This window comes from Elgaria multicarinata, chromosome 4 (assembly GCF_023053635.1).
Source record: "Elgaria multicarinata webbii isolate HBS135686 ecotype San Diego chromosome 4, rElgMul1.1.pri, whole genome shotgun sequence".
NCBI lineage: Eukaryota > Metazoa > Chordata > Lepidosauria > Squamata > Anguidae > Elgaria > Elgaria multicarinata.
The window spans coordinates 15,283,428-15,427,606 of record NC_086174.1 but is presented as its reverse complement, the minus strand read 5'-3'; the positions used below and the strand labels follow the sequence as shown (position 1 = coordinate 15,427,606).

Below are 144,179 nucleotides of genomic sequence, written 5' to 3'. Positions count from 1 at the left end.
TATTTGAATTTCATTTCTCCGCCCCTCCCCCCCATGTTTGCAGAAAGTCGGCACTTTTACAATTAGCCTTGATTGCTATCTAATCATGAATGCAAATCATTTTTATCTTTTTGTTTTGCATTTATTTGGAACTTTTATTTGAGGGCTAAATGGGAAATAATTAGCACAGTTAACCGCACAAAACAGGCTATATAGCTCTGGAACATCAGAGACACCTGTATCCCAGAAGCCTTTTGGAAATGAAAAGAAAATTATTTCTTTGTATCTCCATCTGGGTGCTGGGAGCCTTAAGTCTGCAGATCAGAATAGGTGCAGGGGTGAAAGATCTCACTGCAGCAACGTCTGTTAGGAGTTCAGCAATTTCTTTCTGCAGATATTTAAACATTTCACCATTTACTTCAAAACAGTATGAAATTGAGTACACAGGAAACTGCTTCCAGGCTAGTCAATTTCACAACTCAGGAGACTACATGTTTCTGAGGGAATCAGCAGCAATTCTCCATTCACTTCAGCAATGGTAGCTCTATCCTCCTAGCTCTACGAACACAAAACTGCCCACTCAGTTGAAATGAACTGGGCAGCTCATATACACAAGATTTCTGTGTGTGTAATAAAGCACACAGGTAGCTTTGGAGTGCTTCCAGTCAAAAGATATTGTGCACGGCAGCTATTCCATTATTCCCTCCTAAACAGACTTCTTTTTTGGTTAGGAAAATGGCAGAAGTTGTTGTAAGGGTAAGGTAAGGGTTAACTGGAACTTGGGGCTGGCATGTCTTTTAATGTGTAAATTTTATGGTTTCATAGGAGGGAGATAAGCGGCTGCAGCTGCATGTGGGAGACGGCCGGAGCCAGGGACCGATTGTGGCATGTCCACTTGTCCTTGAGTGAATTAACATCTCAGGCAGAGGTGTGAAAAGATCCACGCATCAAAGCCAAGGGGGGAAGGAGCAAGAAAGAAAAGTATAAAGTCTACCTTGTGAGGGAAACAAGGGGGGTCAGCTGAAAACCAAGGTTGGGTGACGTATGAACTGTAGTTCTAGTTTTTGGGTTGCTCCTTCTGGGTTCTTACTTATATATGCATGTTTTTATAGTTTTAGTCTGCTAATCCCATGTATCCTACCCGTTTCCTAATAAAAAGGTCTTAAACCTCAAAATTGTGAGCCGTGAGTGTCTGTCCTGGGGGTCCGTGCTAAATCCAGTCAAGAAACCAGCTATTGCTGGGGCGTGCTTCCTTTACAGTTGTGAAGTTCAGCTGCCTATTATGCATTAAATGTAAATATATGCAAAGTTATTGTTTATATTATGCATAAAGTTCCAGGAAGTAAGTAGGCCTCAATGTACTCGCAATTTGTATTGGAGGGTTGAATGCCTGAGTGCTGATTGGATAGTGGTGGGGGAGTGCTTGGATTGGCTGTGTGAAAGTGGGAGGAGCTGGGAAATGTAACTATATAGATAAATAGGCTGAGCTGACAAGGAGAGAGAGTGATTCTGTGAAGTGAAGGGTAGAAGTGGATGATTATAAGAGAGTGAAAGTCTATGATTCTGTGAGAGGCAAAGACTGAATAGGAAGGTTTGATGTGGGTAATTGTGCTTTAGAATAGATAGTAGTATTCTATAGTGGAACCTTTTAAAGAAAGAACTGATAGAAACCATTATGCTTAGGAACCTTGTAACCATACGCATTTGAACTGAGGAAACCAATTAGCTTATGTACACGCACTTACGTTAATAAATGCTAATTACTTTCAAACAACTGGTGTGGTCTGTGGAGGAGTGGAGAATTAACGGTGGCAGCGGAATAGGAAACTGAGGGCTAGGTTGCTGGGCTGTGGAGCCTAAAGAATAAAGGTGAGACAGGAGCGGCAGCAGCAGGTCTAAACCCTCACACACACGTCATTAGCACATGGGGGATTGAAGTGGTCCTGGGTGCTAATGGCATGGACAGTCCTGTCAGGTAGCTTGTGGGCGTCTCAGGTGAAGCCACAATGACACAGGTGGGCAGGACATCACAGAAGCGATGAGAAAACACAGGAAGGTTAAGATTATAAGAAGACCCCTGCTGGGTCTATCTAGTCCAACATTCTGTTCACACAATATTATTATTATTATTATTATTTATTTATATAGCACCATCAGTGTACATGGTGCTGTACAGAGTAAAACAGTAAATAGCAAGACCCTGCCGCATAGGCTTACAATCTAATAAAATCATAGTAAAACAATAAGGAGGGGAAGAGAATGCAAACAGGTACAGGGTAGGGTAAGCAGGCACAGGGTAGGGTAAAACTAACAGTAGAAAGTAACAGTAGAAGTCTGCACAACATCAAGTTTTAAAAGCTTTAGGAAAAAGAAAAGTTTTTAGTTGCGCTTTAAAAGCTGCGGTTAAACTTGTAGTTCTCAAATGTTCTGGAAGAGCGTTCCAGGCGTAAGGGGCAGCAGAAGAGAATGGACGAAGCCGAGCAAGGGAAGTAGAGGCCCTTGGGCAGGCGAGAAACATGGCATCAGAGGAGCGAAGAGCACGAGCGGGGCAATAGTGTGAGATGAGAGAGAAGAGATAGGAAGGAGCTAGACCGTGAAAAGCTTTGAAGGTTAACAGGAGAAGTTTATATTGGATTCTGTAGTGAATTGGAAGCCAATGAAGAGATTTCAGAAGCGGAGTAACATGGTCGGAGCGGCGAGCCAAGAAGATGATCTTTGCGGCAGAGTGGTGAACAGAAACCAGCGGACTGATGTGAGAAGAAGGAAGGCCAGAGAGAAGAAGGTTGCAGTAGTCCAACCGTGAAATAGACATCCAGCTGCCTGTGAAAAGTTCACAGATAGGACATGAGCGCAATAGTACCCTCTCGCTCATGCTCCCCAGCAACTGCTGTGCATATGCATACAGGAAGAAGAGGAGGAGGTAGCATCTCTGGTGCTGGAGGAAGACGTGTTTTCTTTGATGTGAATGCTCAGCACGTTTTGGAGAGCAATTTTCCCTTTCGTCAGGAGCAATAGTCTTCTACAGTTAACTGTCCTTCACTCTCTGATAAGTGTTACCAAAACACTCCACGCTCATAGACCTACTGAACGTGGAGTGTTTTGGTAACACTTATCAGAGAACGAAGAATGGTTAAGTGTAGAAGATGATTGCTCCTGACGAAGGAGAAAATTGCTCTCCGAAACATAATGAGCATTCACATCACATAAAACACTTCTTCCTCCAGCTATTCTACTTTTTTTCCTTCGTGCTATCTGTGCTAGTTTCCCTCTTCCATCTTCTGTCAGTACCTAGGCATAAACCCTCCAATTCTGGAGGTAATGTACCGCCGACAGGACCAGTAGCCATTGATAGCCTTATTCTCCAGAAATTTGTTCAATCCCGTTTTAAAGCCATGCAGATTGGTGGCCATCATTACATTTTGTGCTGGTGAAGTCCACAGTTTAACTAAGCACTGTTATATAGTTAAAGTAGAAGATGATGACTTCTGGACCCCTCCCCCTTCCAAAAGTCCCATGCACAAGGCAGGGTGATTGTAAGATAAAAGGCTCATTAGGAGCTTGTCTATATACCCTATATATCCTGTTGGGGCTGCGCAGTGGCGCTGCATTTTTTAAATGATGCAGACACCAACTTGCAGCCATGTCAAGCTTTCTCCGGAAACGGTGCTTTTTCAAAGTGTCATTTTACCACGACTTTTTCAATTGCTCCAATGTCACCACGTTGTTTCCTCGCCTGTCAGTGGTGGCTTTGGTTCGGTTTGAGAAAGTCAGCATAGCCCTGATGCAAATTGACAACTCTATGGCAGGTAGTGGCTCTGTTTCCTCCTCCACCACTCCACCATCTCCCTCTCCCTCAAAAATATTTATTATTACTCCAGCCTGAAATTGGCAAGAATGGAGCTGTTTTATAACTGGTGCTGCGATTGAGCTGAATAGCCCATGCTCATCCATGTAACTCTATCACTGACACTTTGCGGCAGCGATGCTTTGTGGTTTGTGGGAAACAGGATGAAAAGTGGCATCATATAGACATGGGCCTAGAAGCATGTTTGTTTTAGGATGTCAGCCTCCAATGCGTATATATATATATCTTACTTCTGGAATATAACCCTTAGCGATACCAGACAATCTCCGAGCAACTTGAGCGTCAAGTAATGCTGTTCACAATGGTCATGACCTGGCAAATAATAAGGGGGCTTTGCCTTCTCCTTATAGTGCTAGCCATTCAGCATGAGTCTTATTCATCCATGGAACCAATGCTAGCTGCAAAAGTGACCCCAGGGAGAAGACGCTCCTCATCTGGGGCTCTGTTGATCATAAGGCCATTCCTGATAGCAGCAGCAAAGAACCAGTGGCAACAAAAATGGCCTGGCCTTCTTTGAATGAGCAGAGCTTTGGGAGGCCAGAGTTGCGTAGACAGTATTTGAAGGGGCATTTTTAGAGGCAGGAAGTAGGGGGCTCCATAGGCATACTTTGGGCCAGATGATGTCAGGGGCATGGGCCCACCCCGTAACATCATATCAGGAGGTGTGGCCCTGCCCCCCAACATCACCCACCTTTTCTCTTTAAACCCCTTTCATGCTGGAAGGAGGCAGGGACCTCTTCCTTCTCCCAACATGGAGAAATGAACCCCGGGCACCCTCTACCCAGCTGTTTTTGAAGGCTCACTTGCCTTGCTGGTGCACCATTGAAATTTGGTGACAGCCAGGGGGGGAAAGACCCCTTCAAAAGTAAAACAAGTGGTTTGCCAGTGAATTTTGGCAGTGCAGCAGCAGCCAAAGGGGCTATTTTAAAAACAAAATTGGCCCTTTTTTCCAGCACCTACCATGCTGCCAAAATTTAGGAATGAGCCATCAGTTCTCCTTTTAAAGGGGGCTATTTTCCTCTGCCGTCACACCATCGAATTTCAGTGACATGGGGTGGCAGAGTAAGTGAGGGCAGGGGTGGAAAGCCTCAGGATGTCCAAGGGCCATTTCTTGTGTCTCTTTCCCCAACACCAACACCACCCGCCCTCCACCTCTACCGTGCCAAAAAAAGGCATCCACAGCACTATGTAGTGCCCAAAGGGTCAAAAATAGCTGTTTTCAAACTAATTTTGATCTGTTTGGTGTTCCATAGTAACTGCAGAGCACTAAAAGGGTACCAACCCCCCCAATCAAAACAGCCGCTCAAAAAAAAAAATATTTGTTGTTGTTTTTTAATGTGGGGCAATGGGCTACATGCAGTCTTTAAGCTGTGTGTTGCCCACCCATGATTTAGGGCTTTAAAGACAATAACTAACAAGCTCAGAAACAGACTAGAAGTCAATGAAGGTGGCTAATCAGCCTTCCCCAACCTGGGTCTCTCCAGATGTGTTGGACTGCAACACAGACAGCACAATCATTGCCATGGCGGTTAGGATGATGAGAGTTGTATTCCAATGCATCTGGAGAACACCAGGTTGAAGAAGGCTGTGATACACTATGAGCATAAGAGGGCTTTTGGTTTAGCTTGACCGTTCTTAATGGCCTTTGCTCATTGGTGGCTTTGCACAGCCAATGTGAAGCCACATCTCACATGAAGAGCAGGAAATGATTTCACAATCCTGCTTGGACCAGAGGAAAATAACTCTAAGCTTAAACAGATCTAGCCGGTGTGATCTTCTATCAGTGTCTGATGCACAACCCATGTTAGACTCCATCTTTGGTTGACCAACAATTATGGCAGGCAGGCAGGCAGGCAAAATGTTAGAGGAAGCACGTGACTGAGTGAGAAAGGAAGTTGTCATCATTCAGAAGGGCTCTTATGAGCTGACGCAGTGAAACAAGAAAGATGGAAGAAATTTCTTCGAGGCCTTCAACACCTGGACTCCAAACTTATTACCAGATAAATGAGGTGGAAGGGCCTTCGCCTGAAGCAAAATAACAGCAATTGCTGCCAAATTATTACATAGTAAATAAGTTTGCTGTAGCCAAGCAGGCCCTGCTGCTCACAGGTTCAAGAGGCCAGTCAACCTCTATTAATTCAGAACTTTGCAGGTTCATTCCTCCAAGCTAGTGTACAGACACTGTTAAGTAGGTAGGGTGAGAAATGGGTCTTTGAAACATGAGTGAAAATTTGCTAGCCACACAGGGGGGTAGGCAACCTGGTGCCGTCCAAGTGTTTTAAACTACAATTCCCATAATCCATGACTCTTGACCATGCTGGCTGGGATTTATGGGAGTTTTACTCCAAAACATCTGGAGGGTACTACCTGTTTGCCAACCCCTTCAATAGAGGTGTACAACGGTCTGCAAAATCACTGTTCGACCAGGCTGCTACAATGAGCTAGGGGGTTGAGCTTCGGTTTTCTTATGGAAATTTCCCCTGCCCCTTCTTTTAAATTTCAGCATGTCTTCCCACTGTACTTCTTTTCTCTTCTCACTATGTGTTCTGGCTTCAAGACGTGCTGGGCTGTGCGTCTATCCAGGCAGCTAAATTCAGATCCAATCCATTTCCATGTAATTCAAATCTTCATATTTCATAGAATCATAGAATCATAGAATAGCAGAGCCGGAAGGGGCCTACAAGGCCATCGAGTCCAACCCTCTGCTCAATGCAGGAATCCACCCTAAAGCATCCCTGACAGATGGCTGTCCAGCTGCCTCTTGAAGGCCTCTAGTGTGGAAGAGCCCACAACCTCCCTAGGTAACTGATTCCATTGTCGTACTGCTCTAACAGTCAGGAAGTTTTTCCTGATGTCCAGCTGGAATCTGGCTTCCTTTAACTTGAGCCCGTTATTCTGTGTCCTGCACTCTGGGAGGATCGAGAAGAGATTCTGGCCCTTCTCTGTGTGACAACCTTTCAAGTATTTGAAGGGTGCTATCATGTCTCCCCTCAATCTTCTCTTCTCCACGCTAAACATGCCTAATTGTTTCAGTCTCTCTTCATAGGGCTTTGTTTCCAGACCCCTGATCATCCTGGTTGCCCTCCTCTGAACACGCTCCAGCTTGTCTGGTGTTTGTCAAGGTGTTTATTGAAACACAGTTAACAGTGAACAGCTCATAAATGCAGGCCCAATATTTAGCTGTAGAAAATAAATGAAAGGGTATGGATGAGGCAGGTGGATGAGGTGGGGAGAAAAAACAACGTAGTGCCAGACCTTCAGGCTGTAATCCAGAGAAGTAACACAGCAGGCCCAGAGGTGTGTTTCTTCCTAAACTGAGGATGAGCGAGCCAGTACAAACCAGTTTAGAAAGACTTCCTAGGGGCAACTAATCACTGCAAGATAACAAGGACTGATCCGTTGCTCATAGATTCATATAGGGAAAACTAAAGCAGTTGCAAATGCAAAACCTAGGAGGTAATAGATAACCAATAACACGGTGCCCAGTTGGGCAGAATACTATGGCCCAATATTTATCAAAGGCCATAGCTAGACCTAAGGTTTATCCCTGGATTGTCCAGGGTTCAAACCTGTTCATCTAGGTAACACACAGGGGATCCAATGCTCAGGCAGGGGTGAACCCTGGATGATCCCAGGATAAACCTTAGGTCTAGCTGTGGCCTAAGTCACATGTTTACCTCTAGTAGGTGTTACCCATGAGCCATGTGTAGTGGGTTAACTTGGAAGACATAGCAAGGAGTATAATGAGTCTCTACGCTTGCTATCCTCCTTGACACGTCTTCTGGTGTACCCAGTGCAACATGTGTAGAACATGAATGTAGAAACTCATTATGCTCCTCGCCATGTCTTCAGGTGCAACCCACTACACCGTGTTACATCAAAACTCAGCAGCAACATGAAATAGCTACCTGCTGGAGAGGAGATCCCTGCTTGATACTGCCTGTGGAGCCTTCCTAGGCAAGCCAGGTGGAGTTTGGATCCTTATAGCACCTTGTAAATGGGTATCAAAGATATTTATGAAGGCCTATGGCTAGAAACATCACATTCTTCTCCCTGCCGGGTAGCTTTAGGAGTAGAGCAGAAACTCAGGCCAATGGGCCGAAGCTGGCCTGTCCAGAGTCCCATTCCAGCTCTCTGGGTTCCCCTAGCCCCATCCCTTTTCCCCTAACCACCGGCTTTTGCAGGCTTTTCTTTCCATTCTAAAAGGTCAAAATGCCTCTCCTAAAGCTTAGTTACTGGCAGTAAGAGTTTTAAGCTAAACTAGAGCGACCATATGGAAAGGAGGACGGGGCTCCTGTATTTTTAACAGTTGTAGAGAAAAGGGAATTTCAGCAGGTGTCATTTGTATGCATGCAGCACCTGGTGAAATTCCCTCTTCATCACAACTGTTAATGCTGCAGGAGCTATACTAGAGTGGCCAGATACAAAAGACAGCAGGACTCTTGCAGCTTTAACAATTGTGATGAAGAAGGAATTTCACCAGGTGCTGCAAGCATATAAATGAGAGCTGCTGAAATTCCCTTTTCAATGCAACTGTTAAAGATACAGGAGCCCTGCCCGCCTTTCCATATGGTCACCCTAAGCTAAACTGTGCTGGTATGTTTGGTATTTTGGCCCTGCCCACCAGTGGAAGCAGCCCCTGAGAGCTCCTCTGAAATTAAATGTAGCCTTCAGGCTGAAAGAGGTACAACAACCCTAGGGTGGCGGAAGGCAGAAAGGGAGAAACAAATATTGGCTTTCCCAGTGTTTAAGCATTCTGTCATCCCAATGTAGCAATATACTCACCCTGTTCAGACAACACATTAAACTCTGGCTAGGCCACTAGCCCTTTTGCAGCAAATGGTTAGTGAGCAAGTTTAAATGCTTGTTATGTAGACAACATGGTTAGGAATGGTTCACACAATAAGCTAAGCCATAATGTCTGTCTCAAAATGCTTAACCACCATGGCTTAGCATGTCATCTGAACAAGGTCACTATGGCTTAGCGTGTCATGTGAACCATGACTTAAAGTGTCGTGTGAACCATTCCTAACCATGGTTGCTATGTAACCACAGTTTCAACACCCTCGCTAACCATTCGCTTCAAAGGGGTTAGCAGCCTAACCATGGCTCAGCGTGTTGTCTGAACAGGCCCACTAACTTCAGCTAAAGGTGACACAATTAACATAATGTGTAGTTTGACCATGAGCTCCCCACCTGCAGGGAAAGGGAGGGGTCATGATGTTGAAACACAGGGGCCTGATCCTTAGGCTAAAGGGGACAGCGGGCACTGAATAGAGGTGACCTGGAGAACTCAGTCACTGTGTAGGGGGGAACCAACCTATTAACCCTGTTCAGATGACATGCTAAGCCATGGTGGTTAAGCATTTTGAGCTAAACATTATGGCTTAGCGTGTCATGTGAACCATTCCTAACCATGGTGGCTACATAACCATGGTTTAAACACGCTCACTTACCATTTGCTACAAAGGGGTTAGCGGCCTAACCATGGCTTAGTGTGTCATCTGAACAAGCCCTTATGAACCAAAATGGCTGCAAGTTAGAAGTGGGCTGCATCAGTTTAAATACTACTTCCAGGAATCTCCCTGTCCCTGTCCTGCATCAGCACAAGGAATGTTAAAGCTGTTTCTGCTCAAACAGAGCTTTGAGAGGCAGCTGCATTTGGACAAGAAACATCCAGGTGTGGATATCATGTTGAAAAATATATATTCCCCCACCCAGATATTGAAACCATTCTCTGCAACGCAGAGAAACAGGAGGGTGGGTGTCCCTGAGGGCAGCAGAGGAGGAGGGGACTGTTACACTTACATCAAAGGCCTCCCAGATGTAACACATGTTTATGCCTTGCGCTTGCGATGTTATCGGGAACCCCTTGATGTGCCCCTCGTCTTGCTCACCCTCCCTACACTAAGCATCTATCAGGGCTTCCTTGGTAGATAAAGATACTGGGGAACTGAATACATTTCCACACATAAATATTTTATTTCTTATATAATAATGCACCTAAACGCAAAGCAAAACAATGACAAAAAGAAGCATTATTTTTGGAGGTGCACAAGCTTTCTAGCATTATCTTTGAAAAGAGGCTTAAGTCAGACTATAGGCAGTTTGATCTCAAAGGATATATGTAGACTAGCAGGCTGTCTATATGCTCTGGAAGCCCCCGGGGTGGCTCTGAATCTGCGCTGCATCGGTTATATGGCACAGCCGCCATTTTGGAACCACCCAGGGGTGAAGAGCTGAAGTCTCGCGGTAGAAAAGTCGGGGACTCAGCACAGCTCTTTCCTGTCTGTCTTCGCTTGGGCGCTGCTCCAGGGGGCATTTCTGGGCAGAAGGTGACCTGCTATTGGTTGCCAGAAGTCATGGGAATGGGTGGGCCCAGTGAGCCTAATGGTCGCCAGAAAGCCTGTGCTGCCTCCCTTCATGAAAATAACTGCTGCCACCCCGCATCAGCAATAATGAAGAGTTTGATGATGGAGCTGGCTGGACCAACTCAGCACCATGAAGACAGCTCCTAGGTTGAGAATTATTATTATTATTATTATTTATTTATTTATATAGCACCATCAATGTACATGGTGCTGTACAGAGTAAAACAGTAAATAGCAAGACCCTGCCGCATAGGCTTACAATCTAATAAAATCATAGTAAAACAATAAGGAGGGGAAGAGAATGCAAACAGGTACAGGGTAGGGTAAGCAGGCACTGGGTAGGGAAAAACTAACAGTAGAAAGTAACAGTAGAGGGGATCCTAAGCCTGGCTCTATTGCATACAACTACCATCTTAATCAAGATTCTGAGAAGATTGTCCAAAGGCCATGGTAGTAGTATAATAATAATAATAATAATAATAATAATAATAATAATAATAATAATAATAATGTATTTCTTATCCACCTCTCCATTTTGATCGAGGCGGAGAACAACAGTAAATATAAAATACATAAAACTGAATTAAGAACTTAATATACATTGTTAAAACATCCTAAAAACTTCCTAAAATTCCGCTGGATACGCCTGCCAGAAGAGAGCAATCTTGATAGCTTTCTTGAATGCTAATAGACTGTCTAGTTGACGAGTCTCCTCCAGCAGGCCGTTCCACAGTCTGGGAGCAGCAGAAGAGAAGTTCTGCTCAATCCTACACCCATCATCAGACAAGAATTTCGAGGTGATCTCTGTATTATTATTATTATTATTTATTTATTTATATAGCACCATCAATGTACATGGTGCTGTACAGATTACACAGTAAATAGCAAGACCCTGCCGCATAGGCTTACAATCTAATAAAGTTGTAGTAAACAATAAGGAGGGAAAGAGAATGCAAACAGGCACAGGGAAGTGTAAACAGGCACTGGGTAGGGTGAAGCTAAACAGTATAGAGTCAGAACAAACTCTGAATCTTTCAACCTAATCCATCCCATCTAGGCATGTATGAGAAACACATTTCAATTTGTTTCAGAACAGAATTTACCCTGTTCACACCTCCCAAACTCAGACATTGACTTGAACACAATCTGTGGTGAAAGTTTGCACATTCCTGAGCTCGCAATGCTATTCACAGACCAAATGAAAGTGTGCTTGAAAATACGTATATTTGTAAAGTATGCATGAAAAAAAGTGTGTACATTTAGAAAATGTGCACAAGGCCACTTTAATCAATTTGAGAAAAGTGTGTACTTTTGAAAAATGTACACAATTGATGCATACCTTTGGGGAAACACATACTGAAATATGCACACATTTTTGTGCAAAGGAACACAAGTTGGGATGAGCTTCAAGGTGGGAATCTACCCATTTCTACCCATATCCTTGTTGCTAGTGGAGAGGTTTTCAATATCTCTCACATCTCAGGGGTATACAACAATGAATCAGAGATAGTTTAGCCCCCAACTCACTGGGACAGTTGATCAGGGCTCTTGATTTAGTTGGGATCAGGGCTGCTGGATATCTCTGGTACATCCACTTTGTAGCTCTGGTGAATCCACTTTGGGGGAAAGTGGACAAACCAAAGGCCAGCAAAATTATTGGACAATAACAGTGGTCACTGGCATCTCTACCCTGAGGTCAACTTAAAATTCTTCTAAACCTTCTGCTCCCACTTCTAGGTAGTCACAAAACCTGCCAGAAAAATGATAAAGCTGAATCCACATGCCAGTGCATCCAGTCCATAAAAAGATCAGACAAACTGATGGGGTATAGATATAGAGCTATATTATTCGGTTGGTTTGTTCCTTTGTTTAGGTGTGCTTGGTATTATACGGAATGGTAGCTAGAACTGGGACATTAGAAGCTACTGGGAACTGTTACAAAAGATGTGAGGGCAATGACGGAAGGTAGTGTCTCAAGGATGTATGGAAATTGTATGGAAACTCATATATGCAGCATCTCATTTGCACATGTGCCTATTGCTGCCAGATGATGAATGCACACATTTATTTGAAAAGTTTCCAGAAGGGTAGCTATGTTAGTCTCCAGCAGCAGCGATAACAACAACAATAAAACCCCAAAGAGTTTTGTGACACCTTAAGGATGTAATCCTATGCATGTTTAGACAGAAATATATATATGGTATTTATAGGTGTAGTGTGTGTGGGGGGGGAGGGAATAAACAGTGAGATCAGATGGAAATAAAATGAAAAAAATATAATCTGAAACAATTACAGTAAAGCTTAAATGTATGTAAAATAATCATAGTGACCAATTACAACAGCAGTAATGGATGATAATGCAAATATGTAACATTGCTATGGGATAGAAAACCATTGTCTCTACTCAGGCCAGGGGTGACAGAATTGAACTTCCAGATAGGTCATAATTGATCTGTTCCACACTGGAGTTCCTTTGTTCTAGAATGGCCACTCTAAGTCAGCAGCAGAGCACCCTGGGAGATCTCACCAGTTTCTGAATATTGCTGTTTCTGATGTCAGATTTGTTGGGATTGTAGGGAAATTGAAATTGTACCGGACAGATGTAGTTGAAAATATAAAAGAAATAACACAGTGTAAACTCTGAACAGAACCTACTGTTTTGCTTTTAAGTAAGATAGATAATATGGCCCAACAGATGTCTTAAAGTTGCAGGTAATACATAGACTGCAGCCCATTTACTAATGATCTGATATGGGGTAAGAAGCAATTATTAACAGTGAGGGACCTGGAATGGAATATATTGAAAAGGATTTTAATGTATCCGATGACATCCTATAACAGATGTTAGAGACTTAAAATGAAAAAGTACTATTGGAATATTGATAGAGCTGTATACAGTACTGAAATAGAAACACTAATTATAATATTTTGTTTTGGAGTTTCAATCTGCGATTTCAAGATATTATTAAATTGATTTTTTTACTGTGGATCATTGAGATGAATTTGCATGTTAGATTTTAGACTCTATAATGTTTATTTAAGTTATGATCTAGTCCATATCTTTGAATGGATAGTTACATTTTATCTAAATAAAATAACTGATTACCCTGGCAAATTCTTAAGAATATCACTACAACAAGTATTTAAGATCATGTATTACCCCCTTTTTTATTCTATTCTATTATCACTTTCATTATCACTTTACTAATGACATGTTTTTAAAATATGTCTATTTATTTCTTTTCACAGAGTCTCACCTGCTGTCCGCATGAGATCAGTAGACCTGATGTGAGTGTCCACAAACTTCCTGTTGAGGGAATTGTGCTGTGGTTGAAAAGCTTTGGAATCTAGTCTACAAGTACCATGAGAATCTGCAACACTAATGAAGAACATTCACCAGGAGTCCATTTGCCCCACTTTCCAAAAAGGTGAATGAATGCAGCTGTCTAATTTGCTCCTGGAGCTTTCATTGTGCTGCAGTAGTAAACTTCCATCTGCACCTCTTAGAGATCTCTGCCCTTTCTCTCCCATGCCAAAGGAATTTTAGATGCATACCAAGAGAGTGATCTGTGGAAGAATGAGAAATTTAGTATATCTGCACTAATGGGTCCATGATGGTCCATGGGGAAACATTCCAGTAAAGTATGCACATGGTAGCCACCAGAGAGTCACGTGCACCTTCTCCCATGTGCAGGACTTAGATTTCAGCATTCACTGGGAAGCACTTCTGAACACATGCTGAAAGATCTGCACTGCAGTGGGTGTACACAGCCAATTCCTTGTCACAGACTGGGGATCACATGCTGTCATTCCCTGTGGCTACATGTCCAAGAATGGGCAGGTGAACAAGCCTTTCTGTGCCTTTATCATAATGTAGAGCATTTCTCTGACTCTGAGGGCCAAACTAGACATGACATTAGTAATGTAAGTAGCTGCCATGGGGAAGCTCTGAGCACCCTGAAGTTAAATTATGGAACTCACTACCACAAGATGAGGTGATAGCCACCAGTTTGGATGGCTTTAAAAGGGGTTGGATAAATTCCTGGAGGCGAAGGCTATCAAAGGCTACTAGGCCTGATGGTTGTGTGCTATCTCCAATATTCGAGGCAGTAAGCCTGTGTGCACCAGTTGCTGGGGAACATGGGTGGGAGGGTGCTGTTACACCATGTCCTGCTTGTGGGTCCCTGGTTGACAACTGGATGGCCACTGTGTGAACAGAGTGCTGGACTAGATGGACCCTTGGTCTGATACAGCATGACACTCTTATGCAGCATTTCTTACACACTGGGCAAGGTCCAACCTATTCACCTGAGCTTTTAACACTGTGTGTCATTATTCCTGTTGTGATTGTTTTTGTCAAATTTTTGCTTGCGCTTTTATAGGATATTTGTACTGTTGGTTTGAACAATATCCAGTGCCCTCTCAGTAAAATGCACCAGGGAATACTGTCCTGTTTTGGAGAATTCAGCAGTCCCTGTGCTGGACAGCTCCCAGCTGATTCAGCACACTGAAAGCTAGACCTTAGTCTTTAATTCCTCCTATACAACACAGCCTGGTTGGACAGCTCTGTTTCCATCTCAATGTCTGATGTCCCCCAGGCTTGTCTTCCATTCTTACTGTTGCAACTCAAAACAGATACCCCCAAAAGTCCAGTTCCCTGATGCTAAAGTGCACTTGTATGCTCCCCCATCCCAAAAACCTATTACTAAATTAGGGGCAAGCAAATTTGGTGGTACCAAGTTCCATGCCACGGAAGTAGAACATTCTTTGACCGCAGTAGGCCAATTCCAACATGGAAATGGAGATGAGGCAAACTGATATAAAAATTTCAGAAGTTGCTGTAACCTTCATCAAAAGACTGGATAAACTCTGGCACTTCTCAAACGCATGGTTGGTTTTTCCATACATTTCCCGGTGGAGTAAGTGAAAAAGATGACAATTCTTGGACATTTGAAGTAAGAACATTAGAGGAGCCATCCTGGATTAGACCAAGGGTCCATCTAGTCCAGCATTCTGTTCACACAATGGCCAACTAGCTGTTGACCTAGGAACCCACAAGCAGGACACAGTGCAATAGCATCCTCCCACCCATGTTCCCCAGCAACTGGTGTACATAGGCAGATTGCCTCTGACACTGGAGGTAGAATATAGCCATCAGGATTAGTAGCCATTAATAGTCTTCTGCTCCAAGAATCTGTCCAATCTCCTTTTAAAGCCATCCGAATTGTTGGCCATCACTACATTTTGTGGCAGTGAATTCCATAATTTAACTATTTCCTTTTATGTGTCCTGAATCTCTCACCGTGCAGCTTCATGGGATGATGCCCAAGTTCTAGTATTATGAAAGAGAAAGAAAAATGTCTCCCTATCCACTTTCTCCAGACTATCATACCTCTATCATATCTCTCCTTACTTGACTCTTTTCAAAGCTAAACAATGTGAGATGTGGTAACCTTTCCTCATAGGGAGTTACTCCAGCCCCTTGATCGTTTTAGTTGCCCCTTTCTTCCCTTTTTCCAACTCTACAATATCCTTTTCAGTCAGTTGCAAGAACGGTGGAGACCATGTGACTTTGCCCTCTCCAATAGGCATTCAGGAAGAACTCTTGCGCTCCTGCAAGTGCCAGGGGTGTCTGTTTTAAAAATAAAAATAAAAAATTGAAAGAAGACTCCTAAACAACTGCCTACACTTTAAAAGGTATGTGGAACCCTGTCCCCTTCCCAAGGAGAAAATTCTCTGAAATTCTCACCTGTCCCCGTCTCTTTCGCCAGAATTTTCTTTTCTTTTTTCCCACCCCACAAAATGCCAAAAATGGAACAATCAAAATTCTTGGCACAGCGCTAATAGAGAGAGAGGAGGGAGGGAGGGCGTGGCTAGACAAGAGGATGGAGGGGGATGATTTCATGGTATTATGCTCACGAGATCCACCCCCTCAGTCTACACATGGCACGCAACATCCTGGGAGGATGGAGGACATCGCACCCACCATTTTGATTTTTTTTATTATTGAGAAGGAGTGCAGGAGCACTTGAGCACAAAGGTACTTTTTAAAGATAGATAGATAGATAGATAGATAGATAGATAGATAGATAGATAGATAGATGATAGATAGATAGATAGATAGATAGATAGATAGATAGATAGATAGAGATATTCCTGCTCCCCCCTCCCCACCATGAAAAAGGGTATGCCAATATCCCAGGGCAGGGGAGGGATCATCCTTCCCTGTCCCCGGGATCCCCTGTGCGTACAGTGATGATCTCGGGGCGATCCCCAGGATATCGGCAGGTCTAGACATGCCCAGAGAGAGAGATGGCTTTGAGGTCCTTTGGGCAAGACACAACCCTCAGTGGAGACCTCTCCCTCCATGAGTCTGTCTTCTCACCACCATTGCCACCAGCTGCTATTGCTCCTCCTCTTTCTCATCATTGCTCCCACTTGATTGCTTGACAGGCAGACAGCCAATGAGCAAGTAGACAGTGACATCTGCTGCTCCTCCTTCTCATCACCCCCACTGTCTGAGCAGGTGAGCAAGCAGGTTGCCATGCTGGAGAGGAGGACAAACTACAGGGTGCGCTTCTCAGTGGGCCTCTACTGCAGTGTGGGTCCTCAGCAGGTGCCCAACCACGCTTACCCTTGATGTCATACATACACACACACACACACACACACACACACACACACACACACACACACATCCTGATCCTCCTTCCCCAGTACTGTAGTATCCTAGGCAACCTGCGTTGATGTGCGTCTGAGATATAGATCTTTGCACACACGTACCTGCACAGCCTTACGTGTTGGAAAAGAAACTGTCTGAGCTTTCCTTTTTAAAAAAAACTTTCCTTTCTTGAGAGGGAGGGAGAGGGAGAATAAAATGTAACCTTTGCGCATCATCTGAGAATTTCACAAAGCACGAAACCTGATTATGACTAAAGCCCATGAATTATTCATTTGGCTTCAAGTGAGAGAGATCAGATTTAATTACATTCCAAGGGGCAACTCCTATAGAATTAAAAACAGTAAAGGGAGGGGGGGAATACACATTGGTCCAATATGGTTGTTCTAAGCAACGGCGTACGGGGAACGTTAAACGTCCATACATATGCATGCCCGAATAACAAGTAAGTGTTAGTTCACAAGCCGAACAAAGGGACGTAATTAAAAACATGTAAATGCCTCGGCTGTACACCCCTCTACTTAGAGGATGCTTTGATGTGAAATCAGATGAAAAGGTTGTCTTGTGAGCACAAAAGGGATAATAAAAATAGCCCTAGCAAAAGGTGGCTGTGGGGGCTATCGACAAACTTTGTAAAATGTATCACTTTTGCTTTCAGCGTTTTGGGATTTTAAAAGTTCTTGCACTGCCGTCTCATGCATGTCTACTCCGAAGACAAATTCATACTGGGTTCAGTGGGACACACTCCCAGGTAGGTGGGTATAGGGTTGCAGCCAATTGCCCAGGAATAAGTCCCACTGAGTTACTTCTGAGTACACCTACATAGGGTTGCAGTATTTGTTACCAATGCACTATTGCATTCCTGGAGCATATACTCTGCAGAAGTGGATGGAGGCATTCCCAGCTTCAAGCTCTGATACCTCCATTTAAAGGATCTTTTGGGAAAGGTCTTCTGTCCAGCATTCAAAACCCAGGCAGGTGGAGGGGCACAGAGGTCCTGTGCCCTTTGAAGGCCAGAGGGTGGCGTACTTTGGCTAAAGTTGGGGGAGCTCATTGGGTGGAGCTTGCGGGTTTTCTTGCCCCCTTCTTTTCTCCCCATATTTTAAGCACTGCCTCTCTACCCTGGAGAGATGCTACCAGTCAGATAAGAAGGTGCAGTGCAAACATGGAAGTCCATTGTATATCAAGGAGTCAGTCTAGAGTGCCTGTTTGTGGAGCTGCTGGTGGAACAGCTATGCTAGTTCCCCAAGAATCACTTGTTGATCTTGTATTCAGGGATTGTCGATACTTTGGCAGAATGTTAAGGCCACTGAGAGCAAAGATGGGAGCTATCCGTGTTGGTCTGCCTGCCTGCTAATCGTTGAGGCTGGTTGTTTCCAGTTTACACAAATTTAGAATGTATGAAGTCATAGGACCATGTCCAATATAGGAGGAGATCAGTGTATGATTCCCAGGGGTCTTCCCCATTTAGAACCTTTCCACAGGCCAGGTTGACAGGTACCATGGGCCAGGCCTTTGGAGCCATCCATCACCGCTCTTATCTGATTTGCTGATCTTAAGATAAGAGTATAGGTGACTGAAGGAGCATATGTTCTGAATGTATTGCCCTGCTTTTTCTTGCTTTATTGGCCTGTTTTAGCTAAATAAACATCTTTCCTTTACCCATTGGTGTGCTCATTGCCTCTGAATATCCAAAAAGAACCACTGCCTATTGACAAAACAAATGGCAAAACAGAAGGTATTGGCCTCAGTTCAAGGGCATTCAATGGTACTTCCTAAGCCCTGCTGACTTGATGCTGCTGGCTGGCAGGTGAAGTGTGACTTTCTCTTGTTTTCCCCTGGTTTTGGTTTTTGTCACATTTTCCATCCCTGGGACACCAATAGACTGGGGCCTAGTCCATGGGCACGTTAGGTGAATGGAAGGAGGACTTCCTGCTGGAAGACCATTCCCAAGACACCACTGGATCACCTCATTTTGGCCCCTACCAGTGGTGTAGTGGTATATTTTGAAGTGCAGATGCTCATCATGACAGTCTCCATAGCCACGCCCCCAAGGAGAGCCCAAACATTCAGGCAGGTGTGATGATCCATAGCAACCAATCCATTCTAGCTGTTTCCATCTCCCCTGGGGGCAGATCTTTTGTAATGCTACTGGATCTCAATTGCCCATTAACAACCTGAAAATATTTCACATTACAAAGAACCATCTATTGCTGTAGGGAAAATTCATCCCTTCCCAGCTACTGTGAGGGTTGCAGCTGAACCTGGAAGGGATGTGTGATTTGGAGAGGGGATCCTTTCTTAAAAAGATGTTTTACACATAGGAAAAATTACAGCATTTCTGAGCATGCCAGTTCACACGTACATCTTGGATTCTTAAATCTGATCATGTATGTATGTGTTGATTTGTATTACATTTCTAATCCACCTAATAACTAATGTTCTCTGGGCAGATTATGAACAATAATAACAACAATGTTTTTCATTATAGGGCCTCTTCAGACAACATGCTAAGCCATGGTTAGGCCACTAACCCTTTTGCAGCAAATGGTTAGTGAGTGTGTTTAAACCAACGTTATGTAGCCTACATGGTTAGGAATGGTTCACACAACACGCTAAGCCATGGGTTCTCAACAAGGGGGGGAATTCCCCCCCGGGGGGAATTTTAGGGTTCCGGGGGGGGGGAGATTGGGACCACTATTCAGCAAAGTATGATGTTCTGTAGATTATGTCTTCCTACACGTGTTATTAAAAACGTCCCAGAAAAGTGTCATGTTGTCTGCAAAAGCCAGGCCTTTGCTCTCTTTTCCCTCCCTCCCTCCCTCACAATCCTAGAAGTTTCAAGCTTCCCATTTAAAGGGGCAACACAAAGCATGGGAGCTGAGAATGTAAAAGGGGCCATGCTTTGCATGGCCCCTTTAAATGGGACTAATATAGAAAAAATAAAAGATTTATATGCATATTATTTGGAATGCACCTTTTGAGTTAGACTATCTTGGGAAGGGGGGAATTATATTCTGAACAATGGTGAAAGGGGGGAATGGAGCAAAAAAGGTTGAGAACCACTGCGCTAAGTCATAATGTTTAGATCAAAATGCTTAACCACCGTGGCTTAGCCTATCGTCTGAACAGGGTCATAATATCTTCCCCCCAAATTTGTGCTTAAACCAAAAGTCTGATTTCAATGTTAACTGCTAGCATGATTGGACCTATTTTTTTCCCTATTTTAAATGAAGCATGATATAGAAAATACATTACCTAACTACACAAACATCCTTTTGTATTGGCATCTGGAGAGTAACTTGGAACCACTCGTGCTCATATATGACATTGCTCATTAGATATTCTTAATTGAAAGTCTCTTTCCCATTTCAAGAATAATCGATAGGATACACTCTATTTACTTTTTTTTTGCCTAAAAGCAGTATCTGATGAACTGGTTTGAACAGCTGATGCAGCTACAGCAAAAATAGACACTCCTTAGCATGTGTGGCGCAGAGTGGTAAGCTGCAGTTATTGCAGCCGAAACTCTCCCCACGGCCTGAGTTCAATCCCAGCAGAAGCTGGTTCTTAGGCAGCCGGCTCAGGTCGACTCAGCCTTCCGAGGTCGGTAAAATGAGTACCCAGCTAGCTGGGGGAAAGGTAACTGCGACTGGGGAAGGCAATGGCAAACCACCCCACTACAAAGTCTGCCAAGAAAACATCAGCGAAAGCTGGTGTCCCTCTAGGAGTCAGCAATGACTCAAGTCAAGAGGTTACTTTCCTTTCCTTTTTCCTTAGCAATATCATGTTAAGTAGCTTCCTCTGGTGGTCAGTTGTTGCATTTCCTTTCCTTACGAGAGTTCATTAGTGATTTATAAATATTTCTCTCTTAATTTATTTGCATTTCATGGACTTGTGTAGCACCACATACATTCTTGAAAGGCCCACGCTGTGTATTTCTTAATTGAAGGGAGGGGGAGCTTATTCCTGCCCATAATTCCCACTCCAATAAGTTTAAAGAAAATCCAAGATGATCGCCCCACCCCCAAAATCCCAGTACTAATAAATTTATATTCTAGCCTGACAGCTTACACCCTGCTGGAAATTAAGAGCCAGTCAAAACAAGTGACGGTTTCAAGCTTAATAAAAGCTGTCGAACTCAGGGGGGCCGGGGAGAGACTGTAATTCTTTGGGCTGATTCACATATGAAAGCTTGAGCACTTGATTGCTGCAATAGCAAGCAATGACTCACACATAAGAATGAACTTACCACACGTACGGAGGCACAGACGGAAGATTTGTGTCCCCTTACATCATCTCAAATGCCATCCAGTTCACAGCTTCCTATGCGAGTCATTAAGTGAGATCCAGGCCATAGCTAGACCTAAGGTTTATACCTCGATTGTCCAGGGGTCAAACCTGTTCATCTAGGTGACACACAGGGGATCCAGTGCTCAGGCAGGGGCGAACCCTGGATGATCCCAGGATAAACCTTAGGTCTAGCTGTGGCCCCAGTGATTACATGGCAGTATGAACCAGCCCTTTTGGAACAGCTGATAAGGCCTAGTGCCAGCATTTGGCTCCTTTGGGCAACTGTTGGGTAGGGTGACCAACTGTCAGGATTTCCCCGGATTTGTCCTGGTTTTTTGTTCTTTCCATGGTGTCAGGGGGGATTTTCTATAATTTTCAATTATGTCCTGGAATGACACACCTTCCTCTTTAAGGCTGCCATTAGCATGGCAGGAGGGAGTGACATGCTTTCTTGAGGCACATCATTCCCCCACCCCGAGCTCCAATTGAGGTCTTAAAGGAGAAAGTGGGTCATTCGTGGACATTATAGAAAAGGCCCCAATTGGAGTGGATGGTGGTGGTGCAGAATGAAATCCTTTCCCCTCCTCCACTCCAATCGGGTTCTTTAAGGTGGTGGGGGAATAACGTACTTTCTGCAAGACTCAGAAAGCTGCTTCCACACACACACACACACACTAGGTGTCCTCTTTTTTGGTTTCCCAAATATGGTCACCCTACTGTTGGGGTCCCAGCAGTATGCAATAGCACTAATGCCTGTGCTGGGAGGATAAGTCTGAGAAGCCACCATTTTAAAATTTCCCACAATGCTCCAGAGTGACGCTGTATTCAGGTCCCTGGTCGACAGCTGGTTGGCCCCTGTGTGTTACAGAGTGCTGAACTCGATGGACCCTCAGTCTGACCCAACATGGCACTTCTTATGTTCTTATTCCAGGGCATTATATGCATAGTCAAACTATGGAACTCACCGCCACAAGATGCTGTGTTGTCCACCAATTTGAATGGCTTTAAAAGGGGGTTAGACAAATTCCTGGAGGAGAAGGCTATCAATGGCTGCTAGCCCTGATGACTATATGCTCCCTCCAGTATCAGAGGCCTATGTATACCATTGGCTTGAGAACATGGGTGGGAGGGTGCTGTTGCAATCCTGTCCTGTTTGAGGGTTTCTCATAGGCAGCTGGTTGGCCCCTGTGTGAACAGAGTGCTGGTCTAGATGGACCCTTGGTCTGATCCAGCAGGGCTGTTCTTATGAGAGATTTAAAATGGTGGCTTCCCAGCTGCCTGCCGCTGCCTCCAGGCTGTGATGACGACAGAAGAGGGGGCCTCTCAGACATCACCTTACCAAACACCCGCTCAACCGGCCCTGCAGCAGATGGAGCAGAACATGTATGTTTTTGTAACTCAGTCCTGCAGAAACTTAATTAACAGGCTATATTTAAACAAAAATGTCATTCATTTTCCTGTCCCCAACTTAGCACAAGGCTGTTCCCCAAATCAAGCAAAACAAGAACTCCATATTATACAGTCCTCTATGGACTACACCAATTCAGAATATAAACGGGGGTGGGGGGAGGAGAGACTGAAGTGGTACAAGAGAACAATCCATTCTGCCATCCAAAAATGAATTGCAGCACCTATTCTTGCCCAATACACTGAGAGTCATCGATTGGTTTTACAAAACCTTTTTATCTTCAGTGATGGATATACACAGTTTGCCAGGTTGTGAGGTGCCGTTTACCTACCCACCCACCCATGGAAACATTAGACTAGCCTGGTGCCCTCCAGATGTGTTGGACTACAAGTCCCATTTATTTATTTATTTATTTATTTATTTATTTATTTATTTATTTATTACATTTCTATACCGCCCAATAGCTGGAGCTCTCTGGGCAGTTCACAAAAATAACTTCAGGGGCATCCCAAATCAGTCTAGGTCTGATCCCTAATCAGTCTAGGTCTGCTGGCTGGGGATGATAGGAGTTGAAGTCCAACACCCCATTGGGGAAGGCTACATTAGACTGTAGAAGCAGCTGGCTCCAATGTCAGTGGGTCAGTGAATCTACTCCAGGTTTCACTCAGAACCAGCCAAAACTCTAAAGGCTCTTCCCTGCCTTCACACCTGTGGCTAGGTCCTGCTATTTGCCCCTGAAGTTATTTATTGTAAAAAGGAGAAATCTGAAGCTTGAGATTCAAAGGTGAGGTGAACATCCCGTCTTGTTTGTCCGTTAAATGCTATGCTGCAGTGTGGATGCTCTTAGCCAGTGCCTTAAACCATCTCTCTTAAGATGCTCCTTCTTCATGCATCCACAAAATCAATTCATTTGCGCTGAATTCTTTCTGGATGAGATTATAAAGTGTCCACCCATCCCCTACTATACATCCAAGAGAGGCAGTGCGGGTAGTGGTTGTGTTTGGAGCAGAAACACCTACATCCCATTCCCTGCTCTGCCATGAATGTCATTGGATGACTCAGGGTGGTTGCAAGGATAAAATGGGGGAAAGGGGTGAATCACACAGACCACCCCCAGCTCCTCGGAGAAAGGGTAGGATTAAAAATGTCGTAAACATTCCAAAGAACTATTAGCAGCAGTAAGCAAAGTAATAACCTTTCCCATCCCGCATTTTAAACATGAGTTACACAATGCACTTGGTACGCCTTTACATTCACTTTTGCTGCCGAAAGAGACGCCCCCCCCATGTTCGCAAAGCAACAGTAAATAGCTTGAAAAAATTACAGTGCCATTTTGTAAGCGATAATGATTTTTTTTTTGTAAAGAAAAAGCTAATTATGTCATTAATTCCCAGTCATTTCCCAACAAGCTCTCAATTATATGACCAAGTCGATAGCTGGTGTCAGCTTGCTTTCACCTCTCTTCTTCCAGCAACGAAACGACTCTGCGTTGTATTTCTTCCACAAGAGCACAGTATTAATATGGGGATGCAGAGACAAGTGGAGACCTTTATTGACTCGAAATAAATAGCTTGTGAAGTTTATTCCCCAGCCAAATGTCGAACATTCCTCGACTGCAAGAACATGGTTTTAACTGTCCTGAGCTCCGGCATCTGAAGTGGATTTATCGTCAGTCAATAAGCGGTTCAGCTTCCACCATAAACTATAAAAACAAACGTGCATTGTGCCAGGAAATGATTTCTCAACATGCAAAAGATTGGTGCTTTGGGAAGGAGGTAAGGGCGTTCAGAAAACAATCACTGCGTCCTCACCTCCAAAGTTCTCCAGAGCTTTGTCCTTCATTTTTTTCCTTGTCCCTCTTTCACAATATACTCCGGTCCCGTGACCTTCACTCCACCATCAGCCACCCAAATGCCCCCTGTTCTCTAAAATGATTCTGCCCGCCTTGGTAGGATCAACACTACTGCTTTAAAACAGTTTATAACAATTGTGACAATGGTAGGGGCCCAGGACACACCCCATAGACAGTTTTCAAGCCGTTTTCAAAGTGTCATATCCTGCTTGATCAGGGGTCTGGAAACAAAGCCCTATGTAGAGAGACTGAAAGAACTGGGCATGTTTAGCCTGGAGAAGAGAAGATTGAGAGGAGACACGATAGCACTCTTACTTAAAAGGGTGTCACACAGAGGAGGGCCAGGATCTCTTCTCGATCCTCCCAGAGTTCAGGACACGGAATAACGGGCTCAAGTTAAAGGAAGCCAGATTCCAGCTGGACATCAGGAAAAACTTCCTGACTGTTAGAGCAGTACGACAATGGAATCAGTTACCTAGGGAGGTTGTGGGCTCTTCCACACTAGAGGCCTTCAAGAGGCAGCTGGACAACCATCTGTCAGAGATGCTTTAGGGTGGATTCCGGCATTGAGCAGGGGGTTGGACTCGATGGCCTTGTAGGCCCCTTCCAACTCTGCTATTCTATGGTTCTATGCTTGGTGAAGATCTGGGCCCCGTCTCACATCCCCTTATACTTGTAACCCACCTCTAGAACACGGTGTGGTACGGTGGCAATTATTCCCACCTTTCTAACGTCCCCGCCCTCAGATCCCACCTATTCCAACCAGCCACGAGCCTAACTCCTTCGGTGAGGGGTGGACCTGGGTATCTGCATATAGGGGCAAGGGGGTGTAGCCGCCCACCACCCTGAATTCCAGGCATGACAGCATTCTGATAGTTCCAACAGCGGCTGCTTGTTGTGTTCCTGCCTCATCTATCTCTACTTTCAGTTTCCAGCCATGCAGGCCAGTCTCAGGACAGAACGTTGGTAAAGTGAAAATGGAAGAGGGGTGGGGGGGTATGCCCTTGCGCTTAAGCAGTGTAAGGCATAGCAGGCAGCAGCACAATGAGCCTCCTCCATGCCCAAGTAGCTCTGTGGCGCTACAGCACCTTCTGTTGTGCTTGCCTGCGCCAAAAGCTATCACTACTCTCCCCTGCAACATTGGCAGAGCAGGCCCGGCCAGAGGAAGTCAGTAAATTAAAGCTGGGCTGGGTTGGGACTTGGGATTCCACTCAGTTCCACCTGGCATGGGACCCTGGCTGAGTTCACTTTAATTTAAAGTGAACCAATGAGTTGTTTTCCAGCCCACAGGTCAGGTGAGGTGGGGGAAGATGTCGCCCATCTGGGAAGGGGGCGGTGTTGCTTGAAAGGACAAGCTCTGCCAATCCCAGAATCTCAAGGGAGGATGCCTTAACTGACACAGCACAAATTCACAGCCACTGGGGGCTTGAAGTGCATATAGACAGCCTTCAGGTTGTGGGGGGTGGGGTAGCTGCTGTAGAATTTATATTATTTTATGTATCTCCTAGATTCTATATCCTGCTCTTCCCCAAGGAACTTGGAGCGTCATAGGTCTTTCTCCAAACATTTTTTTCTTCCAACAATCCTGTGTGATAGCCTAAGCTGAGAGTCAGTGGCCCAAGGTCACACACGCCCTCCATGAGTGCCTCATTGAGTGAGGATTTGAATCCAATCCTCCCTAGTCCTTGTCTCTTAAGGTTCCTCCTCTCAACTGTCACCACTAGCAGTTATTCCAGGTTGTCACAGAGGGAAAGAGAGAGGACAGGAGGAGCCATTCTACTAACTTTGCTGAAAGACTACTTGATTTTATTCCTTTTCCCTCCCCAACACTTCCCCCTTTTATGTCGTGTCTTTTTAGATTGTAAGCCTGCAGGCAGGGACTGTCATGTCTTACTGATTGCATGCAAGCCACCCGGGGAGTTTCCTTGGCTGAGGAGTGGAATGAAAATACTTCAAATAAGTAAAAATAATAAATAATCTGACACTCCAACCACTACATCACACTTTTGCAGTAATAGCACACAGTCAGCAATAAAAAGCCAAATCAGTAATTTTTAGATTTAGCAGAGAGCAGGAATCTTTCTCCTACCCCTTACCAGTAGTCAAAATCAAGTCAATCCACTTGATTTTTTTTTCTTTTAAAGCCAAGATTTCGACAGGAGCAGAACAACGCAGCAGGGCAAATACAGAAAAGACATTGTTCCTGCCTAGGCTTCCACCTTCTCATGCTCTCAGCCTGAATGGCATATCAAATATTTATGCTCACTCCTGTTAGCATAAAACTGCTCTGGTTGCAATTTCTCCCCAGAGTGGGATTGCATTGTAAGAGAAGCTGCTCTGTACGTTCAGCCATTTGTGATGCAAATCCATCCGTCAGCGCTAAAAAAATGGAGGCTGCAAGAAGAGAAGTGGGGGGGGGGGGCGGAAAGGTCAGGGGAATCAATCCGAGGAGAGGCCTTGAAAGAAATCGTTGGAAACACATTTTTGCATCGGGGGGGGGGGGGGGCACTCTAGATCTGTGGGCGCTGGGAGCTGTGCGTAAGCCAAAATGCTTTTTTAAAAAGAAGAAGAGTCCATAGGAAAAAGTATCTTCCACTCCGGAAGCGAAGAGGCAGTGGTAGATAGCCAGTTGAGGCAAGGCATATATCCTGGAGTAACATAACTGTAGGGTGGCCATATGAAAAGGAGGACAGGGCTCCTGTGTCTTTAACAGTTGCATAGAAAAGGGAATTTCAGCAGGAGTCATTTGTATCTATGGAGAACCTGGTGAAATTCCCTCTTCATCACAACAGTTAAAGCTGCAGGAGCTATACTAGAGTGGCCAGATTTAAAAGAGGGCAGGGCACCTGCAGCTTTAACTGTTGTGATGAAGAGGGGATTTCACCAGGTTCTCCATATATACAAATGACACCTTCAGAAATTCCCTTTTCAATACAACTGTTAAAGATACAAGAGCCCTGTCCTACTTTTCATATTGTCACCATACATAACTGACATGCCCCCATTGGACTCCTCTTCTGAGGAGGGAGAGTTAAAGGCCCCACCAGAGTTCCTGGCAGGACTCACACATGGGTTTGGAGGTGTGTCAACCAGTTCTGGATGGGGCAACACTCCCCCTGGAAGACTGCATTCGCAGTTTGGGGGTGCTCCTTGATCCAGCACTACAAATGACAGCCCAGATAATTGCAACGACCAGGAGTGCCTATTAGCTTCAGCTGTTGCGCCAGCTGCGCCCTTTTCTAGAGTTGGGAGGTCTAAAGACAGTAGTGCACATGCTGGTAAATGCAGGTTGCTTACCTGTAACTGTAGTTCTTCGAGTGGTCATCTATGCATTCACACATATGGGCTTTGCGCCTGCGCAGAGACCAGACCGGAACCTTCTATAGCTGAGTGGAACGTTTTTGGCGGGAACCCCTCCCCCACGCTACCGTGCATGTCCATGGGGTTCCCGCCCTTACCTCAGTTTACAGGAGTCCGACATTGTGCCCCCATAAACATGAGTGTAAATAAAATACAAGTACATTCCACATATAACTGTGTCATTTATAAGTCTCACACCACCAAGTGGGGATGGTGGGTGGGTTGTGTGAATGCATAGATGACCACTCGAAGAACTACAGTTACAGGTAAGCAACCTGCATTTCTTCTTCGTGGTCTCTATGCATCACACATATGGGCGAGTAGCAAGCTGACATATATTTGGAGGTGGGTTGGTGCATCATCTGAAGATCTCCGAGAGCACTGTCCTTCAAATGAGCAGTCCTGCCTCGCACGGGTGCCCAAACTGTAGTGCCTAACAAACGTGGATGGAGTGGACCACGTTGCAGCTCTACAGACTTCTGTCAAAGGAACACCTTTGCCGAAAACCACAGATGTTGTGACGGCTCTGGTAGAATGAGCTGTCACAGGTTTCACCAGTTCTAGTTTAGAGATAGAGTAGGCAAGTTCAATTGTCTCTACAATCCAGCGTGACAGACGCCGGTATGAAACAGGGAGTCCCTTATAAGGCTCCCCATAACAAATAAACAATTGCTTTGTTTTTCTAAAATTCCCTGTCCTAGCCTTGTAAAAGGCAAGAGTTCTCCTTACATCAAGTGTATGTAAAGCAGACTCTACAGGTGATGTAGGATTCGGAAAGAAAGCTGGTAGAGTGATATATTGGGACAGATGAAAAGTTGACACTACCTTAGGCAAGAAGGCAGGGTCTGTGCGTAACACAACCTTATCTTTGTGAAAGATAGTGTAAGGAGCAACTATCTTGAGAGCTCTAAGCTCACTTGCACGTCTAGCAAAAGTGATGGCTACTAAAAAGACAGTATTGAATGTTAGAAGCCTAAGGTCAGATAAGGCCATGGGCTCGAAGGGCTTCTTTGTCAATGCCTGTAACACCACTGATAGGCTCCATGGTGGAACGATACTCTTTACTGTCGGTATCATATTTTTAAGCCCTTTTAAAAATTTCCTCGATGTTGGATGCACAAAAGGTGTAAAACCAATCATGCCTCGATGAAAGACGTAATAGCTGCTAAGTGAACTCTGATGGAAGTGAGTTCGAGTCCCTGCTGATAAAGTGTCAGTAGGTATTAGAGGATTAACGCTAAAGGGCAAGATTCAGGTGCTTGATCGTTTTCCAAGGCAAAAGTTTGAAATCTTTGCCACTTTGCCGCATAAGATTTTCTTGTTGAAGGCTTTAGTGATGCCAAAAATATATGGTCTACAGTTAAATCTTTGATACGAGAGGAGGAGTGGATGATATCCTCCATGCCGTCATCTTGACGGTCGACGGGTTTGCGTGTCGAACCCTGCCCTGATGTCGAGACAACAGTGTCGGTATCGGCGGGAGTCTGATGTAATTCCCGTCCGACAGTCGAAGGGCGTGGAGAACCACGTCTGTCGAGGCCACCACGGTGTGATAAGGATGCAGTCCGACCTGTCCGACTGGATTTTGGCCAGCACCTTCGTCAACAGTGGAAACAGAGGAAAGATGTAAAGAAGATTTCCTTTCCAGGTTCTGGTGAAAGCATCTCCTAGCGAGTGCTTTCCTCTTCCTGCTCTGCTGCAGAACCTGGAACAAGCTGCGTTTTCTTCGGTAGCAAAGACATCGACAGCAGGGAGGCTCCAGTACCGAAAGAGAACGTCTCTTACTTCGGTATTGAGCTCCCATTCGTGGTCGACGTGGAAAGACCTGCTGAGGGCGTCCGCGAAGATGTTTTCATTGCCCGCTACATGGGTCGCCGTCAGGTGAGTATTTCTCTTTATGCACCAGTTCCAAATCCTGAGTGCCGATCGATTCAGAGGATGAGACCTTGTCCCACCTTGTTTGTTGATGTACGCCACCACCGTGGTGTTGTCTGTCGCGATCAGGACGTTTAGGCCCTCAATCAATTGTGAAAAAGTTCTTATTGCATTCTCAACCGCTAGCAGTGGTAGATATGATGTTCCCTCTGGGAAGGAGGCCAACGGCCCTGAGCTGTGAGGGAGTCGCAGTGTGCTCCCCATCCGATCAACGATGCATCCGTCGTGATCGTTACCGAAGGAGTGTTTTGTTGGAACGAAACCCCTTCTAGGAGCGTCGACATCGAAAACCACTATTTCAGAGATGCCCTTACTTGCGTCAGGATCGACAGGTAAGCTCACCGGGCATCGTGTCGAAGATCGAAAATTCTTAAAACCCAGGCTTGCAATATTCTCATTCTGAGTCTTGCAAACCTGATGACTGCATCAAGCCTAATAGCCTCTGAATTGTCCATGCCGAAACTTTTCGGCGGCTCTCGGTATCGATGGCTAACTGCTGTAAGGTGTTCGCTCTGGTCGACGGTAAGTATGCTCTCCCATCTCGAGACGACAGAGTTACCCCTATAAAGTCGAGCTTCTGATGTGGGGTCAAGATGGATTTCTCCCCGTTGACCCACAAACCCAACAAGTCCAACAGGTTGAGGGTGGTTGAAATGTCCTTCTGGAGCGTGCAACTGCTGTCCGCTACCAGAAGCCAATCGTCCAAGTGTAGGAGCTGCAGAATAAAAGTAACCGTTGTCATACGGAACTTCCTTGGAATGATGAATTTGTTTAACTGCTTTAAGTCCATGATCGGCCGAAGACCTCATATTTCTTCGGGACCGTGAAGTAGCGCGAGAAAAAACCCTGGTTGAGTTCCTCTGCGGGTACGGGAGAGATGGCTCTCTTCGATAGCAGAGGTCTGTACCTCCGGAAGCAGAGGAAGGGATGGCGCCGTTACTTTCACCCCCGAAGAAGGAGGAAGGACATCGAGCTCGATGGCATACCCCGAGTTGATGATAGTGAGCACGCAGGAGTCTGATGTCATTGACTCCCATTGATGGTAATGGGGTGCTAGGCGGTTCGCAAAGGGAGGTGGACGTGGGACAAAGAAGTCAAAGTCGCTGCTTCTTGGTGAAGTCAGGCTGACGCTTGTCTTGTTGAAATGTAGACTGATATGGCCGCTTACTCTGGAGTTGTTGTTGTTGCTGCCTCTGTTGGCTTTGATAGTAGGGCCGCTGCTGTTGTTGTTGAGCAGGCGGTCTTGTTCACCGTCTCAGCTTGTATTGGGGAGGCTGAGCAGAGAAACTTATTTTCTTGGCTGTTGTGCAAGCCTTGTATATAGAGTCCAAGGTCTTGTCCGTCTTGCTATTAAACAAGCCCTCGCCATCGTAAGGCATGTTCTAAATCCTGGCTTTGGTGTCATGAGCCAGATTAGCGGAGCGGAGCCAAGCATGTCTCCTCAAGGACACGGGTCCCATCATCGACTTGGAATGGCAGTCAACTTGGTGTCGCGCTGTCGACACTTGTTGCCTGGCTATGGCTGAAGCTTCACTTTGGAAGACTCGTGCCCGCTCTTTTTTGTCCTCTGGGAGATGTTCACCTAGTGATCCTATTTTCTCCCAGAGGAAGAGCTGGTATCGTGCCATGGTAGCCTCGTAGGCTGATGCCCAAAGAAGCAGAGGAGTAAATCCTCCGGCCCGTAAGGTCCAACTTTCTGCCCTCTCTGTCCACGGGTGCAGAATGTGCCTTCTGTGAGCGGCCTTGAACCGACTCCCTACGATCGAATTAGGTTTGGGATGTTGGACCAGAAACTGTACATTTTCTTGTTAGACTCGATAGAGGGTCTCTAGCCTTTACGATGTGGCCTGAGACATAGCCGGTGTTTTCCAGAATAATTGAGCCATTTGCTTTAAAGCATGTGGTGCTGGATCACCAGTCCTAATGCCTGAGCCATTCTAAGCATATGGTCAGAAGATCTGACCATATCGTCGGAAGGGGAAGAAGGGTCGTTGTCATGAACCTCATCTTATGGTGAAGGCATCGATGGAGTAGCCGACAACCCCAATTCAGAATCCGATGAATAATTTTCTTCAGGCAAGGATACTGTAACCACCTGGAGGCATACATGCTCCGTCGGTATCGTGGTAACCGCGGCATTCGATGCCGATGGCTGTGTACGGTGTCGAGGCGTCGACACCGTGGACATTGGTGGGCGGGCGGTGGAGGCAGCGGTAGATGACACATGCTCCGTCGGTATCGTGGTAACCGCGGCAGTCGATGCCGATGGCTGCATACGGTGTCGAGGCGTCGACACCGTGGACATTGGTGGGCGGGCGGTGGAGGCAGCGGTAGATGACACACCCTCGATGTAAGCGAAGGGTGCGCATAATACTCTTCTTGAGGGTACTGGTGGTCACCCTGGAAGTGGGCGATATCGATCCCATTCCGAAGGCGGTAGAGGGATTAGTCCCTGAACCTCTCACGGCCTGCTAGGCTCTCGGAAAGAGGCCGCTGAAACCGAATCCCGCAACTCGCCCTCCAATAGACTGGGAGGGTGCGTCGGTACCGTAGCCATCGGTAGCGGCTGGAATCTCGATACCGAGGGAGGCCTCGGTATCGAAGCGGTCGGTATGGCAGGAGGAGTAGAGTGACTCCTAGCCGGTTCCGCCGCTCCATTTCCGAAGAAGATTTGGGAGTCCGGGCCTTTTTTGGAGATTTTCCTGGCCGCGGAACTCGCCAGTGACCGTCCAGGCGTTAGGGGTATCTGAGCCCTATGAGCCGCCCTGGAATACTCAGGCACCTCAGTGCAACGGTCATCAACGGACTTACTGGCTGCCGTTTTGTCAATCGTCGAAGATTTGGGAGCCCGGGCCTTTTTTGGAGATTTTCCTGGCCGCGGAACTCGCCAGTGACCGTCCAGGCGTTAGGGGTATCTGAGCCCTATTAGCCGCTCTGGAATATTCAGGCACCTCAGTGCAACGGTCATCAACGGACTTACTGGCTGCCGTTTTGTCCATCATCGAAGATTTGGGAGCCCGGGCCTTTTTTGGAGATTTTCCTGGCCGCGGAACTCACCAGTGACCGTCCAGGCGTTAGGGGTATCTGAGCCCTATTAGCCGCTCTGGAATTCTCAGGCACCTCAGTGCAACGGTCATCAACGGTCTTACTGGCTGCCGTTTTGTCGGTAACGGACTTACTCGCTGCCGTTTTGTCAGTAACGGACTTACTGACTGCCGTTTTATCCATAGTAGGAGCCTCCGTGGCTCTGAGAGCTTTTTCCCCCCAAGATGGAGGGAGGTCGTCAGCTCTGCTTTTCCTCGTTTGTTTAGTAAACGACATGCAATGATGGCAGGCCTCAACGATATGGCCTTAGCACAAACAAAGGACACAGAGGGAGTGTCCGTCAATAGGTGGAAGCTTGACCCCACACTTCACACACTTCGTAAATGGGGCTTCAACTGCCATACAGGCCTCACGCGACCGAAGTCGCTGAGGAAAACTATCTACAATAATTTTTTTTATTTTTTTTTAATATAAGAAAAGTAGTAAGAAGAGTCTTAGAAAAAGATCGAAAAACGAAGAAGATCGTAAAAAAGAGAATAAAGTTAATAAGAAAAACGCTAGAGGTTCGGTTAAACAGGTCTGTGCACAATGGCGGACGAAGAAGAACTGAGGTAAGGGCGGGAACCCCATGGACATGCACGGTAGCGTGGGGGAGGGGTTCCCGCCAAAAACGTTCCACTCAGCTATAGAAGGTTCCGGTCTGGTCTCTGCGCAGGCGCAAAGCCCATATGTGTGATGCATAGAGACCACGAAGAAGAACCTCAAGGCTCAACTTCTGCACAGCCTCCATTTTAGCTGCAGGACAATCCTATAAAGCAGATCAGGCTGACAGACAATAAGTGGGGCAAAACCATCCAGTGATCTTCATGACCAAATAAGGACATGAAACCAGGTATTTCCCACTTTGAGTCCAACATATCAACCCATCATGCTACACAGCTGTTCACAGCGCTAACAGATATTTAATTTTTAGAGGAAATATTCCCAGGCCTTTGACCCCTGCTAATTTGAAAGAAGGCTGTGATGTTTAACACCTTTTAAAAACAGAAATGGTAAAATAATTCAGTGTGATTATGAGAGAAATAATATAAGTAAGGCAGCCACGGCTGGATCAGATGAAAAAAAATTAACTAGATACCTCCGGGAAAGTAATAAGTAGGTCATGAAGACAAGGCTGTACCAGTTGGTTGCCCGTCGGTATCCAGGATTCAGATTACTGCCACATCTTAGCCATCATGGCTGCTGATAGCTCCATCTTCAACAAAATTGTCTAATTGCCTCAGAATGTTGTTTTTTAAACCCATTTGATGATCACATCCAATTATGAAATATGAGGGAAGTTATTTATAGAAAGTATATCTAATAATAATCTGGCTATGACACAAGTGTATGTTCCTTTGTGTTGTTTTGGACAGTTGACTGAGACAGCTGATAAAAACAGCTTGGAAAATCTTAATATTCTCAAATGAAATGGATTTATGATGTTTTGCCATTGCTATGCTTTAATTGCAAGCTGCTTGTGGGGCCCCATAGAATGACAGAGCTGGAGAGGGCCTGGAAGACCATTTAATGCAACTCCCTGCTCAGTGTAAGAAAACCAGGCAGCTCTCCAGCCATTGCTTGAAAACTTGCAGCGAGGGAGAGCCCATCACCCCCTTTCTGGCTAAAGCAAAAGAGCGGCAGAGACAAAAAGGGGGCAGTAAGAAGCTAGCCTAAGGGGTGAATATCGGATTGGGGCTAGGCTACCAGAAAGGCCGCCTTGTCCCATATTAGCTTGGCGATAGCCACAATGGATTAAATAACCTACTCTACAGTCTGTGGGTTATTTTGGCCAATTAAGCCATTGAGGGTTGAAAAAAACACCTCCCACTGAATGCCATGTTGGGTTAATTAGCTTAATTAACCTATCATGGGTTATCGTAATATCCAAACCCAATCAGGGCCTTCTTGGTGGCCGCTCCCAGGCTCTGGAACTCCCTGCCAAAGGAGGCTAGCTTGGCTCCTCCTGTATTGACCTTCCACCAGCAAGCAAAGATGTTTCTATTCAGGCAAATCTTCAGCATATAAGCTGGTCTGATGCCAGAAGTTTTTGTAAGTGGTTTGTGCTCTTTCTTTCTTTTGTTTTGGTGTTTCTAATAGCATTTTTAAATATATATCTTTTTATGTTATGTTTTAAAGAAGAGTTTGCTTTCAATCCGGATTTTAATATTGCCGCCTTTCTTTGGCAGAAAGGTGGGATGATTAATAAAAAATAAAAACAATCATGACCCCAATAAACAATCAATCATGACCCAATGCAATTATGGCAACTTAGGTTTCCCTTCATATGAGAATAGGGTCTTAAGCCAGGAGTGAGCAACTTGTGGCCTTCCAGATGTTCTGGCCTACAACTGGCTAAGGATGCTGGCAGTTGTAAAAAACATCTGGCGGTCCAAATGTTGCCCATCCATGCTCTAGGTAATTGGTCCCATTGTCAAACTGCTCTTACCATCAAGAGATTTCTCCTAAAAGTACGTTAAACTGGCATTTTGGACGGTACCGTGGACAGCAATGGCCATGTTTCAACATACATGAACATCTGAAGTTGCCTCATCGTTTGTCCCATCTACAGTGGTGGCCAAAATTGTGGACACTTTTTGAAATGTTCATGTTTTGCAACTTTGCATGCTTATAGAAAATGTTCTGTTTCATGAAATTCAAATGTTTATATAGCAATTGAAATAATTATTATTATTATTATTATTATTATTATTATTATTTATTTATATAGCACCATCAACGTACATGGTGCTGTACAGAGTAAAGACCTGATTCACGTAATACAACAATCCTGCTTCTTTTTCTGGATGTCCAATCAACTCTTTTCTTTGGTACCATCGCTCTATTTATGATGTACGTACGTATACTTTTAATTTGAGAAATACTTCAAATATTCACACAATCTCCAAATGCACTTCAGTTACAGAACAGCAAAACTGACTTTCCCCAACTTGAAACATGATGTATCGCAGCTACTGCCATGAGATTGGTCCCCGAACAAGGACTGTGATTGGCCAGTAGGGTTTGCAATTCCAATCCGCTTCTTCACTCAATCACATCTGTTTGTTTTAGACTAATGTAAGCATAACTCTTTTGTACTGCAGATACTTGCATTCTGGTTTTTTTGTATTGAATTCAGCATTAAATTCTCTTTCAATTGATATATAAACATTTGAATTTCGTGAAACAGAACATTTTCTATAAGCATGCAAAGTTGCAAAGTTGCAAAACATGAAAAATTCAAAAAGTGTCCACAATTTTGGCCACCACTGTAACCCAATACTGTCTCCTCTGACTGGAAGCCGCTCTCTAGGGTCCAAGTCGGAATATCCAAGATACTTTAACTGGAGATCACACATTGCTTGACACTAAAGAATGCAGGCAGTAGCAAAGACGTCCACATCAATGCCGGTTATGATTGTGAAGGAAGGCAACAGTATGATACATTTATAGAAAACTGGTCTTTATTTTGGAGTGATCACTGACTATATTCATAGAAAATTGGTCTTTATTTTGGAGTAATCACTGACTATATTTATTCCTATACAATTTTTTCGTTCATTTGAATATGGAGCTAAGGGGAAACACGTTTAAAAGCTAATCTGAAGACATCCACGCAAAAAGTCTTTGAAGGGAGGATCTCTGACAATGAGCAAGAGTAGAGACGTCAACCATCGTGGTAACTTCCACCCAGCGCTGCCACTTGATCTTTATGACAGCCTGAAACCTCAAGTGCTTTGATGATCCTGCACCAGCTCTTAGGTTTCTGTTCTCTCTGTATTTTCTGGACTGGGAAGAGACGGCATGGCATTTCTTTCATACTCTTCTCCCAGCCTAAGCGAAGATTCCGAAATGGCGTAGGTTCTTAATACATCCGAGTACAGCAAGAAGTTCTGCAGGCAAGTGGGTAAGGGCAAATGGTGGACGAATTCGTCTGATCGCAGGTGACTGCTCGGTAAAAGTGACCGGATCTCCAGGCGGCAAAGGTGAGACAAGGAAGGGATGCATTCTATGGCAAAAGAGGAATGGAAATAATCAGGAGTCTTTCAAGCTCCTTCCAGCCAGAACAGAGAAAGGCCAACAGAGAAAATAACCATGACAAGAGGCAGCCAAGTTTCCTTCACTCTCTCCCCTGTACCCACAGGCTCCAGGGTCCTTTCAGTGAACCTCTTCTTCATGAAGTCAAGAGATTCTCCCCTATCACCCCCCACATGCCCCATTGTTTCCTGCAGGGTGAATATGGCCTTCTGTTCGACACATACAAGTACGTATTCACAACATTCCCTCTTTGGCAGAAGTAGGAAATGGTCTTTATTCATTACTGACTAATTTAAAAGATTTCTTCCCCAATTTTCCCGCCACCTAAGTTTTCAAAGCAGTTTACATACAATGTTAAAATAATGCAATATATAATAAACAAGATTTCAAAACCAAACAAAACTAAGATTGAAAGGAAGCAACAAACGGACAAACCAGGGCAGATGCATTCAGAGATATACTGCCTTTGAACATGGAGGTTCTATTGCCATCTCCCCCAATAGCCACGAGTAAACAACTCTTCCTCTGTGAGTTGATCTAATCCCCTTACAAAGGATCTAGTCTAGCGGACACCGCCACTGCAGATGCAATAAATTCCTTTTGCCCTCTGCTAAGAAGGAATTTCTCTTCTTTTTTTGTCCTGAATCCACTTGACAGTCAAGACATATCTCAGCTGTGTTCAGAGATCCTGAATCCACACTCTTGTTTTGCAACTGTAAGCCACACACTGCTGGATCACAGGGATTCTAGTAAAAAATGAAAGAAGTATACAACACACGACGAATATCTCCTCACCCTCTGTTAAAAAGCATGAATATGTAATTATTTTCTTCTTTTTAACGCTACATATTTTTAAACAGGCAACAGAGAAAAATAATAAGAAAAAAAAATCTAATAGGTGAACTGATGGAGACCACAAAGAGAGATTAATTAAACAAATACTCAGGCTGAGCTATCTCAGTATGTATCTTTGGCTTTCTGCGCAGGAGAGAAGGAATGCTTTCTGATCAGCGTCTCTAGCCTAACCTTTACATTATTAAAAAAAAAGTATTTCGTTCTCCTGGGTCTCTAGTTAGCAACTGATGATTGCTTACGGTATCTGCACTATTCTCTCTGCCCGGTGGGTGTTCCAGAGCATCACCATTGCCAGGAGTAATTGGATGACCTTTATCTCCAGAGCAGGATCAAGCAGTGCCACAAGATCATTTATAAAAACACATCAGCGCGTTGATTTCAGAAGCCTAATTGCAAAAGCCACGTTGCCCGGATGCCTCTGATCCGAAACTAGCATGCGCTGCCCACCAACCATTTAAGCCCAGCTGGCAATAACTCACCAAGGTCTTGTCTTTGTTAGCCCTGGCTACCCTCTTTTAAAACTGGAGCATCAGGGATTGAATTGGAAACCTTCAACAAGCAACACGTTCGCTCTACCACTAAGCCAATGTGGCTTGCGGCAGCCCTTCCACTGTGTCCATGAACTTCTGAACTTTGCAACTAAGTATCTAGTACCTAAATTTGCTCTTTTTTTCCTCCTCCCCTTTTCTTTTGTGTTGTGTTTTTTAGATTATAAGCCTGTGGGCAGGGACTGTCTTTAGAATTATTTTTGTAAGCCACGTTGAGAGCCTTTTTTGGCTAGACGGTGGGATAAAAGTGCTATAATAAATAAATAAAATGGACCTAAAAAGCTATGTCCCATTTATGCTATGGAAAACAAATGGAACGTATAGAAATGAATTAGCTGTTTGTTCACTTACCAAAGTGACTAGAGGGCACCCACATAGAGGTTTCTTTGTGGTTGGCAAGGATCTGCTCCACATCCTGAGGAAGCCTCTTCCAGTTAGCAAACTCCAGAAGGAAGTTAAGGGCATCACTGCTTACAGAGGAAATCCTAGCATGGAACAAAATCCAGTTATTATGGGAGCCAGTGCAGGGATTAGTTTTGGACTTTGGCCAGGGAGATCACAGATGAAATAACCTGACTGGATAACCTTGGGCCACTCCCCATCTTTCAGCCAAATCTCCCAGGCCGCACCCAATGCTCAGCAATACAAACAGCCATCTCCTCTGCACAGAGAAAAGAGTCTGATGACATCAGGGGTGCAGTTTCAGGATGCAGGGGCTCATCCCCTGAGGTCATCTGCCCCTGGGAGGGGTGTCCCAGGCAGGAACAGTTCCCCATCTCTACTCTAGAGGTGTTAAAAGAACTGCACTGGGTGCCTGTTAGCTACAGAGCCATGAACATGGTTATTATCCTATAAAGCCCTAAACAACTTGGGACCGGGATACCTAGCAGACCGCCTTCCCTTATATACACCCAGATCATCAGAGGAGGCCCTGCTCGCCATTCCAAGATGAACAGACTATGGTCATGACGAACCTCAACAGCGGGTCTTCTCTGCAGCGGAAACCCCACCCTCTGGAAAAACCCTCCCTCGTGCAGTTCGGGAGGCAGAAAATGTAACATCCTGAAAATGTATCTTTTCAGGCAAGCTTTCTCTGGACTATAACTTATTCCGGTTTTATATGACATTTTCAAAGTTTTAAATCCTGATTTTTGTATATTATGGTTTTAATTGTAAACTGCCCAGAGAGCCTTGGCCGTTGGGCAGTATAAATATGTAATAAATCAATAAAAAATAGACATTGGAGCCTTCTGGCTAAAGGTGGCTGCATTCATTTGAAGAAGACAACCTGTCCTCTTCAAGGAAACCAGAATGTTTCCTCATCCCCCTTCCTTGCACCAACAGAGAGTACGAATGGAAGCAATCAATGCGGCATGCGATGCATCATAATGGCGTTGATTATATAGTTTGGACACTGGATTGTATCTGGATGGAGTCAGGAGCTTGTGGTTACTGTTGGGTGATTGCTTGTCTAACTTCGTGACTGGTGTGTCCTCTAAACCTTTCAGAACAACATCAAGAGAACATGCCTGGATTGAGAGACAGAAGCCGCTTGAGCCAAGGTCCTAATGTTGTCAAAGGCCGCCAGTGCCGTGAAGTGCCCAGCAGAAGACATCCCTCAGCTACAACACCATTCCGTTTATCTGAATGGCTTTGAGCTGTGCTTGCGGGGTGGTTCGCCTCCGCTTGACAAACTCAGCAATGCTTGCACGCACGCACACACACACACCAACATTACACGCAGAAAGCAGGCTGCCAGCTGGAAACCCTAAGCTCATTCAAGCGCCATAATTAAAGGATTTATTTCATTTGCTTTAAGGAAGTAGCTAATTGCCTCCAAGGTGCAAACCTTGCTAGGGATCGAAGTAGTTAAAACAGCCATTTCAGGCTGCTGCCTGCATCCAGTGACCTTTGGTGATATTTGGCTTCGGAATGCATGGCTCTTTTTATTATTTTAACCTGACTGTGAGCCTGGCGTGTTCTACAACAAGGTGATTTCTGCCCTTTCAAAGCAAAGAAAAAGTATTCTGCGCCCCCTTCCCCACAGGAGCGGAGGGAGGGGCACACATGTTGTTTTTTCATGTTGAAAGCTTTAGAGATTCAGCATTGGGCTGTTTCCCCCCTTTCACTTGAAGGAGTCAGACCTCCTGCCCTCAGTGATGAGTCGACGCTGTTGGAATTTGACACCGAACACAATATTGTGAAAGATCAGCGCTACATTCTTCCTGTAAGCATGTTCTGCTGCCACTTCTCTTCCAACTTCACTGTCGGCCAATAATTGTTGGCTTTTATTCCAAGCCTGATTCTGTTTCAAAGACTTGGGAGCTAGAGCAGACATAATGCTCCCAAAACCATGGTTAAGGGACTGGGCGGCACAATCGCCCACTCCCTCCCCCATCACTTCTGCTCTCCCACAAAAATCCCCACTGTGGGTCTTACAAAGCTCAGACTGACCTTAACCACGGTTAAATGCTAACCAGGGCACGCTATTCATCATTTCCCTCAATCTCATAACCATGGTTAAGTCATTGTGAATGCTGTTTGGCTTTATTCATTGACTCCCCATCCCTCCCAAGTGAATTCCCCCCATTTCCCTTTTCAGTGTGAACCACAGCGTAACATTACACCTGTACTGAGATTCATGGCAACCATGGTTAGTTTTAAGCCATGGTGGTTCACTGGTTCGCAAATCATGGTTAGAATTAATCTCGGTGCTGATGTAATGCTGCACCCTGGTTGACACTCAAAAGGAAAGAAAGGGGAAATTCACGTGGGGAAGAGTTTGGGGAGATTGCATGCAGTCTTGGCCCACCCCCACAAACCTTCTAACCTGGGTTATTTCTTTGGATCACAGAATTTGCATTAACCTGTATCAGGCACCAAGTTGTAAGTGCTAGCACAGTCAGGCTGCAGGAACCTGGAGGGAGAGGAGGTTGACCCGGACAGGATCTGAAGCCCAGAAAAGAGGACATGGCAGGCCACCTCAGAAAAGCAACCAAGATGCTGGCATGGGAGATAGGAAGGAAGTACCCAGGAGTAGCCTGTTAATGTCCCTTAGCGTCAAATTGCCCAGACAAAGGGAATGTAACACCCCTAGGTGCTTTAAGGCAGATGGTAGCATAGGATTGGTACTCTGGGATTCAAGAGTCCTAGAACAGCAGGATCCTGGTTCGTGATATTTGCAATTCTGATATGAATCGCTTGTCAATGCAGAATAGCAAAGTCGGAGCAGCGCGGATTCCATTCCTAACCCACAAGGAGCTTCCAATGCCAGCCCTGTGCCTTCTGGTGTTCTGGTTATAAAGTGCGGTTTACGAGCGGAGGAGGGAAAAGCACAGAGTATCCTCAGCCCTGCATACTTGGTTCTAACCACCATTCGTCACATCGCTTAGACATTCAGGACCGCACATCATGGCACATGTTCGAAAGCCCACATCGCAGCTTCCCTGTCTGTCCGTCTGTCTCTCTTTCTCACACATGTACAGTCAGCTCCCACCCTGCACTCTCCTTCCCCCTCACCCTAAACGATGAACTGTAATGTCTTCTCTCCCATCAAAAAGAAAGCTTCAACCAAGCACTTCCCCCCACACCTTTTCAGGGCTTGACCCCATAATTTAATCATACATAATGTCCATTTTAAAATATATATACTGGCCAAATTACCCATGTTTACGTTCTGCAGGAGAAAAATACTCCTGACCTTTCCCTTCTCTTGCCTTGCTCTGGCACATTTCCCAGAGTGGAGAAGGAGGTACAAGTTACTGTATTTCTTCGACTGTAAGACGCCATCGATTGTAAGACGCACACTAATTTCAGTACCACCAACAGGGGAAAAAAACCTAAGACACACCCGCGAGTCTAAGACGCACCCCATTTTTAGAGATGTTTATATGGGGGGAAAAGTGCGTCTTAGAATCGAAAAAATAGGGTACTATACATTTCCGCTCCCTGCAAACTCTTCACCTAAGAAACCTGAGATCCCTTCCAGTGCTCGTCCTACACGAAGTGCTGGATCGCAAGTGGGGAGTTTTGAGAAAGCCTTCATTGCCACATTAGCAAAGATACAGAACATTCTCAAGTGCATAACAACTAGATGGTAAAGAAATGAGAGAGAGTCTCCCGCTTCAGGTGTTCAGGATGCTGGATGCCACCACATGCACTGGCCAGCCCCTCCCCACAACCAGCACACAGAGACCATCAGTCTGGAGGAGACCCTACACACATCTGGATAAGGCTCCCTCCACGGGCATGTGAACCCAAATCGAGCAGGGTTTGCATCCCCATGGAGGAAGTCCCAATGGTGGACATCCACACCTGTGTAAGATCCCCTTTGGACTAACACCTATCGCATATTTGCATCTAGGGACCTGGACTCCCTGCTCGTGTTTGAGAGCCTTTGGACACATTCATACTGTTTTCCTGAAGAAGGCTCATATGGCACGTGTGTATATGCACATGTTGCACTCACATGTGCTCTCGTATATGTGCAGATGAACGTTATCTTGCTTACCACGACTCGCAGAGGAGATTTACTGGATTAAACCCGGCCAGCAGGAGAGACGGCAGCCACTCTTTGTACTTGTCTCCTGCATCAATCACGTTCTTTAAAAAGTCTATCAGATGCAGTTGGCATGGGAGCTTGCAGCCCCGCTTCAAGAAGTACTGAAATAAAGAGAAATTTCCATAGTGCAGGCAGACGCCTAAATCCGATTCAAGAAGCGTGATCCCATACTTCAGAAGGATGGGAATTAATTCATAGCTGCAATAAAGGTAAGCAACAGGCACGTGTCAATGCTTTTCAGAGCTTTTCAGGAACCCCAGACTGCACCACCAACCAGCCTGCTAAAGAACCCTTTGCTCGTTCAGAGAATTCTGGCACTGGGATCCAGGTGGAGTTCATATGGGCACAGTGGCTGGGCCTGTTGGCCCTCACTGTCATCCCACGTGAACGGAGAGTGCCTTCTGGAATACACAGAATACTCCCGTACAATCACATGTTTCAGGGGAAGATCCATAGCGCTGGACAAACTCACCTTTACTGATTTTCAAATTGTGGAGTCCCTGGAATTTACACAACTTTGCTTTCCTATACTGTCACCCTGATCAATCATTGATGTTTTACAGTATTTTCTGAATCTGCCTATAGAATGCACGTGTGACCAGCCATACTAACCTCCCCAGACATTAGCTGTTTTCACTAATATGGAGAATGGTCTAAACTGCAAAGAGATTGGGATGAACCTACGTTAGGCATAATTAGGAAAGCAATCCTTTTGTAATTAATATTGCACTCAGCTACTCTGTAGAGCAGGCTGGATATAAAATTAATCAAGAGGCAAGAAACTTTCGTGAGCCAGAACCAAACTATGGCCTCTTTTGTATCTGGTCAAGAGGGCAGGGCTCTTGCAGCTTTAACTGTTGTGATGAAGAAGGAATTTCACCAGGTGCTGCATGCATACAAATGACACCTGCTGAAATTCCCTTTTCAATGCTTTAAAGATACAGGAGCCCAGTCCTCCTTTCCATATGGTCACCCTTGTCAATGCCATTCCCTTTTCTTTTGTTATTATGAGAGTATATGAACAGCCATTTCAGGCAGAAGAAGACAGTGAAAACAGGAGAACTATGCTAATTAAGAATATACTTGACTCAATTACAGAATCATGTCAAGTTCCCAGGAGACAGAGATTGTTGATAAGACCCTTTGAAAGCAAGAAAATTAGACTGAATGTGTGTTTGACAAGCTTCTGCTTCAAAGAAGAAAGCTTCCCCAAGGAGATTCTGACAAGGTTCTTTCGTGCCTGTATATGACCCAGAACTAGTGCACATCATGCAGACATGGCTAAAACCCATGCTGGGTTGCCTTAATAAAATTTGATTTGATTTATAACACAACCCTATGCCTGTCTACTCTGAAGTAAGCCCCATTGACTTCAACGGAGTATAAACTACGTCTGATTCCTGCGAAGTCGGAAGCACTAGGTCAGTGGGTCGCAGGCCTGGGAAATGGTACACTCCCTCTAAAGAAACAGGTATGTAGATTGGGGGTGCGCCTAGCTCCATCATTGTCACTAGAGGCTCAAGTGACTAGGAGTGCCTTTTATCAGTTTTGACTGGTACACCAGATACGGACTCTCCTGGAGCGTGATAGCTTAGCCATGGTGGTTCAGGCAATAGTAACCTCAAGTTTGGATTATTGCAATAAGCTCTATGTTAGGCTACCCATAGGCTTGGTCTGGAAGCAGCAGCTGGGGCCTCTTTTTGCCCACATATTACTACTCCGTCAAAAGAACTGCGCTGGCTGCCAATAAGCTATCAGGCCAAGTTGACAGTTCTGTCAAAACCAGGTTGTTTTAGGGATCGCCTTACGTTCCCGCCCAGCCTTTGCAATCCTTGGAAGGCGCACTTCCGACGGTGCTACCTGCTCCTAAGGTTTGACTCAGGAATACTTGTAGTACAGCATTTAGGGTTGCAGCACCCGCCCTCTGGAACACACTCCCCATAGACATTAGAGGGTGTGGTGGATTTGGTACCAGAAGAACTGGCAAGGAGGTTTAGTGAGTTCTCAGTCATGTTCTGTATAACATGCTAAGGGCGTAGAAATTGGTGACTTCTAACACAGTGAGCGTCTTTTAGCAGGCTTTAGCTAGCCAAGGTAGGTCCCTTGAAGGGCAGCTTTCTTAGTGAGCCTCTTGCATAGCTTAGCTGGTGCCTGGCAATGCAGCTCCATATTTTATTTATTTATTTATTACATTTTTATACTGCCCAATAGCCGAAGCTCTCATTACTTTGCTCTCTGAGATAAGGGTGTAGGGCATTATCTCACCCATAAGCTGGGAGGTTCGCCCTCTTTTTCACAAATGTCAGGGCCTCTTTCTCTCCCAGGAAAGGTAATTAATTTCCCAGGCCAGCATGTTTTGAGAACTATCTTAAGAAAAAAAGGAACCGATTCGGTCTTACTCCAGGGGGAATTCCACAGCCAACCTGGAGAACTTGCTTTGGTCCTGGGAGACAGGTTCCGCATGTCTTGGAAACCCACACAAACAACCAGGTGGACAACTGCTTTGTAAACTGAAGGGACGTGAGCTTTCTTTATTTGTTCTTTCTACTTCTATATATCATCTTTGTGTACACAATAAATAGGATGACCATATGGAAAGGAGGACAGGGCTCCTGTATCTTTAACAGTTGTATATGAAAAGGGAATTTGGCAGGTGTCACTTGTATGCATGCAGCACCTGGTGAAATTCCCTCTTCATCACAACAGTTAAAGCTGCAGGAGCCCTGCCCTCTTTTGTATCTAGTCACTCTAGTATAGCTCGTGCAGCATTAACTGTTGTGATGAAGAGGGAATTTCAGGAGGTACTTCATGCATAACCATGACACCTGCTGAAATTCCCCTTCCAATACAACTGTTAAAGATAAAGGAGCCATGTTCTCCTTTCCATATGGTCATCCTACAATAAACTGTTAAAACTAATCCATTTGTGATTTAAATCATTTTAGTACCATTGAACCCAGTTTGATTGGGACCTATGTTAATCAGCATCCCATAAATCTACTGATTTAAATCAAATGGGCACCTACAGTTTTAACCTTTATGCAGGTTTTCCCTATGATCCAGTCAGTGTAGTTAGTTTTATTGTTGAGCACTAATTATTTTATTGTTATTTAATGTTAACCACTTGGATAATTTATCTGAAAGTGGTATGCAAATTTGTGCAATAAATAAAATAAAATGGACTTACTCCCAGGTAAGTGTATATAGGATTGGGGCCTTAGTGTTTTAAGAGAAATAAAGCAATTACTCTTCTTAAAAGAAAGCCCCAGGAGGAGAAATACCAGCACCAAAGAACAAAAGGTCCAATTCAAATAAAGTTTGCTCCCTGAGCACTGGTTTGAATGCCAATTTATCCTGAATTTTATTTTTTATTTTTGCTAGGATTAAGAGATAAGAAACCAGTGATATAGGTTTTCTGGAAACATCTGAATAGGCAAATTTTCTGGAAGTTTTCTCACTGCTCTAAATCAACTGAGCTCTGATCTAGCATGTTAATTTGACTTATATTTAGAAATACTTAGAGCACAACCTATGTACTCTATAACTATTGCTAAAAATCTTTTTCCAATAACCAAAAGTAGATGAACAGAAACATTTGATTAGGAGTGCCATTAGAGTGTGGTTTGCATGTTCCATTCAAACTGATTCCACACTTTACATTGAAATCGGTTTTGGGTTTTTTTATTGGAATACTTGTAAATATTTTAAGACACGACAAGTCAATAGCATCCATTTCCTTTGCATTATTTAAATTTTAAGGACGGGTGAGGGGGGAATGAAAGCACTGAAAACAGTTAACACAGTAATTTCAGCATGCCCCCAGCTCCATGCACGTAAATATATGGGCTTCTGAGAGAGTCACCCAGGGAAAAAAGTTAATTACGCTTTGATTTTTAGATTTGACTCAGTTTCACTTGCATTGTGTTCATTCACTGTGTTACTAATTCATGTTATGAAACAATGTATTTGTAAAAACTGGGGGGGGGAATCCTATGAAACAAATATACCAGTGGAAGGTTTTCTGGAAATTTTAACTCTCTCCCACATCATTGACATAAACCCTAACCTAAATCCCAATTAAGAACTGTACTTTTATTTTGCGGTTTAAGCTTCCATCATTTATATTTTACTAGGGTGACCATATGAAAAGGAGGACAGGCCTCCTGTATCTTTAACAGTTGCATAGAAAAGGAAATTTCTGCAGGTGTCATTTGTATATATGGGGAGCCTGGTGAAATTTCCTCTTCATCACAACAGAAAGCTGCAGGTGCCCTGCCTTCTTTTAATCTGATCATTCTAGTATAGCTCCTGCAGCTTTAACTGTTGTGATGAAGAGGGAATTTCACCAGGTTCTCCATATATACAAATAACCCCTGCTGAAATTCCCTTTTCTATGCGACTGTTAAAGATACAGGAGCCCTGTCCTCCTTTTCATATGGTCACCCTACTTTTCCTTTCACTAAGAGCAGTGGCAGCCATGGCACCGGGGTGGGGTGGGGGTTAATCCTCAACTTGGGATTCACAAGGATTTTACACCAATCTGATTTGCCTTTCCGCGAATGGGAATGCAGTTATCCCTTCAGCTTGCCCACTCTTCCGAACTTTGCAATAGAGTTCTCAACTTTTAAAAAAAAGGTAACCCAAATGTGCATTTTCTGAAAAATTACATTTATAAAAACAATGTGAACTTCTACGGAGTTTTTATAATCGCAGATTGATGTGGACACGGGACAGAAGGGACTTATGAATACATGTGAAACTGATATGTATTAGTAATGGACTGGCCTGTCTATCCCTGCCCTTTAGCCTATGATTGCAGATACCCCCACCAGAAGATGCTATTAACTGTTGAGAGGAGAAAATACAGGGACACCAATTGTATAGCAGTATGGAACATAGAAAGGTGCCTTCTTCCAGGTCAAACTATCTATCTAGTCCAGTATTGTCTCCTCTGATTATCCAGCTTGCCAGAGTCTGAAGATAAGAGTCCATCACCTGCTATTGGGATCTTTTTTATATACTGGAGATACCAAGGTACTGAAGGACCAAGGACCTTCTGCATGTAAAGTATATGCTGTACTATTGAGCTACTGTCCCTTCCCTATTTGGCAGGGGGCATTTAAGACAGATAAAAGGTGCAAGAAGAGGGGGAAGCTTCCAGCATTTGGGCCCGGATTCATTCTCTCTTGGGCATCCGGGTGAAAATCAAAACCACTGAGAGATCTGACAATGGATTTCCCATATCCATTGTGGCTAAAGTGTCTGATTGGGAGATCCGGGTTCTAGTCCCCACTCGGCCGTGGAAACCCACTGAGTGACTTTGGGCCAGTCACAGACTCTCAGCCCAACCCACTTCACAGGGATGTTGTTGTGAGGATAACATGGAGAGGAGGAGGAGGAGGATGTACACTTGGCCCTGATTCATTCTCTCTTGGGCATCCGGGTGAAAATCAAACCCACTGAGGGAGAAACAGTGGGAGAGTTAGCAAAGTTTCAGGAGACAGAGAAGGGAGCTAGTAGAAGAGAAGAATTTTTTGTGTATTTTATAGTATTTTTGTATTCAATATTGCCTTGATCCAGGTAAGAAATATTATTATTATCTTTCTCTCGCTCATGGCGGTTTTTCTAGACGGACATGACAGGCATTGCCAAGTCATGCTGTCTTTTACAGAGTCAGGAATTTCCTGACAATTGACCATGTTTTAATTATGACTGTTTTCTGGATGGTGGTGTGGATGTATTTTGGTTGGCCACGTTTCTGAAGGTTTTCTGTACAGTTTTTTGTGGGGTTGCCGGTGACTGATATGACTAATGGAATAATAGTGACCTTTTCCTGTTGCCATAGTTCTTTGACTTCCATGGCCAGTGGTGTATATTTTCCTCTCTTTTCCTCTTCCTTTTCAACAACATTTTTGTCATTGGGTATTGCTATGTCGATGAGATATGTGTTTTTCTTTTTTGTCTATGACTGTTATGTCTGGTTGGTTGCAAAGTATTGTTTGTCAGAATGAATTCTGTCTCATCATTATTATTATTATTATTTCTTCCAGATGCCAGTTAATCAGTTACTTCAAAGCCAAGCAGTAACGTCTCTATATAACATATTACAAGGAAAAAGGAGTTGGGAGTGATGGACACCAAAATCATATATTAGCCACAAGTGAGGAGCAACTTTGAGAAGGTTGGCCCATCAAATGAGGTCCCTAGGAGATGACCCTCCTTGAGGGCAGGACTAGAAATGCCACTTAGGTTTTGTACCGTACTCCTAGCAATAGTGCATCCATTAGGGAGATCTTCAGATAGTCTATGTAGTATTGTGCAAAATTAATTAGAGATCTTGGCTCTAGGGTGCTGGAGGCTGATGGTCTGTAACCTGAATTACATAATAAAAAGCTATTTACTAAGAGATCGACTTCTTTGTTTGACTACAAACACGCCAGGCGGTTTAGCACTCAACAGGGCTCTAGGGGACAACAGGGAGGCTAATAGACCTGGCTAAGGCTCTGCATGAAATGAATGTCCACTGTAGAACACTCCCCAGAATCTGCTACAATAGGCAGGGTGTTCCTCCGCAAACAGGCTGATATAAAAAGGGTTCCCTGAAAGTTTGACAAATGTTTGAACCACAAAGCAGTCATTGCCACATACTATCTATCCACCCACCTTTGCAAGTTCCCACAGTGCTCTAGACTGATGGTAACCACAAACAACAATACATACCTTCCTGGAAAAGCCAGTGACATGGGTGATCTGCAGCCAAATACTGGATAATCTTGGGCATCTGGGCTGTAACCTTCCTTAAGCAAGAGTTCTAGGCAATCTTTTTTACCACCAGAGACTGCTGAGTAGACAGGACTCACTTTACCGTCAGCACAGACACAGAGCCGGTTGGTAATCGGTATGAGCGTGCGCAATATACTGTGGATATGCAAAGTAGAGGTTACAGTTGCATGTTTCTGTACAAGAGCTAAGAATTCCCTATGAACCTTACAGATTAATGTAGATCATTCCTGACACTTTAAAAAAACAACGTAAGAACATAAGAAGAGCCCTGATGCTAGATCAGACCAAGGGTCCATCTAGTCCAGCACTCTGTTCACACAGTGGCCGACCAGCCATCAGCCAGGGACCAACAAAGCAGGACATGGTGCAACATCACCCTCCCACCCATGTTCCCCAGCAACTGGTGCACACAGGCTTACTGCCTCGGATACTGGAGACAGCAAACAACCATCAATTTTTTGTTCCAAAAGTTGATAGCCTTCACCTCCAGGAATTTATCCAACCCCCCTTTAAAGCCATCCAAATTGGTGGCCATCACTACATCTTGTGGTAGTGAGACAAGTTAGCCACGACTAATTTAAGACCCACTGATTTCAATGCATCTACTCTAAGCATGAGCTGGCTTTGAGACAGAGGGTTGCGTGGGAAGCTCCAGGCATGAGATGGAGTTTCCAAATCCAGTTCATCTGAAAAGTACCCATTCTTGGCATGGTGTACACCTTGAGGTTATTTGGTGGTTAAAATGCATTAATTAACTTTAATTAATTTTAATGTTTCTACGTGTTTGGAGCCTGCAGTCGTGTGGTGGAAATGTTCCTTAACCAACTCAGAGCTTTCCAGTCGATGCACTTTCAAGCTAGAGGAGAGTAGTCTGAGGGGCAGCTCCCCCCACACACACACACTACTGCCCCAGCGGAATGGAGTGGACAGACCCCAGCCTAAATACTCTATAGGGGTGCACCATGGCAGAAGCTGTGCCGAGGGGTGCCAGCAAACATGGCTTCACTCAGACAGGGCAGGCACAATGTGTCCAACTCTGACATCTGTGTAACTTAGCCTGAAGGCTTCGCTGTATCGAATTAAGGGCTATTCCAACCTGTACGAAGCTGGGCACATTCATTAGCATCGCACCAGATTGCTTCCTTGTAATATGATTAAGGTCGTGGATTCATATATTTGGAATTATGAAGGATACGTGCGTGTGTAGAACTCCTCCACGGAAAGGGGGGGATCTCGATCAACCCAGGATTTTCCCCAGCCCTCACAAAGAGGAGCTCTGCATTGTATGTTTGTACACGCGTAAGGCTCTTTTACAGGGATGCTGAAGACTTAGCCAGTGGTGGAGACAGGGCTGGTGGGGGTGAAGCTAAACTGCCTGATCCTGTGACACTCCCCCTCCTCACAAATTATTTCAATGCATGAGGGGGAAAGTCTGAGTGAACTTCTGCAATTCTTCCATTGGATCATCCCGGAACTCAAGATTTAACAACAACCGATCCCACATCTTACAGAACTTACTTGATGTGCCCCATCTGTGCCGCACCGTGGATAGGCAGCATCCATTCCTCGTCATCACAGTACAGGTTTGGATCTGCTCCCTTGGCTAACAACAGTTCCACGCATGTCTCTCTGCCCTGCTGCGCAGCGATAAATAGCGGTGTGGCCTGATCCTTGGCTTGACAATTAACGTTTGCTCCTGATCAGAGAATTGTAATAAACCGATAAGGAAGGCGGTAAGGGTGAATGCAAAAGTTATTGTGCATCTCGCAAACATACCTGCCATTAACGGCCCATTGTAACTTACAATTACAGTTCACCTGGTCCTGCCAGATGCCTCCAAATGCTCACAAAGAGAGACGAAAGCAATAGATATTCCCTGTATAGCTAATAATCAGATATATGCTGCTATTGAACATGCAGTTTCCAGTTAGCCATCTATTCGTAAATACGTCTAATTCTTTTTAAAGCTATCCAAGCTACTGGTGAAGATTACAACTTCTGCCTAAGAATTTTGCAAGTTAATGACACAGTTTCTTTTGTGTCTGATACCACTGCCAATACACTTCATTTTTTTCTATCTAGAAAAGGAAGAGAAACAGAAGGAGGGGAGAGAGAGAGAGAGAGATGTTTGAGGCCATGAAGGCTAGTTTTGAAGCTAAAACAAAATCAGTTTAAATTTTTTAGTGCCAAATGTAACCTTACAGCACAATCATATCCATATTTACTCAGTATTAAGTCCACTGAATTAGGTAGAGCTTTCTCCCTTATTTCATTAAGCCTTGCATGTTTTAATTGGAAACCAGTATTATAGAATTTTATCTTTAGGTTAAATTCGTTAGCTTTGGATTTTGGATTGGTCTGATGACTATATACAAGTCAACAAATCTGAAGCTTTGTTTCATTAATCATTTCCCCGATCTCTGTTTAATTGATTCAGTTTTACTTTTGCAATACACCGGGTATATTTATATTGTAATGACCAAGTGTTGTAAACAACAAAACAGAATTGATCAGTTTGTTGGTTGGTTGGCTGTATTTCACTCTGGGATCTATTTTTGGGCGACGGCTGATCTTTCAGCTAAATAAATATATGCATGAGAAGGCTGCAAGATCATGCTGGCTAATCGTGCTCTCCCTGCCCCACTGAAGAGCCTGCCAGCCATGTGAAGGAGATGCGCTTGCAAAGGGCTCTTCCTTGTGTGGAGGAACCCTAGAAGTAGGTGCAGAGCATGGTATGGTATGGAAGCACATGGCACGGTCTGACGGCACATGAGGCAGCCACCTGGCTGAAGCTAAGCAGGTCTGGGTCTGTTCAGTGCTGGGACAGGAGACCAACTGAGCATCCCATGTAGCCACCCTGAGTTCTACAATAGAAAAAAGGTGGATATAAATGGAGTTAGCCCCTACAACTCCCCCATGTTTGGTTTCAGGGTATGAAGGGGTTCATTTGAACCCCCTATTGTTACAAGTTAATGCTACAAAACAATTGATTTTTTTGTTAGCAATGGAATTGTTTTCTACATAGATTATATATCAATGGAAAATGTTCCACTCAACAGCACTGCTGACAGAGGGCACGCACACCCTCCATTTTACAGAAATATATGTCAACAGCAACAATAAAAATGAGCCAACTGCATAGGAAAGGGCAGGTATTTAGTCACCCTGCTATATTTTTCAGAATCGACCAACAATTCTGGAGAGAGTTATACGTGGGTGTGATTAGCTGTCTTTGAGAGTAATCTTTCATTTTGGAATAACTTATTCAGACAATAGGCTGAGTCATGGTAATCAGTATCGTTTACTGAAGGTGAGGGCAGTGATACCAGAATAAGGTTTGAATTTCCAAGCTGTTTCCATTTCAGGTGTGTATTGCACTCTAAAGGCAGACTACAGTCAGTGGCCACAATCCTATACTCAGGCATGTTTAGCTCTGTTAATTTCAATAAACTCTACAAGATTGACTGGCTAGACACTGACCGCCTTTGGACATCACGATAACCCATAATAGTTAAATAAGCCATGATGGTTTATTTAACCCAGCATGGGTTATTTTGTCGTCTATCAAACTTTTTTTAACCGATGATGGCTTATTTGGCCAAAACAACCCACTCTGTTAAACCATCATGGGTTATCGCGTTGTGTGGCAGTCACAGTGGGTTATTGTGGTTACCTACAGATTCACTTGGCAAGAGCAGTCAAAACCACTGCCACTGCTCTCCTACAACCAGCAGATCTCTGTTTCCATGCTCTGCCTAGCAAGTGATTATGCTCGCAGCCCAACCCCACCATAACCCTTCCTCGGCAGTGAGTTCTGAACCTCCCCAAGTGTCAAACACTGTCTCGGTTGGGTGGCGGCAGCTATGCAAGGTTGTCATTTTCCCTTGTGTGCATCCTTGCCAGGGGGATGCTATACATGAAGTTTTGTCCCACTCCTGCAAACTTCCATGGAGTTATAGCCTCTGTCTCCTTTTTGGCAAAAAGGTGCTTTGCTCACGTGGCTTTGTCAGCGCGCAGGGTTTTCAATGGGCCTCATGTGCATCCCTGCTAGGCGAAGCTGCGTATGAAGCTTGGCTCTGATCCTGCAAACCTCCAAGGCTTTATCTGCACCACCCCCTTTTGGGTGCATCCAGGTTCTTCGCTCCTTTGTGTGTAATTGCACAGGACTTTGATGATGCATCGGAAGGGGAGGCTGTGAATGACGTTCGGTCCCAATCATGCGACTTCCAATGCTTTAGAACCACCATCCCCTTGTCGGGATGATGCTGGAAGCACTGAATTAAACTCTCCCCTCACATTGGGATGTTGTGCAACGTTAAAACAGGCTGCTGCAATGTTGTTAATGGGTGAAACAGCACCACTGCTGGGTCGGGAGGACTGTAGCCAGACAGAAGGTGGACAGATGATTCAGATTATGCACAGTGGCTTAATAAGCTACGCATGGTAGCTTATTTGTCTGATTGTGTGTGGGGGATAGCAGTAGCTGATTTTCAAAATAAGCTACTGTGAGTAGCTTATTAACAACCCATCATGGCTCAAAGTGACATTCAAATGCAGCCTCTAACTTTTATTATTACTTCTTTATTGCGATCCATAGATCCATAAAAAAAACAAGAATCAAACATGAAACATCATACAGTTAGAGTTATTATCAACTTTCGTCTAATACACAGAGAGCTCTGATCCCGGCCACCACTGTAAGAAATTTAGCAACAGTCAAAGTTACTTTTGAGGACTTATCTTCCAACAGAAACTTAACATAAAATTTGTCTGAACTTCTGGACAGTTTACTCAACAATGGGGTGATCATAAGATGGCGGGCCTGATTATAAAAGCTACAGGACAGAAGGATATGCTCCATCGTCTCCACTTCCATATTCCTACAGGGGCACCGTCGTTCCTGATAGGGGACACCAGCATATCTGCCCCGAAGTAATTCAATAGAATAAACATTGCATCTGGCCTTGGAGAAAGCAATATGATATTTAGCCACCGACAGGTTCTTTAGATAGTCAGCCAGCTGAAGAGGCCCAACGTAATGAATGTGCAATGCACTGGGAGAGCAAGAAACATAAGAGCGAGTGCGTAAGTCGCAGAAGGCTATATCCCACAGTCTTTGTTTAACAGATTTAAGAGCAAAATTCAAGCCCAGATTAAGGAGGAGGGAAGAGGAGTTAAGGAAGAAGGAAGAGGAGTAGCCTCTAACTCTGATGGTTCATAGATAGGGGGAAAGAACAAAAGGCTCAAAAGAGGATACAGATGGGACTTTCCAGTATTCACAGATCACCCCTTCATTCACCCTGCCTCTCATTCATCTTTCCCACTGCCACAACCCAGCTCATGAAGGCTTCCAAATGCTGTGGTGTCTAAATTAGCAACTGTAATAAGTGCAAATGTGAAGGTAATATGAATTTAATTAACTTTTACCATGCTGTAATGACATGCCTTGACTATGCTTGTTTGTTTGCTTGCTTGATGGCTTGCTAATGATCAGGCATGATTGGCTGATGATTCCTCATTAGTGGGAGCTAATGGTTGGTGCAAGGTGAGATCCGTGAGCAGCATTCCGTCTGCATGTGTAGCCAGACAGTTTTGAATTGGAGAAAAAGTCCCTGTTCATCCTCCCCATTTGCGGAAGCTGCATAGGGGAACTAACCTAAGAGCCAAGGCATCCGTGCCATCACTTGATCACCTTTCTCTTACTCAAAGGCAGGGGAGAGGAACCAGCGGCCCAATCCAGCCCGCAGAACCTCCACTTCCAGCCTGCAAAGCCTCTTCAGTTTACTCCCAAGCTCTGCCCCCTGGAGTAATCCTTACTGAAATCGGAACTCTGAGATCAGAGATAACTGTGGGGATAAAGTTGAGCAGGGCGAACTCGGGTGGGGGCACTGGGCTGAGTGGTCACTCTTTACAGAGCAAAGCCAGGGAAGAGTGGCCATTCTCCCTGGTGCCAGCCAAGTGATTCAGGACGGCTCACACTGTGAACTTCCTTCCTCCAAGCACCAACCAAGCCCCTTTCTCCATGCTGGGAACGGCACAGAACTCCCCGCCTCTCCCAGCATGGAGAAAGGCAAAACGTCTGGGGAGCAGGGTGATGACATCAATGGGGCACAGCCTCTGCCACTGACAGCATCCAGCTCATGCCCTGCACAATGATACTTCTGCAGCCCTGCAGAACTACTTGAGCAGGACCTGGGCAAGAAGCACTCATACAAGTGTGTATATACTACTTCCTGCCAGCAGCAACAGCTGCCATTCTGATGGGGAGATTTTTAAATCTATGAATTGAGAAGAATTGAAAAGACATACATTTTAGCTGGAGTGGGCTAATGCAGGGATGCATTGTAGGAGGGGGGACAGTGCTGCAAATCTTTGGGCATGCAATGAAAGATTGTTTGTTTACTTATTTATGCATTTTACAGATTTCTATACGTCGCCATCAAGGAACAGAACAGTATACGTAATATAAAAACAAAACAATACAGCAATAAAGATTTGAATAACAAGAGGCATGAAAACCAATGCTCAATCCTAAAATCAATTCAGATTGAAAATGAATTTAATTTTAAAATCTCAAGAACTTCAAGATATTAAAATTCTTTTTAAATGCCTGGGCAAACAGAAACATTTTAATCTGGTGTTGGAAAGAGTATAGAGTCGGTGACAACCATATGTCCTTTGTGAAGGCATTCCAAAGTCAGTGTTCCACCACAAAGAAGGCCCTCTCTTTTGTAGAAGCATAATACATCTCTCCCAACGATGGTTACTCAGAAAGGGACCTTGTAACATATGCCAGGTATTATAAATGCATGTGTTTGAATTGTAAAAAGTTATCCAGGTAAGTTAGGGTTAATATGTTAGCGAGCCAGTGAAAGGTGGGAGGGGCATGTGAATGTGAGGATTCTGAGGTTTTTAAAGTTAAACACACGCGTACATCTAGTGAGTGGGGTTTTGGGGAAACAGGATTTAGAAGGGGAAGAACAGGTAGGTAGGTTAGGACCAAGTATAAATTGCTTAACAATAATATTTTAAAAATTGTGTTTAATAATTATTATTTGCTTTATTACAAATACAAATCCCACGTGTTGGTTTGTCTTATTACACTACAAAGTTTTAAAAGCCTATTTCCTCATTACTTCTCCTGCACTGGGTAGAGGAAACCAATCAATCATATTGGGAGACTCCTTCGACCCAGAGTAAAAGGACTGAAACTTTGTGTGCCAAGTGAGGATAACTGAACCAAAGTCGAGGCAAATGTCCTGATGGGTTTTTCAGTTTTAAAAGGTGAAAGCTGGGGAGGGCATGACTCAAAAGCAGGCACGTCAGAGACCTCCTCTTGAGATCTTAATGCACAGGCTGGGTGGTACGGGAGAAAGGATTCCTTCACATATTTGGACCCTAAACTATTCAGAGCTTTAAGTATCATCAACAGCAGCTACAATTGGGCTCAGAATAGGGAATCAAAGTAATTGGTGCAATATGCCTTCATTTAGATGAACTTGTCAGAATCCTAGCAGCAGAATTCTGAACTGTTTAAAGCTTCCGACTCATTTTCAAGGGCAGCCCTGTGTATAACATAATACAGTAATCCAACATGGAGGTTACCGGAGCGTGGATCACCATGGCCAGGATTGGTGGTGATGCTGTCTGAACTTGCTTCCTATGTGCCTTGCTAGTGTGGATATGTTTATGGTAGGGTGACCATATGAAAAGGAGGACAGGGCTCCTGTATCTTTAACAAATTTCAGCAGATATCATTTGTATATATGGAGAACCTGGTGAAATTTCCTCTTCATCACACCAGTTAAAGCTGCAGGTGCCCTGCCCTCTTTTAAATCTGGTCACTCTAGTATAGCTCCTGCAGCTTTAACTGTTGTAATGAAGAGGGAAATTCATCAGGTTCTCCATATATACAAATGACACCTGCTGAAATTCCCTTTTCTATGCAACTGTTAAAGATACAGGAGCCCTGTCCTCCTTTTCATATGGTCACCCTAGTTTATGGATTTGACAAAACATACCTAGTTCTTTCTTTACAAAGAAACCAACTCTGAAAAGTCCACACACGCACACTCCGGACTTCCAACCACTTGAAGGATGGAGGTAAGCTGAGCCAAACTCTCTTTTGTAATAATATAATACAATGGCAGTTTTGTGTTCTTGCCCAGAGTTTTTTTGGTTACTTCAAGTGAAGGTTTTAATAAACCTTGCTCAGAACAACAGCCTGACTGAAGATGATTCCTCTAAATAATAAATTTTATCTCCACCTATAAATTGGAAATTTGTGTGTGTGTGCCACGTATGTCCTGAAATGTTTACCCACTTCCACATATGGTACTACCTTAATACTGTTCACACAGACAGGTCCTTGTGTACATGGATAAGAAAAAAAATCTAAAAACATGAATTATGGGGGTTTAAAGTATTTTTAAAGAATTATAAATAAAAGAAAGAAAAAGAAGGAAGTATGTATGTCCCACATGTTTGCATCTTTCCAAAGTTTGGAGGAATTCAATTGCTTGCAAAGCCTGGGATATTGATCAATGGCTGGGAACTCAGGCACGGCCGCCGGTTCCACAGTGGATAATCACTCCCCATGATGGTAGTGTTATGTGCAGCAGGTTGGGAAAGATGGCTCACGCCAAGTAAAACAGACCATAGACCAGTCATGCAGAACCTCCGTCCAAAGGGCCAAATCTGGGTCCTCCAGTGTTCCACAGATGGCCATCCACCCTCCCCTAACCCCACCCCCGTTCCCCAACCATCAATAGCACAGGTTGAAATGCCTCTCCCAAGGCTTAGTTACTGGCAACAAGAGCTTTAAGCTGCAATATGCTGGTATTTTGGTCCCTTTTGCCTTCAGCCTCACACACCACGAGAGCTTCCCTGAAATGGAATTCGGCCCTCGGACTGAAAAAGGTTCAACACCCCGATAGAGACACACTATTTGGCCCCATCATGCAACTGGAGGTGGGTAAATAGCAGATCAAGCTCCCTAAACCGTCAAACCCATCTAACCCGCCACTCAGTCAGTAGCTAGATCAGGATACTTTCAAGACGAAGCAAGAGCACTACCGTAATTCATCCCCAGCTCCCACCAATGAAATCCACTTGAAGATTATAGCTAAAAGACTTACCGTATGACAGAAGTACCCTTACACATTCCACCTTTCCATATTGTACAGCAATAAATAAAGGTGTGACTCGAAAGTCGTCCAATGATTCTATGTCAGCGCCATTGTCAAGGAGTAATTTCAGTATCTCAGGATATCCCTGAAAGGAAAGAAAGAGCCTGTTGTGAAACTGGCATTTCACTATGTTTTTATTCACTCAAGATCTCTGCATTTATTATAGGGCCATTGTAGTTAAGGGTGAGCTGGCGGAATCACATTTCGCTGCTATAACCAGAAATCAGGAAAGGAGGTTCTGTGGTTTAGACAGAGGAAACTCACCTTTCCTCAACAGATTGATCTGAAACATGGCAGTTTAGGAAAGGTGAGTTTGAAAATGGTCCGTGCCAATTTTGAGGTAGAAAAAGAAAGGAATTGCTTATTTATTTGAGCTTAAATTTTGATGAGAGCCCACCACCAGTTTGGCAGGTATTGTCTGGTGTGTGGTTTTTCCCATAGACTTACATGGGATTTACTTCATAGTAACATTTCTCCAATTGTACAGCATCTTTTGGAAAACAGTTTGTCATCTTAGGTAAGGGAGAGGATGTAGTATGCCACAGAATTGTAAGGTATTTTTAGGTGATATTTTCACTCTATTTTAACTGCTGAGATTCATCAGATCATATTCACAGGAGGGGGAATAGTATGAAGTATGACTGCAGTCCTCTTGTGAAATGCCAACATCTCAACCCTTTTTGACCCTGATGAGCCACTGTGGGAAGATTTTGAGGGAAGAGTGTAAAAGCAGAGAGATATTGTGAGGAGAGATTCTGAGGACAGAAAAGAAAATAAGGATTGGGGGAATAGAGGTTCTAAGTAAATTGTAAAGAGGAAAATGACAGGAAAAGAGAGGTCCCAATGAGGTTGAGTTAAGACCAGGAAGCTACAGTCAATGATTGGCGACTGGTGGAAATGGAGTAGGGCCTGGGGAAGGGGCGTGGTCATCTGGAGAATGCTAGAGGCTGGATTGGGACCCCAGGTGGACTTGAACTTGGCCCCCGAGACCGAGGTTCTGCACCTCTGCTCTAGTGCAACATACTCCATTGCACACATTGCCAGCCCCTGACAGTGATGTACAGCTCTCATAGGGAATGCACACAGCTGATCAAAGGCAGAGCTGTGCTCAACGTTATGCAGCCGGAAGGGAAACTGAAACAGGGCTGGGTGGCAACCCTGTGTTTCTTGTAACAGAATCTTGTGCTCAGATGGAAGGCTAGTTTGCAAAATGGGTTTCAAACCTGAAAGTCCCATGAAAACTAAGGGAGTAACAATCTCCATCTCACCTGGCTACCATTAGGCCCTACATCAGCCAAGAACTGTCCATCGTAGATGGCTACCATTAGGCCCTACGTCAGCTAAGTATCAAGGTGTCTGAAGAAACAGGACTGACTTGATGCTATGGAGTTTGCTGCTAGAAGTGAAAATATCACAGGGGTTGGAACAAATCAAAGCTTGGGTGGAGGGGTTATGGGCCCAAGAGAAACATTATCTGACCCTAACTACTAATAGCAAGTTCTTAAATTACAGTGGTGGTTGTGTGGGAGCCCTTCCCTCAGGCCCAAATAGGTTCAAAACCCCTGCTCTAAAGGAAAGACAAGTAGTAAACAAATATTCCCAGCTGTAGCGTAAGACACTGGAAATTTTGCCTAACCATCATGGCACCTCCCCAGCTAAACTGGCTGATATGAAGGTTAGAGGATCCTTTAGGTTTTAATATGAAAAGGCCTGATGATCATCTGACGGGAATGCTTTTGGCATAGAGTGCCCAGTCACAGTATGGCGATTGCTGGCTCTGTACCAACTCTACAATCCCATAAGAAAAATGGAGGAAATCCAGTCTGGCTCATGAGAATCCCCATCGCTGTTCTAAGATTAAATTTAAAGAATCACAAAGAGAATGCAGATGGGAGACTGCATCTCTGAACGCTCCTCCTGTCATAAAGAAGCGGTTAGACCAGTCTGCTTGAAGAGCTTGCTTGCCGCACACAGGGAGTTTTTAGTGTGGGATGAGAGCATTTAAACAGAAAGGTCTTCGTTCTCCCTGTGAGGACAATACCCGTTTTGTTTTGTCAATGCTTGAATTGGCTCAGAGCCTAGGTGCTTTCTGGATAGAATACAAACTTCTTCTTTTTTAATGTAAGCTGGCATTTAGGAAATTAGGAATAAATTCAGAGTTATTTTAGTTTTGTATTCCATAGTTACCTATTTATTAGGGTATTATTACATATATATATGTAATACATATTTATTACATATATATATATGTAAATATGGAATATATAAAAATGACTTTTAGGCTACCTTTAAAGGTAGAACATGCTTAAGGGGGCAATTTTTATCAAAACAGGCAATATGTTTAACATATTTTATGGCAAATAGTTCTTACCTGCCTTGAGTTTAAAAGAATATGGCAGGTTAGAAATGGAGGATAAGGTTATCAATGGCTACTAGTCATGATGACTCTCTATTGCATCCAGTTTCAAAGGAAGTGTGGCATTACCCTCACAGTTCTGTTCCCTTAGGTATGTCTGCCTTTGTATGTCTAGTGAGTGCAGAATGTTGGACTGAGTGGGCGTGGCTGATGATGCTGTGAAAGGGGGGAGGAGTATAAATGGGGAAGTCTAGAGCTTGGGAGTTAATTGGTTAGTGAGTTGGGAGTGTCAGTTAGGGTTGTCAGTGGTGTGGAGAGTGAAAGGAGATAAGATTTTAAGAGATTTAAGATTACTGTTGCTACTATTAAAACTAGTAGATTAAGCAGGTTAACTAGAATTTGAACTAACTAAGGTCTGTTAAACAAAAATAACAGGAGGAGGGCTTTCTCTGCTGTGGCACCCCGGCTGTGGAACGAGCTTCCCAGAGAGGTTTGCTTGGCGCTTACAGTGTACTCCTTCCATCACCAGCTGAAGACCCTTTTTATTTTCTCAGTATTTTAACACCTAATTTAACTTTAATTTAAACTTTGCTGTTTTAATTCCATATTTTAACCTATATCAAATTTTGCTGTGTGGTTTTATCCTGGTTGTGCTTTTTATATTGAATTTTGTATTTGTGTTTTTAGATTGTTGGTTGTTTTTATGCTCTTTATGGTTTTAATTTTTGTGAGCTTTGGCTATTGGGCGGTATAAAAATGTAATAAATAAATAAATAAAAAATTGTTACCTCAAACCACATGTCTGCTTGGCTTTATCACCTGTTCTACAGTTACTATCATAAACGACTTCTATATAACCTTCAGCTTATTACATACACAGTAAAACCTTTTCAGATTCTAGCCTTTACCCTCTCATGTGAGGGAAAGGTTGTGTTTTACCCTACCCTCAGGTTGTTCAAGTAGTGGCGCTTAGCTTGAGGAGGGTTCGTGTGCGACAAGGCCTGGTGTGTGAGGCCTGTTATCAGCTCCCACTGGGAGCTCCATTTACGCAACAGGGTTTTCCTAGCTCCTCCCTAGCTCCTGGGCTCTCTGTCGTCCTGAGGATCGATGGCCCCGTGGAATGGTGCACAGGGGGGATGCAGAAGAATGGGGAAATCAGAGACGTTTGGGGAGCATCCTTGAACAAATGAAAAATCCTTTTCTACTCACACAAGACATCTCTGGGTCCAGGCCATTAATTTCAATGGGACTTACCTCCCAAAAATGCAACAAAGCCTTGAGGCGCCTTAAAGAGTAACAGTAGTATAACTTTTCACGGACTTGAGTCCACTTTATGCATTTGTGATAGGAATATAAATGTACCAGAAGCATTGCTGAGAATAGGTCAGAATTATTAAACACTGTAAGTAATGCATCACCTCAACGGGGAAGCCCCATAACCAGTGTTACAGGAAGAATAAAAATACAAACACTGTTTTGATCAACTGATACAATAGGCTTATTAAAACATTTAAATAGATCTTTTCAGTTTCATAATTCTGGTGCTTATGATGGATCAGTTCTATGAACCTAGCCTTTTTGGTGGTGGCCCCCAGACTATGGAATGATCTCCCTGACGAGGCTCACCTGGCACCAACACTGCTATCTTTCCGGCGCCAGGTTAAGACTTTCCTCTTTGCCCAGGCATATGGCAGCACATCTTAATCACCCACATGTTTATTTTTCATGGTTTTTAATGCTTTATGTATATATGTTCTGCGTTCTAGAATTTTAAATTTTGTATACTCGTTTTTATCTCAATTTTAGAATTTCTGTAAACCGCCCAGAGAGCTCTAGCTATGGGGGCGGGGGGGGCGGGGTATATAAATGAAAATGTAATAAATAAATAAACCTAGCCAGGATTCTAGAAGACCGTGATTGCACAGTAGCCCATCCAGGTCTTCCACATCTCCAGCTGGTGCTTACCTTTTAATTTCAGAAATCTCTGCCTGCTGTTTGAGGGTCCCAGTGTACTGGGACAAAACAATTATTTCAAGTAAATTAATGTCCAGTAACAGATTTATTACCCCTGTTATGTCTGAGCATTTCTTAAATGTGTGTAATACTTTTCTCTGTTTAAAATCTCCACTGTTTAACACTCACTGCAGTTCCTGCCTTATTCAGAATGATCATTTGCATTTAGACTGACTTTTCTGCACTAGGTTGTCATAAATCAGAGAAAGGAACGGCATGCAAAGACTATACAAAGCTGTCATTTGGGGAGGGGGGAAAGAGTCAAACTTTATTTATATGGAAATGAAATTATGGATTTATAAATTACCTGATAAGCAGCCTGATGCAAAGAATTCCATTCAGACCAACAGTGGGGCCCATTAATATTTGCTCCATGTTGGAGGAGAAGCTTTATCACATCAATATGTCCATTTTCAACAGCTTCAAACGGAAGGTTAAAAACCATTATTATCATAAATTCATCTTAATCACCACAATCATCAGAATGTAGTTTCTCATCCACTACCAAAGTCAGAATTAATTCTCTAAGTGGCCGTGCAGTATTATACAAGCACAACCCTCTACTGCTGTGCATAAAAGAACTAAATGAATTCCCAAGAGACGCCTGCTTTGGAGGTAAAAGATTTATAAGTTGAAATACGGCCAATGATAAATGTATTTTAAGAACATAAGACTCATAGTAGGTACATGTCTGGTTATGTGATCTTCCGAGGGAAGGTCAAAAAAAAAACACCCCACACTCCAGAATTTTTCTCCAGCAAGTTGAGGCCTGTCAAAACCAGCAGCCACCAGCTGACAACAGTCCCACAGACTGGACCAGTTCAGATATAACAGATAACCATATTTCCCCATTCTGTGCAGGAACTTTGGGCTCCCATGTTTCCCTTTTCCTGTCCTCCTCTTGCATACTCACAAGGAAGAGACCAGAAACTTTTACTTCCACTGTTAAATAAACTACAATTCCCCACTATGGCCCTGCCTCGACAACATGCTAAACCAGGATGGTTAAGCGTTTTGAGCAAAACATTATGGCTTTAGTGCTTTGTGTGAACCATTCCTATCCATGGAGCCTCCATAACACAGTTTTAAAAAAAATTAACATGCTCACTAACTACTTGCTGCAAAAGGGTCAGCGGCCTAACCATGGCTTAGTGTGTGGTCTGAACAGGCCCAGTGTGTCATGTGAACCATTCCTAACCATAGTGGCTACATAACCACGGTTTAAACACACTCACTAACCACTTGCTGCAAAAGGTTTAGCAGCCTAACCATGGCTTAGCGTGTTGTCTAAACAGGCCCTAAGTCAAAACTATGGGATCACAGAATCATAGAATCATAGAATAGCAGAGTTGGAAGGGGCCTACAAGGCCATTGAGTCCAACCCCCTGCTCAATGCAAGAATCCACCCTAAAGCATCCCCGACAGATGCTTGTCCAGCTGCCTCTTGAAGGCCTCTAATGTGGGAGAGCCCACAACCTCCCTAGGTAACTGATTCCATTGTTGCACTGCTCTAACAGTCAGGAAGTTTTTCCTGATATCCAGATGGAATCTGGCTTCCTTTAACTTGAGTCCATTATTCCGTGTCCTGCACTCTGGGAGGATCGAGAAGAGATCCTGGCCCTCCTCTGTGTGACAACCTTTTAAGTATTTGAAGAGTGCTATCATGTCTCCCTTCAATCTTCTCTTCTCCAGGCTAAACATGCCCAGTTCTTTCAGTCTCTCTTCATAGGGCTTTGTTTCCAGACCCCTGATCATCCTGATCATCTACAGTTTCCTTTGACTGCGGTTTGTTAAAACAAGCTGGGATCAAACTGTAGTTTCAGATCCTTGCTTGTTCTAACAACCCATCAATCCAAACAAATCACAGTTCCTAAAGTTCAAGCATAACAGGACTGTGGGTAATTTAAAAGAAGAAGCAAACCACTGTGATCTCTTCCTGGCTGCCATGCAAGAGCAAAGGCCAAGTGGAAAAGCCCAAGGCTTGCGAGCATACAAGGAAACCTTGGTTTTCTGTTATATCTGAAATGGCCCTTTATTGGGATGAACTCATGTTGTCAAAATGCATAGACATTCACCAAGATAAAGCAAATGTGAGGCACTTGCAGTGGAGGGATGCTTAAACACATCCAAAAATTCTGCTCTGAAAATCTTCCATTACCAAGGCAGTTTCCTCCCCAGTTGGGTTTACTTTCAATTTCACACCCATTGGAGGGGAGGGGGATGATTTGATAGATCCTGCTAGGATTTGCAAAGGAGAACAGGCAGACAGATAGCTCCCACCCACCAATTCTCCCCTGCCAAAGCCATTCCATCCTCCACATTAAACATCACAAGAGCGAACGGGGTTGGGAGCCTCACGTTTTCTTCATAATACGTAACACCAACCTGGTTTCATAAGCAAACTTCTCTGAAATGAAGCAAAGTTCATTTCATTTCAGATGACTAGTCTGGATCTGCAAGTTTTTAACCCGTGTCATATTAATTTTTTTAATTTAATATCATTTATTATTAATCATATTATTCATAGTGACTATCCACAAAACAGCTGCTGCTGATAGCATAAACCTCACGCCATAGGCTATGCCAATTAACATATACAGTGGGGGGGGGACCTTTGTCCTGATTCAAGCCGCGGGAGATAGAATTAACATCTAAATGAATTGTAACTCTGCAGTCTCTCTTTCTAATCTCCCTTTGAAGCTTCTTTGTGCAAGAATGGCCACTTCAAGGTCAGTGGCAGAGTCTCTTGGGAGGCTAGAAGTGTTCGCCCACGAGTTTATCAATATTGCCATTTTTGATGCCTGATTTATGGCTTTTGTGCAGAGGCTGGCTTGTTTGTCCTATGTAGAATGCATTAGGGCATTGCTAGCAGACGATGGCATATATCATATTGGCGGCGGTGGCTGCTACAACTAACATTGCTACCTCTCTGGAAATTGCCAGCTTTTATATAGTATGGGGAAATCCCATTTAGAAATAACTGCAGGATCTCCCATTCCATTTACATCTCCCCACAGCAAAGTGAGGTGGGGGACATCAGTTTCGTCATGGCAGCATATCTAAACAGTTTCATAGTTAAGTAGCTTCATTGACCAGCCAGTACTGGCATCAACACAATTGCTAGCACTGCCAATCTCAGCTTGAAAGGAAAGTAGTAACAGCTGTGTTGTGTGTCACAAATGGCAGTGAAAGGAGACGATCCTAATATATTGGGGTATCCATTATGAACATACAAACTAGAAATGCTCAAAGGCAGCTACGCTTTTTCTTAAATCCAAAGCAATATGGGAAGCGGACCCATGCCACTTCTCAAACCTCTCAGCAGAGATAGATAATACCAGAGAAACCAAATTGCCAAGCACTTATGAGCTTTATGATAGCAACTCTGTCTTTAAAAACAAGTCTGTCTTTAGAAACAACTCCGGAAAAGCTCCTGAGAATAAAAGGTTTTCATGTGAAGCTATGGAAATGGAGCTCCATGGGGATAACTATCCCAATATAATGCATCTACAGGTGTTCAAAGATCACTAGGCCTAGTCTTCGTCTCATCCAGATATCTGTAAAGGTTTTTACCCATTGCTCTGAACAATCTATAGTAGAATCAAGGCAGAACCATGGAAAGTTCCATCCAGTTCTGCCCCTTCTAAGTTCTACCCCTCTGACGAAAGGAGTGGGAATCCTTAAAAGGCCAACCCGCTGGCCTGAAGGTGAGTGCTTCTCTTTTTTGTGGCCTTCTCTGCCCAGTGTTGTAATGGAGCCAGAACTCACAGGGCTGAAGCACCAGGACTTTTTGATTGGCACGGACAATGATGTCATCCCTGCCCTCAAGGCTTCCCTGTTTCTCTGAACTTCACTACAATCCTCACAACAGCTGGGGAGGGAGGGGGTTAGTGGCACTTTCCAGAAATAATATGGAGTTGTGAGCTCTCCCTGCTGTCATGCAAAGTATTTGGGAGGGGGTGCTGGTTGAAGAAAGATCTGGTTTCGGTGAAGATGAAAAATGCTAGAACTGGTTTGGTGATATGCCTGTATTTCTGGACTCTCCTTAGGGGTGTGGTTATAGTGACTGTCATGATGAGTACCTGCACTTCAAAAGTTACTACTACATCACTGCTCCTGCCAAATATGCCCTCTGCACTGCTGGGCATCTGCAGTGGGGCAGGAGGCACTTGACTTGGGAGAAGGTATGCCAGTTTTGGGTTCTTCAGGCTCCTGAGCCTCAGTTGCAGTATCAAGAACCCAGGCCAGTCCCCCAGCTGGTGATATAGCAGATCCAGACTGAGCTAGCTCATCCTCCTCTGACTCTCAGCTTGTTAAAGCCCCCATTTGGGGGGAGAGAGAAAAACTGTAAGTGGTGCAATCACAGCATATTTGCAGTTGTGACATTTAATAGTGGAAAGAAGGGAACCACAAAACCATAGATATGCATTTTTAGCTTATCTCTCTTAGCTGCACATCACAGTTCCCATCTCTAGCACATACAAACAATGCAGTAATTGTAGTGCCGCTTCTCCTTCAGCGAAGGCAGCTTTGGGAGCATCAGCATCGCTTCAGTCATTTCCTGCTACTTCATCAACAGCTCAAGATCTTATCTACGGACAGCAGACAAGATGAAAGCCGTCTCTTGCATACAACTCATATGAAATATGTAGAAATGGCCTTAAACACATTCTGTCTATGCCTACATAAAATCCAGCAGTGAGAATTTCCTAGATTTTTATATCAAAGGTGCTATCCTCCCACATAAATCCCCAAAGAATTAAAAAAATGCCACATGACACCGCTGGAGATATGGTAAGAATCAAGTCGATTCTATCCATGTCTGGTGGCACAAAATTTCACAAACATTGAGAAAGTTGTGATGAATAATGTGAAAGAGATTGTGGGTAATGCCCTCCTAACTACTCCATTAATTATACTATTATATGTTTTGAAAGATAGCATTAAACCTGAACACCATGAATAGTCTAATTTATTGATAGCAGCATCCTTCAAAAATGAAAAAGGGGGGGAGGTTGCGGAGGGAGAAACGAAGCCCCAACAGTGGGAAATAATTTTTATAAATCAATTCACTTATTCACATAGGAAGGTGCCATATACTGAATGAGCCAATTAGCCTATCTAGCCCAGTATTGTTGACACGGCCTAGAAGCAGCTCTCCAGGAGTTCAGGCAGGCCTTTTTTCCTAGCCCTAACTGGAGAAGCCGGGGATTGAACCGGAGACCTTCTGCATGCAAAGCAGGTGCTCTACCACTGAGCTACAGTTTATCCCTCAAATTTTAAATGCATATGGGAAGGTAGAGCCTTCCTAGGGAGGGATATCAAGAAATTGAGCCACCAATGTCTTTGGCTCAACTGCCTCAAGTGCCTTTCTCCACAGAATGGCCTTCAGGCGATCAAAACAACAACTCATTGCCTGTTTAGCAAACACCTGGCACTTGGGGAAGAGATTCAACAGCATGCCCCTTTCCCAGCGAGAAAAGTCAAAGTGAATGTCTGTCCTTCAGCGGCAATTTACCCCTGCAGTGGACACATTTACAAAATGGCACCCTGGGGGAGATATGCCCTATAAGCAATCACTAGATTGCAGGAAGAAAATAAAGCAAAATTAATGGAGAAGAGACAGAGAGAGAGGAAATTATAGAAACAAGCAAAGATAGCAAATGAACTGATCGCAGAGAAATTCTCTCACGAGGTTACCACAATGATGGTCGCAAGAGAACTGAGGGAAAGCGAGATGAGTCATGCCACATGACACTGCTGGGACAGTAGAGGAAGGGTTCCTGCCAAAACTCCTCAGCTATAGAAGTCTCCCAAATCAAAGGTTCGCACAGGCACAGATCCATGTGCGTGGTGCACACAGACCATGAAGAAGAACTAGTCTGTTACTAGAAATGTGGCAATCTTTTCTAAGATTTTATGAAATATTGGTAAATGATATAAGTTAAGGTGAAACAATAGTTGTCTTCTATTTTGGCTCCATGGGAATTAACTGAACTATACAGAAGAGCAACAAATGATTAAGGATAACGTTGAGTGTATTTCTTGGATGGTTGTGAATTATCATTTTGCTTTATGCTGCTTATATGCATGTGTGTCTACATCAAATTTAAATGCAATTGAATTTTAAAATAAAAATAGTTATGTTGTTAAATGAGTTTTCACTACGTTGGAGTCATTTAGATTCTCCCCCGGACGCATACCGGATGTGAAACATGTTATGTTCTCCATGTCCACTTGCATTAGTTGGTCTCTGGGCATGTCTATACCATGCCTATATCCCGGGGTCATCCCTGGATCATCCCTGTATGTCCAAATGGATCCTGGGAGCAATCAGGGATGACCAGGGACTTTCCCAGGGATATCAGGAACTGTGGAAAACCCAATTTTTCCACGGCCCTGGGACCATCCCGAGGAGCGCAGGCCATGTGGCCGCTGCTCCTGACTTGTCCCTTCCTCCCCGCAAGTAGCGGGGCTCTTAAAATGGGCACGGAGATGCGCGGGGGCAGTCCATGCCCATCGTGGGTATGGGGTGGGGAGTAAATTGGGTGTTGTTGTTTTTTAACTCACTTTTGCAGAGGAGCGGAATTGCACTCCTTCTCCTGTTGCAGGGGGGGAAATAGCAGCCACAACATCCCCCTTTCCTTTCAGGACTTCGCATGGCCATCAAGACACTGGGGGAGGATCACAGAAGCAGGTAAGACCGTGATCCTCCCCCCTCCCTCTACACCCTTAAGGTGCAGACATGCCCTCTGACTGCAATGGTCTTTTAGATTTAAAACCAACAATTGTGTGTGTGTGGGATGTTATACCCCACAGAACTATTAATCCCTTTATTATGGTAAAACAGATGGAATATGCTGCAGCACAAGCTGAGGGAAAGTTTTATGTATTTGTATAACTATTAGATGTAAACTAGTACCAGCTACACATAGGAGGGACAAATACAGGCACTTTTAAGAGATATCTCTTTAAGATATTTGCTTGGTTTTAAAATACGAACAAAGGAAGAAAAACTAAAAACATACATCTGTTCTGAGCTTTTGCTTGTCTGATTATTGCAGTCTCACAGCACTGTCAAGAAGATTTCTGCTCCCCACTAAGCTAAGACTTTGCTTTGACTGCTCCTAATCTCCCCCTGGACTTGACTCGTCCACTGATCTTATTAACTCTGCCAGTTCACACCCAGAAATCCTCACACATCAGGAGGTCATAGAGTCAGGAATTCTTTGACAATGGAAGATTCAATAATGGCTGAGACCAAATGACACCAAAGCTCGGAATAGCGAAGAGATGTCAGACAGGATTTCAGAAACACCCAGAAATTGTTTTCTCCTAATTCAATTGAAAACCTGTAGCTCTTTACTGTGCTGTTGTGAATGAACTCTAGCTCTCGCTTTGAGTGGCGACACTGAGAAAGAGGCCTCTCTTTCAAACGGACATTCGGTTTTTAATCTTTTCTCTCAAGAAACCAAAATGAGGGCTTTTTACTCAACACTAATCATCATGTTTCCTTTTAACAAACGTGAATCTTCAAGCCAACAGTAGACCAAGTCAATGGTAGATTGTGTACTGAGTTATGATGTTCCTGTGTCATATTGTATGACCAAGATCATCATTGCAATTGTTTTACACTGGGGATAAATTATTATCACCCCTTGGGTTGGAGTTATAGAATAGTAAAGTCGGAAGGAGCCTATAGACCATCGAGTCCAACCCCCTGCTCAATGCAGGAATCCACCTTAAAGCATCCCTGACAGATGGTTGTCCAGCTGCCTCTTGGATCCCTATAGTGTGGGAGAGCCCACCACCTCCCTAGGTCATTGGTTCCATTGTTGTATTGCTCTAACAGCCAGAAAGTTTTTCCTGATGTCCAGCCGGAATCTGGCTTCCTATAACCTGAGCTCATTATTCTGTGTCCTGCACTCTGGGATGATCGAGAAGAGAGCCTGGCCCTCCTCTGTTTGACAACCTTTCAAGTACTTATTTATTATTATTTATTACATATTTATACTGCCCAACAGCCAAGGCTCTCTGGGCAGTTCATTATTATTATTATTATTATTATTATTATTATTATTATTATTATTATTATTATTATTTCTATAGCACCAACAATGTACTTGGTGCTGTACAGAATATACAAATATACAAATTAAAACCAGAGAGCTTCAGCTATGGGGCGGTATATAAATGTAATAAATAAATAAATAAAATGCAGAAGTCAAAATTTAAAACTATAAAAAACTTTAAAATTTCATAAAACCAGAAAAAGTATAATCCAGGGAAAGCTTCTTTAAAAATATGTGTTTTCAAGAGGCGTTTGAAAGATGTTATATATTCCGGCTCCCGAACCACACAAAGGAGGGTTTTCCAGGGGGCGGGTGCCGCTACAAAGAAGGCCCGCCATCCAGGTTCTTCGTGGTGACATTCTGTTCATCTTGGAATGATGAGCAGGACCTTCTCTGGTGATTGTAAATGTCATCTGGGTGTGTATAAGGGAAGGCGGTCCGCTAGGTATCCTGACCAGCCACGGTTCACTTTTCATTTTGCTTCTTTTAAAATCTATTTTAAAGTGTTTTATTCTGTTTTTATTTCGTTTTATCCTGTACACCGCTCCAAAACTTTGAATGGGGAGCGGTATATAAATATTGTAAATAAATAAATAATAAGTTGTTTAGAGCTTTACAGGATAATAACATAACCTTGTACATGGCTCGGTAGCTAACTACTTGAAAAGTGTTCTCATGTCTCCCCTCAGTCTTCTCTTCTCAAGGCTAAACGTGCCCAGTTCTTTCAGTCTCCCCTCATGGGGCTTTGTTTCCAGTGTGAAGGGTTGTATCTGTTTGTTTATTTTGTAACTTTATGATAGAAAATGGAGACGTCTTCTGTCTCCATGGATCTAAGAGGAGGTATGAAGGTCAGTCCTGCCTCAAGCAACTGATTGCTTAGAGATGTGGATAATGTGAATGTATGAAGTTGGATTACAACAAATCAGAACATTAGTCCATCAAGCTTAGAATTTTCTCCTCCGATTAGCAACAAATCTCCGCAGATTCCTATTGGCAGCAAATCTCTAGGGATCCTCACAGTCCTGCACCTGGGAACCTTTTTAATTGGTGGTGCTGGAGATTGAACTTGGAACCTGAGTATGACCTGTAGTACTTAGCTATGGCCCCTCCCCATAATAATGCTAAGTTAGCACTTCTTTTGTGAGGGTGGCTCCACTAGGGACTTGAACTAGGATCTAGAAACCTTAAAGCTTGGAGTTAGGACCTCATGAGCTACAGTGGATAGAAGATAAGCTGACCTCCTTTGCAATTTCGAACGATCCGGAAGACTAGAAAGAACGTTTCTCTGGGCGGTATCCAATGTTGGCAATCCGCCAGCTCTAAACACATTGTGCCAGCAGAAATGAGCGCTAGTGGAATGGGAAATCAGCTCTTGCTAGCACAACCTAAGAAACTACCCTAGACTACAATTACTAGCAGCACTAGATATTGCCTTCTGTATCCCGTGGAGCCAGACGCAAAATGGTGGCTCTCGGAATAGAGCCAATTATCTACCGCATCCCATGAGCCACATATGCTGGGATGACCAGCCCAAAATCTGTGATAGCCACTGACCTTGCCTCTCTGCCAACTCAGGAGAAGGGAGGGTCTCATGCCCACAAGGCTGTGGACACCACTTGGAAGCAATGAGAAGTTCCACTGCTTCGAAGTGCCTCTAAAGCCCAGCATAAGGGTCAGAAGGAACCCTGGCTTGTTCTCCCTCTGCGTTTGCCACAAATGTATTCGCAAGAATAAAAAACTATACTTGCCCCAAGCAAGTGCAAGAATATGCAGGAACTCAGAATGATGAAAAGTATGAAAAAAATATTCAAAATATTCAGCAACATGTTAAAAAAAAAGGTAACTAAAGAAACAGGGGGAGACCTTCAATTTACATAAGAGACCCAACGGAGAGCACGTAAACCAACCACCTAAAAACGAAACGTTTCAGAATAATCAGTAAAGAGCACAAAATGTTAAACAGATGCATTTCAACCACAAGGGGGGAAAAGCTGTATTTACTGGAGACACCTTGGTTCAGCTTGTCACGTTTTCGTAAGCAATGTTCAGAAAACGTTGTAGACGGCAAACGCAGCCTTGGCACCCAACAATATTCAAGGCAGACCTGTCTATTTTGACATATCTATTATAGCTGCAGGTTGCAATCTTAAATTTTAGCATGTACAAATGGGAACTTGTAAAAACTTACACATCACCCAAAAGCAGGCAAAAGAGGGCAGAGGTTTACATAATTTTTGCGTAGGCTAACTGATATGCATAACTGCGACTTTAGAAATAATAACTATGATTTAAATAGAAGCACAACACATTGTGTACAGAGTGCTGGACTAGATGGACCCTTGGTCTGATCCAGCAGGGCTCTTCTTATGTTCTTATGTATTGTGGTGATCTATGATAATTATAAATTTAGCTTTTTTTTTAATTTTTATTAACACAAATTAAAATACATCAACATCACATTAAAACAATCAATCAAAGGAAGAAAAAAATAAAAAATAAGCTCAACTGTTTACATTTGTAATTTATCAATATTCATAATCAAACAATACAATACAATTGCTCCCCTTCACCCTTTGGGATCTATTCCTGCTTCCAAAATCTCAGTACTTCTTCTGGTGGTGGTTTTCCACTTCCCTTAGAGAACACATATACCAGGAACTGTTTCCAAATTCCCTCAAATTCATTCGTATTTGTTATGCCTCTTCTTACTTTAATATTACATGTCAATTTATCATTAATGGCAATATCCCAAATTTCCTTATACCATTCTTCAATACAATAATCTCCCTGAACCTTCCAGTTCCTAGATATAATTAATCTCGCTGCTGTCAGCAAATTTGTTATCAATTCTTTAATTTCTTTATTACACTTTAAATCTCCATATAATGATAGCAATGCCACACTAGGTGTCTCTTCAATCTTCATTCCAACAATTTCTTTTATCTCATTAAACACCATTTTCCACAGTTTTTGTACATATTCGCATTCCCACCACATATGTAAATACGTTCCCTTTTTCCCACAACCTCTCCAACAATTTGCTGAATACAGCTTATTTATTTTATTTAGTCTCACTGGGGTTAGATACCACCTCCATATAATTTTATAATAATTTTCTTTAATTCTCACCGACATGTTTCTCAACACTCTTTGTCTCCATATTCCCTCCCAACTCTGTTGCCCTATCTGTACCATCAAATGTGTTTCCCAAACCATCTTTCCCATATTCTCTATCTCACCCATTATAAATTTATCTTGATATCTAACACAATGCATCTCATCACAGCGGGAGGACTGACCAGGTGACCCATGTGCCTGATCAGTCTGCTGGCCAAGTACTGTTGGGCAGCTTCAGGAATCCCTATTTCCCCTACTTAAAGTACTTTATCTTCAAACTGGACTTGGATAGGACAGCCTTCAACAGCAGGGGCTGTAGTTCAGAGGCAGAACACCTGCTTTCCAAGCAGAAAGTTCAGTCCCTGACTTCTCAATGGCTACCAGTCCTGATGGCTAAGTGCAACCTGCAGGATCAGAGGCAGTAAGCCTGTATACACCAGTTGTTGAGGAACATGGGTGGGAGGGTGCTGTTGCACCATGTCCTGCTTGTGGTCCCCTGGTCAACAGCTGCTTGGCCACTGTGTGAACAGAGCGCTGGACTAGTTGGACCCTTGGCCTGATCCAGCATGGCTCTTCTTAAGTTCTCCAGGGCTAGGAAAGAATCTTGCCTGAAACCCTGGAGAGCTGCTGCCAGTCAGTGTTGACAATACTAGCCGAGATAGACCAATATAGTATATTTCAGTATTACATTTATATCTCACCATTTTTCCCTTTTGCAAAGAACCCATGGCAGCTTACATGGCCCTCCTCCTCCTCCTCTCAATTTTATCCTCACAACAACCCTGTGAGGTAAGTCAGGCTGAGAGTCAGTGACCAGCTCACCCAGTGAGCTCCATGGCTGAGTGGGGACAAGAACCTCAGATCTCCCGAGTCCCAGCCCACCACTCTAACCATTATACCACACTGGCTCTTCCTATGCTCCTAAATACAGAATGCCTTCAAATAAGGGGATGAGTTTTGTAAAGAAGGACACATGACCACCTAGACCTGCCCCAGCAGGTGGGGGACAAACACCTAAGCAGCGTAAGGGATGTGTTTATGCAGAAACCATGCCCATCGGAAGGTTAAGCACTACTTATCCACAGATATAAGGGATTTCTACTTCTCCCATCTCACCCACCCCTCCAGTTTCTAACTGTCAGAGTCTATATGTGGACACTGACTTTGGAAAAGAGACAGATATACTATGTATGTATTATGTGCATGTAGCTACAAAAAAAAACCTACATATTCCAGTGTTTCTCAAATTCAGGCTTCATTTCTAAACTTATTCTGCCTTCTGAGATACTCAGTGCCAGAGAAAGGATTAATAAGCCTATCATGTCAGGATCAGGTGAAGGAGCTGCCCCATCCAGACGAAGTTTGTTGGTCTGGAAGGGAAGGAGGCGAAGAGAATGAAACAAACTTATTCTGCCTTCTGAGATACTCAGTGCCAGAGAAAGGATTAATAAGCCTATCATGTCAGGATCAGGTGAAGGAGCTGCCCCATCCAGACGAAGTTTGTTGGTCTGGAAGGGAAGTAGGCGAAGAGAATGAAACATTCACCTAAAGGTAAACTACCCAGAGAGCTTCAGATTTGGGGCGGTATAAAAATATAATGAATGAATGAACGGACATGAACATCCATTTTCTCCAAGTGCTCTTTGCAGAGCTTCTGCTCAGTGTCCCAGTGAGTGCACATGCACGCACACACTTCTAGAAAGAACTCCCAGCTGCTGTGCATCTTCCTGAAACAAACCATCACTCCCAGTCACAGTCTTATGACCATCCCTACTATGCCTTAGTTCCATCCTAGAGTTTGCGAATCCAGGCGCTAAACTGTTACAGAACCAGAAGCCAGCAGAACGCCTTTCTTAAGAAAAACGCCTGGCTTCATCGTCACTGCCTCCCGCTTCTCCAAAACACAAACAAACCCCATTTTCTATGTGAATAAATCTCCATGCAAGCTGTATAAAAACAGGGCAGCATTTCGCAATTCCTTGGGTCACACTGACACCTGCTGGCACACAACAAATACTAAGGATCACTATTATTTCCACTATTCCTGTGGTTAGTAGCATCACAATACCCTACGATCCCTCCCCAAATGTTCTGAAGCCTTTCCTTTCCAGCACTGAAATTTGGAGGAAACGTATGGACAAGAAAGCACAAACTTTCTTCCCTAGATGCAAGACAGAGCAAAGAAATTTTGTTGCCAGAGGCTGAGCAGGCCGCCACCGTCCAAGTCAAAGTACACAGTACCTAGGGCCAGCCACATCATTCTGGCACCTGAGGCAGAAAATGCCAGAAATATTTCTCCTCTTCCAGCAGCAAAAAGGCAACAACAATAAAAAAATATGTTAAATAACTAACCCAAAAACTGCTTTTAGATACATATTATCCATGTGTATGCTGTCTCTTATATATAAACGGGTTTGCACTTTGTATAATGTACTTTAAGGGGTTTTAAATCTTTGTGAACTGCCCAGAAGTATAGAAATATAATGAACCATTTGCTGCCCTTTCATGGCAAGTCAAAATCAGCTGCTTGAGGCAGCTGTCTCACTCTGCTACTCGCAAGGCAGGCCCTGTCTAAGGCTCTTCCAACCATCTTTAACAGCTGAAGATGTTCCTGTCCGAAATCTGATGGGGGACATCACTTCGATTTTTAGTTTAAAAGTGGCTTTTCCTTACATGCAGCAATATCTGTCAAAGCCTTTCCTCAGATTTTGGAAAAGAGACTAAGAGTGCAATCCTAATAGGCTGATCATTAAGTCCCCAAACTTGGGAGGCTTACACTCATCTTATGCAGGGCAGGTAATCTTCACTTCTCCGTCATTGCACCCTGTATTTTCACTAGATGGGCTTTTTTTTTTTTTTTTGCCTCTCTAGCGAAAGCATTTTAGACAGGAAGAGAAGGAGGCTGGAGAGTCCCAGGACAGCTCGTATCCTGGCCTCTCCCGTCTCCTCCCCTCCCACCAAAATGCCCGTTCCTTATCCCCCAAGGTCGTGTTTCTGACCTCAGAGACAGCCGGCCCAGTTCTTTCTATGCCAGCTGTGAGGTGGAGAGGGGACAGATCGTGGATTCCCCTCCCCCTCTGAGGTCGGAGCACTGACTCCGACCTTAGATCTAGGAATCTGAAGTACCCTATGGCCCCTCAGATGCGGTCTAGGGGCCAGAGGATTTCACCCTTAAATGTAATTTCTTATTATGAGGACCCATGAAGAAAACCTCCAAGGAATCAATGGATTCCACCTATATTTTTGTCTGTAAAGTTAAAGGGTGAAAGATACGTTAAATGTACTTCTCTCAACTCAATAATTAGATTTAAATTTGATGCATTTTCCTTGTTTTGTTTGTCTTTGTCTGTGGAGAATACAATTTATAAAAACTGTATAATACAATTTTTAAAAAATAGAGAAGAAAAGAAGTGAAATAAACACGCATCTGATTTATCAGTTGATAGATAATATTAATGAGAGAACACAATTATTTAAGTGCATCCGGGGACCTCTCTACACTCAGCGAGAATTTTTGGCTTCTTAAAATTTGAACGTTAGCGTAAACACAAGTCACATCACAAACTGCTTTTGAAAACTCCACCAGGTTGCAAAAGTAGTTTGTCCTTCAATATAGAAAGCTGCTATTTAAAAAAAAAAAAGACCAAAAGCCCTATCCCATCTTATAAGCTGCTGAGACTCAAACAAAGCCATCTAAAGAGAAGAAGTTAAACTACAGCCTCTGTTTAACAACAACAACAACAACAACAACAACAAAATGATGCAGTTTGTTTACAAAGTCATGGAAGACTAGAGTTAATCTAATTGATCACTGTGGGTGCACTTCTATTGAACTGACATTTTTAAGCATTCTTCAGGCAAAGGCACTAATTAAAACTAGCTTCGTGATACTGCTGTTTGGATTGATTTGTCGATTGTACATTCTTTTAGATGATTATGCTTCATGGCTCAAACACTGCACTTGTGTGCTTGAAAGCTATTTATTAGATTTGGCATGCCCCTTTTACACAGGCATGCTCTGCCTTACGATTTCCATCCATGTATGCCCTCAAGGGTTCTTGATGGATACAACCACAAAACCAGCTGGGAATTGGGCTTTTTGCAGGATAAAGAGCAACAGAAATGTTAAGGTAACAACTCCACTACAATGCATTTATTAAACATGTCTTCTTGGTAGCTGAAGTTTTACATCACAATAAAGTTTTGGACAATTGCTGCATTCTTTTGCGATTTTTTTTATCTTTGCATTCTTTTACGACAAATGGCTAGTACAATTAAGCTGATGATGACCAGTTATGAAAATAGAAAAGCTTGGAACATCGAAATATGGAAAATATTAATAGCCAAGATCATTCCTACATTTTCAGAGTAGGCTATACTCACCTAAAAACAAAGGTGGGGCTTCTTCATTAGTAAGCTCATTAGGATCAGCTTCGGATTCCAGGAGAATAGCAACACATTCCAAGCTTCCGCGACTTGCAGAAAGATGTATCGGACAACTGCCCTCAAATGTCTTTGATCTTATGTAGTTATCAGAGGGTGCTGGGGATCATATAAAAGATTAGTCTTTTAAACATTCTAAAAAAAATTAAATTGCCCATTTTGAAATGGAATCAGTGTGAGAAGCTTGCTTGCCCTGGCTCTGTTTAGTATGTAGCGAGAAGCTCAAGCAAATGATGGCGTTTCACATTCACAAGGAGACTGAGTACTAGCACACAGTGGGGAAATTTACAGAAAAAGTGGTTGTCTGAATAGGTTCTCCCAACTAGCACCATATTCCTGGCAACCAACAACATGTGATGTTTGCAAAGCAAGTGAGCAGGTAGGCACAACAGAACATTCTAGTGCAGCCTTCCTCAACCTAGTACCCACTAGATGAATCAGACTACAACTCACATCCCCAGCCAGCGTGGCCATTGTGGTGGTGGAATTGCGAGGTGCTCAAATGGATCATAGCACTTCAGACTACAGAAAAGAGACCATATTTGTAATGCACCCCATGTCTACACCTCCCTGAAAGTAGAAAAGTAACATACAGGGAGTGTATGTTTCATGCACTTTGCAGGATTTCTCTCCTTTTTTTTATGGGGGGGAGGTAGCATTTGAAAGTGGCATTCCCCCACCTGCAGTCCAAAGACATACAGTCTATTCTGCCATCTCATTCTTTTGGATATGTAGAGAGAAGGGACCATAGCTCAGTGGTAGAGCACATGTTCTGCCCAGTATTGGGCAAAAGACATAATAATAATAATAATAATAATAATAATAATAATAATAATAATAATAATAAATAATGTTCTTCATGCAGAAGGTCCCAGCTTCAATCCCTGCCATCTTCCCGATTAGACGGCTGCAATTCACTCTGTGTGGGGGCTGCTGTTGAAAACACTGGCATCATTTCGGCACCAAGTTAAAATGTGTGTTTTTTATCGAAGCCTTTGAGGATTAAATTTGCCTAAAGCTGCACTTAGTCTAATTGTTTTATTATTTTAAATTTTTACTGGTGTTAGCTTGTTAATGGTTTAATACATTTTAGCTGTGCAAATTATTTATTGTTTTACACCGTTTGAATTGATTTTGTCTGTACACCACCCGAGATCCCAATAATACAGAATGAGGAGCGAGGGGGCAGGATACAAATGGTTTGATCATCATCATCTTCTTCAGTTAAAACCCCTGAATTACACCCAAAAGAGGTGCTGAAACTCAACTTACACCATACTAGGTTAGATGGACAAATACCCTCAGGGCACAATCTTATTTAGATGGGAACAAAAGTCCCACAACTCCCATCGTGGCTGGCTGGGCAATGCTGGGAGTTGTAGGGCTATTTCCCATCAAAACATGTTCCCTTAGCAAAAATTATTATTATTATTATTATTAATATTAATATAGCACCAACAATGTACTTGGTGCTGTACAGAATATACAAATAAAACAGCAATACCCTGCCTAGAGGCTTACAGTCTAAAATCCCATTAAAACATATGAAGGGGGAAGGGGTTACACAAAACAGAAATAAAGGAATAATCACAGCAATGAGAACAGTAAATCAGGCTAAAATACCCAAAGCTATGGAAAAGGACAGGTTGCTTACCTGTAACTGGTTCTTTGAGTAGTCATCTGTGCAGTCACACATATGGGCTCGGCGCCTGCGCGAAGCCCTGCTTTGGGAATTTTCTATAGCTAAAAGGCATTTTGGGCGGGAAACCCTCCCCCTCCACTGCGCATGTGCAGGAGGGTTCCCGCCCAGAATCCCCAGTTCTTCTGAGACTTAAGAGCCTCGTCTGAGGAGTATAGACACCTGTAGGTGTATCTGAAAAAATACTAACAGTAACATTAGTAACAAATGATGAACACCAAGTGGGGAGTATGGTGGGTGGTTTGTGTGACTGCACAGATGACCACTCGAAGAACCACAGTTACAGGTAAGCAACCTGTCCTTCTTCTTCGTGGTCTCTGTGCATCACACATATGGGCGATTAGCAAGCTTTTACTCACCGGAGGAGGGTTGGTGTCCTTAGGTAAAGACAGATGACAACACGGCTCTGCCAAAGGAGCAGTCGGACCTTGACCTGACGTCCAGTTTGTAGTGAGATACAAACGTCATCGGTCTGGCCCATGTTGCTGCCTTGCATATTTCTGGGATCGTGACACCACGATGAAAAGCAGAGGATGTGGAGACAGCTCTAGTAGAGTGCCCTTTGACTGAAGTCGGGGGGTCTAACTTTTGCAACTGGTAAGCTAGGATGATACATTGCACCAGCCACGAAGAGAGTCTCTGAGTTGATACTGGTAAGCCTTTCTTGTTTTGTCCATGACATACAAATAGGCGTTGTGACTGGCGGAAAGAGGCAGTGCGATCCTTGTAAAAGGCTAAGGCCCTTCTGACATCTAACAAGTGCAAGGTTCTTTCCAACGCAGATGAAGGTGCTGGGAAAAAAGTTGGTAAAATAATGTCTTGGTTGACATGAAAACTGGAGACAACTTTAGGAAGGAATTGAGCATCAGGACGAAGTACTACTTTATCAAGATGGAATATGAGGTAAGGTTCATCTATCCTTAACGCACATAGTTCGCTGGCACGTCTTGCTGACGTGATTGCCATCAAGAAAACGACCTTCAAAGTCAGGAGGCGCAGGTCAGTAGTTGCCAAAGGTTCAAATGGCTTATTTGAAAGTGCATGTAGGACCACTGATAGGCTCCAAGAAGGTGAAAATGTTCTTACTGGTGGGTTTAGATTTAACAAACCTTTTAAGAAATGTTTAATCATAGGATGGGAGAAAACAGTAAGACCGTCCACACAGTCATGAAACATGGATATAGATGCCAAGTACACCTTTAAAGATGAAACTTTTAAACCCGTCAACCAATATTAAAAAAATGACAGGATGTGATTAATAGAGCACTCGTTTTTTGAACATTATCCATGGCCTCATCGGTTGTGGCATTGAACAAACCTGTGCCATCAAAAGGAAGGCTTTCAATACGTGACCTGGCCTCTTAAGACAAACCAGCGGATCTGAGCCAGGCATGTCTTCTCAGGGCAACTGCCTCGACCATGGTTTTTGCACCACAATCGGCTTGGTGCTTAGCTGTGGCTATTTGTTGTCTCGCCATCCTGGTGGCTTCAGCATGGAAAACTCTTGCTAGTTCTCTTTGATCATCTCCTAGATTATCACACAGAGACATCATTTTTTCCCATAGGAACAACTGGTACCGGGACATTGTAGCCTGGTAGTTAGATACCTTAAGGCTTAGTGCTGCAGTAGAGTAAAATCTTCGCCCCATTAAATCGAGGCGTCTACCCTCCCTGTCTACTGGTGCTGTATGCACTCTTTGATATCGACCCTGTGCAGACTCTACGATAATCGAGTTCGGTTGAGGATGTGTAAAAAGAAACTCCGCGTCTTTATCCAGGACTTTGTACATGTTATCTAGCCTCTTAGATGATGGTTGTAATGTTGCCGGGTCCTTCCAGGATTCTTTGACTGCCCTGGTTAAAGTTGGTAGGAAGGTTATAGCAATTGGTGTTGCTGCCTCAATATATATTGCCTCGAAAATGGGATCAACTAACTTTTCCAAGGTTTGTCAAGTTTCTATGCCCAGTGCTTGCGCCATCCTCTGAATGAGGTCTGAAAAATGGGCGAGTCCCTCAGACGGGGAGACTGAACCTTGTGCCTCCACCACGGAATCTGGCGATGGTATTGATGGAGTAGGTGAAATACCAGAGGCTGAATCTGAGGAATAGTCATCGGATGAGGAAGCTATTTGCACGGTTTGGATATCACCGGTTTGCTCTACTACAGAAAGTGTAGTTTGTAGACCTCGATCTGTAGGTTCGACTAACGTCATTGGAGCTGGTAGCATTTCGGTAGCTTGTCCTGGTGCCGATATCGTAGCAGAAGGTGGTTGTCGACGTCGAGGGGTTGATAGTCGACTTTCTTGTCGATCATACTCCTCATGCCAGTCCCTATAATAATAGGTCGGTCTCGGTGGGAGAGAGTAGTCTGATTGCCTATCGTATTCCCTTACAGGAGATCTGGATCGGTATCGTCTGGTGTAGAAGTAACGTTCGTCCTCCCGATATCGATCATCGAGTGAACGGGCTGAATCTGGTGAGCGTCGATATTGTGGTCGACAGTCGAGCGGTGTGGGCGATCTTCGATATTCGTGTCGAGGTTGGATATTGGCAGGTAAGTTTCGTTGAGGTGAGCCTCTTACCGACCCCCTTGTAGGATATCCTGGTTCTCTACTTTGACGCGATACGCTGTCTCTAATTTCACCCTCCGATAGCGATGGCGATGGCATTGGAGCGGTCGCCGATATCGAAGAAGGTACGGCGATCGAAGCCGCCTCCATTATCGAAGGAGGAGTAGGGGCAGCCGTCGATGGTGCGGTCGATGTCGATGCCCGATTTTTACGCTGATCGTGGCCTTTGGCCGATTTGGCCCTCTTTTGTTTCACGATCTCCGCTGACTTCGGAGTACGTGCCTTTTTTGTTAGCTTTTTTGCTATTGAGGCAATCAGGGTTCGCCCTGGCGTCGCAGGGGTTTCCTGGCGGGGTCTGAATCCTTGGTGGCTCGACAGGAGCTGGACGCGCTACTGGCTGTTGCTGAGAAGCCATTGCAGGTTTATCAACCGATGCAAACGCCCTTTCCCACAGCTCTGCCCGCAATTTGTCTGCTCTATGCCGCCTTGTAAGCTTTGAAAAGGCTTGGCAATGGGTACAGGCGTCCACTTTGTGGCCTTCCCCCAAGCAGATAACACAAAGGTTGTGGCCGTCCAATGGAGGTAGTTTCGTACCACAGCGGGTACACTTTTTAAATGGGGCCTTGGGGCCCATGCGATTCAGAATATAATTGAAAAAAAGGCGAGAATGAGATAAAGTGAAGAATATTTTTTATTTTATTTTATTTTTTAGGAGAAAAAGATAGAGAACAGGAGGAAAAGAGAATATATGAGGAAAAGCTGGAAGAAAAAACAAGGTAAGTCTTAGCTATAGTGGTTTTTTGAAGAGCGTTGTTCCCGACGAGGCTGTCTGCAAGACGGTCGAAGAAGAACTGGGGATTCTGGGCGGGAACCCTCCTGCACATGCGCAGTGGAGGGGGAGGGTTTCCCATCCAAAATGCCTTTTAGCTATAGAAAATTCCCGAAGAGGGGCTTCGCACAGGCGCCGAGCCCATATGTGTGATGCACAGAGACCACGAAGAAGAACAGATGAGTTTTCAAACACGTTTTAAAATCTAAGATGGAACTCGTAGTTCGTAGATGCTCTGGAAGAGCATTCCAAGCAAACGGGGGAGCCAAAGAGAATGGGCAAAGCCGGGCAAGAGAGATAGAAACTCTTGGGCAGGAGAGCAACATAGCATTTGAAGAACGGAGGATACGAGGGGGGTGGTAGAGTGAAATGAGAGAGTAGAGATAAGAAGGCGCAAGACCATGGCATGCTTTAAATGTCAGCAAAAGAAGCTTATATAGAATTCTATAAGGAATTGGAAGCCAATGGAGAGATTTCAACAAAGGAGAAACATGATCAAAGCAACGAGCCAAGAAAATAATCTTGGCTGCAGAATGGTGAAGAGAGACCAAAGAGGAAAGATGAACAGAAGGAAGAGAACATTACAAGAGAACATTACAAAAGTCCAAACGGGAGATAACCAAAGCGTGTACAAGAGTCTTAGCACAAGATACAGATAAGAATGGACGGATCCTGGCAATGTTATGTAGGAAAAAGCGGCAGGACTTGGCTACAGCCTCAACATGTGAGGAGAAGGAAAGTGAAGAATCAAATATGAAGCCAAGACTATAAGCTTCTTCCACTGGATAAAGTGTGACATTGTTAACAGTAACAAAGAATGAGGAGCGAGGGGACAGTTTAGGAGGGAAGACAAGCAATACTGTTTTTGCCATGTTTAGTTTTAAACGACACTGAAGCATCCAGGCTGAGATCCTAGCCTGAACATCAGAAGAAAGTTCAGGAGAAGAGAGCTACAATTGTGTATCGTCTGCATACAGATGATATTGGAGGCCATGAGAGCGAATAAGATTACCTAAAGATATCATGTATAAAGAGAACAACAAAGAGCCAAGTACTGAGCCCTGTGGCACCCCAACTTGAAGGGTTAGAAGAAGAGTTAGCACACACGCTAAACGAGCGACCTGCAAGATAGGAGGCAAACCATAAGAAAAGGTAGTTTCTTACGTATTAAGGGCTGATTTTAGGTTGCAGTTATATTGTAATTTTAATTGTTTTTGCTTTGCATGAATCAAAAAGTATTTATAAAAACAAAATAAAACAACTTAAAATAGATTTTTAAAAGAAGCAAAATGAAAAGTGAATCATGAACCGTGGCTGGTCATTAAGGGAAGGCTTCCTGGAATAATGACGTTTTCAGGAGGCGCCGAAATGAATACAAAGTTGGTGCCTGCCTGACCTCCAGAGGCAGGTAATTCCACAGCAGGGGGGCCACGACACTGAAAGTTCTTCCCCTGGTGGTCTCCAATCGGAGGATGGGTCTATGTGGAACCACCAGGAACATGCCCTCAGATGACCTTAGTGACTGGGCAGGTTGGTAGGGGAGAAGGCGCTCTCTCAGGTATCCTAGTCCCAAGTTGTATAGAATTCCCCACCTCCAGTAGCCGAGGCAGTAAGCCTGTGTGCACCAATTGGTGGGGAACATGGGTGGGAGGGTGCTGTTGCACCATGTCCTGCTTTGTTGGTACCTGACTGACAGCTGGTTGGCCATGGCCACAGTGTGAACAGAGCACTGGACTAGATGGTGTGATGCAGCATGGCTGTTCTTATGATTCAAAAGGGGTAGTAACCCCTGGTGTAGACGCTGACTTTCTAGGCCCTTTTGAACTCCAATACTGGAGAATAGAGTGCACCCCAACAATACAGGAGCTGGCTTTCCTTGCGTTATTGTAGTGTTTTCATACAAGACCCCATATTTCCTTACCTGCATGAATTAAGAGTTTCAGACACTCGCTTGCATTGTGAAATGCTGCTTCATGGATTGGCATCCAACCTCTGTTATCAGGAACATCGACGCTATATCCCCGCTTGATTAGCTTCTTCAGAAGTTTGGCATTGCCTTCCCTAGCTGCAAGCCCAACAGCGGAGCATCTGTCAGAATAGGCTTCTGTAAAATCCATTCCAACAGACCTAGCAAGAGAGGGAGGGAGAAAACGAAAATACACGTCCTTTGAACTTATTGCAGATCAGTAAGTCAAGAATATGTTATCTCAGCAAAGATAATAATATACAGTGGGGTATAAATCTGCTCAGTCACACTTATCTGATGGGAGCCTCCTTTATAAATTAATTTGAAGAACATTAACTTATATGTATAATGAAGATATTGCTTTGTATCTCGTTGACATTTGAAGCCTTACTTCAAAATACTTTGATGTTTGAAAACTGTCGCTGATAGACCATGCCCTGGATAAAAAAAATAAAAAAGATGTGAAATTCTACAATTATCCTTGACAAATTAAAATGTTTGAAGACTTAACAGCCTGATCTAGTCACATCTACTCAGAAATAAGTTCCTTTGATTTCAGAGGGTCTACTTCCAGATAAGTATACTTTAGACTGCAATCCTATAACCACTTACATGAGAGTAAGCTTCACTGAACTCAGTGTGACTGGATTCTGAGTAGACAGGTATAGGATTGTGTTCTTTGGTAGTAGGGGGTGAGAGTATTTTTGTTTCACACAGTTAAGTTTAGGCATTTAACTGACCAAATATAGGTAAAAATATTGAATAACATATTTATACCAGTTTAGCATATTATATAATAATAACGTAAACTAACAAAACTTGTGATGTAGCGATTTAATGTCATGATCTTCTACTGCACTTATATTAAGACATGTAATACTATGCTGTTCACCTAAAAATGCAGCGTGATCCCTATCAGCAAAAATGGAAGCTGACTGATGACGGATAAGTTGCAATCTCAGTTGTCATGATTTTAACACGTTGATAGCATCTGCACACTTTGTGCTGTTTTTTTTTTTAAACCACTTTTTTTTTCAGTTGCTGCTGCCAACTGTTTCACATAGTGCTGTGCCAAAATTTTCACTATCATTTTTTTTCCAACCATTCGCTGAGAGGAGAGGCCATATGAGGAGCCGTTAAAGCACAGACAAGTTGCCTGGGTTTTTTTAAGCTACTTAACCAGCAATCCCACACCTCCAGGTCAGCAGCAATTGTTATAGACATTTACACTTCCTCATAAGGGCTTTCCGGAAAGAGGTGGGGCTTTGGAAAACTGCCTAACATGTGCTTGAAAAGAAGAAAGTTCTGTTTAAGCAACTCCATTAAACAAAACCCCTTTGGAAAAATGTCCATGCCACTCCTCCAAGAGCAAAAGGGTGAGGGTGGGCAGAATAGTCCATTGTACCCTCTTTCTTCTCATAGAAGTAAACTCAACTTAAGACGGTGGAGGCAGAAATTCCAAGTAAATGCACTTAAGATTGGGGACAGGAAAGTTAAGGTTGCTACCGTAAGCAGACTTAAATTGTGCTCCTCCACAAGCCTGCTTGGAAGCAAGCCCCAATGAGTTCAGTGGCAGTTACTCCCAGGAAAGTGAACTGATGATGGATCCTAAACATTATGAGGACTAGACCACAGCTTGTTGAAAGAAACAAGACTTCCCTCCATGCTTTTTTTTAAAGGAAATTCTTGCAAAAGTACATACACCTTTAGACAGAAAAACGTCCTACAATAACCAATATTCCCCAGCCAGACATTGGAGTTGTAGGCCTTTTAAATTTATTTATTTATTGGTCTAAAGTGTGCAGAGGATTGCGCCCTAACCTGTTTGCCAACTATGATGGTGATGATAGATTCTCAGCTCACTCACATCGTAGCAGCAGCATCCCTAAAGGAATATAGAAGGGAGCTGGCTTCTGCTGCCCCGAGACCCTCATCGCCAGCTGCTGGGTGGTCATTTGGGGTCGGGGTAATAGGGTCCTAGTCTTTGGCCCCAAGATCCGGACCTAGCCAAGCGAAAAGGATGAGGCAGGTGCGCCTGCCCTGGTCCATCTTCTCGGCTGCACCGCCTCAAGAGAGAGGGGAAGAGGCACAGCGAGCCTGGTCTCACGTTTTTCTGCCCCTGCGAAAGGGAAGATGAGCAAGAGAAAGGAGGGCTCTTGCTGGCTTGCCCCGCCCTGCGCGTCCCCGCACCAGAGGCGGTGCCATGGCTCGGGAAGTGGCATCCTGCTGCCCAGGGAAAGCTCCCCCGGCTCACCTTGCCACCCTCCGAGAAGAGATCGCCTCTCCTCCAAAGCGGCAGGAGGAAAAGAGAGAGAACCAGCAGCAGCCACGTGAAGCCCAGCGCTCCCCCACCCCGCACTCCCGCCGGTCTTGGCACAGCAAAGGATGCCGGGAGGTGTAGTTCAAGCCAGGTATAGGGCGAGAAGCCAGCATCGCCGCTGACCCAGCCCTCGCCTGCTGCTAGGAGGAGGAGCCCGAGGCGGCTCCGGGAGAGCAGGTGCCCCGAGCCCGAGGCTCTCTCTGGCTTCGGCCGCCGGCGCGCACTACAAGCCCCAGCGTGCCTTGCTGAGCGAGAGCCGGAGGGGCGAGCATGGAGCGCTCCAGCAGCCCCCGGGGCCGCCCCCTCCAGCCTCGCTGTTCCCGGGAGAGCGGAGCAGAGCGCGACGGGGCGAGAAGCATGTGGGTGTTTGGCTACGGCTCCCTCATCTGGAAGGTGGATTTCCCATATGAGGACAAGATGGTCGGATACATCACCGGGTACAGCCGGCGGTTCTGGCAAGGCAGCACGGACCACCGCGGAGTGCCGGGCAAGGTGAGAGGCCGGGGAGCAGGCGGGGAGGCTCCGGTCCGTCTCATCGCTCGCCTTTGGGGAGAAGGGCCCAGATCCACCGAGCGCTGGGGGGATGGAACGGGGCTGGAAGGCGAGGGACGAGGGAGGGGGGGGTGTTTTTGTGTGGCCGGCAAAAATGACACCACCATCACCCATCCCGTGGCAGAGATGCCCCCACCCCACCCCACCCGCCAGATCGATGCATGAACATGCCCCCGCCAAAGCGGGTCGTCCCCCCCCCCCCCACTGTCCGGGATACAGAAGAACCATACGGTGCCTCTGTTTGCGAAGCCCCCAGAATCCAGGCGCGCTTTCACACGCACAGCCCCAGCGCTTATCATTGCCCGGGTAATGCATGCACACATCGTCGGGCAGGCTCACTTCCCTGCCTTAACTATACACATACACACACACCGGGCTTTTTCAATCTTCAAATCCGAGCGATAAGCACTAGATGCAGTTATCCGTGCAATAACGGCTACAAAATGCCCACAGCGTTTTCCTTAAATTCAGGAAAGACTCATTTTAGGGTACTGGCAGAGAGCCCAAGCTAGTTCTTCCTTGTATGTCTTCACTTCACTGCAGTACAGCTGGTCAACTCTTATGTAAGCTACACACCCTTGGCCACTAATGCCTATTGACACAGAAGTTGTACAAAATACATCTGGCTATTCCATGATAAATAGATTAAAGATTAATGTAACAGGGTACTGTTAAAAATATACCTAAAAGGCTGACTTCCTCGCATTGTGTGCTAACACTGAGAGGCTGATCCTACACATTTGGAAGAATCACAGGGTACACTGTAATGTGAGGAGAAATTGCAACTTTTGATTGCTCCCCACACACACATACACACCAAAATTCCCTACAACTAGAAAGCTACCATCTTAGGGAGGTTTCTTGCCTAGGTTACTGCCCAAAGTACGTGTTTTCTATCTTCGTGCAGGGATGTTTTGACATGGAGAAGCAGTCAGTGATGCTGCCAGTGGAGGCTGGTGGCTCCGAGGTCAGTGCTTCACTTTGGATAGCTCCTTTAGAGTTCTGACTTAAACCCCGAGTGGCTTTACTGCCCCACAGACATCAGAGTCACCAGCCTCCACTGCAAGCAACACCCCACCCACCCAGCTTCCTAAAATGGTACAATCACAGAAGGGACATACATCCCAAGCAATTCTTCGGAACATACAGCTCAGTACTTAGTCATTGATCCATACTTCCTATTGTATGATATGGCAAGAGCCTCCCTGGCTATACATTCCCCCCCCCATCAAAACAAGTGACATAAGCAGGTATATGGGTTTCCCTGGTTGTTGAAATTTGTTTGGGACCAGTAGAACAATCCTACAATTCTTCCCCCCAAAGTTCTCCCTTCAAGACCCTCAAAGCGCATCCTGTTCACTTGCTTTCCCACTCTTCTGCCTGGGACAATGTTGCTTTTGTTTTCATTTCAGGTAGGGGCTTTGACTTCTTGAGGAGGCATGAGATCTCCTATCCTCTCAGATTGTATTTTATCCGCAGGGACTACTGGCCCAAATAGCTGAACTAAGTTACTAATTTACCTGATAATATCATAAATGCAATTATTAATACAGTAAATCGTGCAATATTATATGCCAAGAATATTTTTTCCATTTAACATTAATGGTTTTGTTAATAATGCTGAACCAACTACAAATCAATTTAATTTGGGGATCCCAATTTCTAGCTTTGAAAGAAAAAAATGTATTTTATATACTCTTTTACACATTCTTCATAAGCTCCTATCATATCTTCCTCCCCGCAACCCATGTTTTTTTCTAAACATAAGCTCTAACTTCTTTAGCCTTTCTTCATAGGGAATAAAAAGCCCCATGATCATGTTAGATCACAATTCTGTGCACACTTACTTGAGCACTTATGTAAACATACTCACTCACACCACACATTGCCCTTTTCTGTAACGTCTGCAATTTGATGAGATACCAATTTTGAGATGGTACTAATAGAATTGTGGCTGTATCACACAAGATTTGTAACACAGCATTGTGATATCTGCGGTTTCATTTTCAGTCCTTTTCCTAATAATTCCTTACACCAAATCTGCAATTTTCACTACCCTGACATAGAGTGCTGTTATTTGCAATGAGGTTTCCAATATGCCCCCAAGATCTTTCTTGGATAGTAGTATATGTGACTAGGATTTGCTGAATTACTGTCTTTTATATTGGTTATTTACCAGTGTGTTTCCCATTCACCCATTTTTATTTATAGAGATCCTTTTGGAGCTCTTCACAATGTGCTTGGGATTTCACCATCCTGAATAATTTAGAGGTATTTGCTAATTTGACTCCCTCGCTCCACATCACTTGTGAACAATTTTCTCAGAAGAGCTTCAAAGAGCGTCTTTTTCAATCTGTCTAACATTGGACCTATGAAAGCATCATCCCTCTTTCTATGCACGCAGAAACTTTACTAATCATGTCTGTTTATGCTCAAGTGATTTAGGATTGTAGCCACATCAGTGTTTGTACCATTATCTTCAAAGAGAAGGGTTTTATTAGCCATTAATAAATTAAATTAACATAAAAACATCTATGTAACATGTGGCCATTGTAGCTGATGTCTGTATGATAGTTAGAGTGTGCTATTAGCAATAACTTCTACCTAACGATTTCAGCCACAGATGAAAGAAGCATGCGCACTCCCAACCTTTGAGAAGGTCTCAGAAGGTACCCCTATTCCAAATTGCTCTTTGAATTCCCCTGATTCAAAAAGAAACTTGAGGATTGTGTGGAAGACACTTTTAAATAGCAGCTTCTCTGTAAAGCAACTCCTGCACCCTAAGTGGCTTTTAAATTCTGGGGAGTTTTAAGGAGCTTTGGGCTGTTCTGTGAGGGTCCTTCTAAGGGAGAAATAGTCAGAAATAGTCAAGCGTGCAAGACTTTGTTAGGACATGCCCGTATTTTAAAAAATATAGCTTAAATGAAGGACAAACAGTAAGCTCAGTCTTAGAATGGACATCATGCCCTTTTGAAATCTAGGAAAGAGACATTTAAGAATTCCAGTCAAACTACTGACCTGTGGCTATGGAAAACTCAATTAGAGGAACAGTATTATTATTTTTTTACCCAAAAAAAAAGCATATGATTAAGTTAGTGCTATGCCACAGTGAGTATATCAGGAAATGTTACTGTGTCTGCATTAGGGTAAGAATAAAACCTAGAGATTTTGTTTAAAAACAGAGCAAGCAGTAGTGATTCCTATTTCATGATAAGTGCATTTTGAAAGCTACCTGAATGAAAATAATAGATTTTACAGTACTTTGAAACCTGATGTGCCCCTCACTATACAAGGACTATAGAGCTTATATAATTCTAAATAGCATTTGTTGAGCTAAGGAAACAATGGGGTTCGGAAACATCGAGCAATCTAGGAGAATGGCATTGACAGGGCAGGGCTATGTTATTTACAGCTGCATATGCGGCAAATTATTCAGTCATCAGAAATACTTAGCTGACTGTTAACATACATGAAGCAACACTTAGAAATAATTGGCGTTCTTCTGAGAATGAAAATATACAATATTGTCGTTATTTGTAAGAGCTTTCATCTTTCAGGGCATATACAAAATTCACATCTTCAACCTGATGCCCTTAAAATAGACTTCTGGGAGTCCTATAAAGGCATGTTCTCATTATTATTATTATTTACATTTATATGCCGCCCCAGAGCCAAAGCGCTCTGGGCAGTTTACAAAAATTAAAACACTGACCATTACAAAATTGTATGTAATCTGTTTTTATGCTTTTTATGGTTTTAAATTTTGTATATACAAAAATTTAAAAGCATAAAGAGCATAAAAAGATACAATATCCATTTAAAACAACTATTCTGGGTCAGTTAAAAACTCAACATATGCTGTTAAATGCCAGAAGAAGAGAAAAGTCTTGACTTGGCACTGAAAAGATAACAATGTTGGTGCTATCATTCCATAATTGGGAGGACACTACTGAAAAGGCCCTCTCCCTTGTTGCCAAGGCCCTCATGATATTTCAACATGAAGAACACTAGAATAGCTTCTGTAAATCAGAATAAAAATAATAATTTATTTAGGTATTATTTTGCCTTTTGTTTTGGAATAACAAGGTCACAACAAAGATTAAGATTTACAATCTGACTCAAACTAATACCAAAGTGTTCAACAGATTATGAAAGAGCAAAGAGAAAAATACACAGGAACAACATTCAAGTCAAATCGGCTGAACAAAACACATACCCTATTTCTTAGATTCTAAGACACACTTTTTTTCCCAATATAAACATCTCTAAAAATGGGGTGCGTCTTAGAATCGCGGGTGTGTCTTAGGGTTTTTTTTTTCTGTTGGTGGTACTGAAATTAGTGTGCATCTTGCAATCGATGGTGTCTTACAATCGAAGAAATACGTTAAGTGATAGTTCAGTGACATCTCTGGTAAAAACTCTTCTGAACTGAAATAAATTAGGGGGGGAAATTGGCTGCTTTAATTAAAATTGAGCCAGATGTCAATTAGGATTTGAGGTACATTAAAAGTGTCAATGACCCTGTTCTTCAGGAGACAGGAGAGACAGTAACAGCATAATAACTATGAAGTAGAGATTGGTTTGCCTTAATTTTATTTATTTATTTATTTATTTATTTATCACATTTCTATACTGCCCAATAGCCGGAGCTCTCTGGGCGGTTCACTTAAGTCCCCTAGTGAGGTCCTTGATTAAGGTGACACAATAGCACCTTCCCAGTTCACACTCTCAGACATCAGGTTACATCAGCTCAACAGAATTATATAAATCCAATTCTGTCAACCAGTTCAGACATGACAGCAGGCGCTAAGCTCCTATGTGTGGTGAGAAGGGGATCCAGGTACCAGGAACGTGCATGTGCCCACCACCAGTGAACGAAGTCAGAGATACGTATGCATTCCTAAAATCACATCCAACCACATGCAGAAAAACTTGTTGCCAACCAAACACAATACAGATGCCATAATTCCCACAGAATTTTATCAAGCATCTGGAAACCACTTGTCAAACTCCAGCCTGCCAACAGGAACTCAGGTCTCCATTCACCATGACCTTCTAACTTCTGATATTAAAGATACTAAATTCTGTGTGTTCACTGCATGACTGTTTTACGTAAAAACTTCCATAGCATTAGTTGAAACAGTTGAGTCTTTCCACTCAAGAGTTGAGTGGTTTAAGTGACATGCAGCAAAATATTTAACACATTAAAATAAAAAATGATATCAAAACGCCAATACTAAACACATCGTCACTCAGCAATGACGAAAGCTTGTTCTTTAGGGCTACGCAAGAATCAAGTTGCCCTGAGGGTGAAAAGATCGGGCTTATCGAAGCTTATTATTTTATGTAAACCACATCTAATAATTTAAATAAATGAGGCATGTTCACCCACAAAAGTCTTAGAAAAAATTATTTCAACTGCTATAAACAGCAATAAAAATGAAAGCTCCAGCCAAATCTCTTGGGAGAGGGCATTCCATAATAGAGGAAGCCATGCTCAGAAACTTCTTAGATTTCACTACAGTAAAAGAAGAAATATGGAACATGTCAAGTGAACTGTGTGGGTGGGGAGAAACATATGGGAACAACAGGCCTTTTTTTGTGCCTATGTTATACGACTGGGTGCTGCCCGAGATATGCAAGACCCAGCACCATGAATTGGGCCTGGAAGCAAACTGCAGAATCAAAAGTGGAATGATAGGGTCTCCCCTCTACGCTCTAGGTCAGTGGTCTTCAACTGGTGGGTCACGACCCAAAAGTGAGTCACAAGATCAGTCCAGCTGGGTCACGGCAAAGCTGTTGCCGCCATGTTGGGCAATTGTGAGAGTGGGTCCCACGTTGCAAGTTGGGGGTCCGAGGTGGGTCTTGAGTCTGGACCAGTCAAAGTCCACTGCTCTAGCTAGTGGGTGAGCAGCAGCATTCTGTACTACCCAAAGCTTCCAAAGAATCTTCAATAACATACTTTAAAATAGACAGGGATGGGCAACTTCTTTCAGCTCAAGGGATGAATCCAGTTTCAGAGCTCTCAGAGGCTGAATTCCAGTTGGGGATGGGGCCAAGGCAAAAAAGAAGTGGGCACCAAAACTAAAAAAAATGCCAGCATACTGTAGTGCCAGGAACTCAACCACAGCAGAGGCATTTCAACCTCTTAGAATGGGTGAAAAACCTGCACAAAAGCCAGGAAATACTAAATGATAAGTGGTTAGGGGACAAGGAAGTACAGCCAGACATGAACATGGGGCTAGGGCCTTTTGGGGCACCTCAGAGGGCCAGGCTGGGACCCAGGAGGACCTGAATTGCCCCCTCCTTAAAAAACGTCAGACAAAAACCTCCTTGGGCACATTAACTGTATGAAAGGGCTCCACATGATTTAGAGGAAGCAGATCTGCATTTTCACCCCATCCTGAAACTGCACAGTGAGTAAAGGTCTGAAGGGGAAGCTCGCTGTACTTGTGGAGTCTCCTCCACACATGGAGCCAAGACGACACATGAAATGGGGATAACAACTGTGCAACAAGTGAAAATAGATGGCAGAGTGTTGCAACTCCTTGTATTTACTACCAGTGGAACAAAGTGTTTTTACCTATGACAGAAGCAACCGCTTTCCTGTAAAAAATTACGAACAGCACTCACAATTGTGTACTCACAGTTACAATGCTTAACTGACTTTAAGCACCGCAATTTTAAATAACATGGTTGCAAACACGAAGGTTAAATAGGAAGCAGGGCCCTCCCATTAAAAAAGCTTATTGGGTTTCTGAACCTAAAGGCAAATTTCAACATACTGGTTTCACTGCTTGGATGCAGAATTTTACTTCTTAGCGTGGGCTACATAGGACGCGGAGTGTAAAAGGCATCTCAATTCTGCTCCAAGAAAAGGTGAATTCCATAACTTGTCTAAATTATGCCATTTACATAATTTAATTTTGTATATACAGTTCTACAATGTTTACCATTTTAGAGAATTTATTCTGGTTTTGATAGTCATGGGGCAGGGCAAAATGCTATGCAAGACACTGAAAAACTACCATCTCTGGAAATTGTATTCAGTCACTTCTGAGATTTCAACAAGTGCCCAGCCACTTTCAAACATATCTTCATGATCATAAGGGTTAAAAACCGGGGGGAGGGGGGTGTAAACTAGGGCACTCAGGAATCTGCATGTTTCTGGACTCAAAATTACAGAACAGCAAGTAATAATTTACTGTGAATAATGTGATGTGTCTGGCAGTTATTAAATGTTAGTTTCAAGACTTTTCGATCCACTGAAGACAATAGGACTAAACAGACCTTTATCCAAATATTAAGATTGAAAATGTTTACAGATCTGGCTGCAGACACTTACATGGTGTGTGTTTTTAACACCTATCACAGGGCAAATATTGGTCAAAATGCTACAGCTGAAGGTTATGTCCAAGCTCTCACTGCCTTCTCAGAAATTCATACTTGGCCACTGACCTTCCCAATATTGCAGGCACAGTAGTTCAGCCACTTTCTGCTGCTTCTCTTCTTTAAACTGCAAGTGACAGAAGCAGTGCTCAAAGACACTTCGGAGACCACTGGAAATATCAAAGCAAAATCTTTTTTCTCTGACTCTTCCCATTGAACCCTTGCCTTGCTTTATATAGTAACTATAGGAGCCAGTCAGTTGAAGAAATGTTAGAAGCCAACACCTACCATCCGTCTCAGTGGTATATAGCCATCTGACTAGAAGGCATTGACAGCCTTATTATCTATGAGCTTGTCTAATCCCCTTTTAAGGTTACGTTAATGACCATCACAACATTTTGCGATAACAAATCCCATAATTTAAGTATGTGCTGTGTGAAAAAGTACTTCCTCTTTGTCTGTACTGAATCACCCATCATTCAACTCCATTGGATGACTCTGGGTTTTAATATTACAAAAAAGTTCACTTTTCTCTCTCCATAGCATGCATAATTTGATGCATCTATTGTGCCCTTCACTTACTCATCTTTTTCTAAACTAAATAGCCCTACACCTAACTTTTCCTCATTGGGGAATTGTCCCAGATCACTTTTCATTTAGGCTGCCCTTTTCTGCACCTTTTTTGGCTTTACAATATTTATTTTATTTAAAATATTTATATCCCGCCCTATATCACTAAGATCTCAGGGTACAGATAAAAACATACAGTATAAAACAATAAATATACACAGTTAAAAACAAATTAAACCATAATCCAAGTTAAAACAATATATAATTTAAAAGCAATAGATGCAGTTAAAACAATGTGCCAGTGAGTTTAACCATCAAAGGCTTTGTTAAAAAGCCATGTTTTTACTTGGCGTCGAAATGCAATCAATGTTGGCACCAATATCCTTTCTGAGGTATGGAAACAAAATTGTACACAGTATTCCAAGTATGGTCACACCACGGACTTTTATAAAGGCATTTCAGTATTGGCAATTTTATTTTCATTCCCTTTCCTATTGATCCCCAACATGGAATTCACCTCTTTCCTCACCCGGTGTGCACTGGGTCAACGTTTTCATTGAGTTATCCATCAAAACCCCAAGATCCCTTTCCTGTTCAGTCACCACTAGCTTAGACTCCATCAGTATCTATGTGAAGGATTTTACCCCAAAATGCATCCTTTTACACTTACATTAACCCCTTCTAGTCCCTGCCATGCTGCAGCAAATGAGCAGTGGAAGCTAATCAGTTGCTACCTGGCCCAACTCTTCCACATTTGCAACAGGTAAAGGTAGGCCAGACAAAAACAAAGGTTTAAGCAATCAGGAATTGGCTATGGGACTGTGCATGCTCTTCCAATTTCCACCACTGTGATTCATAGGTAGGCCTGATCATTCTAATCCAGAATAGGAACTCCTTATCAGTACCCTTATTATATGTATGACATTATAACCAATACACGATACCAGCTGTTATCTTTACTTAAAATGGTCAAATGCAGTCCAATCCAGAATTGGGAGGGAGGATGCAATCGCTCAGTCATTAGCTCACAGTTAAAATTTGGGTAGCACTATATCTGCACTGATCCCAACAGACAATTTTTTGACCAGTGTTATGTAATACACTGGAACGCTCTTCCAGAACATTTGAGAACTACAAGTTCAATCGCAGCTTTTAAAGCTCAGCTAAAAACTTTTCTTTTCCCTAAAGCTTTTAAAACTTGATTTTGTTCTGACTCTTATACTGCCTGTTTGGTGCATTCTCTTCCCCTCCTTATTGTTTTATTATGACTTTATTAGAATGTAAGCCTATGCGGCAGGGTCCTGCTATTTATTGTTTTACTCTGTACAGCACCATGTACATTGATGGTGCTATATAAATAAATAAATAAATAAATAATAATATAGTAAAGGTTCAGCCCTCAACTAGGCTGTGCCGTTATCTGGTTTGCAATTATCTGGTTTGTTCATTAAGCCAACAACGTTTTAAAATGGATTTGATACAAGCTGCTGTATTCTTATCAAATGTCATCTCCTTCACAGAGCAAACACATGATCACAGGCAAATCAATAAAATTCACACTCTTCCAAATGAAATGTATATGTTTGATGGTCTTGTGGTCCTCATCTTAAATCCAATTTTGCTATTGATTCGATAATAAAACCTTTTGCTGAAATAGTGATATTTCTTTTAATTTTAGCCTGGAAGAGTTGTGACACTAATTGAAGATCCTGAGGTACAGTAGTTGTTTTTATATGCTCTTTACATATACATTGTCCTGAAGAATTTAAAGCAGATTGATAGTAGCACAAAGCTATATTTCCTTAATTTTAAAATATAGAAAAGGCTAGCAACTTAGGCTGCAGTCCTATGCACACCTACCTGGGGATAAGTCCTAGTGGACCCAGTGAAACACAGGAAAATCATATGCATATTTACTCAGATGTTGTGTCTCACTGTGTCCACTAGGACTTACCCCCAGGTAGGTGTGCATAAGATTTTGCTATTAATAAAGTTATCCGTTTTTATCCAAAGGAACATATATGGGATCCTCGCAGATACAGAGGAACCAGTTTATTCGAGCCCATTATTTTGTGAGTCAAGAGATGCTTCTTCAGGAGCAGTTGAACTAGTTTCTTCTGATGAATGGCTTAAACAGTCTTCTACAATCATGTACAAGACTGTTTAAGCCATTCATCAGAAGAAACTAGTTCAGTTGCTGTTGAAGAGGAGTCTCTTGAGTCACAACATATTGGGCTCAAACAAACTGGTTCCTGCGTACCTTTGCGTGTCTCTCTTCTATTTGTTTCCTATACTGAAGCTTTCATCCCCCTACCTTAATTCAACTTTTATCCAGACCAACATTATGACCAACATTTTTCCCAAATAGATGCTGATTGTTTCATCTATGTACCTTATGATGTAATGATTGGCCCCCAAAAAAGGGGGTTGGGAAGCTCCTATCCTCTAAATTCCCCAACAGTTGGGCATAAGACTGGCAGTTTTTGTAAGATGTCCATATACAGTAGTCAAACTTTTTGTACCTTATGATGCAAGTATTTTGATACAGGCTCATGAACTATAATAATATAGAAGGTTGTTAAAATGATAATCTGTTCTCTCCTCTGGCCTGCTGATTAAGGGCATTTTCCATCCCATTTCTAAAAAAAAGAACATATACTTTGAGATTCATAATTCCAATATGCTCTATAGTGGTTATGTATGTTTTCATTGTAAACTCTTCCCCTATCTGTCTAGCATCCTTAACCTTTTTACCTAATAAACATTCATTTTTATACTTTTTGTAAATTTGCATGGTGCTTTAAGGTACTCTTAGCCACTACTACTTCTGGTAGTAGAATAATAGTTAAGAGTGAGTACTCTCTGCTTGGAGTATGATATATTTATTTATTTATATATTTATTACATTTCTATACCGCCCAATAGCCGAAGCGCTCTGGGCGGTTCACAAAAGTTAAAACCATTCAAAGTGTAAAACAACAGTATAAAACCACAATATAAAATACAATATAAATCTCAGCCAGATAAAAACAGCAGCAATGCAAAATTACAAATTTAAAACACCAAATTAAAATTTATTTATAGGCTGTTAAAATGCTGGGAGAATAAAAAGGTCTTCACCTGGCGTCTAAAAGCATATAATGTAGGTGCCAAGCGAACCTCCTTAGGGAGCTCATTCCACAGCCGGGGTGCCACAGCAGAGAAGGCCCTCCTCCTGGTAGCCACCTGCCTCATTTCCTTTGGCAGGGGCTCGCGGAGAAGGACCCCTGAGGATGACCTTAGGGTCCAGGCAGGTACATATGGGAGGAGGCGTTCCTTCAGATAGCCTGGCCCCAAGCCATTTAGGGCTTTAAATGTTAATACCAGCACTTTGAATCGGGCCCGGACCTGGATTGGCAGCCAATGAAGCTGGAAAAGGACTGGCGTGATGTGGTCTCGTTGGCCAGTCCCTGTTAGTAACCGTGCTGCCCTGTTTTGTACCAGTTGAAGTTTCCGGACCGTTTTCAAAGGCAAGCCGACGTATAACGCATTGCAGTAATCCAAACGAGAGGTTATCAGAGCATGGATAACTGTAGCTAGGCTATCTCTGTCCAGATAAGAGCGTAGTTGGTATATCAGCCTAAGCTGATAAAAGGTGAACTGGCCCCATCCCATGACCTGCTCAGAACAGGTGTAATGCAGTAGCTCAAGTGCAATCTTAAGGATGCTTGGGAGCAAGTGCCACTGAACTTGGTGCTACTTATTCCAGTAAATATGTCTAGCATCATGCTGTAATGGGAGTCTTGAAGTTCCCAGTTCAAAAGTCAAATCAGTCATGAACTCACACGGGGTACTTAAATTAGCCCCTATTTTAGTCTCAGGCCTTAGCTAGACCTAAGGATTATCCTAGGCAAATGGAGGGGTCATCCCTGCCTGCTTCCGGGATCCCCTGCATGTCATTTGGATGCACAGGGATGATTCCAGGACGATCCCAGGATATAGGGCTGGTCTAGCTATGGCCTCAGTCTCTACCCACTCTCCATCTGCAATATGGAGATAAATGTTGGCCTATCTTAAAGGATTGTTGTAATGGTTACTGAGAAGGTATGCGAAGCACCCTGAACACTCAAAGGGTGTGAAATAAATTGTATCGCTGTAGTTGACATTTCAGCATATGTTTTAATCCTATCCCAATTTGAACAGACTCCTAATCATCTTCGCCTGCCCTAAAATAGAGGGTGTTGCATAATTCTGATCATTATTCTTGCTCTTCTCTATTTTCCCAGTTTCACTGTTCACAGTGATTCCACCAATTTGTATATGCCATTAAAGTACCTTTGAGTGAAACTAAAACATGGAATTTCCTGTTTGATCAGGGAAAACTACTTGAAACGTTCGTATTTTCCCTATAGTGCTAACACTGAATTGAGATCAAGTTAATAACAGCCATAGACCTCAACCATTTTTGTACTTGACAAGGCCAGCAAAATGCAGCACTGTGACTGTCATTGTGACTTTTCTGTACCTTTCTGGTAAGTTTTTTCACATTGCTGTGCAGTTGGACCCCATTATTATGCTAACAGAGTCCTCTATAAGCAAATAATGGTTCAGCTTGTGCGTTTTTTTTCTCTGTCTCCTGCATTTCTACTGTAAAAAAAGAGATTCAGATCAATGCAAACAACATCTTTTAAACTTATACCCTAACAATCTTCAATACTTAATTGAAGTGAAAGTAATTATAAAATACTAACTAGCAATTTTCTTACCTTAGGTTGCATTTTAAATAGCACTAATCTAACAAAACCCTGCTTGTTCTAAGAGTACCTGTACAGAGTTATATCCTGGTATGTTAGTTTAAGAAGACTGACAAACGAGAAAAGTGTGCTTTCTAATGTTTAATAAGCATTATATAACCTTCCAGAAGGTAAACATAACATTGAATATGTAATTTATACATGTAACATCTTGTTCTAGCCTAAAACAGACACACAAGATAAATATAGGGTTCCAAAACACTAGTTGGAGTTGAGGTAGCTGCAGAGGAGAATCATTAAAATTAGGTGAGAGGAGGATACTTAACCTTCCTCCGCAACCCAGTCTGGTTATTCCCACCCCCACCCCCCAGCTAAACTCAGACTAGAAATAATCCTGCCAGGGAAGAAAAGCAGGTTGAGGGGAGGTTGCCAAAGGCTTGTGGATTTTCCTCTCCTTTCTGCTACTAACCGTCTAGAAATGCCTCGCACGCCCCACACGTAGCATTACCCAGGATACATTGATTTGAGAACATATAGTTCCAGCCTTAATGCAGATAGATTTCCAGTTGATGAGAAAGCTACAGAGACGAAAGATGGGCTAAATATAGAATAAGCCTCTCTACAATCCTTTAAAAGTTTAAAGCAAACTTTAAAGCAAAGTATGTTTTACCATTCTGGTTGTGTTTTCCAACAGGGCTGCGTGTGGGGTGTTGCCTATAAATTGCCACTAGGACAAGAAGGTGAAGTAAAAGCGTATCTTGATTTCCGAGAGAAAGGTGGCTACAGGACTACAACTGTCATTTTCTATCCCAAAGATCCTTCAGTGGAGCCGTTTGATGTGCTGTTATATATTGGAACCTGTGAAAATCCTAATTACCTCGGACCAGCACCTCTAGAAGAAATTGCCCAACAGATCTTTAATGCAGTTGGTCCCAGTGGAAGAAATACAGAATACTTGTTTGAACTCTGCAACTCCCTCAGGGATCTTGTACCAGAAGATGTAGATGAACATCTTTTTACTTTAGAGAAATTAGTAAAGAAACTCTTGGAACAGGAACAAAAAAATCTTAATTCCATATAAAAATCACCTTGTGGTTTCAAACAGTCTCTTCATCTTCAGAATAACGGTTTTATTGCCGACAAGTGTATAACTTGATGTTTCACCTGGACTTTAAGATATTAATTTTCATGTTTCATTCAGGGCACTACTGATATTGATCAGTAGAAAATTATGTTTAAAGCTATGTCTTCAGGAGTTTAAGGGAGGAGGAGCTTTGAATTTTGGTAAAAAATTTAAAGAATGCTTTTTTCTCCATTTCTCAAATATGAAGAAATAATTTAGACCAGATTTAGGTTTGAGGGAAAACTTTGCTTTTAAGTTAGAATTTTTTTCCTTTTAAAAATGTAGTTTTGGACTAGATCCTGCACACAGACTATGGATGCAGACTATGGATAGACTATGCATACTTACTCAGAGGTAAGTCCCCTTGAACAAAGTGAGACTTTCTTCTGGTGGTATACATGCATAGGATTGAGCTGTACGTGGCAACTTAGGCCTCAATCACACTTGTAGTCCCAATGGGGCTTGTGGGGTATAGCATCAACACGGAAATCCTACATACATTTATTTGGTGGGAATAAGTCCCATGAAAGTAAATTCAGTAGTATTCAATGTAAAGATGCACATGGCTGAGCTGTAAGTGGCAATTATTCCTATGCCAGGACTGGGCTCTTTTTACGGCTACATTAGATATGTTTTAGAAACCACTCATGACAGGGTATTCATCATTTAGTTCAACTCCATGGACTTAGTGATTATACATCTATAGAACTATTTGCCCTTTAATAAGATGAGCAAATAGTTATACATGAAGGAAACTTCAGTGCCAAGATCTTCAGAAGCAATAAGTAACACATACCATATTGGTGCCTTACATTTTTATCACTTTTTTTTTTAAAAGAAGTTATAATTAGGGATATGACTTGTATCTACAATAGCAAGAACGTTCAGAAACTCCCATTCTTAAATCACCAGGCATAATATGTTCAAAAAATATTGAAGTGAGCTGATAACAAATGACCACAATGTTGAGATCTACTTTGGACCTATCCTGGTGACTTTAAGCTTCATGAATGAAACTTCATAGTAGCCCAGTCCTCAAAGTTTTCTACTACCAAAGCAGCAGTGGGATCAAGCACTGAATTATGCAGTTTTTGTAACTGTTTGCTTCAGACTAATTCCACTGTCTAAGTGCACACATGACAAGTGTGCAAGACCACAGCCTGCTTCTGATCTCCAGCACTGTTAAGAGATCAGGAGTCCCCTCTTCTTTCCCTCTGTGTCATGAATTCCTGGCTTCTTCGTTGGCTTTAGTGATGGACAAACTCCCCTTGGCTCACCTCAACTTCCAAGAGCTTGGAAAAATGAGTGGATTATATTGCAACCCCCACCGCCAGTCCCTGGCATTTCTTGTCAGGCACACACACAAATGGTTCCCTTTGCAAAGTGGAAGAGGGTCGCCACTTTGAATTGGAAGGCAGATGAAATTGAATCCCATATTCCCTGGCAGTAAATGCTCTGGAATGTCATTTCTGTCTAAAGAGAAGCCTAGCAAAGCATCTCCAAAGGCGCTCTTCTCTCTACTGGTACTCTCCCCACCACCACCTTCTTAAAGGTATTGGGGAGTTTTGCTTGCAGAAGGAGTGGAGGGTTGGTTAGCAGTTGGAGAAGAGGTGAATGCTATTGTAATCCAGACCTGAACTTGGAGGCATCCAGGTCTGACCTGCAGTGGGGTAAGGCTTTTGGGATGAGAGTGGCTCATATTTTGAACTTTCCCTGAGCCTGGCTACCTTCACTAGTCAGCTTAATCATGGCTTTGCATTACATATGCATGAATACAAACTCTAGCTGACGCGAACTATATCTTCTCCTAACCAAAATTTGCTAATGTTAATTGTTAATATGAGACGTCTGGGCAGCATCCCCTACAGTTGCAATTCTACGTAATGCTGAACTATGGCTAAAGCTGGCAAGTGAAGGAAGGAAATAAGTGCATGAGGTCACAGCCCACTCCCAATATTTTAACAATAGATAAGAGATCAGCAGTGTTACATCTGCATGAGGCCAGAGACTTGAGAAGGAACACTGTAGAATGAACTCTTTGAAGATTAAAGCTGGTTTATTGGTAAGCTGCAAAGATCTGCTCAGTTCTGTGCACCCAGCGGTGCTTTGAACTTTTGTTTCTTGAAGAGCGCCCCCACCCACCCCTACGGGTAACAAAATACTTTTGAAACCATGAGAAGTTGCAAACATGGGAATTGGTTTCAGAGCCAAAGTCAACATTCCCACTGAGTGAGCACAAGTTGTTGGGTTAGCCTAAAGCAAAGGAGGGAAGAAAGTAGATCTCCAGATGTTCTGGACTTCAACTTCCAACATTCCTGACCATTGGCAGTGCTGGTAAAGGCTTCTGGGAATTGAAGTCCAAAATATCTGGAGATCTACCATCTGTCCACCCCTGGCCTAAAGTACCTCTTTGGATCCAGAATATTGTGTTTAGAGTTGAGTTGAAAGTTGCATAGCAAGTTACTGGGACTTAACCTCAGCAATCATTTAGGCACTTCTGAAACTTCTACTCCATCTACCATCCTTCGTCTGCGCAACTCCCCTCAAAATGGATGGCCACTGTATTAACTTCTCCAGGGGGTAAATGATAGCCTCATTACAGTAGATTAACAGAAGGAGTTTCCGTCCCAACTGTGAATTTTCTTGCTTCTCAGAGTTTAAGTTATTTTCTTTTAAGCCTTCAACTAAAGCATATTTTTGTATTTTAATATATTAAAAGGTTCTCTTTAGCATGTCAAGTGCTATCCCATTCTCATATAGCAAAAAATGGCTCTGTATTTGTGTCTGCTGTTTACACTGAAGCCTGTACGACTTTGCATCAGTAACAGAACAATTATTTATGTTTTGTGTTCATAAACCACGTCTATTTTCCTTTTTTATCAGTTATGTGTAAATGGTCTACTGAACTCTCTCATTTATTAGAGAGGACACCTGCGTTCAACTGTCTGAGGGTGGGGGGAATGTGTGTGTTTCGGGGCGGCGGGATGGATCTCTTCTACAGACCATAAATTGCTTCTTCAAGTTACATGAAAAAATCTTTTACAGGCGAAGTAAGGTGATGTTGAAGAATTACTTCAGTCATAATAAAACCACTTGCATTAGAAGTTATTATAAATTAATTCTTATCTACTAAGGCTACAATCCTTCACCATTAAATTGGGGGGTGGGGTTTGCCACTGATTTCTATAGGAGTAGGATATCACCTTAATTCAGTTTCACTGACAAGGATCCAACCAACTAGCCCTTGTGAGAAGAAGGGCACCGATACTTACTCTGAACTCCCCAGAGAGCTTCGGCTATTGGGCGCTATAAAAATGTAATAAATAAATAAATTACTTAGCCTGACTTGGGACTAGTTCAGATATATTTATCATGGCAACTACATCAACTGATAGGTTCAGTTCAGAAAACACATTTCTCAACTGTGGTTTTAGAACGCCAAAGTGGAATTTTTACATACGTAGTTTTACAATACGTAGTTTGGAAGGAAAACCACGAAATGGTGGTTTGTTTTAGAAAACTCCACGCTGTGCAGAGGAGAGTTCCTGCACAGCCATTGTGTGGAGGGCTCTGTGGAGTTTTCCATTGCGTTGAGTTGACTTTTCCCACTGGCTACTGACTTCCCTGGCAAGAGCAGCTAAAGGAGGGAGTGCCGCTATAAGATTGCTTCTGGGATTGTGGGTTGTTGTTTTTTTTGCAGCAATGGCTGATGGGATACCATCAGAAGGACTGGGGGAGGAACTGTCAAACATCACATTGACTTTTACTCAACTCTACGGGAGCCCGCCATCACACAACAGTGGAGTTAGAACATGTTGTATGGGGAGTACCCCCAACAAACTCAACCGTTGAGTGGAATTTTCCCACTGCACAGAGAAACGTATTGTCTGCACTGAGCAAATGTCTAGCATGCTTGTGTGAATGAGCCATCACAGATCTAGTATCAAAACAGAACTTCCATCTCACATGTTAACTCAAGTGCAATATTTTTCAATGAGTTAATTCACACATTCAACTGAAACAAAGAATCTTGTGGCACCTTAAGGAGTAACAAATGTATTATGTCATAAGCTTACATGCCATAATAAATTTTGCTTTTGCTCCAACAGACTAACACTAAATTAGACTAACAGATTGGGTTCAGACAGCACCATAACGTATGATGGGTTAATTAAGCCACAATGGGTTATCATGCTGTCTGGTGGGAGATTATTTGGCCAAAATAACGCACTCTGACAACCCAGTCTGCAGAGTGGGTCTAACCTTTTGTGGGTTAGCATGTCATGTGGCAGTCACTGGGTTATTTTGGCTGGTTACAGAGCTGCAGGCAAGAGCAGTCAAAACAGCTGCTGTGCTCTTCGCTGGCTTATTGCTTAAGAACACATTAAAGTGACCAAAACAGCAATGTAGAGGAGGCAAGGTATGAGGTTTGATCCCCATCCTGCAAATCCATAAGGTGTTACAGGCATTTCCCACTTTTTGGTGAACCTGGGATTCTCTCAGAGTTAGGTGCTGGGTTTTCATATTGTATCAGGTGATTTCGGCTCTGATCCGACAAGGTCATACTGCACTTTATTTTCCAACGGTTTGGGTGGAGCCCTGGCAGGATCATCCTGGGATCCTTGTTCCCCCCGCCCCTTTGTTTCCTGCTCTGCGGAAAGGGAAAGCATGTTGAGAGGAATGAACCGTCCTCAGAAAAAAACCTTCTGTCTGGAAACCTGAGTAGCCAGTTCACCCAACAACTTTGCTAGCCCAATTTCCCTCTAAACAAATAGTGTAAAATATCCTAAGAACTTCCCTGAAACTAGCCAAATGCCAATTTATCTGTAAATTGATATATCTACACACTGAAATATCTACATGATGATATCACTGCACATTGATATATCTATACAATGATGTAACAAAATTGCTCCGCTACTTTGGAATTGTGATTCAATGCTAAATCGAAGCGATGACCCTCATCAGTTGTTTAGAAATGTTGGGATCCATTAATCAGAGAAGAGGATAGAGACAAATAATAATTAGTGAGTGTAGTTAATGTGCAGGGGGTTGATGATGGATTGGGTGCCTCTGACTAAGAGAGGCTGTGTGTGGAGCTTGATCCCAATCCTGCAAACACGCCCCCCCCCCCACAAGGTTTTCTAGCCACTTCCCCCATTTTGGTGCACTCAGGATTTTCTCTCCTTGATGTGTTTTCACGCAGGGGTTTGAAGCTGGATCGGGTGCCTCATGACTGTGGGAGGCTGTTTGTCCCAATCCTGCAAACTTCCAGTGCTTCAGAGGTGGAAAAGCAGCACTGCTAGGGTAGGAGGACTGCAGCAGGACAGGGGGTGGGAGTGAGTCAAATTACACACAACAGCTTAATTAGGGTGACCATCTGAAAAGGAGGACAGGGCTCCTGTATCTTTAACAGTTGCATAAAAAGGAAATTTCAGCAGGTGTCATTTGTATATATGGAGAACCTGGTGAAATTCTCTCTTCATTACAACAGTTAAAGGTGCAGGAGCTATACAGCAGCTATACTGTAACCAGATACAAAAGAGGGCAGGGCACCTGCAGCTTTAACTGCTGTGATGAAGAGGGAATTTCACCAGGTTCTCCATATATACAAATGACACCTGCTGAAATTGCCTTTTCTATGCAACTGTTAAAGATACAGGAGCCCTGTCCTCCTTTTCAGATGGTCACAGTAGCTTATTAGCCCCTTGTGCAGCAGTGCAGCTACTGTGAGTAGCTTATTAACCTATCATGGGCTATCATGACATCTGAACGCAACCACAGATTAATTTTCCCTTTGGAAATTGTTACATTCAACTGAAGTACTGAATTATCAAACAATTATCAAGTCCTCAGCGGGGCTACCACAAGAAGTAGTGATTTAAACATGCGTGCATCATTCACAACCAATGTAATGTACTTGAGTATCTTGCCCAAGCACAAAACAAATGAGAAGTAGCCCTAAGTAGGGTGACCATATGAAAAGGAGGACAGGGCCCCTGTATCTTTAACAGTGGTATTGAAAAGGGAATTTTAGCAGGTGTCATTTGTATATATGGGGAACCTGGTGAAATTTCCTCTTCATCACAACAGTTAAAGCTGCAGGTGCCCTGCCCTCTTTTAAATCTGGTGAACTATAGTATAGCTCCTGCACCTTTAACTGTTGTGAAGACGGAATTTCATCAAGTTCTCCATATATACAAATGACACCTGCTGAAATTCCCTTTTCTATACAGCTGTTAAAGATACAGGAGCCCTGTCCTCCTTTTCATATGGTCACCCTACCTAAGGCAGCAATCCTAAGTACACTTTGCAGTAAGACATTCCTTCTGAAATGAATGGGCTTATATCTGAATAAACATGAGCAGGAGTATTATATTTCTATGCATCCTGAATCACAGTAGAACCTACATTGTATTATACCATTTTTCACATAGGGTATAGATAAGAAACAACTGTATTCCTATCCACAGCATTACTTCAGTATGAAACTAATAAAACACTTAATCAGCAGCCATTTTTATTAATATTGTGTCTCAGAAGACTGGTAGCCCTAACAGTTTGTGGCACAAGATTTTTCTTTTCCACAGCATAACTTAAGTTATAAGAAAATGAGTCCCTACCTGCTTTGACACGCATAAATATTAAGTTAACATATGTCACTGTTTATGGTCACAGGTAAATTCCAAGTAATCTGTAACAAAGCACATAGAGAATGGCATGAGTGGAGTTATTTAATCATCCTCTTGTATTACTACACTTTCTAAATATACAGATAGTCAAAAGAGAGGAAATCCAGCTGATTACACTTTTAGAGCTGAGCTGGAGTTCAACCTCAAGTTCTGAAATGGTATACCAAGAGTACCCTGCCTCTTCTGGAGTCATACATTTCCATTCACGGTCTCGCATAAATGGAGAGAGAAGTAGAGTTTGAAGAGGCTAGCCAACTTATTTTATTTGTACCCCGCCTTTCTAACTGGAAAATGGCACTCAAGGTTGCTTACAATCATAAATAAAAATGGATTAGAACAATGAAAAATACATTAAAAATAATACAATAAAAAAACCAGCACCCAACACAACAGCCTGGTTACACTAGGGTAACCATATGAAAAGGAGGACAGGGCTCCTGTATCTTTAACAGTTGCATAGAAAAGGATTTCAGCAGGTGTCATTTGTATATGTGGGGAACCTGGGGAAATTCCCTCTTCGTCACAACAGTTAAAGCTGCAGGAGCTATACTAGAGTGACCAGATTTAAAAGAGGGCAAGGTACCTGCAGTTTTAACTGGTGTGATGAAGAGGAAATTTCACCAGGTTCTCCATATATACAAATAAGACCTGCTGAAATTCCCTTTTCAATACAACTGTTAAAGATACAGGAGCCCTGTCCTCCTTTTCATATGGTCACCCTAGGTTATACGCCGAAGGCTTGCATAAAATCATCTTTGCCTGCCAGCGGAAGGACAACAGTAAAAGGAGCCAACCTAGCCTCGTTTGGCAGGAAACAGCCACTGAGAAGGCTCTCATGTTGCCATCAAACATGCCTCTGAAGGCGGCAGTACTGAAAAAAGGGGCTCCTTTAAAGATATTAAAACTTGGACAGACTCATATGGAGAAGGAGGTCATTCAGGTAGCCTGGTCCCAAGGTCTTTCTAGGTCATAAGTTCTGCTTGCCATGTCTCATCATAGCAGGGAAGATGAAAAGAAGCCAGTTCTGCCCTTGCAGACACAATACCTAGCTTTGGGGGAAACAGTCAAGCCTAGTTTTCCCTGAGAGTGAGTTCTTACATAGTAGACAATAGCATCTGTTCTCAGAATAAACATGGCTGAGTTTCTCTCCAAAAACCCTTTCAGCTGGCCAGGACAAGAATGGGTGGTGTGATGTGCAGGGGCAAAAGCAGTAGCTTCATTTCCATAGGAGAGCATCAGGTTGGGGAAGGCTATTCTGAGTTCTAAATCAGCTCTGTGATTTCACTACAAGGGCTCTGCCCTGGAAAATATGAGTTTGAGAATCTGAAAACACAGCGATCTCAAAAAACAAATTTTCAGGTGAAAAGCTTAAATTGGCTAAAGCATTTCCCCAAAAACTTTTGGGTAAATCAATAAATCAATATAATAAATCTAAGCATCATGCACCACGTACATCGCTCATAAGCATTTGGGAGGGATAAAAATATAATTTTTAAAATCCCACCCTTCTTCCAAAGAATTGGGGATGGCATACATATTCCTCTCACTCCACCACACTGCATCCCCATAAGAGTCTTGTAAGGTAGGCTAAGTGGAGAGACATTTCTTAACTTAATTTCATTATAGCTGCCTTGAGTCCTAGTATTGGGGGAAAGGCAGGATATAAATATTATAATAATAATAATTATTATCTTTCAATAGGTTGATTTTCACCCTTATTGGGTTTGCTTTAGCCAGTCTCTTCTTTTTTAAACCAAGATACCAACTTTTGGTGCTTAGGGTGCAATCATATCCATGTTTAGACAGAAAAGGGTCCTGCAACCCCCAGCATTCCCCAGCCCTTGCACCTTTAATAAGGTTTTATGAATTAAGCACTTATAGCTTACATGACTCTGTACAAAATTGTTTATTATATTTGTTGTCATTTTAATTGCAATTATTATTAGTTGCTTATTTTAATGATTGAGTTTTAGTTGTAATTATTGTTAATTGTTTAATTACAATTTTTAAGTATGTTTATTATTAAACATACTTAATGTTTAGTAATAAACGTACTGTTTATTATTAAACATTAATAATAATGTTTATTTTTCATTCGAGTGCTGGTCTGGAGTGTTTGTACTTTGTGTTGGGTACTCGAGACAGATTAGGGATTCTGTTAGTGTACCGTCCACCCCGCTGCCCAACAGTCTCCCTGCCTGAGCTGACGGAGGTTGTCTTGGACCTGGTGTTGAGAACCCCCAGGATGGTGGTTCTGGGGGATCTCAACTTCCATGCTGAGGCTGCTGTATCCGGAGCGGCTCAGGACTTCATGGCTGCCATGACAACCATGGGGCTGTCTCAACATGTCACTGGCCCAACGCATGCAAAAGGACACACGCTTGATCTGGTTTTCTCAACTGGACAGGAGGATGGTGATCTGGAAGTGGGGGAACTAACATCTACCCCCTTGTCATGGTCGGAGCAGTTCCTATTGAGGTTTAGAATCTCAGCAGCCTTTCCCCTCTGCAAGGGTGGGGGGCCTATTAAAATGCTCCGCCCCCGGAGGCTAATGGACTCCAGTGGATTCCAGAGGGCTCTGGGGGATTTTCCTGCTGATATGGCCCAGGTCGCTCTGTGGAATGCAGAAATGACTCGGGCGGTTTACATGATCGCACCCAAGCGTCCTCTCCCTCTGAGCAGAGCCCGGTCAGCTCCTTGGTATACACCTGAGCTGAGGGCAATGAAGCAAGAGGGGAGATGGCTAAAACGCAGGTGGAGGAAAACTCGTGCTGGGTGTGATCGAACACGGGTTAGAGCTCACTATCGAGCCTACTCTGTGGCGGTGAGGGTGGCAAAGAGACAGTTCTTTTCCACCAGCATTGCATCTTCTCAGTGTTGTCCAGCGGAGCTTTTCCGGGTGGTTCGCGGCCTGTTACACTCTGGGCCAGGGCATGAGATGGTTGAACACTCGGTAGCACGCTGTGACGAGTTTGCACGGCACTTTGAAGATAAAGTTGCTCAGATTCGTCTTGAGTTGGACACCACACTTAATGCAGTTCCACTAATAGAGGCATTCAGAGCGCCGTCTGGGCCAGTTTTATTGGATGAGTTTCAGTTATTAGGCCTGAGGATGTGGACATGGTGCTTGGCCAAGTCCGGTCGACCACCTGTGTGCTTGACCCTTGCCCTTCATGGCTTATTACATCAATTAAGGAGAGGATCGCCGGCTGGGTCCAGGAGGTTGTAAATGCCTCCTTGAGAGAGGGAGTGGTGCCGGCCTCTTTAAAAGAGGCGGTAATTAGACCACTCCTGAAAAAGCCAAACCTGGACCGGGAAGATGTTAAAAACTATAGGCCCGTGGCGAACATCCCTTCCTGGGCAAGGTGCTTGAGTGGGTGGTTGCAGGACAACTCCAGGCACTCTTGAATGAAACGGATTATCTAGATCCATTTCAATTTGGTTTCAGGCCTGGTTTTGGAACGGAAACTGCCTTGGTCGCCCTGTGGGATGACCTTTGCCGGGAGACAGACAGGAAGAGTGTGACCCTGTTGGTTCTCCTGGACCTCTCAGCAGCTTTTGATACCATCGACCATGGTATCCTTCTGGATAGGTTGTCTGAGCTGGGAGTTGGAGGTACTGCGTTGCAGTGGTTCCGCTCCTACTTGGATGGCCGATTCCAAAAGGTGGTGCTGGGGGATTATTGCTCTGTGCCATGTCTCCTAAGCCATGAGGTTCCACAGGTTCTATCTTATCCCCTATGCTGTTTAACATATACATGAAGCCGCTGGGGGAGGTTATCCGGAGATGTGGACTGAGGTGTCATCAATATGCGGATGATACCCAACTCTACCTTTCCTTTTCATCAAACTCAGGTGAGGCAGTGGCTGTTCTGAATCAGTGCCTGGGCACGGTAATGGACTGGATGAGGGCTAATAAACTGAGACTCAATCCAGACAAGACGGAGATACTGTTAGCGGGTGGTTCATCTGTCCGGTGAGGTGATGTTTGCCCTGTCCTGGACGGGGTTGCACTCCCCCTAAAGGATTGGGTCCATAGTTTGGGGGCGCTCTTCGATCCAGAACTGTCACTTGAGGCACAGGTGAACTCAGTGGCAAGGAGCACCTTTTATCAGCTTAGGTTGATATACCAGCTGCGCCCTTATCTGGACAGAGATAGCTTAGCTACAGTTATCCATGCTCTGATAACCTCTCGTTTGGATTACTGCAATGTGTTATACGTGGGGCTGCCTTTGAAAACGGTCCGGAAACTTCAGCTGGTACAAAACAGGGCAGCCCGCCTACTAACAGGGACTGGCCGGCGAGATCACATTACGCCAGTCCTTTTACTACACTGGCTGCCAGTCCAGGTCCGGGCCCGATTCAAAGTTCTGGTATTGACATTCAACGCCCTAAACGGTTTGGGGCCAGGTTATTTGAAGGAACGCCTCCTCCCATATCTACCTGCCTGGACCTTAAGATCATCTACAGGAGTGCTTCTCTGTGAGCCCCTGCCAAAGGAAGTGAGGCAGGTGGCTACTAGGAGGGCCTTCTCCGATGTGGCACCCCAGCTGTGGAATGAGCTCCCCAGAGAAGTCCGCCTGGCGCCTACACTATACTCTTTTCGTCGCCAGCTGAAGACCTTTTTATTCTCTCAGTATTTTAACACTTAATTTAAATTTTACAATTCTAACTCTGTATTTTAATCTTATATCAATTTTGCTGCGTGGTTTTATCCTGGTTGTGCTTTTTATACTGCATTTTGTGTTCTTAACCTGTTGGTTGTTTTATTATGGTTTTAATTTTTGTGAGCCGCCCAGAGAGCTTCGGCTATTGGGCGGTATAAAAATGTAATAAATAAATAAATATTATTTATTGGTTTTATTTCGAAAAGCCAACGCTGCCCGAGCCAGCCCCACGGCCACCTCAGGCCTTCCGAAATCCCCACGGCCGCCCATTCTAGCGTTTCTCTTTCCCACCCCGTGAAGAGACGACATACGCCGGGCGGCTCCACCGCTTCAGTATCAAAAAAAAAATTCGGCCCCGGTCCGAAGGGTTGGAAGCAACAGATGCAGCTACTGCGCATGCTCCAGTGGGGGGCGCATGCTCAGTACCTCGCTCGCGTGCGCATATAGGCCGTTACCAAGAGGCGAGCGCGGGGGCAACGAATCCTGACGAAAACGGTCAGAATGACAGACGGGAATAAGTAGGACAAAAGGGGAGCGAAGTTTCCGTTCCTCTCGCCCGCTCACCCGCCCAGCTTCTAGATCTTACCTCGCTTCGTTTCACCAGATGTTGATGTGGTTGGGGGGGGGGGGGACTAGAGAGTTAGTGACGCTTCTGTGTTTTCAATTTGAATGTGACGAGAGAAAAACCATAGAGACATTTTAAAATTAGAGTGACACAATTTGAACTTCCGATTTAATAGACAGACGCTATGGGCCAATGCTTATATGGGAGCAGAGCGGCGTCGCTCTAGGACGGAGCACGTCTATGGTGAACAGTATACTTGAAATGTCTATACGGCGTCTGACGATGGGTTACTCTAACGCTACTATATTTATGGGGCTGCCAAGGCAAAGGATGGGGACAGGGCACCATAGAGATTTGGCGGTAGAGTGGTTCAATCCGTTCCTTCCGATGCTCCCATGAAACGCACACCGGAACAAAGGGCCTAGGCAATACCTTCTCCTTAACTCTATGCCTGGCCGTCACGGTAAGGAAGTGACGTAGGCTGCCCCTCCGGAAGTAGACGTGGCCGGCTACTTTGGGCGTGAGGTGATTGGCGGTTGCGGGGGCGCCTGCCGCCCGGCCGGGCTCCCACACAGGATGAAGCGGCGAAAGCAACAGCAGCAGCGAGGAGTCGCCTCAGGGGCCGCTCCGTTGTGGCGCCTGCTGCTGCTATGGGGCCTCCTGGAAGCGAAGACGGCGGCCGGAGGAGGCGGCAGGTCGCTGCCTCAGTTCAGCGACGACGTCCCTTTCCGAGTGAACTGGCCGGGCAGCGAATTCAGCCTGGTGAGTGGCTGGTTGGAGCAAGCGGAGACGTTGAGCGGCGGGGAGGAAGGAGCCCGGCTGAAGGGTTTAGAGGCCGTTAAAAAAAAAGTGGGTTGGGGGCTTAGTCAAATGTATCGGGGATCCCTCTCTCATAATACCGAGGACCGCCAATGCTCCAGAATGGCAATATATACAGGACAGATAAAAGGAAGGACTTCTTCACATGGCACATAGTTAAACTATGGAACTCACCGCCACAGGATGTGGTGATGGCCACCAATTTGGATGGCTCTAAAAGGGGGTTGGATACATTCCTGGAGCAGAAGGCTATCAATGGCTATGAACCCCGAGGGCTGTGTGATACCTCCAGTATACACACCAGTTGCTGGGGAACATGGGCTGGAAAGTGCTGTTGCGCCATGTCCTGCTGGTGGGTCCCCCTGTCAACAGCTGGTTGGCCACTGTGGGAACAGAGTGGGGGACTAGATGAGACCTTGGTCTGATCCGGCATGGCTCTTCTTACGTTCTTAGGGGATGCCACGAATTCATGAGCAGGCATTTGTGTTCTGGTCAGGTTAAAGAAGAGTCTCAGAGAACTCAAAAGTTCACTCACTAATTTGTGAAGTTTCCATTGGTGCTAATAAAATGTATTGTAGGTTGAAGGAGGCATACGTGTTGAGTGACTAGAAGTTTGAGGGAGCTAGTGAGGGAAGTGGGATGGAAGAGAGGAGCTGAGTTGAGGGGCTTAGAGGCTATTAAAAAATCGGTTTGGGGGCTTTGGGGTTTCTTTTCCTAATGGTCCAACATGGCTACCTATGGGGTTTTTTAAGGGAGGTAGTAGCCCTGAGTGTGTCACACTGGAAAAGCAAACAGAAGGGGAAGACAGCTGTCTTCATGCTCGTCTTGTGACTGTCCCAGAAGCATCTGGTTGGTCAATATTAGGAATAGGAAAGTGAATAACAGGGTTGCTCTTATGACAAGGGGCTGCCATCACTTAGACCAGGTAGTTCAGCTTTCCCCAGCGTGGTGCTCTCTGGGTATTTTTTACTTTAGCTCCCTATTAGCTCTGGACAACATGACCAATGGTCAGGAATGCTGGGAGTTGTAGTCCAAAACATCTGGAGGGCACCAGGTTGAGGAAAGTTGAGGTAGACGGTGCTTGTTACTCAGTAACTAGCATACAGGGGTATGCTACCTCAAAACATGGAGATTCTGTTTAAGTATCTGGGCTAGGAACATTGGCTTGCAGAAGGTCTACTGGTGATGTTCATGGCTAATCTCTGTCAACAGGTTGTTATGGTTCTTTTTGAGATTGCTCAGCTAGTATTTAAACTTAGGATAGCTTTACACAAATCAGTTATGTGGTAAGAAGTCTTGCTTAAGCACATCAGTGAACCATGAGAAACTTACAAAGAAAGAAATGTTGATAACCAAAGATTTAAGTCTGCTCACACCTGGCCAATAACTGCCTTTCTTAATCCCACAGTAACAATTGTTCTTGAGCAACAAGCAGCCCTTTTGCAAAGGAATGTCAGGGGAGGGGGTTAAAATTATCTTTATCAAGAATGGTCTGTAGTATGAGCGTGGAGGAAAAATTAATCCATGCATTGTATAAAACGGAGTATGTTAAAAACTGGATTTATTTAAAGTATTTTTATTCCACTCCCAAAACAAAAAAGGCTCCCAGAGCGGCTTAAAAACAATCAGCAAAAAAGACAGTCACTGCCCAGAGGCTTACAGTTAAGTCCCTGATCCAGAGGATATTTGCCTTTATCCTTTTGATTTTGACAAGGTTTAAATTAATTGCAAGTAAGGTCTCCTGTTGATTTTGGTAGGACTTTTGTATATCTGACTATGATTGTAGGATCATAGTTATTCACTTTACGCTCTTTATTTAGTTTTTTTAATAGCTAAAAGTTTTTTTGTGCGTGTTGTTAAATAGCCTTTTATATACTTAGATTTTAAAAGACCGCAAAAACATAATTGGGCTGCGTTTGGACGATCACAGTGGGGGAAGCAGCAGGTTCGGACAACATGCCAACCTGTGCTGCAATGCAGGGAATAATGAAAATGGTCACAAGCACAGCAGCGAAGGGAGCAGCCATGATGGTTGTTTCTCCCGCTGCGAACGCCCAAACCCAGTCAGAACCTAGTTCATGCAGCTGTGTGTCATCGGGCAAATAGCACATTAATTCTGACAAGCTGCTTGAGTGGGTAGTTAAATTGCAAGGCTGTACTAACCCAGGAACAGTAATCCGAAGTAGCCATGTTGACAGCAAGAAAAAATCCATGTTAGTATACTTTTATTATGATACAAAAATCACCCCCCAAAAATGTGAAAACTTTCAAGTCCTCTTCATCAGGCAAGATATTATAAAAAGTAGGTTCATCAGGATAATTAAGCAGGGGGAACTGACTTGATAGTTCATTTACAGTGTCTGCATGTTCAGAGTCCCAAGATGAGGTGAGGGAGAAGGGTGGTTGTTACTCAAGCAAGCATGCCACCTAAAACAACTTTTACAAGACAATTGCTATTGTGAACTGCAACATCGGAGGATGAGGCTTGCAAAAGATCGCTTCTTTTTGGTTATTTTAAAAACTATCGTGGCTTTTCTTATCATAGAGAGAAGAGGCAACTTTCTGTGAGTTCCATTCTTGAACATTATATTGCTCAATACATTGCAGCAGTGATGTATGCACCAGCTTTAGGAATGGGCTTAATACTGCAAAAATATTATTTGCAGTCATGAGTCAGCAGGCCCACATTACCCAATCTTAACACTATTGTTTACTTTTCAATAATATTTGTTTACATCTAAGTCATTTCTGTTATATATATTTTTTTTCTTTTTAAGCCTACTGCTGGGGTTTTATATAAAGAAGATCATTACATTATTGTGACAACAGCAGATAAAGAAAAATACAAGTGCATTCTTCCAATGTTAGCCAGTGGAGATGAGGCAAGTTGTATATTTTATTTTATTTATTTTGTTCTGGAGCAACAGTTCTGCAGCAACAATTTATGTATAGAGCTTATCAATCACCTTTCTGTGTTTACCATGCACAAATAAAACGTTAAAGACAAAATCAAAACAGTACGGGGCGTGATAAAAGCAGCTTATGGCTAGACCTTGCTTAAAGATGCAATCTAAATACAAAAGATAGCTTAACTTAAAAGTTTGTACTGAACAAGGTGAATCTTCATGTTTATAAAGGGGTCTGAGTAGTTTTTCAGTCATCTTTCAAAAAATCTAAAAATGGTTAATATATTATTAAAATGCTTTTATTAAAAATATCCATACATGCTATTTACACTGAAAGGCAAAACAATGCTTGTTCAGGAATTGCTGACACAAAACAAATACACTAATAAATTCTACGTTGTGTACAAACAAACATGCACTCACAGTAATATATACGTGTGTGTGTGTGTGTGTGTGTGTGTGGAGACATTGCAGAAAAGGGGGGAGAGAATGACATATCTGCATGCAGACAAAAGCTGATTCCAAAAAATCCTCTTAGATTTGTGCAAGGGATTCGTGCTACCCCAGTAAAATTTTCTACAGTAGTAAATCCCCTATTTCAAAACCAGTTTGTCATGTGCAGAAGCTGCTACTGCAAGAGGAGAAACTGCATAAATTCCTCTTGGACTCATAAAACTAGTTTCCTTGTTCTTTAAATCCTGGCCAATATGTTCATTTTCCATTATTTTAAGAAAGCCAGTGGGGCTTTCAGCAGGTGTAGCTTAAGAAATTTGAACTTCTTGTCTAACAAATTTAAAAACTAATTTAGTAATCTATTGAGTGTATTTCAGTTCTAGTTTCAGTATTGAGATTTCCTGTGTGAGTTTTCAAAAAACTATTAAATTGAATAAATGCAAGTAGTTAAGTGCTCTGTATTCCTCAACAGCAATATTGATATCTAGTTCTTCTCATTTTAGGAGGAAGAAAAAGATTACAAAGGACCCAGCCCTGGAGAATTGTTGGAACCCCTGTTTAAACAAAGCAGCTGTTCTTACAGAGTATGTCCACTTTGGTTTAGGACAAAAAGGTCCAGATCCTAATACATACATTAGTAATCAAGACAAAAAATGATGTAAAATGACTAGCCTGTCTAGAAGTGTGTATTTATTTCTAGTGAACTTTCCTTGCATTTATGTTTCAGTCTTGCCCACAGTTTTTTCTGTAATTTAATGGACATAATTCACACCTAACCATGGATAGGATTATGACCTTAAAATGTAACCATTGTTTTTGAGCAACTTCCCATTCAAACTTATTATTTATCTGAATAGATACAAGAAGAAAAGCAGTCCATGCAGAATGTTTGTCTTGATGTTTTGTAGTTGAAAGAGAATTGCCAGGAATGAATGAAGTGATGAGTGCACTGTCTCCCATGCGCTTGTTTCAGTTAACAACCCCGGGTTGTTTTGTGATGTATGAACCTAGGCAGGATCTACACTGCTGTTTTATAATGGTATTGAAGTGCACTAACAACTGTTGGGGCCTATGACACATTCCATATACTATTTTCAAACTGCTTTCAAAGTGTTATATCCTGCTTGGTGCAGATCTGGACCCAGAAATTCTAGTTTGTTTATGAGTTAAACAACCCAGAGTTTACCCAACAACAAACCAAGGACAAGTGTGTTAACACTGGATTGTTTAACCCATAGACAACCCAGTGTTTCTTGGTTCTCATGGGCATTCCTGTGTTGTTAATTGAAAGCAGGAGATAGCATGCTCATCGTTTCACCCATCTCTGTGACATGTGAACCAGATCATGTAGTCCAGGACACGGGCCGCTTGTGGGTGTTGTAAGCAACCACAGTGTGCCACACCCTAGCTCAAGGACCTGAAGATGTCTTTTGTGGGAAACCCATAAATGTCCCAAGAATTTTGCCTCTCAAGTAGAGATTCAGATCGCATGTTGCAGCCGCATCTTTCTTTTTGTTAATTGCAAAAGAATTGCAAAACTTTTTAACATGCCTTGAGCCCTTGACAGAGGGCAAACTTTAAATCTAAATATTTAGCTTGTTGTATATCCATAATCCTGAGTTGTTCCTTATTAGACCAGCTTTGTGCACCACTAAAAGCCAAGAGTTTTCAGAATCCATGCAGTCCTTTGGATTTATAGCATCCCTTCTGAGGGAAAGAGGCCATTGCTACAGATGCTGCAGGTATCAGGGCACAAAGCTACATAGATGCAGCATAGAGGAACGCTGTAGTAGTGGGGATGTTAAGAACATAGTACTAAAGGCGATTCTGTAGTGGTTGGCTTTGATAGTAACGTATTTCAATTTAAAATGGCTTCCTTCACTATATTAAAATAAGGGTATGGTGACATCACATAGTTTATGTAGAGAGAGAGAGAGGGATCCCAAATATTTGTGACAACCTTAATACTTTTATTGTCTAAGCTATAATAATGTAATTAATAAACTCTGTAGTTTAACTTTGGCTGCTGCTTTACTGTCAGAAACCAGATCTTGACCAAACAGATTATGTCAGTACGATAAATTGTTTACATACAATATGTTTTTAGATTGAATCATATTGGACTTACGAAGTCTGTCATGGCAAACACATTCGTCAGTATCACGAAGAGAAGGAAACTGGGCAGGTGTGTATTATTAAAGCTTTCACCCACCAGGATACAAATCAAGTTTAAAACTGAAAGTTTTGTATTGAACTTTGTTTGGCCTCTTCTGGCCTATTGGCATAACAAAGATTGACGCGCTGGAGGAGAAATGGTAGTCATGAAAAAAGTGAAGATATCTTTCTTGTTGTTTATAGAAAATAAATATTCAAGAATACTATCTTGGAAATATGCTACGAAAGAGCCCGCTACTAGATCCAGGTTTGTCACTTTGTCTTCTAAGTCCCGATGATCAGAAAGAAGAGATAGGAACAGCCATTACATCAAACTTATTAAGAAAAGGAATAACAACAATGTGTATAACCCATGGGAATGTAGATATAGGTTAAACATTCCAGCTCTGATTCTTATTTAAACCATTCTTTTTATGCTTTCTAGTGGAAGAAAATTTAGAACTTTTTGCGCCTCCTCATTCCATCATATATTGGAGAATGAAACTTTATTGTTTCATTCTCCAATTACAGAAAGTTAGTAAAGTAATTACAGGTAACTTGAGGGACAGTTGCATTGTTCAGAAACAAAAAGCACTAATGAAATGGGATTATCGGTAATTTTATGAGCCATTGTCCTATGCTCAGCTAGCAAGCTGGGGGAGGGTGGTGGGCTGTAGTAGAGGCCCTCTGCATGCAAGCACTGCAGGCTTCTAGTACCTACACACACCATTGGAGCCGTGGGTTTGATGCATATGCCCGCTGGGCACCATCATGCCTCAGCCCCAGGTGTCTTCTTCACATTCACCCATTAGGCATTTTTTTTTAAAAAATATATATATTATAAAAAAATTAAATGCCTAATAGCAAAGTATCTCTTTAAATAGAAGTTTGATTAATGCCCATACATACAGGCCCCATCCGGACAATGGTATCACATAAATTACATAGATTACATAGGTTGGACGTATAAATCCCTGAATTAGACCATGGACTTCCTTCAAGCTTCATGCCCAAGCCATTTATGTGAGGCATGCTCAGAGGCAAGGTAGGCACTCAGCAGGCAATACGGGTGCAGTTTTGCTTGTCCCACAATAGGGTATGTGATCCTCTTCCGTGTATTTGTACAGTACTTAGCATTTCAAACGCTGCTACATTAGGACACATGGAGCCCTTGGTCCATTTTCCCCTCTAGCTGAGTGCAGGGATTACCAATAAACCCAACAGGAGGGAAATGACCCTGTAGAGGGTGAACCCTACACTCTCTTGATCTGCCATGCCTTTTCTGAAAGTGCCACCCTTCCATATACATAGGGCTGGGAACCCTTTTTTGTTCAGTTAACCTGCAATTTATCATTGGCTCTGTCAAATCCCTCATTGCGTACTGATTTTAAATTACACCATATCAAAGGTGAGGGATGTGTTGAGAGAGATTTTTCTCTGAATATTTATTTCTCTGCAATATAGAAACCAATATAGAGATATTGGTGAGTAAAACATAAAATTTCTGCTTCTTGCAATATTTTTCAGAACAAGGCGAGAAGGAAACTGAAAAAGACTGGGCAAAAGAGGTAAGTGGGAAAAGATATATCTGTGTCTAGACTGCTGAAGCTGTCTTACGGTGTCTATGCGTGCTTACCTTTCTTACGGAGCTAGATACAAGCTAATAATGACTTGATTTTTAAAAATGAAATGGACTTTTTTTTCTGATGACAGATATAGTATTACTCAAATCAATTGGTTTTTCCATAAAATGCTTTCCACGGCATCTGCAGAAGAGAAAATCCTTTGAAAGAGAAATCATCATATGAAAAAAGCTGGATCATTTAAGCAAAGCTGGTGCTCAACCAAAAGCATATGTGTGATACTTTGCAAGCTAATGCTTCTTTTACTTTTTTCTCCCCTTTGCTTTTTTATCAATCTAGATTCCTTCCAAAAATATAGAAGGGCAGATGACCCCATATTATCCCATAGGGATGGGAAATGGTACACCTTGTAGCTTGAGGCAAAACCTGCCCAGATCAAGTTCAGTAATGTACGTCTGCCATCCTGAAGCGAAACACGAGATCCTTTCAGTGGCTGAAGTCACCACCTGTGAATATGAAGTGGTCATCTTGACTCCTCTATTATGCAGTCATCCTAAATACAGGTAAGGAATTCACCCTTCAGCTAACGTATTTGGCCACAATCCAAGCAACGCCTTCTGGTTAGTAACTGTCTGCACAGTTCTTCTTAAAGGTACCCTCTCACCAGATTTCATCTCAGAACTTCCAAACTGTTGCTTAAGCTCCTGGGAAGGATCATAGCTAAAATGCACATTATGCCTACCGTGAGTCTGCTGCCATAAGTGGCATCCCTGGGTCAGATTCTCTACCCTTCCCCTATAATACGTAGGATCACAACCCTTGTTGTGACTGTGATGACGTCCCCTCTGGTCCTCCTTTGTTCTTCAAAGGATCACAACAATGGAACAGGCATCAGAATGCTATTCAATGTCTCTGTGACTCGCCACCCTTGTCTGGCCTCACAGCCCCCATACTCACACCTTCCCTTCTGCTGCCACCATTGAATCCTGTGCCTTACCTAGCCTCAGGTACCTCACAAAACACTCCAGTGTGAAACAACAATAATGTTTATTAACAACAGGTAAGATTATCTGGTTAAAGAGCGTAATGGTTTCATCAGATTCAAGCTTATTTGTTTCAGTACAGTTCCATATCCAACCCTGCCTACTCTACCTTCTAGACTACACTTTCTCTCCTCCCTTCACTCCGTTCCCCAAAATAATAAAACACATTGTTCCTACACTAAATCTAGACCCTCTCTCTGACAGACCCAAAGCCCTTCTCCTCTCACTCTTCACACACTTCTCACTAACTGCTTCCCTGTTCAATCCTAACCTTTGAACCGCCAGCCAATCAGCATTCACTCTCACATCCTGGTCACTCACTCCCCCTCCCACTAGAATTAACTACATAACAACTTTGTTCCAGCAGTACACACAGCAAATACATCTTTAAACCGCAAACGTTATTAAAACAATACAAATACTTAATTAAAACAAAACAAATACTTAATTACAAAATAGGCATTAAACAGCAAAACATCACAGTGACGTATTTACCAAGTGGGACTCCCTGCCTCCACTCCACATCGTTGGCACGGATACAAAAAACACACACAACAACAGTGTGGTAACATCATGACAGCAAGGGAAGTGTTCCCCCATGTTACAGGACAGAGGAAGAGAATTTCAGGGGCTGCTGTTGTCTGGCAGCCCCATGTTTGGGGTAAACCAAGGTAGATAGCCTGGTGCTCATGGGTACCAGTGTTCCCTTGGACAGTTTTCCTTGGGCCTGCCAAGGTGCCCTACCCCTCCCACTTTTTCTTAATTTACACATTTTATTACTGGCAGCTAGGTTGCTGTGAAATTGCTTTCTGTTGGTGTTGAAAACTGGGTTCAAAAGTGTTTAGTGTATTGAGGTTCAGACCCCACCTCTGCCTTGTGCTCAGTCCTTTGGGCAGGTAACTTCTCCATTGCCACATCTCCCATGGCAGGCTTTTTGTGGTGGTGTCTAGGACAGTTTCTCAGATTGCCAAACGTGCCCATGGCCCAAAGAAGTTGCCTGCCGTCGGCCTTCAGAAGCTTAATGTTCCTTTCTTAGTATTGCCTTTCTGACATTACTTTGACCCAAAACAATACCCTGGAGCTATATAAAAATACTAATAGATTACGGTTACCCACAATATTTAAACTCACATAAATGGCCGTAGAACAAAGTTAAAAAAAATAGTTCAGATTCTCTTTCCTGCCTTTCTTTTGGCAAAGTATTGCCATCTCTCTCTCTCTCTCTCTCTCTCTCACACACACACACACGTGCTCACAAACGTACACATGCAGTGTTAACCATTATGGCTGGGAAATAGATTAGTCTTAAATTGGAAATTAAATCAAGCACCTGTTATTAATCCTACTGAGATATTTGCCCCATGTTTTTATGGACACAATGTTGAGGTTTGCTCTTTCACACATTTTTAAAGAGGTGTGCCCCTTCTTTAACGGCATACTTCTTTGCTTATGCAGCAAGAAGAATGGTCCCCGCTCGTTAACTTTTTGCCCTTCTAAAGGAACTGGACGAAGAGGAACTGGTTGAATTTACTTCCTCCTTGTGATGAAATTATGTCTGCATTCATCTCCATTTGCTCAGCACTGAAGTTTCTAATGACCAGTAGTTCCATGTGAACATCACAGCACCTGTGGAGCTTTGGCTGAGTTTAATTGGGCAAAACTAGAGAGAGTTCAGTGAACGTACGTCCACTGTCATGATAGAAATGGACAAATGCATTTTTTCTTGCTTTACATTAAGAACATAAGAAGAGCTGGATCAGACCAAGGGTCCATTTAGTCCAGCGCTCTGTTCACATAGTGACGAACTAGCTGGCGACCAGGGGCCCACAAGCAGGACACAGTACAACAGCACCCTCCCACTCAGCTGGTGTACATAGGTTTCCTGCCTGTGATGAGCTTGGGGTCAGTTTAATTGAGTAACGCTAGAATTGCATCCTTTGGTTATGATTTGGATTCATGCACGATAGGGGTGTGCACGGACCCCCCACTCCGCTTCACTTTCAGATCCGCCAATTTCAGATCGGGCCGCTCCGCCCCGCCCCCACTCCGCCTGTGCCCACTCCGCTCCGCGCTCCGGATCCGGATCGGAGCTCCGTTCCCCCCCCCCATAGGGGGGGTTACCGGGCCCTGCCGCCATCGCCGCCCATGCGGCGACGGCGGCAGAGCCCGGTAAGGGACCAAGGGAGAGGGGGACCTTACCTGCCTCCGTCCGTGGTCCGTCGCCGGCCCAGACTTCCTGGTGGAACCGCGGGCTCAATTGAAGACGCGGACGGAGGCAGGTAAGGGAGAGGAGGGCGGGGGGGGATTACCGGGCCCTGCCACCGTCGCCGCATGGGCGACAGCGGCAGGGCCCGGTAAACCCCACTTACCTTTCCGGCGGAGCTCCGGATCGAGGCGAAGGATCCGCCTTCACCTCGATCCTCTTCGCCACGCTCCGCCGGCCCCCCAATCCTCTTCGCCTCCGCCTTAAGGGCAGGCGAAGCCCCCGCTCCGCTCCTGCTTCTACGGTCCGATTAGAAGCGGAGCACATCCCTAAGGCACGATACTAGAGCTTTCCTATACTCAGCTGTAGAAAGGGGGGAAAATACTCCAAGAAGTGACGGACATCTGCTTTTCATAGATAACAGTGGGAATCCTATGCACGTGCAGAGATTTCACCTCAGCCCTCAATTCACTATGTGGCATTAGGCAAAACACTGTCTCTCAGCTTTAGCTGGGTTGGGCATTACGTTTGAGTTGAGCCATTGTGTACATTATGTAGTTAAAGCACTGTATAAAAGTTGTTGTTTGGACAGGTTCAGAGCTTCCCCTGTGAACGACATATTTTGCCAGTCACTGCCAGGATCCCCACTTAAGCCCCATAACTTGGAACAGCTGGAGCAACAGCTGGAGCAACAGCAAGAAAAGATGAAGATGCCTTTTAGAAGAGCCAAGGAGGTAGGAACCTGGAAATGCAGCATTGCTGAAACACATAGAATATAAATTGTGAACCCTAAACTATTACTACTGTTGCTGGCTTCATTTATCAACCTATATTTAGGAGTCACCCATAGAAGGCCTATAGGTCCATGGAAAGCTGCCTTACACTGAATCAGACCCATCTAGCTCAGTATTGCCTACTCACGAGTGTGAGCGGGTCCGAGGTCTCAAGTCTTTCACATCCCCATCTGGAGATGTCAGGGATTGAGTCTGGCACTCCTTGCATGCAAAGCATGTGCTCTGTCCCGGTTTTGTGGTCTCTTTGCCTGTAGGATGCTGAATATTAGATTTGCTTTCACTTTAGGAAATTCCCCACTCTTGACAGTGAAACTTCACATCTACTGGAAAAAGATTCTTTGTCCAGGGACTTAGGTGGCGGGTGAATAGTGGCCCTGTTCCCCAAACCGGTTGCCAAGTTGGACTTTGATACTCTCCCAACCTGAACAGACTCGGCCACTACGATCAACATTTGGGGGGGCCTCCCGAGTGCTTCCTCTGAGGGAGGCTCAGAGGGTCGTGACAGGAGAGGGCCTTTTCAGTGGTGCCACCCCAACTATGCAACGAGCTGCCCAGTCAGGCCCACCTGGCACCAACACTGTTATCTTTATGTAAATTTTATGCTGTATTTTTATATTGTATTTTATTACTTTATGAATTGCTTTAAACCGCCCAGACATCTTCAGGTATTGGGTGGTATAGAAATGAATAAATAATAATAATAATAATAATAATAATAATAATAATAATAGCAGCAGCAGCAGGAGAGATGTAGGGTGGAAAGTGTTGTATTTCTTAAGATCATTGGTAATGAATAGATACCACTTTCAAATACAATATAAGACAAGCCTGGCAGTTTCAAAGATGTTTTTCATAAGTCTATATAAGACATAATTGAATATGTCTCAATGTAAAATGGTACTGATAAGTAGCGATAGCAAAACTTAGTTGAGCAGAGTTGAATTCTGTTGAAACAGATGAAATGTTGCCAGTATATAGTTCTTTATTAGCATGTCAACAGTATTAAGTAATTTGGGGGTTGCTTTTTTTAAAAGTTGTACCAAGTATTATAGTAAAAAAACAACTACATAATTTGGGGTAATTATTAGCTCTGTCTACTGAAAGAAGTAAATTAAACATGCTAAATTTGATCACTCTCTAGAGCGTAAAAATATTTTCTGATGCAAACTGAAAACTTTCAAATGTCGATTATCTCAATTTGCATAGGAAAGGTCTGAAAAGGTTTTCTGAAAAAGTTTCCAATTCAAAAAATTTACCAAAAAAACCACTTCGTTTATCAGGACCAAGGTCTTTTGTCCTGCTACAGGTGTGAAATTAGTACATGAAAGCTAGGATGATTGCCAACTACTGCTGTTGTGCGTAGTCACTGTTCTTCTCTTGTATACATTTATTTATTTATTACATTTTTATACCGCCCAATAGCCGAAGCTTTCTGGGCTTTGTATGGGAATACTGCACGTTCTGCATTTCATGGCCTTGTTGCAACACTGTTTAGTGTCTTTCCCTGTCCCTGTCTGTGTATTATAATCTGCCATCTGAGGACCATACTTCAGCATCTGACGCAGTGGGCTGTAGCCCACAAGAACCACAACACGCCTCTTACTCTTTAACATTGCCGTGATTAATTTTTGTGTCGTCTTAAGTAGAACCCTCTGGAATTTGTCTTAATGTACTATATATAGCAAGTAAACTTCAGGTGGATGTAAAGTTGAGCATATTTTAATTTCAGGAAGAAATTAATTCCGCAAAAGAAGAAAAATTTTCCTCCTTCCACAAGCCAGTTGCTGTTGGAACCCCCCAGCTGTTAACTGTTGGAACGACACACATCTCCAAATTGACAGACGATCAGCTCATAAAAGAGTTCCTCAGTGGGTCTTATTGCTTTCATGGGGTGAGAAATACATTTGATGCATGTTTATTTTATAGCTGTGCCATGTGTTGGTTGTGCTTAAAATCCAGTTGGATCTCAAATGTCTCCTGTGTCCTAAAACAGATTTTATGGGATTTGTAGTACAATTCCTAGAAGAATTGTAGCTTCAGAAAATAATTCCAGTTGCAGTTCCCAAAAGCCCCCAATAGCATGTTCTGCTAGCATGCATTTCTCCTCCTACTGTTTCCTTTCAAGTACCCCTCTCTGCTCCCCTTCACACACACCCAATAAATGAGGACAGGATCCAGTAAATGTGTGCAACCGTTTGACTGTGCGCTTCATTTCCCCCTGAAAGTTCAGAAAGTATACATTCACACCTACTTACCTAATTCTCAAATTGCTCTTCAAACTCCTGAGTCCAAATAGCAGTCTGGGGAAATGAGAGGGGTGGACGATGTATATACCTGAAGGGATTCTCTTTGAACTGCTCTAATGAATATTCTTCAATATGCTTTTGAGCTCTTGCGTGGCATTTTTTTTTTGGGGGGGGGGGTCACTTGAAAAGGAAATATCATGAGTGCTTGCGTAGATAAAGACTAAGAATCCAAAGAGGAAGGACAGTGTGGCAAACTCACAGGGAAAGGCAGATCAAACAGAAAATGCACATGTTGTTCCACAGATGGTCTGGCTGCTACACCCACTGTTCTGGGGCATCTCTTTGGACACATCAGCCTGGCAGATATAGACACACACAGCTCTCCCAGAAGCCTTGGGCCATCCGCAAATGTCAAACCCAGCAGTGCTAGATCCACCTAGGCCGGCACCAGCCCTTCAGGGGCCTCAGGCAGACGATGGCGCTCTCACGATGGGAGAAGCCAGAGAGAACAACCAGTGAGGCAAAGATGACTCTCCCGACAGACTTGGAACCACCTTGGCAGACAACGTCTCTTTAGGGGCCTCCAGCAGATGCTTCAGTATCGATCGAGTTCTTGCTGTTGTGGCCAGTCTTATGTGTGGGCGAAGCCATTTCAGACTGCAGGTGGGGACTCACGTGATGGCATACACAACCATTCTCTCAGCATAGAAATCTAGCATGCTAGGCGGAAGGCTAGGCTAGTTTCACACGTTAGCTTTCTGTGTTTTCTTTCATATGTATGGAGGAGTATTACATCATGTCATTTCCCACCTGCACTCTGAAGTAGTACAGCCCAGACACAGGTTTACCACCTCTTGTGGAAGCTAGGAGATAGAAATCCCTTAGCAAAGGCACAAAATTTTACTATTTGTCCCAGACACGTTGTGCATTTTGTATGTAACTCCATTTTTGTTTTTGTTTTATTAAATCTGCTGGATGCATTGGATGCTACAGTAGTTTACTCAAATGTTATTCCCCTTCCTCTCTCCTAGGGTGTTGGCTGGTGGAGGTATGAATTCTGCTATGGCAAGTATGTGCACCAATATCACAAGGTATGGAGGAGCAGCAGTTGGAAGGTTCTGCCACTAGATGGCCACACTTGCTGGGTCTGCATGCTTGCCTCAAGATGTTTTGGATGTCAGCTCCCATCAGACCCAGCCAGGATGACCATTGGATGGGGAAGGCCTGATTAAATAGGCATAGGAACATAGGAAGCTGCCTTATATCAGGTCAGACTATTGGTTCATGTAGCTCAATACGGAACCTTCTTTGTGTTGAAGGCTGCATTACCTTGGGGGTAATCCGATGGCTGGGGCCAGAGCTAAAAATAGGTAGAGACACCCCTTTTCTCTTTGTTTCTCCAATCCTCTTTCTCTATCCCTCTTCAACGCCCAGCGGAGGGATTTTCTCACCCCACCCCCCGTTGCTCCATCTATCCTGGCTTTTTCCCTTTCCCTGCTAAAAATCTGAACTTGCATGGGATTTTCTCCCCACTTTTTCCATCACTCTGTTTCAGCTTTCCCCCCAGAATTTTCCGTCCCACCCTCCTCTTCTTCATCTGGCTTCTTCCCACATGTATGAAATTAGGCTGAGGGCCGCAAGTTGTACAACCCTGATGTACACTGACTGACAGCAGCCCTCCAGGGTTCAGGCAGGAGTCTTTCCCAGCCTTACCTAGAGATGTTGGGCTTTGAGCCTGGGATCCTCTGCATGCAACTCCTGTGCTCTCCCACTGAGCTACGGTTCCAGACCATCCTCTCAGCATAGCAGTGCTGTTCCCATGTTCAGTAATTTAGGTACAGAAAATGTTTCACAATACCTGCGCTGGTCAGGTATGTCCCAGTAGTACCAATCTGTACTGTTCAAAAGTGAAATTACACAGCAAAACAAAGCATTTGTTCTAATTCTGCCCCTTACTATCAAGAATGCTGGGGAGGATCCAGTGGGAAATTTTTGTACGCAACAACCCCTGAAATGAAAGAGAGTACATGTGGTCTTGTGCACCTTCCATTTATTTCAGTGGGACATGATCAGGAGATATAATATAACATATTACTGACTTGTGCAGCCCAGGAAGGGAGGGTGAAGTTATGTTTCTTTCTATACGGAAGACATATCCACCAATTTAGCCTTGGAAGAGCCACCATAATATCACTTTTCCTTTTCAAGACTCATGTCAATGGTCTTGTCAATGTACTCCACATTGCAAGATCATGTGTTACCATGACTGCAAAATTGTTATCGCTGTCGCAGTCGGTGATCTTACCACATGGAGGCCCTTTCCTGCGAACATAAATAAGGGTTAATATTCAAACTGCTCTGGGAATGTTTATTGAAGGGCAGTGTAGAAATGTATATAGTAAATTATGGGTATGAATGGTCACTAGATAAAACGTCTTCAAATAAATTAAGGTGAAATGTTTTATTTGTTTATTTTTAGGATAAGGAAAATGGCAAAACAACTATAGTTGTGGGCACATGGAACAAAGAGGAGCACCTTGATTGGGCACAAAAAAATGTGGCTAGAGCATATCACCTCAAAGATGATGGCCTGCAAACAGTCAAGTACGTCCAAGTTGGTTTCCAGATGAAAACCTGGAGAAAGGCTTTGCTGCTTTGTTTTAGCACGTCTTAAAATCAGTTTAGAGCAGAGCTGGTTTTAAAGCCACCAATGCTTAAAATGTGCAGCCTTAATCTGGAACTCAAAATGCTGCACAATATTTCCACCCCATGCCTCTAAAAGTGCAGACTTTGGCTCACTGTGCCTTTAGTACTAAACTTGAGAAGCGTTTTATCAACCCCACCTGTGCTTTGCCTGAAAAGGGGAGGGGGGAGGGAACCCATCTGCCATCCGTTTTGCAACACTTTCTGGATGTTAACTTATTCATTGCTGGCAATCAGCCAAACTTGATAACCTGTGCTAAGCGTTGCTTAAGCTCAGCTTTTGCAAATGTGGCCCCTCCCACCTCCACCTGCTGCACCCCAAAATAGTTAAAGTTTTTTTAAAAAATGCATTTCGAGTGGCCATTTTGAACATACCTTCCATTTGAACCAACTTAGCTTGAGTACACATAAAAATTAGTTCATAGAAGGCCAGTTACCAAGTGGTAACTTGCCACAATATGCATGTAAAACCTTGGCATCTCCGTTCCAGTTCTCTGGATTTATGATCTGTGCGCAGAAATTTCTTCCCACTACTCAGAAGAACCATATGCCACCTTGCTAACTTCCTACTTGGTAGGAAGTTGCCTGTGTTCACACCATAACTAGGAAAAGAAGTGCCAGTCATCTATGGTGGAAATGGCTGTGTGCCCTTGAAGATCCTCTGGGATTCATATATCTCCCCAAAGGCAAGATCCACAAGCCTTACAAATGGTATCAAAAGAAGTTGTTCATAACTCATGCTCCTTCTTTACCTTCTCCTATTCTAAGAACCTGCTGCAGCTTGCAGAAATAGCATTAGCCCCACTTAATTCCCATGTGAGCTGTCAGTCTTTGTGCCCAGATGGATTGGTGGGGTGAGGGAATAGTTTGTTTATTTTATTATTTATTTATTTATTACATTTTTATACCGCCCAATAGCCGAAGCTCTCTGGGCGGTTCACAAAAATTAAAACCATGAAAAGCATAAAAACAACCAACCAGTTAGAGGTATGCTCACTCATCCCAAGACTCTTAGAAATAAATACTGCCCTCATGCTTTCAGATGTTGTCATAACATAATAATGACTAGGAAATTTGATGGGTCTAAGAACCTGGCGCCTATTGGTTTTAGAGATGGACAATGTATTTACACATTGTCTAAACAACTTGGGACCAGGATACCTGAGAGAGCGCCTTCTCCCTTACCAACCTGCCCGGTCACTGAGGTCATCCGAGGGCCTGCTCCTGGTGGTTCCACCTAGATCCATCCTCCGATTGGAATCCACCAGGGGAAGAGCCTTCAGCGTGGTGGCCCCCCTCCTGTGGAACTCCCTGCCTCTGGAGGTCAGGCAGGCGCCAACCTTGTACTCCTTTCGGCACCTCCTGAAAACATCTTTATTCCAAGAAGCCTTTCTTTAACATGCAGCCTTGGATTTCTGTGTTGTTGTTGTTTTGCTTCTTTTTAAATTTTGTTTTAACTGTTTTATTCTGTTTTTATTTTCATTTTTACCTTGTACACCACTCCGAATTTTTTCAATGGGGAGCGGTATATAAATATTCTAAATAAATAAACAAATAAATAAAATTTGTGTGCGTGTTCATGAAGTTGCTTTTTGGATTGAAGAAGTAATTTTTGAACAAACTAAATCTGTGCTAGCATCAGCATCCAAATGTGGCCTTAATTTCCATTGTACAAAATACTAGAGTAACACAACGTCAGAAGCCCCAGGTGCTGAACCCTGGGTAGGCCTTTCTGTGTTCAAAAATATTCTTTTTTTCAGAGGGCTCTACGCAAAATTCAGCACGAGGCAGGAGTTTGCTTGTGTACTTTGTAACAGTTGAGGAGCTGCAGCTCTTGTTGATTAAGTTGTGAGTTTTAAAAGTGACAGTTGCAATCAGTCTCTAATTTGGAACTTTCTTGGCAGAATGGTGTCTCACTACTATGGAAATGGAGATGTTTGCGATTTAACCGACAAACCTCGACAGGTGACAGTGAAATTGAAGTGAGTTGCATCCTTAAAAAATATGACGTTCTGGACTGACATGTTCTACCCCAGTGAAGGGCTTTTAAAATACATTCCACTTTGCTTTTAAGCACAACTACATGACCACATCTTTCTTAAACGTTGGGCACAATACAGAAAGGTCTCTTAGGTACACCTAAAGACTTGCATGTGCCTCTGCGAGGGCTTGAACCATTATTTCCTCCAGATAGCAGTCCCCACTCTCAGTTTTGCAAGGCCATGTTGTGTCTGCTGCTGAAGTTGTTATAACTCCCATGCCGATAGTCGTGCAGATGAATAGTATCTTCTGTATGGTGATGTAAATACTTATCTCTGCCTTGCCTCTCCTGGAGAAACGGGTTTTAGTTTGTGCCTCTGTGCCATGTGGCTTTCCAAGCGGACAGCTTTCTGTCTCAAGCAGTTGGTGCTTGAAATGGGGATATACATTGCAGCAAGTCTTGCAACATCATTCGTGGAGCTTCACAGGATATGTCAGCAGAGAATCTTGGGACTGGATAATAGCCTGGTTTAAACAATAAGCGTCCTTCTCTCAAGCCTGGGATGCCCACTAATAACCTTTTCTGTCTTAAGGTGCAAAGAATCGGATTCTCCTCACGCAGTAACTGTATATATGCTGGAGCCTCACTCGTGTCAGTACATTCTTGGGGTACGTACTCGTGCACTTCATTTAAATCATGCTGACATCTGGGAATAAAGTTTCTCAGGAAAGTTGTGTTTTGCTTACAGAACGCATGCCAGCTCAGTTTTCCATCGGTTTTAGACTGGCATTGTATCTACACTAAAGCTTTCTCCAGGACCTTGATGGCAAGCCTTTTATAACCACCGTGTACCTTTCTACAAGATATGCTGGAGGGAGCGAGGGAGAACAATTAATATGTGGGACGGGACCTTGGCTGTGACTGATCTCCATGAGCTTTTATTTTTAGAGTTAATACCTCAAGATTGATTTAAGAGCTGGTTAAAACCATTTTAGGTGCCGTTCTTCAAGCAAAGTGTTCAAATGCCCGAGTGACGTAGTTGCTAAATCATTTTGCATTTTAAAATCAGCAGTGGCGAGCTAAGGGGCTCCTATTTTAGATTCATTTTATTTTACTTTATATGATTATTGAGCATATTAGAGGTTGGATGGAGCTTTCATGCTCAGATTTGTATCTGGCCAGGTTTTAATGGCTGAATTCATTCCGATGTTAGAATTAAGGCGAACTACGTTTGCAGGAGTAATCCTTTCTTCAGAAATACTCCACTTAGGCCACACTTTGACAGAGCTGAAAGGTCGCCTTAGGCTTTGAGGTGTAAACTTCTTTGTTCAAGCAAAAGTTATTTTTTATTAAAATAAAACCCTTTGAATGTTAGGAATATTGGGAACAATCCCAGTGTACATTGATGGTGCTATATAAATAAATAAATAAATAAATAAATAAATAAATAAATAAATAATAAAAAAATAATCCAGCAGTCCCCATTGATTTTAAAGATGTGAACTTCCACTCAAATCAGTGGAATTTCAAATTTGTTTCACGATACCCAGGCAGTGCCGAATTATTCTCTTTTCTGAGAAGAGTTTGAATTTTTAGATAGCCAAAGGAATCGGGGTTCCATGTCTTCCAAGAAAAGAAATATCTTAACAGGTACAACCCAGCCACCTGTTAAGTTATTTCTTTTCTTCGAAGACCTAGAATCCCGATACCTTTGACTATGTAAAAAAAAAAAACCTCTTCTTAGAAAAGAGAACAATTCTGCACTGGCTTGGCATTGTGAAACAAATGCTCAAGATGACTGTGCAAAAGACTTCCTTCGGATGTGCCTGCCTGTTTCTCAGTAGTACCAAAATGGCTGGTCATGACAGGTGGGATGTATGCAAAAGGGAGGCTTCTAGTTTTGCAAGGATCTTGGGAGCTGGAGGAGTGCCTCCCTCCCTCAAGAGATTTTTTTTAAAAAAGTTAGTGCATGGCCAGACTGTCGGAGTTGGTGGTAAGACTTACCCTGACTGCAGCTTTGAACCTGCTGCAGTGGGTCCCCTACGCTTCCAGAGTAGATTTTGAGGGCATGCAGGGGGGTTGTCATGATTCCAAGCCCTCCTGTGATGCAAGACAATAAAGAGGTCTGCCAAGTAATCCACTAAACTTTATTCAGCAAATAAACATCTCTTCGCACCTGAAGGGAGTGTAAATACTAGGAGTTTTCCTCTAAGCTAAAACTTGTCTAACTAAACTAGGCAATTGTTCTTTCACCAAAACACAGTTTTCCCTGAGACGCTTTTGCTTCAGGGAGGATTCTTCTGAAGGCGTCTTTGGTGAGAAGCTAGCCGAGTTGATTGCTTTTCCCCTTCTTTCAGCTACGCCTGCTTGACCCTGTGGCGGACTCTGGGATCAGTCAGCTCTGAAGTCCCTTCCCCCTCTGAGGAAAGCTGAGGAAAGCTCAGCATTCCCTCTGATAAAATCCAGGGAAGGTTCATCTCTGGCTCCTGAAGAGCCTGGGAGAATCTCTTTCCCTACTTCCTGTGTTGGCTGGTAAATTTCTAGTCCTGTTCCTTCTGGTTCAGAATCTGATTCCGATTGATACCCTGAAACCCCTGATACTGACAGGTATACAGGTGAGGAGAATCAATTCCAATGATGGAAGCAGTTTGATCAGCAGAACTACTTCATGATTTCACCCAGCATGCTTAAATAGACCACATAGTTTCAATGGGTTGGACTGAGATTTAGTGATACTTAGGAGCAGACACATTGAAATCAATTGCAATTCAGTTAGTCATGACTAAAAACAGACCATTTTTGATAGATGTATGTTGGTATATCTAAATCTGTATCTAACACATTGTTTCCTGTACTTTAAATTTCCTGTAAATATATTTTAATAAAGCAAATGGCTAAACATTATCCAACATTCCAAAAGATACATCTTCTTTGGATAATCAGATTGTCTACCCATCCTTCTTAATAGCTGTTCATAGAGGGTGGGTCTGGGTTCCCACCTCCCACAATTAACTCTTATCACCATTGTGGCTGCCGTTAAAAGGTCTTAACACTTTTGTCTACAATTTTTCCCTCCAGGTGGAATCACCAGTTATCTGTAAAATTTTGGATACAGCAGATGAATACGGACTGCTTTCAGTGCCCAGTTAATAGCACATGGGATTCATTAAAAGTTTGGGGCCTTGGAAGCTGGAAAGTACAGTTGGGAATTCTCCACATGAACCCAATGGTGAAGAGAAGCGCTGTGCCAGGAGGACCTCACCAGCAGACCCATATAAAACAAAACGCTATCATGAACCACTTTGTGAATATTATATGTATATAAGAGGCTATTGATAAACTTTTAAAAATTAAAAATCATACCTTGGATCTTTTCACTTGCCCTGTAATGTGGAGCGGAAGTCTCTCTTTTCTAAGGTGTTGCAGTGTCTGTTTGGATTGAGAAACTGTCATCTTTACTGAAAACGATTGCTCCCTTCCCTTGAAGGGGGATGGGAATGAAACTGAGACCATCTTCTACCTGCCGTCTTCTGGTGATACAAGTAAACAGCACTTTCTACCCATTTAAGTGACTTTGGTTATTGAAGTACCTGGCTGCTGCAGAGAAGTTTCTTTGGCTTGGCTCAGGTATTTCACATGCTGTAATAAAGTTTTGCTTGCCAGAAGAGCATAGGCTCTTCCCTCCCCACCACACATCTAAAGTAGCAAGTGGGGGCATGTACAAACAGTTACAAAGAAAGAGAATGAGCAGCACAGATTTTTTCCGTTCTGTTACGCACACGAACTCAATACATTTCCTGCCTCCATGGAGCCAGCTCTGGGGACACCTGTTGCAGCCCTTCTGTGTATATCAGGAATATGGGGCATTGATGCCCATCTACCCCAAACGGGGAGGTACCCAGCTCAAGCAGGGAAGATGCTGCTGTGGCTATCCAGAGACGTGCAGCAAACCATCTGAGCAAAGGAGCTGTAGTCGCCAGCCTCCACCATGGAAGTGGATACCTTGTGGCTCCAGATATTTTCATCTACAACTCCCACCATCCCCCAATGCTGGCTATGACCTGCGCCTTTCACACAACCCGGAATTGCATAGTGCTCGTGGTTTACTTACGCTTCCTCGTGTCGTTGTCAATACCCTGACCACCCATGCCAGTAATCCCAGCGGCCATTGTGCCATGAAAACACATGCACCGGTTGCTCCATTGCTGTGCAATGACAGCCCGAGTCTGGCTATGATGCCTAGACTATTGCTCAAAGTGGTGGGCGACTCTATGGTCACTGTGTTTTTGTGTGGAATGGGAGCCCAACAGACAATATGGTAATGGGGGTAGTTACCTGTCATTGGGTTTTCCTCTCCCCACGCGACACTTTGAGCCCTTGTGGTTCATTTCCCAACACTAACCGTGGTGGCTTAATGTCATGTGTGAGCAGACCCTTTGTTTTTCTCTTTTCTGTATTGGTTTGTGAACACACATCTTGCTAGACCACATGTGCAGATAAATTGCCAAGCAGGCCTTGTTTGTAGTTTCTCACCTCAAGTGTCAGTTCTTTTCGTTGAAAAAAGCAAGTTAGAAATACTGGCCTTCAAATAAGAATTGCAGATTGCGTGGCATTCTTGATTATGTTTATCTTAACAGTCATGTGCTGGTGCTTTGATGGCCTGTGGTATATGAAGGTGGGTTGGTCCTGGTGCATGGCAAAGAGGAACCTGAGATGGGATCAGAGCACAAACCGTATGATGCCTTCATTTCATACAAGGAAAACAATGCACTGTGGACTAGAGACCTTGCTGGAAACCAATACATTTAAATTATGTTACCTTGAAAGAGACTCATGCCAGGGCACCCAGTTCTTGAGAACATTTTATATTGCATTGAGAACAGCACTAAAGTTCTTTTTGTGCTGCCACCCAGTTTTGTCAACAGGTGCTGTTGCCAATATGAGCTGTACTTTGCTGAACATTGGGTCCTTAATGAAAACCAAGACTCTCATTATGATTTTGCTGGAAGACCTCCCACCCAATAGCATCACACACAAATTCAGCAAGCTTAAAAAGCTGTTGAAAAGGAAAACCTACTTGAAACAGAGACCACAGGAACACTAACAAAAGCTCTTCTGGCGCCAGATGAATGTTGTGCTGAAAACTGCCAATGATGTTGGGAGAATGAGTTGCACCAGGAAAAGGATGAGATGCATGTGAAATTGAAACAACATGAATGAAGAGCATGAACGTTTGCTTGCTAAGAAGGACTCTGGACATCTTTTTTTTAAAAAAGATAAAATACTGTCAAGTAATAGTTAACCGTTTCAACACTTTATTACAGCAGTAGCATTGAATAGAGAAATTCTGGCCAATACCAAAAAAACTAGAAGACTCCTTTATGGAAGTACCATTGTGCCGATTCACCTGGAAGCATCATGCCAAATCAATAGTAGACCTTGGCATTTTGAGCTGTTCTACTGTGGACGAATTTACATGTTTACGCCTATTTTGTGGGGTGCACACCTAAGATGTTTTGCATGCATGCTTGAAAATATAAGAGTGTGAACAAGTGGGGATAAACCTAGTGTGCAAACATGTTGAATCAGGAACCAGGACTGGCCAAGGGTCCTTAGCAAATGTTCTGTGCATTTTCTTCCTGAACCCATTGCTATGTTCCTGCAACTATTTTGCCAGTAGAAGCAGCTAAATCATGTGGGTTAATTGGCACTGGAAAGACCACAAATACTCTTCCCTGAAGTGAAAGATCTATGCATGTGTGATCATGAATCCTTCAGGGCTACAGCATAAGGGGCCCTCACTCATTGCTATCATGCTGCTATTGAAGTCCGAAATAGCTCCCGGTGAGTAGCCACATTTGTCAACAACAACAACAACACTCGAGTAGTAGATTAGGAGCAAGTCTACTTAAGAGACAAGAAACTTTGAATCTTAGGGTAAGATGGCTGCGGTCAGCTTTGTGGTCAGCAGTGTATATAGGTGGGGACAAAGAAGTAGTAGTAGAGGGAGGAGATGGGATGGGGGGGAAGCATTGCAACAATCGCCTCCCACCTTGTTCTGGTACCTTTTAACCTGTTAGGTTCAGTGACGCAGAGCCCTGGCCTTGCCAACAGCTGTGACACAGTTTTAAAAAACCCACAACTGATCAGCTACCACTTACACAAGGGTGTTTTTGCCCCCAATATGGAATATCAATATTAAAAATAGATGGGTGGTCAATTGATTGGCATTCCAGTTCCAGTGCTGCTCAGAACTTCTTTGAAGTTTATGAAGTAATTACATTATTTTGTTAACTTATGTATTAATGATTAAGTGCTTCTAAAAACGAATTAGTTACAGTTAGTGCTATTTAATTGAAATCTTAATTTTTCACGAGTAGTATCTCTTGGATAAGCAGATGCTGGGAAGTGTAACAAGGCAGAGCTACCAAGATCATGCTTTGCTTGTGCCCAAGAACGTCTGTTTGAACACACAGTGATGAGCTAGAAGACGAACCTTTGCCTTGAATTAGCATAAACCTTCCAACTCTACTATTCTGTGATTCTATCATGCTTCTCCATAGAAAAATAAAAAGTGGGCATGTCATGGAGAAAGCTAAGCTAGAATCTGGAGCCCTCACATGCTAGCTTTCTGTGTGTAGGGCTTATTTTGTATGGAGGATCACTAAATCCTGTAGTAATATGGGCGGGGGGTGTTTGGGTTTTTAAAAAACTATAATGGGTTGGAGCTAAAGACCCTCAGAATGTTCTTGTGTTTTACCTTCATTTCCTTATTCAGTGCGTTTTTATGTTCTTTAATGAACAACTTGATCTGAGCCTATGAAAATGTGTAGCTGGAAAAATAGTGGGTTTGGACAAAATGAGATCTAGGTTTGAATCCCATCTGCTCTAAAGTCCTACACAGGTTTGAAATAGGACAAAATAAAATAGGATAACTCCATATAGGTTCCGCCAAGTTCCTTGAAGAAGGCCTGGGTACAGAAATGACCAATATACAAAACGTGAAGGAGAACCACGGGATGAGGAATTGCCCAGTGTGTGTTTAAGTCAGAACAATGATTATCAAGACATACACCGGACTGTTCCAAAGACCAGGTTAACCTGCCAAAATGACTGAAGTAGTTAATTTGCGTTGCTTTTTTGTCATGTAAAAACGGTCATGTGAAATCCACCCAGGGACTCAAATGTAATTATTCCTCAATGAAGTGTCTTGGGCAACTGGGCACCACAGGTCAGTACAGGAAATTCATTTATAACCCTTGGCAAAAGTGAGGCCTCTGCTTGCAAATGCTACTGAATTTTCATCACATGTCACAGGGCTTCACATACACAACTACCCAGAAGCAATGTTTATCAGTATTCAATGTAAGGACAACTGTGGTTCAATAAATGTATGAATAAACACACCTTACCTAAAGGCAAGAATTATCTCTCCCATGCTTGCAAAAGCAATTCCCAATAGAAGCCCAGCCCCCCAAAAAGACCACTAATATTGTCATAGTCGAGGGATGATAGCTGTCATTACCACTACCTTTAATTCCTACAGGCATTCCCTCCCCAATGATGGTTATCTGGGACCAACATGTTTATACTTTCAGCAGCAGGCAAAAACATTATTCTCCCAGACTTTTAGGCTTTGGCTGTTTTAATACCTTTGTTTCCTTTCCTTTTCTTCTAGCTTTTTTAAAACTTATTTACTTTGTAATTTATTGTATGTAAACTACTCTGGAAACATGGTTGAAGGGAAGTATATAACTTTTCTAATAATTTAATACATCTTAATTTGTGGTGTAGCCACAATGGTGTAGTTGCTAAAGTGTTGGACTGGGAGTCGGGAGATCCGGGTTCTAGTCCCCACTCGGCCATGGAAAACCACTGGGTGACTTTGGGTCAGTCACAAACCCTCAGCCCAACCTACCTCACAGGGTTGTTGTTGTTGTGAGGATAAAATGGAGAGGAGGAGGAGGAGGGCTATGTACATCACCTTGAGTTCCATAGAGGGAAAAAGGCGGGATATAAATGCAATAATAAATAAATTAAATAATTTGTCAAACTGAGTAATTAAGTCTTACCATAACTGCCACATAAATGTTGGTACTTTTGACATGCTTAAACTACAGGTTTCAGCATGTTTGGGTCATTTAGATACCCCCCCCCAAAAAAAAATTTTTTTGGATATGTAGTGTTTCATTTCCCCTATGCACTCAGTTTGTGCCCAGTGCTATTTTAGCATAACCATCACATTAAAATACACACACACACACACACACACACACAATGAGAGGGGGCGGTCGAACCATCACAGAACAACTGGTCCCTTTATTATAGGAGAATACATGAAAAATGATCTGTCAAAGATTAGGGTGGGAGAAGTTTAATCAGTATTAATTTAATCAGTATTTATTTAATCCCTTTATAATCCCAAAGCATATGAGATTTTTTTTAAAAAAACCAAATAAACACAAGGGCCAACAGTACCCTGTTATTCCAGTAATATTTTGGGAATTGGAAAATTACAAAGGCAATATGTATTAGCAAACATATAAAGGGATATACTTTCAGTACTAAGATACTGCATGAGAATAATTTCTATGCTCAATGTTGGGTTTCATAGCGCCTACTATTAACCAGTCAAAAATCAGTTCTTTATATTTTCCTAAAGCGGTACCTTAAAAATACCAATGCTCACACAATAAAGAGGATCAACAAATATGAGACAGTTACTGTAAAGACATTTATAATCAAGAACAGGGTACCTGCTCTTGCAATGATCCTGTACATTGCACAAGAATGGGGATGCTAATACAGAAACTGGACCCTTGAAATCTCAACTGTTACTGCAGAATTTTTTTAAAAAAAAAATCTTTGGTTTTGTGATTTGCAAAGGTTTGAAATTGCATGTGTGTGACAGCTCTTGCTGTAACTAGACCTTGAACAGATAAGCATAACCCCACATGATGAGGTTGTGTTGCTGGGATTAGCCATTTCATTTCAGGTGAGTTTCAATGGCCTTATAGGCCTCTTCCAACTCTACTATTCTATGATTCTATGAATGCTCTGCCACATAGAGCGCTCCCTGTATATACAGAAATATCATGCCAGGGGGTCGTTTCTAGGCTAGCCCCTCTCCCCAACACATGAATTTTCTATGTGTCAGCTACATTTTATGTGTTGGAGTGTGCTATGCAGCGTTCCTGACCATTGACCATACTGTTCCCTCTTGTTAATAGTTATGTGAGGTTTAACACACTGAAGGGGAGAGATAGAAAGAGGCTGGCAAAACTTACAGCGATGGATGCAAAGCTTCCAAGGAAGAGGGGCCATAGCTCAGTAGTGGAACGCATGCTGACGGTCAAAGGTTCAGTCACTGGCAACCCCAATTCAACTAGTATTTTAGGTAGTGGGGCTTGAAAAGCTGTCTGCCCAGAACTCTGAGGAGCTGCTGTTAGTTGGAATAGACCAGCCTAACCCAACCTGTGCCTTACAGATATTTTGGATCACAATTCCCAGCATTGTCCATGCTGGCTAATGCTGATGGGAGTTGAAGTCCAAGACATCTGGAGGATACGAGGTTGGAGAAGGCTGGAGTAGATAGTAATGCACTAGTGACTAGATGGACCAATAATCTTGCCTGTGTCATATGCATGCTCACAACAGCATCATATAGTGAGTCTGGGCAAAACTAAGCCAAGGCCACCAGTGTTTGCTTCACCCACTACTGCAACTACAGATTGATTATAATACTTCTGCCTTTTATATAGATCTTTTCCCAAGCACATCACAAGTGTTAATTCAGCAATAGTTCACACTGACAGAAAGGTGGGCAAAGAACCAGCCAAGGCTGAAGCCTCCAACAACTGCATTCCTCAGATGTTTTTGGACAGCAGCTGCATTCATTTGTGATCATTGGCTATGCTGGCTAGGGCCCATTAATCTCCAGCATCATCTGGAGGACCATCGGTTCCTCATCCCTGCATTACACGTACCTCGGTCCTTCATGAGGGCTGCTATGAGGATGAACTTTGGGGATATCCCATGCCCCTTCTCTAAATGTTCATTTTTTGTATTAAAAATGTCTAATCCTTTTATTTACAAACCTATAAAAATGTACTTGTGGTTTTCGAACCAATATCAGTAAGAAGTAAATTGACTCTCACCTTCCGGTGCTCTAGCCAATGCGTGCTAAAATACTGGATGAGTGACAAGCGCTTCTTACTTATTTTAAGTGTTATTAAAATGATTTAATACATTAAACAATCCAATTTAAACAATTACACTTCTTGTACATTTAGACTTTGTGGGTTGCACATTGACATACAATGATCCCTCCTCTGGCAGTTTAGATCTCAAGGCCCGCTACTGCTCTAACACTTCTTTGTATGAATCTGCCAGGTCTGAGCAGAGCTTACATGGGCATACATTTTTAGCTGGAAACAGGGAGGTTCAAGGGGCCCAATGTTGTCCAAAAGGACACAGACGCCTCAGAAAAACAAATAAAACAAAACTTTGCTTGGAACTTGAGTTCCTGAGAGTGCAATTCATCTCATAGGATATTCCCATTGGCTAGGGTGACCATATGAAAAGGAGGACAGGGCTCCTGTATCTTTAACAGTTGCATTGAATGGGGAATGTCAGCAGGTGTCATTTGTATGCATGCAGCACCTGGTGAAATCCCCTCTTCATCAAAAGAGTTAAAGCTGCAGGAGTCCTGCCCTCTTTTTCATATGGTCACTTTACAAAAGAGGGCAGGGCTCCTGTATCTTTAACTGTTGTGATAAAGAGGGAATTTCTCCAGGTGCTGCATGCATACAAAGGACACC

The 144,179-nt window shown here is 43.2% G+C and overlaps 3 protein-coding genes across 5 annotated transcripts; 2 read left to right on the top strand and 1 right to left on the bottom strand.

The window, feature by feature from the left end:
• Positions 1-36,316: 36,316 nt before the first annotated feature.
• Positions 36,317-114,563, bottom strand: ASB3 (ankyrin repeat and SOCS box containing 3). 2 transcript variants are annotated; one of them, XM_063123829.1, is made up of 11 exons: positions 114,496-114,513; positions 109,175-109,245; positions 85,820-86,025; positions 78,741-78,899; positions 63,476-63,588; positions 58,749-58,884; positions 51,130-51,307; positions 49,549-49,746; positions 42,778-43,026; positions 38,619-38,752; positions 36,317-36,835 (listed from the first exon to the last, which is right to left on the bottom strand). In XM_063123829.1, the coding sequence occupies exons 3-11, from the start codon at positions 86,013-86,015 to the stop codon at positions 36,585-36,587; spliced, it is 1,614 nt and encodes a 537-aa protein (XP_062979899.1). In that variant the 5' UTR covers positions 86,016-86,025; positions 109,175-109,245; positions 114,496-114,513; the 3' UTR covers positions 36,317-36,584. The 2 variants fall into 2 exon arrangements, with proteins under 2 accessions (XP_062979899.1, XP_062979900.1); XM_063123830.1 differs by lacking the exon at positions 109,175-109,245 and having other exon boundaries at positions 114,496-114,563.
• Positions 88,491-105,572, top strand: CHAC2 (ChaC glutathione specific gamma-glutamylcyclotransferase 2). Of its 2 annotated transcripts, XM_063123827.1 has the most exons (3): positions 88,491-88,676; positions 98,374-98,409; positions 102,123-105,572. In XM_063123827.1, exons 1-3 carry the CDS (start codon positions 88,542-88,544, stop codon positions 102,507-102,509), a joined length of 558 nt encoding a protein of 185 aa, XP_062979897.1. In that variant the 5' UTR covers positions 88,491-88,541; the 3' UTR covers positions 102,510-105,572. The 2 variants fall into 2 exon arrangements, with proteins under 2 accessions (XP_062979897.1, XP_062979898.1); XM_063123828.1 differs by lacking the exon at positions 98,374-98,409.
• A 448-nt stretch (positions 114,564-115,011) lies between the features above and the next one.
• Positions 115,012-136,733, top strand: ERLEC1 (endoplasmic reticulum lectin 1). The gene is made up of 14 exons (XM_063123831.1): positions 115,012-115,236; positions 118,071-118,175; positions 119,156-119,236; positions 120,760-120,837; positions 121,011-121,074; positions 122,334-122,374; positions 122,729-122,952; positions 126,228-126,369; positions 128,159-128,320; positions 129,707-129,766; positions 131,155-131,279; positions 133,283-133,360; positions 133,952-134,027; positions 136,438-136,733. The coding sequence occupies exons 1-14, from the start codon at positions 115,051-115,053 to the stop codon at positions 136,507-136,509; spliced, it is 1,494 nt and encodes a 497-aa protein (XP_062979901.1). The 5' UTR covers positions 115,012-115,050; the 3' UTR covers positions 136,510-136,733.
• Positions 136,734-144,179: the final 7,446 nt, after the last annotated feature.

What these genes read in the sequence shown, in the direction of transcription:
- ERLEC1 (XM_063123831.1), top strand. Translation starts at nt 115,051, where the DNA reads ATGAAGCGGCGAAAGCAACAGCAGCAGCGAGGAGTCGCCTCAGGGGCC. An exon ending in CAGGTGACAGTGAAATTGAA is followed by an intron (nt 133,361 to 133,951) that starts GTGAGTTGCATC and finishes TTCTGTCTTAAG; the next exon opens with GTGCAAAGAATCGGATTCTC. An exon ending in CGTGTCAGTACATTCTTGGG is followed by an intron (nt 134,028 to 136,437) that starts GTACGTACTCGT and finishes TTTTCCCTCCAG; the next exon opens with GTGGAATCACCAGTTATCTG.
- ASB3 (XM_063123830.1), bottom strand. Translation starts at nt 86,015, where the DNA reads ATGGATTTTACAGAAGCCTATTCTGACAGATGCTCCGCTGTTGGGCTT. An exon ending in GAAACTCTTAATTCATGCAG is followed by an intron (nt 78,900 to 85,819) that starts GTAAGGAAATAT and finishes TATGATCCCCAG; the next exon opens with CACCCTCTGATAACTACATA. An exon ending in GGTGCCCTCTAGTCACTTTG is followed by an intron (nt 36,836 to 38,618) that starts GTAAGTGAACAA and finishes CTTTTGCCATAG; the next exon opens with AATGCATCCCTTCCTTGTCT.
- CHAC2 (XM_063123827.1), top strand. Translation starts at nt 88,542, where the DNA reads ATGTGGGTGTTTGGCTACGGCTCCCTCATCTGGAAGGTGGATTTCCCA. An exon ending in ACCGCGGAGTGCCGGGCAAG is followed by an intron (nt 88,677 to 98,373) that starts GTGAGAGGCCGG and finishes TTTTAATTTTAG; the next exon opens with CCTGGAAGAGTTGTGACACT. An exon ending in CACTAATTGAAGATCCTGAG is followed by an intron (nt 98,410 to 102,122) that starts GTACAGTAGTTG and finishes GTTTTCCAACAG; the next exon opens with GGCTGCGTGTGGGGTGTTGC.